Source organism: Prenolepis imparis, unplaced genomic scaffold (assembly GCF_030444845.1).
Source record: "Prenolepis imparis isolate NDT839.2.m4 unplaced genomic scaffold, iyPreImpa1.0 SCAF_4, whole genome shotgun sequence".
Lineage (NCBI taxonomy): Eukaryota > Metazoa > Arthropoda > Insecta > Hymenoptera > Formicidae > Prenolepis > Prenolepis imparis.
Window position 1 is genome coordinate 12,306,848 of NW_028141162.1, and position 144,179 is coordinate 12,451,026.

At 34.9% G+C, this 144,179-nt stretch overlaps 5 protein-coding genes across 8 annotated transcripts in view; 1 reads left to right on the top strand and 4 right to left on the bottom strand.

Annotated features, from left to right (window-relative positions):
• The first annotated feature begins 13,427 nt into the window (after window positions 1-13,427).
• Cad87a (cadherin 87A) lies at window positions 13,428-108,853 on the top strand. Its single transcript, XM_083036310.1, has 27 exons — window positions 13,428-13,456; window positions 15,184-15,239; window positions 67,160-67,377; window positions 90,378-90,635; window positions 94,040-94,174; window positions 97,700-97,892; window positions 98,217-98,527; window positions 99,184-99,339; window positions 99,665-99,852; window positions 99,953-100,115; window positions 100,348-100,786; window positions 100,988-101,179; window positions 101,375-101,628; window positions 102,011-102,143; window positions 102,223-102,438; window positions 102,830-103,129; window positions 103,290-103,534; window positions 103,861-104,154; window positions 104,363-104,560; window positions 104,628-104,850; window positions 105,096-105,640; window positions 105,769-105,944; window positions 106,052-106,187; window positions 106,373-106,497; window positions 106,571-106,672; window positions 106,750-106,963; window positions 107,307-108,853. The coding sequence occupies exons 1-27, from the start codon at window positions 13,428-13,430 to the stop codon at window positions 107,421-107,423; spliced, it is 5,616 nt and encodes a 1,871-aa protein (XP_082892436.1). The 3' UTR covers window positions 107,424-108,853.
• Window positions 108,755-109,764, bottom strand: Rpp21 (ribonuclease P protein subunit Rpp21). Its single transcript, XM_083036074.1, has 4 exons — window positions 109,634-109,764; window positions 109,484-109,545; window positions 109,283-109,374; window positions 108,755-109,195 (listed from the first exon to the last, which is right to left on the bottom strand). Exons 1-4 carry the CDS (start codon window positions 109,635-109,637, stop codon window positions 108,880-108,882), a joined length of 474 nt encoding a protein of 157 aa, XP_082892200.1. The 5' UTR covers window positions 109,638-109,764; the 3' UTR covers window positions 108,755-108,879.
• A 248-nt stretch (window positions 109,765-110,012) lies between these two features.
• Window positions 110,013-111,315, bottom strand: LOC145935044 (uncharacterized). Of its 2 annotated transcripts, none has more exons than XM_083036048.1 (3): window positions 111,028-111,315; window positions 110,675-110,808; window positions 110,013-110,472 (listed from the first exon to the last, which is right to left on the bottom strand). In XM_083036048.1, exons 1-3 carry the CDS (start codon window positions 111,223-111,225, stop codon window positions 110,337-110,339), a joined length of 468 nt encoding a protein of 155 aa, XP_082892174.1. In that variant the 5' UTR covers window positions 111,226-111,315; the 3' UTR covers window positions 110,013-110,336. The 2 variants fall into 2 exon arrangements, with proteins under 2 accessions (XP_082892174.1, XP_082892173.1); XM_083036047.1 differs by having other exon boundaries at window positions 110,016-110,472; window positions 110,624-110,808.
• A 20,218-nt stretch (window positions 111,316-131,533) lies between these two features.
• On the bottom strand, window positions 131,534-140,317 carry LOC145935050 (phospholipase B1, membrane-associated). Of its 2 annotated transcripts, none has more exons than XM_083036063.1 (9): window positions 139,886-140,317; window positions 137,834-138,173; window positions 135,316-135,425; window positions 134,827-135,031; window positions 134,496-134,672; window positions 134,226-134,385; window positions 133,648-133,807; window positions 133,279-133,430; window positions 131,534-132,080 (listed from the first exon to the last, which is right to left on the bottom strand). In XM_083036063.1, the coding sequence occupies exons 2-9, from the start codon at window positions 137,936-137,938 to the stop codon at window positions 131,902-131,904; spliced, it is 1,248 nt and encodes a 415-aa protein (XP_082892189.1). In that variant the 5' UTR covers window positions 137,939-138,173; window positions 139,886-140,317; the 3' UTR covers window positions 131,534-131,901. The 2 variants fall into 2 exon arrangements, with proteins under 2 accessions (XP_082892189.1, XP_082892190.1); XM_083036064.1 differs by having other exon boundaries at window positions 137,834-138,180.
• A 2,047-nt stretch (window positions 140,318-142,364) lies between these two features.
• LOC145935051 (phospholipase B1, membrane-associated) overlaps window positions 142,365-144,179 on the bottom strand; it is an 8,382-nt gene continuing 6,567 nt past the window's right edge. For both annotated transcript variants that reach the window (XM_083036066.1, XM_083036065.1), the window contains 4 exons: window positions 144,000-144,179; window positions 143,355-143,653; window positions 142,944-143,125; window positions 142,365-142,523 (listed from right to left, as the gene is read on the bottom strand). The exon at window positions 144,000-144,179 is cut by the window's right edge and continues 3 nt beyond it. In XM_083036066.1, coding sequence (XP_082892192.1) covers window positions 142,381-142,523; window positions 142,944-143,125; window positions 143,355-143,653; window positions 144,000-144,179 — 804 coding nt within the window. In that variant the 3' untranslated portion in view covers window positions 142,365-142,380. The remainder of the gene's footprint in view (window positions 142,524-142,943; window positions 143,126-143,354; window positions 143,654-143,999) is intronic.

The following is a 144,179-nucleotide window of genomic DNA, read 5'->3' on the forward strand; positions in this document are numbered from 1 at the left end:
CATTTGGTACCAAACAGACACCAGCGTACAAATTTTTTAACTTGATATACTTAAAATAATGTTGCGTCACATAGGGTCAGCGGTAAAAAGTATCGATTTCCAATATTTTAAGACGAGCCAAAAATTCATCGATTATACATTTTAATAGTACATTTATTACAGAATCATTTGGTACCAAACAGACACCAGCGTACAAATTTTTTAACTTGATATACTTAAAATAATGTTGCGTCGCATAGGGTCAGCGGTAAAAAGTATCGATTTCCAACATTTTAAGACGAGCCAAAAATTCATCGATTATACATTTTAATAGTACATTGATTACAGAATCTTTTGGTATCATGCAGACACCAGCGCACAAATTTTTTAATACGATAAACATAAAATAAGTATGCGTCGCACAGGGTCAGCGGTAAAAAGTATCGATTTCCAATATTTTAAGACGAGCCAAAAATTCATCGATTATACATTTTAATAGTACATTGATTACAGAATCTTTTGGTACCAATCAGACAGCAGCGTACAAATTTTTTAACTTGATATACATAAAATAAGATTGCGTCGCATGGGATCAGCGGTAAAAAAGTATCGATTTCTAATATTTATAGACGAGCCAAAAATTCATCGATTATACATTTTAATAGTACATTGATTACAGAATCATTTTGTACCAAACAGACACCAGCGTACAAATTTTTTAATACGATAAACATAAAATAAGTATGCGTCGCACAGGGTCCGCGTCAAAAAAGTATCGATATCTAATATTTTAAGACGAGCCAAAAATTCATCGATTATACATTTTAATAGTACATTGATTACAGAATCATTTGGTACCAAACAGACACCAGCGTACAAATTTTTTAACTTGATATACTTAAAATAATGTTGCGTCACATAGGGTCAGCGGTAAAAAGTATCGATTTCCAATATTTTAAGACGAGCCAAAAATTCATCGATTATACATTTTAATAGTACATTTATTACAGAATCTTTTGGTACCAAGCAGACAACAGCGTACAAATTTTTTAATACGATAAACATAAAATAAGTATGCGTCGCACAGGGTCCGCGTCAAAAAAGTATCGATATCTAATATTTTAAGACGAGCCAAAAATTCATCGATTATACATTTTAATAGTACATTGATTACAGAATCATTTGGTACCAAACAGACACCAGCGTACAAATTTTTTAACTTGATATACTTAAAATAATGTTGCGTCACATAGGGTCAGCGGTAAAAAGTATCGATTTCCAATATTTTAAGACGAGCCAAAAATTCATCGATTATACATTTTAATAGTACATTTATTACAGAATCTTTTGGTACCAAGCAGACAACAGCGTACAAATTTTTTAATACGATAAACATAAAATAAGGATGCGTCGCACAGGGTCCGCGTCAAAAAAGTATCGATTTCTAATATTTTAAGACGAGCCAAAAATTCATCGATTATACATTTTAATAGTACATTGATTACAGAATCTTTTGGTACCAAACAGACACCAGCGTACAAATTTTTTAACTTGATATACATAAAATAATGTTGCGTCGCATAGGGTCAGCGGTAAAAAAGTATCGATTTCTAATATTTTAAGACGAGCCAAAATTTCATCGATTATATATTTTAATAGTACATTGATTACAGAATCATTTGGTACCAAACAGACACCAGCGTACAAATTTTTTAACTTGATATACTTAAAATAATGTTGCGTCACATAGGGTCAGCGGTAAAAAGTATCGATTTCCAATATTTTAAGACGAGCCAAAAATTCATCGATTATACATTTTAATAGTACATTTATTACAGAATCTTTTGGTACCAAGCAGACAACAGCGTACAAATTTTTTAATACGATAAACATAAAATAAGGATGCGTCGCACAGGGTCCGCGTCAAAAAAGTATCGATTTCTAATATTTTAAGACGAGCCAATAATTCATCGATTATACATTTTAATAGTACATTGATTACAGAATCTTTTGGTACCAAACAGACACCAGCGTACAAACTTTTTCATTTGCTATACATAAAATAAGGATGCGTTGCACAGGGTCCGCGTCAAAAAAGTATCAATTTCTAATATTTTAAGACGAGCCAAAAATTCATCGATTATACATTTTAATAGTACATTGATTACAGAATCTTTTGGTACCAAGCAGACAACAGCGTACAAATTTTTTAATACGATAAACATAAAATAAGAATGCGTCGCACAGGGTCAGCGTTAAAAAGTATCGATTTCCAATATTTTAAGACGAGCCAAAAATTCATCGATTATACATTTTAATAGTACATTTATTACAGAATCTTTTGGTACCAAGCAGACAACAGCGTACAAATTTTTTAATACGATAAACATAAAATAAGGATGCGTCGCACAGGGTCCGCGTCAAAAAAGTATCGATTTCCAATATTTTAAGACGAGCCAAAAATTCATCGATTATACATTTTAATAGTACATTTATTACAGAATCTTTTGGTACCAAGCAGACAACAGCGTACAAATTTTTTAATACGATAAACATAAAATAAGGATGCGTCGCACAGGGTCCGCGTCAAAAAAGTATCGATTTCTAATATTTAAAGACGAGCCAAAAATTCATCGATTATACATTTTAATAGTACATTGATTACAGAATCTTTTGGTACCAAACAGACACCAGCGTACAAATTTTTTAACTTGATATACATAAAATAATGTTGCGTCGCATAGGGTCAGCGGTAAAAAAGTATCGATTTCTAATATTTTAAGACGAGCCAAAAATTCATCGATTATACATTTTAATAGTACATTGATTACAGAATCATTTGGTACCAAACAGACACCAGCGTACAAATTTTTTAACTTGATATACTTAAAATAATGTTGCGTCACATAGGGTCAGCGGTAAAAAGTATCGATTTCCAATATTTTAAGACGAGCCAAAAATTCATCGATTATACATTTTAATAGTACATTTATTACAGAATCATTTGGTACCAAACAGACACCAGCGTACAAATTTTTTAACTTGATATACTTAAAATAATGTTGCGTCGCATAGGGTCAGCGGTAAAAAGTATCGATTTCCAACATTTTAAGACGAGCCAAAAATTCATCGATTATACATTTTAATAGTACATTGATTACAGAATCTTTTGGTATCATGCAGACACCAGCGCACAAATTTTTTAATACGATAAACATAAAATAAGTATGCGTCGCACAGGGTCAGCGGTAAAAAGTATCGATTTCCAATATTTTAAGACGAGCCAAAAATTCATCGATTATACATTTTAATAGTACATTGATTACAGAATCTTTTGGTACCAATCAGACAGCAGCGTACAAATTTTTTAACTTGATATACATAAAATAAGATTGCGTCGCATGGGATCAGCGGTAAAAAAGTATCGATTTCTAATATTTATAGACGAGCCAAAAATTCATCGATTATACATTTTAATAGTACATTGATTACAGAATCATTTTGTACCAAACAGACACCAGCGTACAAATTTTTTAATACGATAAACATAAAATAAGTATGCGTCGCACAGGGTCCGCGTCAAAAAAGTATCGATATCTAATATTTTAAGACGAGCCAAAAATTCATCGATTATACATTTTAATAGTACATTGATTACAGAATCATTTGGTACCAAACAGACACCAGCGTACAAATTTTTTAACTTGATATACTTAAAATAATGTTGCGTCACATAGGGTCAGCGGTAAAAAGTATCGATTTCCAATATTTTAAGACGAGCCAAAAATTCATCGATTATACATTTTAATAGTACATTGATTACAGAATCATTTTGTACCAAACAGACACCAGCGTACAAATTTTTTAATACGATAAACATAAAATAAGTATGCGTCGCACAGGGTCCGCGTCAAAAAAGTATCGATATCTAATATTTTAAGACGAGCCAAAAATTCATCGATTATACATTTTAATAGTACATTGATTACAGAATCTTTTGGTACCAAACAGACACCAGCGTACAAATTTTTTAACTTGATATACATAAAATAATGTTGCGTCGCATAGGGTCAGCGGTAAAAAAGTATCGATTTCTAATATTTTAAGACGAGCCAAAATTTCATCGATTATACATTTTAATAGTACATTGATTACAGAATCATTTGGTACCAAACAGACACCAGCGTACAAATTTTTTAACTTGATATACTTAAAATAATGTTGCGTCACATAGGGTCAGCGGTAAAAAGTATCGATTTCCAATATTTTAAGACGAGCCAAAAATTCATCGATTATACATTTTAATAGTACATTTATTACAGAATCTTTTGGTACCAAGCAGACAACAGCGTACAAATTTTTTAATACGATAAACATAAAATAAGGATGCGTCGCACAGGGTCCGCGTCAAAAAAGTATCGATTTCTAATATTTTAAGACGAGCCAAAAATTCATCGATTATACATTTTAATAGTACATTGATTACAGAATCTTTTGGTACCAAACAGACACCAGCGTACAAACTTTTTCATTTGCTATACATAAAATAAGGATGCGTTGCACAGGGTCCGCGTCAAAAAAGTATCAATTTCTAATATTTTAAGACGAGCCAAAAATTCATCGATTATACATTTTAATAGTACATTGATTACAGAATCTTTTGGTACCAAGCAGACAACAGCGTACAAATTTTTTAATACGATAAACATAAAATAAGAATGCGTCGCACAGGGTCAGCGTTAAAAAGTATCGATTTCCAATATTTTAAGACGAGCCAAAAATTCATCGATTATACATTTTAATAGTACATTTATTACAGAATCTTTTGGTACCAAGCAGACAACAGCGTACAAATTTTTTAATACGATAAACATAAAATAAGGATGCGTCGCACAGGGTCCGCGTCAAAAAAGTATCGATTTCCAATATTTTAAGACGAGCCAAAAATTCATCGATTATACATTTTAATAGTACATTTATTACAGAATCTTTTGGTACCAAGCAGACAACAGCGTACAAATTTTTTAATACGATAAACATAAAATAAGGATGCGTCGCACAGGGTCCGCGTCAAAAAAGTATCGATTTCTAATATTTAAAGACGAGCCAAAAATTCATCGATTATACATTTTAATAGTACATTGATTACAGAATCTTTTGGTACCAAACAGACACCAGCGTACAAATTTTTTAACTTGATATACATAAAATAATGTTGCGTCGCATAGGGTCAGCGGTAAAAAAGTATCGATTTCTAATATTTTAAGACGAGCCAAAAATTCATCGATTATACATTTTAATAGTACATTGATTACAGAATCATTTGGTACCAAACAGACACCAGCGTACAAATTTTTTAACTTGATATACTTAAAATAATGTTGCGTCACATAGGGTCAGCGGTAAAAAGTATCGATTTCCAATATTTTAAGACGAGCCAAAAATTCATCGATTATACATTTTAATAGTACATTTATTACAGAATCATTTGGTACCAAACAGACACCAGCGTACAAATTTTTTAACTTGATATACTTAAAATAATGTTGCGTCGCATAGGGTCAGCGGTAAAAAGTATCGATTTCCAACATTTTAAGACGAGCCAAAAATTCATCGATTATACATTTTAATAGTACATTGATTACAGAATCTTTTGGTATCATGCAGACACCAGCGCACAAATTTTTTAATACGATAAACATAAAATAAGTATGCGTCGCACAGGGTCAGCGGTAAAAAGTATCGATTTCCAATATTTTAAGACGAGCCAAAAATTCATCGATTATACATTTTAATAGTACATTGATTACAGAATCTTTTGGTACCAATCAGACAGCAGCGTACAAATTTTTTAACTTGATATACATAAAATAAGATTGCGTCGCATGGGATCAGCGGTAAAAAAGTATCGATTTCTAATATTTATAGACGAGCCAAAAATTCATCGATTATACATTTTAATAGTACATTGATTACAGAATCATTTTGTACCAAACAGACACCAGCGTACAAATTTTTTAATACGATAAACATAAAATAAGTATGCGTCGCACAGGGTCCGCGTCAAAAAAGTATCGATATCTAATATTTTAAGACGAGCCAAAAATTCATCGATTATACATTTTAATAGTACATTGATTACAGAATCATTTGGTACCAAACAGACACCAGCGTACAAATTTTTTAACTTGATATACTTAAAATAATGTTGCGTCACATAGGGTCAGCGGTAAAAAGTATCGATTTCCAATATTTTAAGACGAGCCAAAAATTCATCGATTATACATTTTAATAGTACATTTATTACAGAATCTTTTGGTACCAAGCAGACAACAGCGTACAAATTTTTTAATACGATAAACATAAAATAAGTATGCGTCGCACAGGGTCCGCGTCAAAAAAGTATCGATATCTAATATTTTAAGACGAGCCAAAAATTCATCGATTATACATTTTAATAGTACATTGATTACAGAATCATTTGGTACCAAACAGACACCAGCGTACAAATTTTTTAACTTGATATACTTAAAATAATGTTGCGTCACATAGGGTCAGCGGTAAAAAGTATCGATTTCCAATATTTTAAGACGAGCCAAAAATTCATCGATTATACATTTTAATAGTACATTTATTACAGAATCTTTTGGTACCAAGCAGACAACAGCGTACAAATTTTTTAATACGATAAACATAAAATAAGGATGCGTCGCACAGGGTCCGCGTCAAAAAAGTATCGATTTCTAATATTTTAAGACGAGCCAAAAATTCATCGATTATACATTTTAATAGTACATTGATTACAGAATCATTTTGTACCAAACAGACACCAGCGTACAAATTTTTTAATACGATAAACATAAAATAAGTATGTGTCGCACAGGGTCCGCGTCAAAAAAGTATCGATATCTAATATTTTAAGACGAGCCAAAAATTCATCGATTATACATTTTAATAGTACATTGATTACAGAATTATTTGGTACCAACCAGACACCAGCGTACAAATTTTTTAATTTGTACAATCAGCGACTTGTAAATTGTTGAAGAGACGGTAGTTTATCGAACTAGGTATGTGCTTTGCGCGATTTATTTTTGTACGCGTCAAGGTATTCAATGCGATGGCATCGATTAGGAATTATTAGATTAGAATTATCGTCCATCGCGACATCCAATTCTTCTCGATGGTCCAATTCTTCTCTCGTACGAGAATTATTTTTGCAACTACGCTCGAAATCGAATAAATCTCTCGCGCGACCTTTTAATTTTTTGCCTTTCTAAATGTGATTTGTGCACTATTTTCGAATTGATTGCGATGAGTAATATATTTCGGCGAATTAAAGTTTAAATAACGAACATGATGTATATCGATTATTTAATAATAATAGCTATTAGATTAACATTTCATTTCATGTTAACAAAATAGCGAAAAGAATTTACAATTAATTAAATATGTGTTATAACTTATAACACTTGTACACAAATATAGAGTGAGATTATCGGGTTGAATAAAGCAATTTCAGATTTACTATTAATTTATTATTTTTTCTCGCATGATATCTTAAGGAACATAATAATTTTTGTTCTTGACACATACCATTGATTCCTCATAGAATTTTTGCAACGAATAAATCTCTCGTGTGATTTTTAAATTTTTTTTGTTTTAAATATGATTTGTTTACTCTTTTTCGGATTGAGAGCGCAGAGTGATATATCACGAATCGCCGGATAGGGGTTTTAAATAACGAAAAAGTATAGTGTATCGATCATTTAATAATAATAGGCATCAGGTCGTCATGTTATTTCACATTCACAAAATAGCGAGAAGAATTAATTAGTTAAATATGTGTTATAATTTATAATAATTGTATATACAAATATAGAGAATATCGGATTGATAAAACGATTTCAGATTATTTATTATTATTAAAATTTATTATTTTCTTCTCGCACGATATCTTAAGGAATATAATCATTTCTTGACATTTAATGTTGATTCTTCGTAGAAATTTTGCAATGAATTCGAATAAATCTCTCGCGCGACTTTTTAATTTTTTATCGTTCTAAATGTGATTTGTTCGCTATTTTTTGGATTGATGACACAAAGTGATATATCACCGGATTGGATTTGGATTTAAATAACGGAAAGGCATGACATATCAATCATTTAATAATAATAGATATTAGATTCAAATTTTATTTTACGTTCACAAAATAGAGAAGAATTTATTTAAATTACTTAAATATATGTTATAACTTATTACAATTGTATATAAAATAGAGCGATAATATATCGGATTGAACAAAGTACTTAATTTTCGATTATTTACTATTATTAGAATTTATTGTTTTAACGATGATTTTTAGTAGTTTATTTAAAGTTTATATCATTTGTTATAATTTTATCGTTTTACATGTATATATATGTAACCATTTCTGCGAATTTGCTTCAAGTTTGCGAGAATTTTAAAATTTTACTCCAAACTTTAACATGATATAAAAATAGCCATTTTGATACACACATAAATGTGTTCGCAAAATATGCACTTATCGCGTTTTCTTCGCGCTTTAGCTCGCTTTCGCGATGAAGTTCTATGAAGATGCAATGTAAGCGCGAGACGCAAGTTATCTCATTAACCTCGAACTATCGAATTCCGGTCTGTCAGAGGTAATGCATCATCGGGACGTCGCGGTCGCGACGAAGCGAAGCTTGACGTGTTAACTTTAGTTCGAGCGCTGGCTTGCATAATTTCCGATCGGCTTCAATAACGGCTGAGAGTGCCGTAAAGCGGGATCTGTCTTATCTCTTCCACCTTATACGTGCGGCGGTCGCGATTAATGTAATTTGCTTGTGCTCGGACTGCCGAGACATTAATAATCGATACGATTAATTCGAGCTCGCATTAACTTTAGAATGTAGAAGCACATTTCGCATATATCATCGGGCGGAATACGCCTAGAGATTAATCGAGCTGATTCTAGCAAAGTTCACTTGTCTTTAATTTTGACTTGTGCATGACTTTTAAACTTTATAGACTTGTTGTGATAAAATTGACAGTTTATTCGGATAAAATAGTCAACGGACATTATGATAATTCTTGAACGATAAACGCTATCGCATTTGGAAGATTTTTTCCTTACAACTTGAAGGAGAAGAAAGTTCTTTTAGATTAAATGTATGAAACTTTCTCCTGAAATTGCATGAAACATGTTTCAAATGATGTGATAAGCGGATTACACTAGGCATATTAGAGCTAGACATGTTCGTTGCTTCTGAGATGGAAGGGTCGGAGAGATCGCATCACCATTTGAAGGCACTATTCACTAAATACATGCAACGCAACTCTGTCTCGCGACGGTGTTAACCGTGATGTCCCGTGTCGACCGATTAACGCGCGACCATTTGCAGATTCGACCGCGAAACTGCATGCGCGGTTCGCCAAAACGCAGAGTGCATCATGTTCATCCGCGCGCGCTTGCGCGCGTACTCGCGTAATTGAGGGATCCAATTCGTGTAAATTCAGCAGTAACGGATTCGTTTAACGTGGACGCGTAAGATGACGAATTACTCGCGACATTATTCACTCGCCGGGTTATGAAAGATACATTTTCATTGATCTACACTACTTTCATTGACCTATACTACTTACATTTACTACATTATTTTATGTCACCATTTTGCATTTAACTTTTTAATTCATGATGTCCAAATTAATTAATATTGCTTATTATTTATTATTATATGTATTGATTGATAGTATTTTTATTAATTTATATCACTTTCATTGATCTACACTACTTTCATTGACCTATACTACTTACATTTACTACATTATTTTATGTCACCATTTTGCATTTAATTTTTTAATTCATAATGTCCAAATTAATTAATATTGCTTATTATTTATTATTATATGTATTGATTGATAGTATTTTTATTAATTTATATCACTTTCATTGATCTATACACTACTTTCATTGACTTATACTACTTACATTTACTACATTATTTTATGTCACCATTTTGCATTTAACTTTTTAATTCATAATATCCAAATTAATTAATATCGCTTATTATTTATGTATTGATTGATAATATTTTTATTGACTTATATTATTTTCATCGATCTACAATCTACAGTATTTTCATTGACCTATACTACTTACATTTATTACATTATTTTATGTCATCATTTTGCATTTAATTTTTTAATTCATGATGTTCAAATCAATTAATATTGCTTATTATTTATTGTTATAAGTATATTGATTGATAGTATTTTTATTAACTTATGTACACATTTATATATATATATATATATATATATATATATATATATATATATACATTTATGTACACATTTATATATACAATGCATATATGTACTCATTTTTATATATATATATATATATATATATATATATATATATATATATATACATTTACAATATACTCATTTATATACATATATATATATACATTTATGTATACATTTATTTAATTAATATACACGATTAATATATCACGATTAATATTTTTGACAGTTATCAGCTGATTTCTGTCAAAAAATATTAATCGGATAAAGTATTATAACATATTATACACTGAAAGAATTTTTTCTTAGAATTTACCCTGAAAATCATGGTACCTAATTGTGAGACAATATGGTATGGAGAGAATTTTAAAAATATGTTTGATTAATTTTACCATACTTTTTGTAAATTTTACTATACTTTTAATAAAATTAATCAAACATATTTTATATTTTATTGTGATAAATTATAATCAGAGAAATTCTCATAAAATTCTTTCTATACCATATTGTACCACGATTATCATTATTTTCAAGGTAAATTCTAAGAGAAAACGGACACATCGCGATCTTTTAGTGATTAAAATAATGAAGAACATGTAAAATTAATTAAAAAATCTCGCGACCTCTTTCTCGATTTGCGATAAAATTCGAAATCGAAAATAATCTCGAAATTTTTTCCCATTTGAATGAAAAACAAAGAAAGTTAGAATTTTATCGTTAAAAGCTTTTCTATTTCGATTCGTTTGTACGACGGTCCAAATAACATCGAGTTAATGTAATTAGATCCGCGAGAATTTCTCATTTACTTCAGCATCCACGCGCATTACGTACATAAATCGGATCACGATCAGGCCGTGATTAAATTACTGCGTTATTACTTCGACATTTGCGACACGTAGATGCTTCGACGATAATAACGATCAAATACAACGATCGTTGTAGCGAGATCGACGCGATCGCTGTCAATACCAACTGTCATTAATCGCAGTTTAACTTGTCACTTGTATATACCGTAATTAAAACATTGCACACAAGTAATGCGGGTATGTGTCTGTTTCGCCATTCCACATTTTCGGTATATTTGTATATCCACCATTTATACGAAGAGCAAATTTTATAAATTTTGTTCGAGGCCGCGTGTACGTGATTACGAACGTGAAATTGAAATTCTCGCGAAGCACTAACGAACTAAAATGTGAAAACTGAAAACCGAGGAGAGAGGAATTTTCGCAAATTATTTTTTTTTCGGCCAAAATATTCTCGCGCGCGCAATATTTCATTTACGCGTCGTTACTTTTGACAGGATCGCACGTGTATAATCTCCCTTTCTGTCTCCTTATTTATATCTTATTTTGAAAACGAGGGTGCGTAATATGATGAGGTATGTGTAATATGTATGTCGTCGTCATATCTCGAGTTGGCCTAGAGTGCCGACATCGCTCGACGAGATACATGTAGCGGATAATGGAAACGTCACTCTCTCTCTCTCTCTCGCTCTCGCTCTCGCTCTCTCTCTCGCTCTCTCTCTGAACGCCATAGTGTTATCTCGCGCAAACGTTATCTCCGCTAATTTCACATGCGACGGATAATGGCATTCAGCAGCGTCGGATAAGATGATTCAAATGATTAGTGAGAAAAACACAAAAGAATGAAAATCACGCGCTATTTATCGCTGCGATTACGGTAATTATGGATCACACGTGACATGCCACCGTAAAGTGCAATTCGCGCGTTCGTTCTTTAACAGGATACCTATCTAATTTAATGCGACGCTATCAAAGCTAAGATGCGAACATTCCACGTTTTCGTATCGATTAGTCTGAGCGATATTCATTGGAACCTGCCATCATCCTAATTGAAGAGACAAGTGTTCAAAGGTGATGCAACGCACGTTGTAGCGAGAATATCACGTGCATATTTTAATTGATTCTTTTGATTTTTTTTATGCGTGATTCAATTAGCGTCCCGTGAGAAATAAATTTTTACATTTCAGATAGAAAAGCGCTGAAGCTCGAAACTGATAAAATTTTTTAATATTTAATAAAATAGAAGAAATACACACACACACACACACAGTGATAGAGATCACTTTTGAGGTCACAGTGATTGAGATCATTTGTCGCAAGAAATTATCCATCATTCTTTATTCAAGATGAAGAAAATATGCGTTGGTTGGAGGAGAAAAAAAAACAACATAATTTGCGCGGCGATTATTCCAAATAGAGACTCGTAAAATCAAGCGGTCAGTGTAACTGTGCGGTGGTTTTAGATAACTATGATTTATTACCCTACCTTTTGCTCGAAGCTACTATTATTCATGTGACACGAAATGTGTATATTCGCGCAAAAACATATTGCGTGGGAGAATGAGGTTTGTTGTTACGAATTCTGATTAACAATTTTAACGATTATTTATTTTTATTTTTTGTTCACATTAATTGTTAATTCCTTACATATATATGATTCTTTTTTTAAATGTTATACGGAAGTAGAGAGAAACACATACAGTATTTTGCCATACATTTTTTACGCGACATATATTTTAGTGAAATTTATTGATATACATATGTATGAGAAACTGTGATACAAAATAACGTATCGATGCTAAATCTAGCCTCTTTATTTCAGACTTTTTTTTCCAATACTCGTTCAACTACACGATTTTAATAGCTATGGTTATAATTTTAAGCAATGTTTATTCCCAGTATGCTAAAATTAAAATGGATGACCGAATATACATCATTTTTGTTTCTTCTAACGATAAGTAGTTGCTTCTAGTAGATTTCTGTAAAATTACATCGTAACAACTTCGTTCGTTATAAGAGCAGGTTCCTCGTTCTCCTCTTTTAAAAGCAACTTTAGCTTTTTTGCCGTCCAAAGTGGTACTTCGCAAAATGGACACTCCCTGGCTAAGTTTTTCGCGGAATGTTGAAATTTCTACGAGAGAGCAAGAAGAGTCGCGCGCGAGGAGGACTTGTTGCTCACTTTTCCGTCCTCTCTCGACGATATAGACGCAAAGTCGATATCGCCAATTAACTCGCAAGACTGTTTACCGATTATGTTATGAGACGGTCCGCGTATCGAACTGGCTAGCGGTCCTATGTAACCGACGTGGCACCATATATAACGGACTATGTACATACCTATGGTCAACCTCGCCAGGTAATGGCAAATGTCACTCGGTCCGCCGCGCCGATTCTCCGACGAGAAACGTTATCGCTTGTAATTCTGCGAGGGAAATAGCATAATACGATTTGACCGTCCAGTTTAATGTGCATTTCGAAATGGAGGCTGTTTTGAGATAAAGTTTTACGCTAAAGAAGCTTTATCCCTTCTCGAGGAAGCTTCGAATATACATATATGTATATATAAAAGAAAATATATATGAGAATAATACCTTTTATTTTATTCGAAAACACACCCTTGCACGTAATCTCGCTCGATGAAAGCTTTGGGAACTAAAACAGCAGCTCTTTCGACTTGTGCTTATTTCTCTCTAAATATTCATTACTTTATTGTTCCGTTATACCGTTGAATATTTATTACTTAGATTCACATTTTGCAAGGTGAGAGAGAGTAATTTAACAATCAAATACTCTCTTCGCGAATGGTTTCAACTTAAATCATAATTTTCCAGAAACTAATTTCAAGTAAAACTTTCCCACTCTCTATATGTATATATAGATTATTTGATCTTTATATATATAAAGGTAAAATAATAATTAACAAATATGTGTATATATATATTTGTTAATTATTATTTTACTTTTGAAAACAGATATAATAGTTTAATATACAGTGCAATATCGATGTGCATATCAATATCATGACGATACGCCTCCGAATTTAGCAACAACTGCTATTCTCGGACTATTTCGCATCGCTTTGCCCCAATTTAATTAAACTTTCCGGTCGAATTTACGATCGGAGTCGTTACTTAATAATTTTATTTAAGCATAACAACTCGCCATCGATAGATAATCGAATTTTGTCCGTCAGAAACAAGCGCTACAACGGTATTTATAATCCAACGAGAAAAATTACAAAGCGCTACGTTTTTAGAAAACACGTCAAAACTACGGGGCGAAATTTAACGCCGACATGATGGCGTGTCTCTCATCTGTCGCTGTAATGTCAGCCGGTAGAGAGAGATCGTTGGGATTTTATTTTTAACTTGCAGTCGCAAACGATACTTGTTATTGGATCGCGCGGGCCGAGATATTCCAACGGAATATAATCCGCTTAATGCGGTTATCTATCTATTCATCTATCCGTTGGTTGATTCGCTTATCGTGTCACTCCTGAAACCATTAATACAGATACGCTTATAGTCTGCGTATAGTAAATTGAAACAGCGCCATTGTGTAAAATCTGTCTGTTCTGTACTGCTGTAACGATCATTAATTGGATATTGGTGTAATATTAATTGGAGCTTTCGTACAATTGTTAAAATTAGGTTATCCGTCTATCGAATATGCACGTACAAACAAATTTATAATGAATAACATACACATGGACTTTTAATAAATTATTTATTTGTTAATACGTTAACAAGTCCAACAACACGTCGTTTTATCTTGTAATTTAAATTAAAATAAAAATAACTTTCATAGAGGAAAAAAAAATTAAAATTAAAAAATGTGATGGCTCAATATGTGAACGCTCGATTCTCGTAATATTCTCCACTGTATATTTCGAGCAAGAGTTCCACATTAGAGTCACAAATGAGCAATTAATTAAGCATCCCGGCGTGACGCGAGATTAATCCGTCTAACCGCAAGTCTAATAGTCGCCGAGTCAAACTCGAACATTTATTCTCTCGATTCGTCTCTCGATTGGCCGGGAGAGACTCAATCAATAATGACCGTTTTCCTCTTCTATGCTTGCAGGTTGCCCAGGAAGCGAGCGGCTCTGCTGGCGATTTGTCTTCTGGCCACTTGTACCGGTGAGTCTGTCTTTTACTGTTCTTTCCTCCGTACCGAATTTATTCAGTCTTATGTTGCGGAGGATTTTAGGGATAGGAGCGACATGTTCTGTTTCGCGTTTCCCCACGAAACACGTGCACGACTCTCCATAACCGCACTCCAGACGACGTTTTCCTCGTCGCTGAGGAGAATTTTATTTGATTTCTGTTAGGCCGTTTCATACCGTCCCGTCGTCCGCCGACTTATACCACTCTCTCTCGTTTTATAGTGCTCGCGCGTGTTTGAATTCTGAAGGCTGGATGTGACTACCGAAAGTACAGAGAGGTTTGCGCGGAAACTCGAAAGAATATCGCGATATTCTTAGAAATACAGATCGTTTGTGAAATATTTTCTATGATCATTTTGTGCAATCAATTTTACATAATGCTTTATATTTTTTAATCGCACTAAACTTTATTAACATAACAAAGAAATAAGATTATTAAATAAATATTTACGTTCTATATTTTACTTTCGAAAAGAAAGTCTGGAATTTATACAGAAACATGTTATAAATCATTAAAATGTTCGAGCCAAAAGGCGACTGTTAAAATATGTCATTGTCGTGAATGAGACCTAGGCAGTGGATACCCTAACAATGCAAGGGGAGAGGGAGTACGAGAAGGATGGTTAGGTGCTGGTACCGGGGGTGTGCAGGGACGGAGGAAAGGCGTTTCCTTCTTCCGGTAGGGAACAGGAAGCTTCTAGCGAGCTGCCTCTCCACTTCATGTTCGTTTCTCTCTTTCTCTCTCTTTTTTTCTCGTTTCCATCCGCTCTCGCTTTTTCCTCTTTCTGTCCCGCCCGCAGCCCAGCTTCCTCCCCTCATCTCCGTATCTCGGCGAAGCCGAGAAATGGTTTCTCGTGAAGGAAGCGAGCAAAGCTTTTCCCTCTAACGTCTCTTCATCTTTCTCTAACGTCATTCTTCTCTTTTCACCGGGTTACAAATATATATTGCAACTAACGTTGATTGCGGGTAATGCAGCAAAGTAACGCGTGTTTATTTCGCCAGCTTCGCGAGAGTTTGACATTTCTATATTTTGCCGTCATCTTCAGTTTATTTGCTAAATTTCTAGATATTACATTTTCGCTTTATCCAGCAAAGTTGCGCGCTTTCTTTTTAATTTTTTCTTATTTCACCTCTTTTTTTTCTCTTTATTAGACGTCTGTTCGCACAAGCGTTCAGTGAAGCGAATATGAAATAATTATTTCTATACTTACTACCTCGCTACATTCCACCTTGTATGCATTGGTTCAGCGCTCTTAAGAAACGCGGTTTTATATTCAGTACAACACAAATGATTCTTTTTTTTCCTCATTTTCAAGATATAATTCACTCAGTATTCGTTCATTCGTTCCTTCACTCATTCACTCACTTTCTCCATTTCTCTACACAGTTTTCCCCTTTTGTTACTGTTTTTTTCTTTTTTTCCTTCTCTCAACATTTTACCTCTCTCGCTTTTTCTTTTTCTCTCTCCATATTTTTTCCTTCCCTTTCTCTCTACTTCTTTCCTCTTTTTCTCTTCATCTAACGCGCGCTACTTGCCGTAAATCTGTTGTTGCGTACTCCAGTCTCTCACGTTTTCGTTCATTCTCGGTTACAGTGGTCGGGTATTTATCATTCTCGCGTTCCGCGTTTGCATTTTTTAAAGCGTTGTTTCTTCCCCCTTATTAACAGCTGCCGTTCGCGTTGCCACGTTGGCAATCTGCAAGTTCGTCAACAGCGGGGCTTCCTCGCGCGAGAGCTTGCGCGAGGAGTCGCTCGATAATTTATGCTAAACCAGTTTGTAGAGAGGAGCACGGCCGAGCGTGCCAAAGTGAGATACGTCGTTCGCCAAGAATTACCTTCCCGGCATATATATAGAATCTTGTATGCTGAAACACACTTCTCTCTCTCTCTTCGCGTTAAAACTCTTTCCTCTATATACATGTATTAAAATGTTCGATCGATAATTTCTGCGACGCAGCTTGAAGAAATTTCGAGCACGTGTGTTGATATGCGTTCGAGATCCCGAGAGAGCTATTTTAAAAATAAGATAGGCACATTATCGGAAAACAATAATATTCCAATTATTGGAAATTGTGTCGCGGTTGTCTGTGTGGCAAAAAATTCTGGTAGATTAAGATTAATATATAGCTGTTTTATTTTGCGGTATCTTAATTTTCACAAAGACACAGATTATTTCGAAATTTGCAAGGAGAATATCGATAGAGAAAAATGCATACTTTAAAAGACTTGAATTTTTCAATGCACAAACTATTTATATACATATCTTTAAACATGATTATTTTCTCGAATGAAAACATTGACGAAATTACTACTTTGCTGTTAATAATCACGAATGCTACTTTCGAAATGCCGTTCGCTGGTTTTCGCTGTCAAAAAAAACAGGTGGATTTATTATCCTTTCTCCCTCTCGCGTTCGAGAAAAAGTAGGTGAAACCCTCCCTTGGCCCGACTCTCTTCTCGCATGATCTGCTCTTCTCGGGGTGTTCCGCAGTTTCCGCATCGCCGCTCAAGAAGATCATTGACTGCTGGGGCGAATCGCGAGTAGTAGTAGTAGGTATGTACTTCGGAATTCGACCGGTCGGTGCACTGTCGATGGGATGGCGGTTGCACGATTGATCACTCGACGGGGTAACGTTTGAGCAGTTACAAATACACGTGATCAATCGTGTCCTAATGGCGCACCCGAGTGCATCGCGTGCAACGAAGAGGCGATAGTGGTGGTGGCAGCAACGTAACTGCACGGCAAACCTCATGCGCCGAAAGTATTTGCCCGAGTGCATTAATCATTCATCGTGTTTGTTCGATGCACTCCGGAGACGAGACGCGTTCGATCGAGTTCGATTATTTGCGGACGCGTTATCCTCTTTTTTCGGTTTCAAGAGCTGACGGTAATTCCGAAAGCTCCGCCATCGCCTTCAAATAATTCATACGCGATCTATGATAAATGGGAATTTGGTTGACTTTTTATTTATGACTTTATTTTTCTAAATAAAAAAGAATAGCGATTTACATCATTGTCTATATTTCGTTGTCGATTACATCGACGATGATTTTAAACCGGTTATGGAATTTACATGCAATAATTTGTAATGAAGGCATCTCAGCACTATTTAAAATTAAATGTGGAAAGTGTATAGGGATGAATAAAAAGTATTAACGCCCGTGACATTGTCTTATTGTCTCGGTTATAAAATGGAACATCTTCAAAAGCCAAACTTGAAATAACCATGTAATAAAATCTGAATAAAAGGAGAGCGTAGAATATACATTGAAAAAGCATGTCAGCAATTTCGTCGTCGTTCGCCATCGAGAGAGAATCGATCCGCGACAACGCGACGGAGGTGTATTCAACCAAGCTTTCTTGTGTATTCAAACACGACAACACGCTCTTTCTAGTTACGTGGCTTTATTCGTTAGCGTGTTCGCCAAAGAAGCCCTCTCTAGCCCCTTCGGTCGTCGTCTGCCATTTTCAAGCGCGTCGAGACTCATTCGCGAGGCCCGCATGTTAAATACGACTCCCGAAGCAGAGCGACGAGTTTCCGATAAAGCCGGATACGACGGAGCGTATTACCGGATAATGCGTCCCGCGTTCAATAATACGTACGGCATTCGTCTACGGTCGATTGCGCTCGATCCTTCGCTTCAATCAGTCCCTCGTTCGCTCTCACTTTTCCTTCCCCGACCTCTCTATCCCAACTTTATCCTGTCTATTTCCTTCTCTAACGCGTTGCAATAATTTTACTTACGATTACGATAACGTAATCAGTAGCCGGTTCTATATTTTTGACGCTTGAATTTTTCATCGAATTTTCTGTACAATTTTTTTCGCGCAACGAGGGAAAATTCGTTTAAAATAAAATTATCTGCGTAAAATTAAATTAAAATAAAATTGACCATACTCATAAATTATTATTAAAAATAAAAAATTTTATGAATATATTTCTGAAACTGTGTGTAAAAAAATAGAGATTCCATTATCTATATTTTAAAAAATGAGTTACTAATATTTTTATAGCATTATATTTTTTGCCAGAACAAAATTTTATTATTTTAACGTTCCTAGTTAATGCTTTTACAGTCAATGTGTTCTCTTTAAAACTTGCGATTTACTTTTTTAAAAATTTTATTTAAAATATTCAATATAAAATTTTGTTGAAAATTTTGTATGAATGTGAATGAATGTTATTTAAACATGCAACTCGCGAACGGCAATGTCTGTTAAAATTTCAAGACTAAATCGTTTGCATCGAAAAACCAATCATAAAAATTAAGAATAAACTTCCGAAGCATTTTTTTATTTTCATCTCGATAAAGCATCTCGCATGAAATTCAAACTTGTTCTTGAGCATTAGCGGGGAACTCCTCTTGTCTAGGCAGCCGCAAATTGTCAGTAGTTCTGGTCTATATATGGTCCGCCAGTTAGCGAGCGACCAAAAGACGAATGGTATATTCCTATGCGCGCGCTGGAAATTTCACTAACAAGGGAACGCGAATCCTTTGATTGGCGCGCAACTCTTGAAGGGCTTTCGTGTTTGTTAATGCGCATTGCGCATACACATTGCGTACATATTTACCACTAAAACCGCCTCTAAGCGGAGATTTTCCTACCACGATTGCAAGGTAGATTTCTGGTCATGTAAAGTTCAAATTATTAGTATTCAGATATTTGTTTTAACATTGATTTATATTTTATCGTACGTTTGTATGTAATGTGAATAATGTATGTAATGTATATTTAGCAATGTGTATTTAGCAATATATATTAACGATTCATATCGGTATACAAAATGTTCTAAAATTATCGAATGTTTTATCATGATAATTTTACCATCAGCTTTAAAATCGATATTGTTCGTAAAAAAGTTTAATTTATATATATGACAATTATATCCTAATATAACTATTATAAAAGTTCAACAAGTTGAAATATGATTACTTACATATTTTATGTTTAATTATTCAAGTAAAATTGAATTATTTTCGAAATGAAGTCTTTGTATTCGCAATTTCTGTGTCTTTACAGGAATTTAAATTAAATTTCGCCAGAATCGTTTAGTCTTTAATATATATATATAAACAAAAAAAGAAAAAATAGAAAAAAATTTTTTTTGTCAGGACAAGTCTATCTTCAACAAAGACCTACAAATCCAAGCGATCAATATCCCGTGTTGTCTGAATTAAAACTTAAATATCTTGTCCGCGGTCAATTATCTCTTAAATGAAGAATCGCATTAAGCGACGAAGTATGTGAATGTGCTACACAATTCTGAAAGTCATCTATCATATTTGGATGGTAGGGTATTGTATATATGTATCCGCAACCGTATACCGTTTTCCCTGCGCTAAGCCTCGGTAATCCTCGGCTCGTTATCCCACCGCTATTAGTTTTCCTTGACGTTTCTCTTTGTTAAAAGAAATACCGAGCTAAGCCGGCGGGGAAATCGCCGCATTACTTTTAAACAAAAATGAAGCGGACTCCGCCAACCCGGATATCCACGTCTCGGCGAGAAGATCGCCGCTTAAAAATGGCCGGGACTTGCGCAAGCTGATGCAGAATGAATGCGAGATACATGGCGTTATTTAAGAGATCCATATCTCTTTCTCTCAGTAAACTTACTGCCGCGTCGCGCATCCCTGATTCCTCCGCATCGCAAACGCAATGTAGTTCGTGACGGCACTTTACCTTACAAAAATTGCGCATTTAACGCTAAACTCGACTCGATTTATCTTATCGCACAGATATATCAACGGCTCTTTTCACTTGTAAGTCCTTTCGTAATTGAAACGTATTTTGATTATAACAGAAATTATTTTCGCTATATTTGCTTCGCTAAACTTTCTTTCGCTTCATCTTTTTCATTCACAGTCACTTATCTAACTTTAGAAAATTGACAGTAATCCTATCGTATATTCCAATGAAATATAATAAAGGATAATGCGTGACTGCTTCATCAGAACTTCCGTAACAACTGCGGATATACATTAATTTTGTTGTTAAAATTCCGAGAGGAAGTCGATCTCACAGTTCCATTAGATTTAGATGAATGACGGTACAATATGATTCCACGAGATGTTCTTTTCGCGCGCAGATGTTCTGATCGACGCTCCGGCAGACGTTCGCGTTCGGGGCGAACGTTTTACGGGGAAAAAAAAGAAAAAAAAACAATGAGACGAACGATGCGGATTTACGAAGGTTCGCGTGATACAAAAGCTAGAATAGAAAGAGAGAGGAAAGATGGGGGAGAAGTGCAGGCGTGTCATGTATCATGATTACCGTCGGTGCGGTGAAACTTTTGTCACAGTTGCTCTAATTTCGAGACATTAATAACCCCTTTTTAGCGGGCCACGGCGAACATGGGAGCTGCGGGTTTTATGTTAACCCCATTTTCGAGGGCACGAACGCGATGGTTCCGGTGGTGCGCGACCGTTGGTCATCCTTGAGGGTAGACAAACAGCTATTTATTTAACGCGGTCGGAAGTTAATCCGCGACACGACCTCACTTCATTTCGTTTCCGTACTAGGTGCACATATCCTGTTTTTAAAAAGGACTCGCCCGCGAACATAAACTCGCGCGAGTGAGTGTGAAGTTAGCGCCTCCACTTTTGCCTTTATTAAAAAACTGCTTCGCGTTATTTTTCGTTGGTTCGCGTTTCGCCGAGACAAGTTTATTTCGCTCAAGACATCTTGCAGACATTGGAATGAAATTGGGAAGATATTACGGGAAGCTCTCAGGAAATTCTCGCGCGCGCCCGGTGACAGTTTTTGAAAATTGATACTTGAAAGTATTTTTTGTTTCTTTTTTAACAAATAAATTATCTTATTTAACAATTCGACTTTAATTAGCGTCCATTAACTCTAAAAAACTCTAGAGCCTGAAGAAGGAAGAAAAAACACTTTTACCGTACAAAAATATTAGAAAGCGAGACGTCGTCGTAATTTATGCGTAATGTTAAGTTACAAGAATTTTTTTCGCAGTGCAAAATGGCTGACGCGGCTCTCTCACCGAGGAAGAGAACCGCGACGAGAGAAAAGCGCACACTCGTCCTCTCGCGAAACCGCCGTCGCTTTGCTGTCGCGAATTAACGCGTCTGGCGCAGCCGTAATCAGCGAACGTGGCCTTCGTTGTTCGCGTCGCACCTCTCAGCGACATGGAGAGAGAGAGTGCGGAGAATAAATTATTCGCTTCCCGCGGCGAGTTCCGACTTCAAAGCGCCTTCGCGGTCATTTAATTTGCGTCGGCGACCTGAGACAGTGAAAGGAGAAAAGAAGAGAACCGGAAGAGCTCGTCGTCCCCCTTCTCTTCTCTCTTTTCTCCTCTTTCTCTGCGTTCTTTCTTACTCACTTTCTCAACCCCCTGTCTGTCTGTTTACCCCCCGACACCCCGATAACGACTACACGCGCGATACCAACCAAGGGCGAGGTAATTATCCACCGTCCGGACGCAGCCTTTATCTCGCACGTTGCAGATGCATGTTCGCAACGTCGTCGTCGCGACGCGTCACCCTGTTGCTCGGATAATCGCGCCTCGCGGGTGCATATATTCGTAATCCTTTCTCGCTCTTTGTGGAGGACGATGAATCGCCGTACTTTCGCGTTTAAAACTCATCACGGAATTCAACTTGCGATGTTTTTTGATAAATAGTATCGTTAACGCTATACAAAACACACTGGCAGTATCATCTTATTCAGGTACGATAAAAAATCGTGTTTTGAAAAATATTGTAAAAAAGATTTATTATTTTAAATACAAGTTATGAAAATTTCTTTTTACTTGCTTTCTTTCTCCTCTTCGTGATATATATTAAAAAATTTTATTTGTAAAACGTCTAGTCAATTTCAGTAATTTTGCAAACCTATCGACGTAACATAGCGTTAATGAATTGCGTCTCTTCCTCTCTCCCTCTTTTTCTCCGTGTACGTGTCTCTCTATTTCTCTCTGTTTCGGCCTAGCCAGACCGCATCGGGTACGGTCAGTCGAGTTTGACCGGCCGGTCGAGTGTCCATTGAAAGCGCCGTTGAAAAGAGCCAATATTCCGCTCGGGTGCCCTATGTAGAGTTCGATTCATCGGGGAATTCAATTAGCGCCAGTTGCCGGAAACCTCAAGTAATTTGCGCACCGGCCGGTGCCCTCTCGCCATCCCGACGCGACACGACTGCGATTCGCCTGTCTCTGTTACGCGAACGTAAAAGGGGGCTTCGTCGCTCTTCGTGCCCCGTGTATATATAGGAGCCTTGATCACCGCACTCTCGCGCCTGGGAAACCAAAGCGACCATTGTATAGTATATGTGTCTGCCAGGAACGTATCGAGAATATTCGCCGACGGCTACGGAAGATGACGGAGAAGAGGGAAAGAGGAAAAGGGAGGACTATCGGCGGATGAACCGATTTGCTATCAATCAAGTCCACGGCGCGTTCGCGGCAGATTATACCAGGGGCGGGAAAAGGGCGAGGAAGCGAGGGATAAGATTGAACGGTGTTGCCTTGATCCGCCAAAAAGTATCAGTTTTTCCTCGGAAGCATCGTCGAGACGTCGCTTCCACGCGTTCGGCTTTTGCATCGCGATCGTTGATAGCTGAGATGCTACTATATATATCGAGTATAATTTTTAACTCTCTTTCTTAAATTTTTAAGAAACAGAATCTGTGAATCGAAAGTTTTAAAGACTGCCCCTTCCTGCCATTTTTCAATATACTTGTTCCACGAGAAATAATTTACTTTAGAATTTTCTTGACAAAAGTTCTAGAATAAAGTAAAGTCGAATCGCCTTTCACTCGAATAGTATAGGGGAATGCCAGCCGTAAGTTTTCCGGTAGTACTAGAAAAAGGTCGCGGATCAACTGCAAATGTGTTGAAGGTCTGAAAATAGTGATGCGTCAGCGAGAAGTCGGAAATGAGAGGAGCACCGCTCGATTCTCACGGCAAAACGACTCGAAGGATGAAATCCGATTTTACCGAAAGCGACTTGATAATTGGCACTGGCGCACGATTGGAAATGCATGACTTTGGTGCATGCGCGCTCCGGAGCGTAATTAGTGCATCCAGTCGAACGCAATTGTTTACCGGTTATATAGCACTAGTAGTACAGACTCGGTCTGTATACATACATATATGTATGTACGTGTGTTTGAAGCATATGTGCGTGTGCAAACGAGTAAAGATGTAATCGAATATATTGCAAATAATATTGGAATTATAAATGTGTGTATATCGAGAAATAATGGCATTGATTTTCCAATTAAGTAAAAATCAAACGAAATATTGCATTTTGTAAGTAATCATGAAAATAATAATTATTTATAATCTTGATAAAATATATTCCAAAGGATTTAATAAAATATATATGACTCTCGAATTAATCTCTTTTGCTCCACACTCTTTTCTCTTTTTATTATATACTCAATATAATTTGTAAAAATATAATAACGTTTGAGTGGTTGTTTTCATCGGTCTCTATAAAATTTGAAGTACTTGCGACACATTTTTAAATTCCGGATATAGTCATCTCGAGTTTCAATAGGAGCTTGATTGTGTACCGCGAGCACTTCGCGAAAGTGAAGTACTTTGTAAGTATAATACAGAAATTGGGAATGAAACAGCAATTTTTTCGAGTATTATACGCGATTCCAATGGAACGACACTTGGGCATTGGATTGATTCAGATTCATGAGTATACGTATTGAGCTTGATTGCATCCCCATTACGTGTATGTATATGTGCGCCGATGTATGTATGCGTGTTTCACTCGCACATACATCAGGATCAGTATGCTTCGGCTGCGTCAGAAGCCAATGTACTATCGATTCCGAGATCGAGGATGCAGTTACGATATTATCTCCGTTATCGATATCGACGGCAAATCTATGATAGCATAGATGATGCAGTATGTTCGAATTTTAAACGAATAATGTCCTATAATACATTAACATATATTTGTTTCTAACATTATAATTGCATGGCTGTTAATCGATCAGAGAAACATTACTTTAAAGAATTAAGCAAACAATATTCTATCGTTAAATTTTAAATAAAGAGAAATTCACAAGTGAAGTAATTTTTTAGGCGAAGTTAAAAATTGAAAACATCTTTTATTGATTATAAAATGCCATCGTATTTCGGATTCATTCCTAATGCGATTATTAATTCATAGACTAGTCGCAGATTCGGGAAATAATGTCTTTAAACACAATTCGTTCGGAAATAATTTGCGAATGATTAAGTTTCGGATAATTTGTTGGAGAACTTTCAATATCCGGGAAAAGGATATTCTATTCATCGGCAACGCGTAACGAGATGGATGAGTAACGGGATGAACGCGGGATCCTGCATAGAAAGGCAGATCTATAACATGCTGGGCATTCTTGTACGTGATTCTTATTAGGTCATTGCGCCGAGCCGATGTCAAATGGCAGAAGCAATTTGTTCGGGGGTATTTATTACCTGGTGCGCGGTAGGAAAACCTCTTTCTTCCGGTTCGCGGAGGGAGAAAGCGAGGAGGGAAAGGCGGGGGAGGGACGGACGGCTCGGAAGATTACATTCGCTCTCCGAGAAAACGTAATATAGAAAGGAATTTAATAATGTCGACGGCGCGCGCGCGCATACATAACACACACACACACACACACACACATATACGCATTTTCGAAGCATACGTGCTAGGCACGAGGACTTTTATTCATCATCGCGCCGAAGCGAGCGCGAGCGGAAAAAGATTTTTCCAGCAGATGCGGAAAACAGTCGCGTGAGGGACGCCGGAACTGGGAAACGCGGTCGCGCATCGGACGTTGGGAGATAATTTTCCCCGGGTTTTTAGCTTCGAGACCATTTCGCCGAGATACGCGGAGACGGCGGTCATTTGTTGCGAGCGCGAGTCGAGAAAGTAAGGTTCACTGCGGGATGTTGCTGGAAGAAAGCTATGCGCGAGAGTGCGTCCATCACGAGTGGATAAACTGGAGTTCATTAAATTCGACCGGTTTGTGAAAAAGAAATTGACACGTAATAAATTAAATTAATATATTAAAGGTTTTTAGATCGGTATAGATAAAAAATATTTTTAACGAGAATTAAAGAGCAACTGTGATAATTTAGATTTTCATATTACTGCATTTGTTTATTTAAGAAATTAAGTAGAAATGTAATCAAAATGTTCCCATCGAAATATTAATTAAATATAATGGAACATTGATAAACTATAGCGCGAGAGAGAGAGAGAGATAATTACAAATATTTTGTTGTGTATCATGTGCAAGTATGTTTGCTACATTTGCATGAAAAAAACCAATAGATTTTATATTCGTACAACGTTTCGACACGAATTTATTTTTTGACAACGAAAGAGTAGCCGCAAATTACACGCGCATGCGGTTTTATTGACAAACATATAGTTATCAATTGTCGACGCAAACCAACGCGAGTACTTTGTAATGATAGTTATAAAAATCATTGATCCGAACAAACCAGTAGTGCATATAACAAAAAAAAAACGTGACTTTTGAACCGCGAGCTTGATAAAACGCACTGTACTTTCCTAACGCATTTATCGCTCGTTGTAAAAATAGACCATCCAAAAACGATGAGCTACATTGTTGCTGAAATCGCATATATCAAAAATAAACCATGTTTTATTTTTCAAAATTTTTTGTTTTATTAACAAAGTTAGTTATACGAATGGATTTATTTTAAGCAGATTTTAGTCAAATTTTGATTTGTGATCTAAGCAACAGGATTATTTTTAATGCAAAAAATTGCAAAATTATAAAGAAAACATAACACCCGAAAAAATTTTCGTCCAGAAACGCCAAGTCGCGATTTATCAAATGATATATAGTCGAGAGAAGTTGTGCGAACGAAAGCCTGTGCCTTGAGAAATATTGTGCACATAATCTTAAATATAAACTTGATGAATGATAGACGTTAATCGAACTTGATGGGATAAGATTGATGTCTTCCATGTTCTTGTTATTCCCCGGTGTGCATCATATTTCTTCATAATTAGTTTATTCTTGTCGAATTAACATGAAAATGTTCGAAATTTAACTTCACGTTAAATGTTTAATTTTTCTGTCGTTTACAACTGATAATAACTTTCGTTCGTCTCCCCGATGTCGCAGTTTTCTTACAAGTTACTCCTGTATATATGCCGATCCATCCAGACTTCTATCTCAATTTAAATTTAAACTTCAGGCTTTCCTCCATCCCTTTCCCCCGTCTCTCTTTTCCTATCCAAGTTATATCGGCTCCATCTTGATAAGAAGATGTATCAGTGGCATAAAGACCAATGTTCGTCAAAAAGTTCGCTGTCCCTCTTATAAAAAGAAAATTTAAAAGAACGAAATTGTAATTTGAATGGCATTAAAATCTACTGATGATGTATAAAATGGATCTTTTTTTCTCTCAAATTGTATCGAAGCTTCGTAATTACGCGAAGAAACGAATTAAAAGTGCTGCGAGAAGCAGCGACGAGATATCTTTCCAGATATTTAAACAAGAAAGAGATACTATATATAAGATGATTGATAAAATTGATAAAGTTGCGACATATTTTTTTCAATAATCGATCTTCAAGTTTATCATGGATAAAAATTTTACATAAAAATGATCCTGATTTAGAATAAAATGTGAATAATGAAAATAAGAATTTATCAACGATTTTATCTACATATTTGATAAATTATTGAAATTTTCTAATTTTCTTTTATATACATGCACATATTTACATTACTTTATTTACATTACGATATTAAAATGCATTACGTGCAAAAACAAAAATAATAATAATAATTTGCACATTTTTGTTGAATGTACCATGCACGAGGAATATTCAGAGAAATATTCGCATTTTGAATAAATATTTGTTAATAAAATAAATATAGCTTAATTTTAAATATCACTTCAATATCTCGTTTTGCCTGATTACTCAGAAATGGTAAGCCCTAGAGTTCGCTAAATCCTCCTCCTGGCATTATTTGTTCGCATTTTGTTATTCATTTAGCCGCACAATATCTATAATAAATGTATGCATATTTAATGATGTAACAAATCATTTGAAATTTCAATTATTATAATTTCATTACATTTATTCTGATTACGCATCCAGATATTTGCATGAAAATTTAAAGAAAGAACTCTCTTTCAATATATTTTTATAAAAATCCTTTATATAAAATATCTATATTATTCTTGCTGTGCATATATTTTTTTTATTGTAATTGCAATTTGATTGAACAAAGAAAAAGTACAATATTAAGAGAAACACATATTTATAATCAATCTCTGCGAATATTTTTCTTGTATTTCTTAAATATATTCATCAATAAACATTCATTTTTCAATCTTTCGACACGAAAAATTAAATCTATACTCACAGCAAAGAACATTTACATATTTTATGAAAATTTACATTATTCTATCGCGAAAATTGCAAAATTGCTCGATTGCGGAGTGTCGTGTTACTTGTCGAAGTCGAAGTTCTCGCGATCGTTTGGAGCAAAGTCCCCCGACGATTTGTCATCGTTACTCGGTCGTTTTGTAAGATCGGGCGAAACCACCGACCGTTCATTTCGGATTCTATCGGCGAGGGAATAAATTGTAAAGCATCTCGGGAGAGAGGAGAAGCGATCGCGAGAGAGCGGTGAAGAGATCGGATGCCTCGCGGCGAGGCTATGTATATGTGCGAACGAGGAAAGGGGAGAAACGAAGATTAGAGGGGGATGCTTACCCTTCATGCACGTTCGACATGGAAGATTTGGCGGACGGTGTTAGGAAAATCCTCTTTGCGATAAGAGCATTTTCGTAGCTTTCCCGTGCAAGAGCAACGTCCGTCGCATCGAGAGGAAACAATCGAACTTAAATCGCTCGTCTTTCATCGACCGTCTCTCGCTCGTCGTAAACGTCGTTTTCGTTTCCAAACTTGATAGCGAGAAAATAGCCTTACCATTTTCTTTTTCTATTTAACTTTAGTATAATTTAAAATTGCTTCAATTGTTCGATTGTCTTATCGGATATTTTTTGTAACGTGAATTGTGCAGAGCTGTCGACAATTACGCGAATAATAATAATAATGCACTCTTTTTACATATTTTTTATGATATATCGTGCCACGCTTTAACAGAATTATTCTATATATCTTGGTATTTCGTATAAAGTTAATTGGATAAAATAAGAACGTGTAGCGAGTAAAAGCATGCAGTATCGCGCGGAGATGGAATTCGATCGAGCCATCTTTCGCCTGTCTGCGTGACATCCTTATTAAGGATGCCTGCGGCTTCCGTGGTGTCCGATCGGGTGGCTCTCGGCGTTCGAGGAGCGATCCTTAATTGCCGGTAGCGAACTTTGGGGGTTTCATCCTCTTCCTCCGCGTCCTTCAAGGGGAAGGCTTGGCGAAACCAAAGTGCTGAGCATCGAATTTCCGGTATAACTCGGTTCATGGAAGATCGAACGCCACTTCATCTTCGTTCGCTCGCGGATGAGTCGCGGGATGGGAAGGAATGGTGTTGACAGCGTTGAAAAATATCGAAAAAAAAAAAAAAGGAAACTGTCGGACTCGCGCTCGAAAACTGTGTTGAAAAAGTGCCGCGTGTGTCTACCATCTGACGCCAAAAATCTTGTAACAACGGTCGAGAAACTGCGGCGAAGCACGACGAAAACTTTTGCGGATGCTGCTCGTGATGATCTCGCCGTTGTCAGAAAATTTCAGGATAAATATCACCATTCAGGGTGCGTCAATAAAATTAAAAGTATTCGTTAGAGCCAGATAATCGTAAAAGAGAGTTGCCGCTATTACATATTTTTATGAAATTTTAATAAATTTCAACTAAAGCAACTAAATTGAATCTGAATTCAACTTACGCGTGGTTTTACCATTTGTCAGATTTTTATATTCAAGAGTTAAACTAAAATTAGATCGAATTTTTTATTCTAACACAAGAAAGATAAGAAAAATATTAAAATTACATAGAAGCGTCTTGCTGTAATTAGAGTTAAAATTTCCTCAATTTCCAAAACTGTGCTCTCTTTGCTCTGTATCCGCAATTTCCGACTCCCTGCATCGCCCGCAGGTGATTCACGAACACGACACGATGGTCCCCGTCAATCGAGAGCACGCCGTCGACGCGAAACTCAGCCAATCAGTGGCACTTCTCGGGATGAGGGGCGGCTTCAATGCATAATCTCTCGCTCCACTTCGCGAGAATGGGATCCCGCGGCGCGCGTCCCCGGAAGCAGCAGGGGAAGGGAAAAGCGGGCGATCTGGAAATTCGGTTACGGGCCTCGTTACCCTCGTCTCTCGCACCCCCTCGGGCTGTCGACAGCCGCCGGAGCTTCCAAAGTCCCCGGGAGCGTGCAGGGTGAGTTTCTCAACTCGTTTTCACGAGCCGTTTGTGCCAGACATTCGCGATACCTAGGATCACGTTTACCTCGCCCTTGCCTCTCCTCTCTCTTTTCCTTTGTCCCCCTTCCCTCCCTCTTCCTCGTGTCGTTTCGCGATTGTTCGATGATTCGCGAATTTTCAATCTGATGGATAGAAACAGGGCTGCTTTTAAATTTAACCCGTATTTTTCTTTTTCGCAGTACCAAGTGTATGTAAAGCTGAATTTTTAAATATGCAGAAAGAAATTTTTTCAGTATTTTTAATCTTTATATAAAGAGCGATTTATTTTTTTTAATTCTCTTAAAAAGTATGAAAAATAATGAAAACTTTCTATTCTTGCACGGAATATTTAAATTGTTCATTATTTCAATTTCATCTTTTCTGTTCAATATATATTTGATCTGGAAGCGTCGCCTATATTTCTATATATTTATAGAGAAAGATAATTGGATTTAATAGAATATTTATAAATCATTCTTGCGAAGTTAAAAATATTAATTGGATATACGCTCGTATTTAACTCTCGACCATTACTCGCTAGACGCGAATAATGACTGCTACGGCAGAGTTACTCTGACCTCAACGATGAATGTTAATCTTATGTTAATGAGTTGGGAAGCCACTTCGACTTTATCTTTTATCATTCATCTGCGTAATAGGTATGCAAAACTGACCTTACATACGATTTATGACGAGATTGTAAGATTGCGTTAAGATAAAAATACGAGTCGCTTGTGCGCTTGGAATGTTGAATCCGATAATTAGAAATTAACACTTTTTCATTTACAAACAAATTTTGAATTATCGATGATAAAACTACTTCTATTTGCGCAACTCTCTGCGTTTTAATGCATTAAGAATTAATTGACGGGATAAAAGGGAGATGTATTTATCGAAGCTCTCGCGTGTTGTGTATGGCTGACCACTTAAATTTATTTCATCACTTTTCATTGCGTGTGTTGTGTCGCACGTTCAAACGACTCGACGTTTAAGCGTACTTACGCGTTTAGAGAGCATTTATTATGCCGGATGAATTATTCGTACCGGCGCAATCCGAGAAGAGAGAGAGAGAGAGGAAAGAGGGGGAGGGAGAGGAGCGGCTGTTAATAAAACTTTCATTTACAAGAGTTAATTACCCGGACGGCACGAGCGAGAAACTAATTGCGATAGTTGAAGCACTCTTCGTGAGGCCGACTCGGCGTTTAATAAATGTAACTGCGCTGTTACGCAACCGTTTTTTCCCTCTTTTTCTGTCCAACTATACATATTTATACTTTCTCGATTTACATTTCTCTGGCGTTGTATTATCCGACTCGCAACGCGTGTTTTCTTTCGTACATAAATTATTTCTGTGTATATGTGCGGGGTTTTAAATTTTTCTCAAATCCGTTTCACGCAATAAAGGATAAAGGGTTTCCATTACCTTGCTGAAAATGTGTGCTAACTCGCTGTCTTTCGCTTTTTCGCGAGAGAGGTAGATAACACATGGTTGAGTGGCACGATGATGGACACCGTTAGTCGTCCGCTATGATATTCGACGCTACCAGGATTGTGATATCTTGTAACATGTCGTATATGGCCGTCAGAGAAACTCGGTTCTCGAATTTCAAGATTTTTAAAACCTTCGGGCTATTGATTATGTCTGATAATATTTTTTTATTCTTTACTAATTTAATAGATAGAAAAGAGGGATGATTAAAATAATGAAAATATTTTTCGAAAATGTTTCTCGATCTAAAAAGCGCGCATATATACATATATAAAATGAAATTTATATTATTCATCAAGCGATGATCGAATATGGATATAAGTTTTTTAGCGGTTCTTGATTTCATCAAATTTCATCCCCTGACCATTATTTAACATCTCGACAGGTAATTATTCTCTACGGATGGAGACAAATATCTCTCGCTCGCGAGGAGATAATTGATAGTCACGCGATACAAATCAGATCGTCGGGATTGGGTCCTTATTATCGCCATCGCTTCATCAATCACGAATGCCGCGCGAAACTTTTCTCTCGTCGATGGCTACAGATTTCGGCGCCGTTTGTCGACGTTCGCTCGGAAATTAGGACGGAATCCGAAGAACGTTCTTACCGCGACAATTAATCACGGTTCGCGTCCGAAACTCAAATACGCCCCCGGGTTTGCTACCATCCGACGAAAAGGGATCGTCTGATACAATAGGCGAGGAACGCGTGCCCGTTCGCGAGGCGAGAGCAAACTTTGCGGCTGCAGCCGCCGTGCCAGGTCAATTGTCTCGTTTCCTCGCTCGTCGATATTGCGGAACTTGATTGCGTGAGTTTCGATCGCCGGTAAATATTATCCGGGACACCAAACACGAATCGCGTGTGTGTTTTCGCGAGAAAGCGACAAGTTTAATCAGGAGAATGATGAATCGCTGTTCCTCGTTCGTATATACTTTTTTACATTTTAATATTTAAGATATTTTATATTAAATATCTTAAATATATAAATAATATTCTTCTCGCTCTTCTCTTCTCTCTCTGACATTTCTATATTTCTCGATTTTGTCAATATTTTTTTAATTTGAGTAAATAATGATATATTATTGATTTACGATTAAAACGCGATCAGGCATTTCCCTATTTTCTGATCAAACCTTTCAACGTGTAGACGACAATTGCCGCGGCTATGCCAGTAAATAGGAGATCATTAGGCGCAGCTGCGTGCGTTTACGTAAGTGCACTTCATCAAGCGGCGGAATGCACGCGCTATTTTCCGACAACAGCACAAAACTCCGTCCGACCCTCGAAATCCCAGTCGTGCGTAGGATCTAATGGCCCTTGTTACGATACGAGTGCCATGCGAGGCAACGAAGATGGATCCGAAATTGTTGATCCGAATGCTGATAAATCGCCACACTCGTGAATAAATCAGAAACCGATGAGAGGCTCGATTATCAAAATCAGTTTCATAATATTCTTCATAATACGAGAAACTTTTAAAGAGTTTCAGAACTTAGGATTGCGTATTTTAGTAAGCGATTAACTTGACTTACGAAGGTATAATTTATTTGCGTAGAGTAAAATAATTTTTAAAAATTCATTAATTTATAATTTTATAATTTTTATATATTTTAAAATATCACAGTATTATATTTGTCTCGTTGTCACTATCACTTTGCGATCGATTCTATTTTAATATTATATAATATTCTTACGTCTCTTTTTTTCAATTAAGAACGAGAAATTGCTTTCGCCGCGAAAGAGAACAATAACTCGTGTTTTAAAAAATGATAAAGTTTAAATTCGAATTTATCGAATTTCTCGAGATTTCTATTGTTACATATTTTTTGCAATGTTCTAGTGTAAATAAATGAGAGTAAATAGTTTCTTTCGAGTAGAGAGAAGCGCAAATGTACGAGACTTTACGACGTTGCAAGAATATGATAACATTAAATCTAAAGTAAGCACGAACGGACATTTAATTTTTACTGCAATGTTTACTGCCACTTACAGATCCACCGAAATTTTAGTTATCGCAATAGGTCTTGTACGTTATCGTACAAACTGCAGTAAATGCGCATACAGGAACAATCTACTCCGCAGACTTAGTGATAAGCATGCAAATACAAATCCACCGGATTCGCCTATCGAGAAGGCGCCCTAAAGCACACAGTTAATTGTTCGTTATCTCGCGAGAGCGTCTACAGGATGTTCTATGTCTAATCGCTCGTTGAATAAACTTTTCAGAAACAGATTTTCTGGTTCAGATTTTAGATTCCGCTTTTTCGAGAGCGAAATAATTGCACGAAATAACAAATGTGTTTTCGCGTCGAATATTTTTTTAACAGACTGTGTCTTATGTCTTTTACATAAACCGATTTTTATTACGAAAATATATTGAAAAATATGTTCACTTATTCTCTCGGGACAATTAAACGTCAAAGTATTAAAGGATAAATCTGCACTACTTCAACACCTACTAATGACTTGACAGCAATTTATTATAATTGAGTCCAAATCCCGACGTTCGCGTAATCCTGGGCGTTTTGCAGAAGTATTCAATTTATTATCGCAAATTCTCTCTCTCTCTCTCTCATATTAATATGAAGCAATTCAATCTAAATACGCGATAATAGTACAATTTAATGCTATTATATATACTACTTTATAAATATATATATATATATATATATACTTCCACATTTGTGCAAATTAAAATTTAAAAAGAATTGTTTTATCGGTTAATTTTCTTTTTGATCTTATAACGCCACGATTAATTATAATTAGATATTTTGTTTCCACGAAATAATTTAACGGATATTCACTTGAGATTCCCGTGGTGTGGCAAATTAATATTCGGTAAATTTGATTGAGCACCGGCCATGCAATTATGCTTCCTCTGTTGCGCGATTTATTTAACAGTCGTTTATTAACGCGTGACGCTATATGCAAGAAACATTTTACATCAAGAATATCTGTGTTTATTTTTTAATTTTTATTCTATAGTCATTCCTTATATTTCGTTCCATATACAGTCTGTATTTATTTTGCTCATATTCTTCCTTTTAATTCTCATATTTCGAATAATATTGAGAGATAGTATTGATGCATTTTGTGTGCGTTTTGTTATCGAATATACCTTGCGAAATTTTTTATGAAAACTGATATATCGATACGAAAAACAAGATACAGATATTTCCACATCCTTCCATATGTAAAAAAGTAAAACTAACATATCCCTTAACCGTATCGGTGTTAGATTATTTTTTGTCATATGAATATTATTATTTTGTTAATTATAATTAATGGATCGGGAAAATGTCTCGAGAGAGACAATAATTGTAATCTCATTTCTATTCCTTTCGCGCAATTATCTTCTGGTTTAATTTCCCTAATCGTCGTAACGAATGCGCAGCTGAAAATTTGGCTATTTATCTGGACTGTACAGTGTACTGACCGCTCGCTATATCGATCGAACATGCATCCCCTGTCCTAAAGTCCATTTACACTGTAAACTGCATTTGACGTGGTGCGCACTAATTTTGGAGCTCTCCGGCAGCTCGACGTTACACCCTGTAAGATGACCACGCTCTCGGGGATCATGTATGGTCGGAGCTGTATGGTTATGATCCTTCTCACAGCTACCTTAGAAAGCGACGTTAGTTCAAACGGCATTTTAAGCTCACGAAACAGATGTGCGCATGAACGATTTCAATTTAGTCAAACTTTGCTTAATTGCTACATTATCTGGAAATAATTTTGCGATATTAACACGTGTACGTTGCTTTCTCCTATTTTATTCAATGCCACGAAAAAATTAATTAGAAGCGCAGAGCGACAGTAAATAAAACAAGAATGATAAATCGATAAATATAATTCTCGTTTGCGGGATGTAAAAAAAAGAGACGATTATGAAAGTATTATGCGAGTTAACCGAAAAGAAATCATCTAGAGAAACTCTACGTGAACAACACGTATACTTACGTAAGGACCAGGCGGAGATATAAGAAAGAAGAGCCGAAAAGGGTCGCGGGATCCCTCCGTATTTTCAGAGAAAGTTTGCGAATTTTCCGTTAACGACAATGCAATTTCACGAGAAAGGGGGAAGGGGTGGATGGGGAGGGATCAGAGAGAGAAATGGTATTTTTCAACCGTCTCCGCACATCCTTCTCTTGCGCGATTCTTTCAATACTCAAAACGTACAAGAGTTCACCGCCATCTGCTGTCGGGGAGAAGTCCTCGTCTTTTTCCGCACGTAGCTAGTGATAGTCAAACTTTCGCGCGTCCTGTTATCGGAACTCCACCGATTCTCGAGCACCCCTTTCATCTCCTTGTCGATTTTTAAACAAAAATTTTCGTCACGCCGTCTGTGATAAATTATCGCGATTCCGTCCTCTCTTTCGATCCAACGTCAAACAATAATACCCTCAAAATGCCGGATTTTCTCCATTTTCTTGTAACGGAGTCATCATTGTCTCCCATACAATTATTATTTCTGATCTTGTTCTTTATTACAAAAAATATGAAATGAGAACGTATGTCGAAATAGAATCGGTCAGAGTGGTTAACAACGAAATAAGCATGATACACTACGATTTTTTCAATGATAAAATTAGTATACGATTTTCTATGTTTGTGAACTAATAAATAATAATACGAATTATCAGCGGGACAGATTTAATATTATAAATAATTTTATTTTTTAACTCTATATTTAATTATATATTGAATTCTCTCTTTATATATTTTGTATATATAATTCAATAAGTATTATGAATACGAAAGCCCTCAATTTCATAGGTTAACAATTTATCTTTTTTGACTTTTTCTCTCTTTCTCTTTCTCTCTTTCTTTCTCTTAAATTTCTGCTTAGAACATGAAAAATTCAGCGGTAGCATGTGCACTCGTACCGTGCAACGAGCTAACGTAAATACACGAATACCGAGCTTTTACGAAGGCCATATGTAGCTTTATAGCTTTATACCTTCGTGGAAATGCGTCAAAGGAAAGAAATGACGGGGGTCGAATAACGAAAGCCGATTCCTTGAAAGCAACAACGTTTACGTCGAATCATGGAAGCGGTAATCGATTTCGATCGTGGAACGTCGTACGTGTGTAATCACGCGCATGAGAAGGCACCCAATAGGCAATTCTCGCATGTGATGGAAAACCCGACGATCCTTTCAGTCCCCGTTAACGTCCATAATTGAAGAGCTTTGCGCAAGAATTCGGCAATCATACTGATGAGTGCAATCAGAGACCGAGTTTAAGTATAGAGTGGAAATAACACGGTTGTAAGAGTGCGCTTGGACATGTGTATAGTTGACGTTTATGCGATCTCGATTTGTTCGACACGCCATCCAAGCGATGCGACGGTAACTTATGAGCCCTGCTCATCCCTCGACTCTGTCACCTGCCATTCTGTTGGACAATTTTTACGAGCTTCGAGCGACTATTATCGCGCATAGAGTACTCACTTCCTTCCATCCATTAGATAACGCCGGTTGGACGGTCGAGTGTGCTCGAATAATGGAATTTCCACTCGCTCATTCCATCAAGGTCCTCGGTTCAGCGCGAACGAACAGCGCGCTGAATCTACCCATCTCTCGGGGGTGGCAGTGTTATTTTTCATTCGGGAGGGGCGCGGAAGAGAAGAGGAGATCGAGCGCGGAGGAGGCGAGCGTAAACCGACGCGACGTTACGTCGATCTATCTCGGGACCCGAAGATAGAGCCTAACGACGAGCGGCATGGTCCTTTATCTTTCCCTGTGTAACGACCGATGATTATTTATCCTCCACACACCCCCTCTGTTCTCCCGTGCTCCGCGTTATAGCGAGGATGCGGAAATTCAAAAGACTGCGAACGCGTCAGGATGTTCATCCTGCGCGTTCAATGGACCGCGAGAATAATAGTACGCTTGATCTTCCCCGTAGACGCGCGATATGATGAACTGAAATCGCACCTAAGGAGTATTCGGGACTATTTAAGGAGATCTTAGTAAGTTGCAGAGGACTTATCGAGTTAGTTTTGTTTTCTTTTTGTTAGTTGCCATGAGAATTACTTACGTTAAATCCGCTTTAGATGATTTATGAATTTATAAAATTCAAGATAAAATTTTATTTATAATTTTACGTAACGCCCAATACATGTTATGTATATTTAGAATTTGGATAGATGCATATTTTACGTGTTTACATGTTTTCTGTTTTAAACGACATATAAAATTAGAAATATAATTATCTCTCGAATTATATTGTCGTGAATTATAGATTATTTGTAAGCTTTAGTGAATTATAGATTATTTGTGAGCTCAAAATAGATTTTCATATTAAACTGAACTGATCAGATTATCGAAACACTGTTGTTGTGCAAACTAAACAAAAATCGCATTAAAAAATTGACTAGTTCTTAAAATGTATGTATCGAAAGCTGTGGAAGAAGAGAGGAGAAAAACACTTTAAAGAGCTAAGATTCTACTTGATAATACCTATTCTATTCCACTTCGACTCGATGAGTCAATTTGTTCTCATTAATATATCGATTTTCTTTTGCATTATTTTTTAAAATAAAAATTGAGCGATTATTTAATTATTTTTAATTCGATCATTTTCTTAGTCAAAGAACAAATAGCACAAATTTATTGTGTCTTCTATAAGTACGACTTGGTTACATAACGCAGTAACATCGCAAGAGTCCCAGTAAATCACCGACAAATGTCCTGCCACGGGTCATGCGACTCTCGCCTAAGAAAAATCTTGTCGCCGCGAATGTTCCTGCGCGGATTCGGAATGACGAATGCGCGAGTATTCGCACGGTCGCGCGCGGAACAAAGCGACCGGGGAAAATGTCGGAGAATTATTTGTGCGGCGAGCACTCGCGCAGAAATCAATGGAGACAGGAACAGAGAGAGAGATAGAGAGAGAAAGAGAGGAAGAGAGCGAGAGATTTATGAGGTGGGACGCGATGAGGCAGAACAAGTAAGGAGGAACGACCGCGACCCGCGTTCAACAACAACGCGAGAAAGATAGCGCGTCGCGAACGCTTATCGTCATGTCGACGATATAACTATCCGATGAACTATCGGGGTTTAATAATCTAGAGGATGCGATCGCGCTGAATCGACGGCGGAAGCGATCGCGAGAGAAAAAAAAATGATATACGGTTACATTCGGCACAGAAACGCTGATCGCGAACCTATCGGAGTTTGTAGCGAATAATAATCGATACACGTCAGGATGCAATCGGAATTATTGTTCTCGTCATGATCAAATAAATAAAACATATTTATGAACTGTAAGAAATTAAAAAAAATAAGTTATACTTATTATAGAGGACTCTTTATACAACGTAAAAAAATATAAATTACAGAAAATCACTTATTGTTAGCGAAATCGATTTTCTATAAATAAAAACAGTTTTTCGATTTACACTTTATAGTTAAAATTAAAGTCTTAAAAGAATGGATTCTCCTCTCGATTAATAAAAGAAATTGTTTTTTAACTAAAATTAAAAACTAATTGTGCTACATATGTTCACACTGGCAAATATTGTTAAGATCGTGTGTAATCGTGATTTGCAGAGTTTCTTTAATCTTTCGTGAAATATCTATGTGCTTGAGCTTGCATTTTAAATGTGAAATATATTGTAATTAAGAACGTCATGATTTTGCGCTTCGTCGTCTATCGACCCTTGAAAATGCAGTTTCTCCCGTACTCGCCGAGTGCTAACTTTAATTAAGTGCTGATAAGCGAAAACGCGGAGAATTTATTTCGGATCTAAAGAGAAGTTATTAGAGTTCCGTTACGCTCTTGGAACTTTGCAAATATCTCGGTGATAATATATTTAGGTGCTGTCCAATTTATAATTAACTGCAAACAATAACAGATTTATTGCCCATATGCGTAATACTTACAATTAATAATTTTCACATTAACGGTAATTGATATTATCTGGACTGCCGCTGCAAAGTATATCGCTATGTGATGATATTTGTTTGTACATTAATGTATCCTTTTTCATAACAATTGTAAATGCAATTTATCTCAATTTAGTAGCGATCGTAATATTATTTCGTGTCATATTTTGTTTATGCATGCGGATTTATATATATATTTCTGATAAAATCATCTTAATAATAATATTTTGAGATATAAATTTTGAATACAGACAGAATAATTGTATGGACAATTTGTCAATTAAAAAGTGACAAGAATCGGAGAAATTAGAAATATATTTCAAATATCATTTTTTTTATCAAATTATACATTCGCGATATTTTTTTCAGTGGCAGATTTAATTATCTATTTGTCTGCTTGTTTAATTTCCAAGGGACCATTAAAGTAATTATCGCAGGCCGATAATATTCACCCGACACTCATTCATTCTATACAGTTAATTAATGCGGTAATTAGGTGCGCACGTGTATTAAAGTTGAAACAGTGCTGCCAACTAAACAGTGATCTATATTTATCGTGTAAAATGATCAGATTGAAGAATAATTGATTGGCTATATTAATGATCTTTTTATTCTTTCGATAACTCGCGAACATACGAAATAAAATTACACTTACGTAGAGATACTTAACATTCTATGTGAAATCTGATTGCAGTAATATTGAAATCTATCGTGCAAAATAATTTATCCACATAATTTTATTTAAAGATAAATTGTGCCGAATTATATACGGTTTATTTGATATATTAAAATAATATAAAAACTATAAGAATTAATTTTCCTTATTGTTAATAATATTGCAATTATAAGAAATAATTTTTAAAAATATTTAAAAACTTAATCTGAAGACATGAATTGTTTGTATATTTATTTTATAGTATATAGGTGTTATTTTTTTTAAACCAACATGTTTACTTTATACACATTCCTCCTTTTAAGCTATGTGAACCTAATAGCACCCTTTTTAAAAATTAATTTTTTAAAACGGAAAATGATAACATTTTGTTTGTAGTTGTTTGTAGTAACAATAATTTCGTTTGTAGTTTTATCAATTAATAAATAAAAAAAATGTTTTAAATGACTCGCACCCGACATTGAGATATCGCAAATCCGTTTGCGCAGTCTTCTTTAGAATCGTTTGTAGTGATTTTCCTTTCGTTTGTAGTTGAGCGGTTCAAAAGTTATAAATTATAAACAATTGTTTATTCGTCCAAAAGGTAAACTGGTTAATTTTAAAGATATCGTAAATCCGCTTGCGCAAGCGAATTTAAAAAATCTTAAAAATTGACAAAGTTAGTTCTTGGACGAATAAACAATTGTTTATAACTTTTGAACCGCTCAACTACAAACGAAAGGAAAATCACTACAAACAACTACAAACGATTCTAAAGAAGACTGCGCAAGCGGATTTGAAAAATCTTAAAAATTGACAAAGTTAGCTCTTGGACGAATAAACAATTGTTTATAACTTTTGAACCGCTCAACTACACAAACGAAAGAAAAATCACTACAAACAACTACAAACGATTCTAAAGAAGACTGCGCAAACGGATTTGCGATATCTTTAAAATTAACAAATTTACCTCTTGGACGAATAAACAATTGTTTATAACTTTTGAACCGCTCAACTACAAACGAAAGGAAAATCACTACAAACAACTACAAATGATTCTAAAGAAGACCGCGAAAGCGGATTTGCGATATCTCAATGTCGGGTGCGAGTCATTTAAAAAATTTTTTTTATTTATTAATTGATAAAACTACAAACATAATTATTGTTACTACGAACAACTACAAACGAAATGCTATCAATTTCCGTTTAAAAAAATTAATTTTTAAAAAGTAGGGTGCTAGGTTCACATAGTTTACACGACGTATAAAACTCTTACCGTTTGATGTTTGAAATCGGGGGAAAAAAAGCAGAAAGTTTCATATAACATTATGTATATATGAGCGTTTCGACAAAATTATTTAACAAATCTCGCTCGAATGAGTCATATTATACGCGCATATAATATGCAATATAATGTACATATGCAATAATAATGAGAAAGTGATTTTTTTCCGAGTCTGGCGATTAATCAGGGATAGAAAGTAGCACTGGTCAGCCGATTTCAGTGATTATCCGTCCGATATAAGCGACAATAATAACGCGTCCGAACTCTTTTCGTTCCTGCACGCTTTCATTCCTTGTTCGAATAATTTCGACAAATATCGCGATAATAACATTAATAATGTTATCATTTCTTACAATTTTTTTTAAATTTCATTTACAAATATTTAAATAATAAATTCTATTGATAAAGTAATAAAGTATTATTCGCACACGACGAGCTATGTGAACCTAGCACCCTACTTTTTAAAAATTAATTTTTTTAAACGGAAAGTGATAGCATTTCGTTTGTAGTTGTTCGTAGTAACAATAATTTCGTTTGTAGTTTTATCAATTAATTAATAAAAAAAATTTTTTAAATGACTTGCACCCGACATTGAGATATCGGAAATCCGCTTGCGCAGTCTTCTTCAGAATCGTTTGTAGTTGTTTGTAGTGATTTTCCTTTCGTTTGTAGTTGAGCGGTTCAAAAGTTATAAACAATTGTTTATTCGTCCAAGAGCTAACTTTGTCAATTTTTAAGATTTTTTAAATCCACTTGCGCAGTCTTCTTTAGAATCGTTTATAGTTGTTTGTAGTGATTTTCCTTTCGTTTGTAGTTGAGCGGTTCAAAAGTTATAAACAATTGTTTATTCGTCCAACAGGTAAATTTGTTAATTTTAAAAATATCGCAAATTCGCTTGCGCAGTCTTCTTTAGAATCGTTTGTAGTGATTTTTTTTTCGTTTGTAGTTGAGCGGTTCAAAAGTTATAAACAATTGTTTATTTGTCCAAGAGCTAACTTTGTCAATTTTTAAGATTTTTCAAATCCGCTTGCGCAGTCTTTAGAATCGTTTGTAGTTGTTTGTAGTGATTTTCCTTTTGTTTGTAGTTGAGCGGTTCAAAAATTATAAACAATTGTTTATTTGTCTATAAGGGGTAAATTTGTTAATTTTAAAGATATCGCAAATCCGCTTGCGCAATTAGTTCTTGGACGAATAAACAATTGTTTATAACTTTTGAACCGCTCAACTACACAAACGAAAGAAAAATCACTACAAACAACTACAAACGATTCTAAAGAAGACTGCGCAAACGGATTTGCGATATCTTTAAAATTAACAAATTTACCTCTTGGACGAATAAACAATTGTTTATAACTTTTGAACCGCTCAACTACAAACGAAAGGAAAATCACTACAAACAACTACAAACGATTCTAAAGAAGACCGCGAAAGCGGATTTGCGATATCTCAATATCGGGTGCGAGTCATTTAAAAAATATTTTTTATTTATTAATTGATAAAACTACAAACGAAATTATTGTTACTACAAACAACTACAAACAAAATGCTATCATTTTCCGTTTAAAAAAATTAATTTTTAAAAAGTCGGGTGCTAGACTCACACAGCTCTGCTTTTATCATATTTTACTGCAAAAATTATAGTTCTTGCTTGTCACGCTTGTATTATATCGACATTGATATCTCGCGCGTTATAAAATTTCGTTTCCGCTTCTCTTTCCTCGCGATCGAGGAACGTATCGTTCTCCACATATGCAATTATTCAGGTTTTCAGATCGCTCTGCTTAACTATTTTTATTATAATCAGAAAGTATATAATGTCTAAAAAAATTTGAATTTTTTATGATTCTCATTTCTCTCTCTACGTTAGAGATTATAAATTGAAAAAAGACGCGCGCGTTCGTATAGAATTGCGGATGCTGATAGTTGAAAAGATTAAATTAGTAACGCGCAGCGCGAAGGGAATAATTAACCAATCGTCCGTCGGCCGTCGGACATTTTTTATCTGACCGCGACGAATTGCGTTACTCGATGCCGCATTAATTAGCCGCATCGCGGCGACGGTGCGACGTGATTGCGCATGTCGAATCCATGCGCTTCACCGACAGATGGAAAATCCTATCCCGATCCTATCCCACGAGAGAGAGAACTCGCCCTTGTAAAATGTAAATTCTGTCCCGATTAACTCGATTAATCCACCGCCGGCCTACGGTACAATGTCGGTAGCGTTGTTTTCGCGCATCCGAGATTATGCACCGTTCCGATGCATGGGGGGTTGAGGGGATACGATGTAGGGATGGTTTGCGGATTTCGGGTTCCTTTCTCCGAGCCCGGTTAAAGCAGGGGTTCCCAAAACGTTCCCCAGACATTTTACTTAGACTCGCGCAACACGTCGAGTAAACTGTCGGCGTTCTTTGAAGAAAACAGATGTAAAAGTTTGAAACTCTTCTGTGGCTGAAAAAGAAGACTGATGATCTCCTCCGAGAGAGGATAGAAAAGCCTCTTTGTAAAAATGAGAGATATAAGAGAGCGGGATATATCCGGCAAAGATATGCGGCCACACTGTTAACGATATGTTCTCTCGCTCGTTATAATCTTTTTCCGCGGTTTTTCGATAAAATATTCCTCTCGTACACGCCGTTTTTCCTTCGCTCGAAGTATCCTCAATCCTCACTCGCGAATAGCCCCGTCGTCGTTGAAGCTCAATGCGACTCGGCTCACTCGTTGCCTCGCGAAGCTTCAAATAGGTTGAAGAGATGGGCGGAAAAGAGGGATATAGAGGAAGAAGAAGAGAGAGAGAGAGAGAGGTTTTCTCTAAATCCTCTCTGAACAATTGAACGATTATCGGGAGATTTGCTACCATTCAAACGCGATTTCGAAAGATGGCCGCATGTCTACCCCGTCTTGTGAATTATTCAATAGTTCTAAAACGAAATTTGTATCTCATCCCCTTTTCACATTCTCCTGTATAATTTTCTTTTACTTACAAATGACAATACTTTGTCACTGTTTATTCCGGTTCGGCAAAACAGAGCGACAGAAACGAATTATCGGTTCAAGTTGATACGATAAAGCGAGGATACGTTGCTTCCTCGACAGATTGAACTCAAACAATGCTGTTATCAAAACGCAGTTTTATCGTTTGCATGATATCATTTTGTAATTAAATAGTATTTTTACTTTGAGTACAGATTTATCCGAGTTTATAATTACCTGAAGCTCTGTAATGAAGCCCGCGCAATCCGATGCGATGAAAAAGTACTCGAGATTGTTATCGCGAAACTTGACGCGATGTCGCGTGTCAAATGTTTGTAGCTTCAAATGTCGAATCGGTATGTTTGGGAATTTATATCGAATACGAATAATGATATGAAACTTTTGTTGTCACAACAAAATCCGCTGATAAAAGCACACAGTGCGATTAGATGTTCGAATTCAAGCATCAACAAGTTGCGATAAAAATGCTGATTTCATTTTTGCTGAAGAAATATAATTTTATTCCACGTATTTAGAAATTTGACATTTTTTTGTAAACAAAATCAACGAGTGGAAAGAGCACGTGTAGTGATTCTACCGTGATGCCTCTTCAATGTGCTCCCGTAGAGGAATTTGATAGCATCAATGGCGAAAACCTTTCAAACGGAAATCGGTAAAATGGGATGATGCTACCTGCCTGCTTGCGTTCGCGTTTGGAATTTCTGTGTCGCTTCGGCTTTCGGTAAATTCCGGTTATTGGTCTGTCCGATCGCCGTATTACACGTATTACACGTACCGAAAAATGGTGGGAAGCGTTATAAAATAGCAGAGTTTACGAGATTGTATAAAAATGCGGACGGGGCAAGGGTGCAGAGAGGGAAAGGGCGAACAAAACCGACGCGGCACAACGCGACGTCGGATCCGCGCGGACTCTCCGTCATCTTTTTCACCGGTTATTACCCGATAAACTCCGATAAGTTTCAAGATCGATTCTCGAACGTCAGTTTGCGCTCTCTTTCTCTCTCTCTCTCTCTCTCTCTCTCTCTCTCTCTCTCTCTCTCTCTCTCTTGACGACGGATAATTTTTCTTTCTTTCGCGAGTCTTCAACTTGCGAGTCTTTTTAACTGAGTTTTACGCCAAGAGGATACCTCCGGCCTGTCACGGATATGGCAGGGATGAAATTTTGCCTTGGTTCGAGAATAACTAGATGGTATCTATTGTAGAATAATTATTGAACATTTGATAGTACACTAGAATAATTTAAATTCGAAGTGACAAATAATATACTCTCTATCTTTTAACGGAATATTAATATCTGTATCTAATAAATAATTCGTAGCACATGTCAAAAAAGTACATTGTGATGTATTTTTCCATTAAAGTTTTTTTTTAAATTTTTTAATATGATAATGATATATTATGTGTGCGATTATTATTTGAGATATTACGAGATTATCATTTTTAAATAGCACTGGAAAAGAACAAAGAAGATTTTAATATAAGAATGTATTTTTCATGAGATAGAATAATATTACTTGAATCATTCTTCGAGAGATTCTGAATCCAGCCTACATATATACTTTCTACGTTACTTACGCGGCACTTTGAATAATATCGCGGGTTATTTATATTTGAAAACCGTTCCTGTGTGCTACACAGAAAAGCGACTTGGTTGGAGACTAGGAAATCTCGATCCTCGAATAAAAATAGGAGCACCCCGGAAGCCGCATTGTCTACTGCACACGCGAGCGCCGGGGTCAAACCCGGGTAAACAGACGAGCACTTGGCCCGTACTTCTGTTGTCGCTAGGGACGATCTCGCATAGAATATGCAAGAGCGCGCCCGCCCGCTGCATCGTTTCCGAGTTTTTATCTCCGCGCCGACTTGTAATTCCATTTCGAAGTTTGCGGGTGGCGGGAAAACTTCCGAGTAATATTCGTTGTCTCGGTCGATGATGACGTTAGAGCTGCTGGCTGCGCGAGCAAGCCGCGAACAAGCTTTATATTAAGCCGCGCGAATTCGATATTCGTTTGGTGATATTTGACCTATTTGTCAAATATGAATATTTATTATAGGTATACATTGACATTTAACATTAAATAATTTCTAATTCTGCGCATGAATATTATCCATCGATTTTTTAAAGCGACGATATAATGTATAGTGCATACCTATCATATATGAACGATCGTTACAAAATACGTCGCGTATATATTAATCATAATTTGCGAGCGGTCCAGCTCCTGTCGAGCAAGCGAATTGCTCTCTAGCGTCGTATTATGCAGAAACGAGAGACGATATGATACCGGAGAGATCTTGCATCGCCCCCGTAAGATGCATCAAGAGAGAGAGAATGCATTTATGGCGAAACCGGGCACGTTTCTTTGTTAAAACGCTCTCCTGACGCGGGTCGTAATGATTGTCAGAGAAATTGCAGCGCCCGTGAATTATCGATCGACGGGGTTTATCATATCGCGTCTCCCAGCAGGAATTTCTACGACGTCGTCATCGTCTCGAGCGAGAGAAATGAAGCGCGCCGTCTCGTCTCCCGCGAGAAGAGAGAGATCCACATCGGGCCACTTCGCGCATCGTTAAGTTTTATCGTAACGCAAAGTGCACTCGCAAACGCGCGTTCCGGCCGCAGTTTCCAGCCAGACAGTTACGACGAGATAGTTTGCATAAAAGTAAACCCTGTTGTCTGGATCGCGCTACGAGCGCGTTTCTCATTTGGAAATTAATCCGACGTGCGGGATGCGTTAGCGAATAGTTTCGGCGAAACTTATTTATTCGATGAAACTTTCAAACTAATTTCGGGGGTCAATAATTTTACAGCGAAAATCATCTCATTCACGATAATGCTTTCCACAGCCTTCTATTATCATATCATCAAATATCTGAATATATTTAAAATCTTTCATTTAAATTAATCGCATAAAATTTCTGTCAAAGTAAAATGGAAAGCAAATTGAAAATAAATAGCAATCAAAATTCACGAATTAAAAGACGCGGTGAATTTTTGAAGTATTCTTGTTTTTAATAATCATATTTTTCTGTAATTTTTAAAAAATGTACTATTATGTGTGTGTGTATTTAATGAATGCGTTCTGAAATTTACAATTTATTAAAATTACATACTTTTCTGGTTTAAACTGTATTATTTAATTTTGTGTGAATTTTTATTACGCAATATTAATAATAATGTTTGTTTAGCAATATTTGTAATTGCACATATACAGTAAATTAAATTTCGCGATGATCTACAGTAGATGCACATAAACTGTTGATTGATATATGTCAGAGCTTTGATATTATTGGTTTCATACATAGTCTAGATCATGTTTGCAATAACAACCTAATTGCGTACGGACTTTTAATTAAACAGATAATATTCATTTTGGGAAGTTTGAATTTTGACTGCAGTTATCGTAAATAAACTGTTACCTCGTGCCACACAGATCGTTTATTGCGAACACTCCTAATTTGGTTATTAATTCGACACATATATAATAATCGATTTTAAAATGAGATTTGGAAACAAGAGATGAGTAGTAGCTGCAATTAATCATTATTAACAAATATCTAATAAATTAATCCAATTAACGAATCATCAAAATAAGATTCAATAAAAATGGATTTGCGAAATAAATGCTGAATAAATTGGCGAATATGTTCCTTGCAGAATTTATTTACAATTTTAATTGACGGGAGTAACGTGCTGTGTGTTCCCAATGATAATTACCGACGATTTCCTCCGGCAGAATTAATGCCTAGCTAGAGAAACATATTGCACAACCTGACGGTATCTTCAATCGTTTCCAAACGAGTTCTCGAGACACAATCGGGATTAATTTCGCGACACTGACCGATCGTATCGCGTACCATTGGATCATTGTCGTCTTTAGACTTTTATAGAAATTCAAAGGTCGAAACGATGAGAGGCCATTCTTAATTTTCCGGTTGAAGGATTTCGCCTAGGAATAGCGCGCGAGCGGCTTTAATTTCACCGAGCGAATCTGAATGCCGCTTTGTCCCGCCGCTCGCGATGAAACCGCGACGGTGACGACGAAAAGGGTGGAAATACGACGGAAGAGAAGAGAATGCAGACAGGGAGGGAGGGTAGGGAGGGAAAAGTTTCGCGCTTCAGCGCGAAAGGTTCGGCGAAACAGCGCGTGTTCGGGCGAAAGCATTCTTCGGGAGACTTTTACGAAGAACGTCGAGACGACGACGACGATGGCGATGACGATAGTCGACGATGACGATGCGGAATGGAAAGGGAGGGAAGGGCGAAAAGGAGAGAAAGAGCGATGTTAAATGGGGATGACAATAATGGGACGTGGAAGTTCGCAAACGTAGTTCGCGAAGCCGCATCGGTTTTCGTTGGCGGACAGGCTGTTTAATTGTTTCTCCGTTCGCCGTCCATTTAATCGAGAGACGAGAGAAGGCTGCGCGATTTCAACGGTCGTTGAACATTTAAAGCGGCATTTAAAACGACGGACATTCGGAGATTAATTCCAATTCGTTATTTTTCAAGAGAAACGTCAATGTTTCTTATGTTTTTTTTTTTTTTTTTTTTTTTTTTTTAGTTTGAAATTCGAGAAACGAATATCATGAAACACATTGTAGATCTCATCATTACTGGATGTTTTATATTAGAATTGTAATATGTTTTTTAATTCTGTTTAATTCTGTTTCTGATTTTAATTTTGTTCTCTGCTCTGTGTATTTGTCTACAAATACTATCAAAGAATAATATTATGAAAAATAAATATACTTTTGTCGAGACCCCTCTCTGCAACTAACATTTTCAATGTATGTCTGCATTTATGAACATTTTATCTACCATGACACACATATTTGTCATGAGGAATTTAATCTCTCTCTTTCCCTCTTTCTTCTTACAGCAGACTCTCAAGCTGTTTGATCCGAAAATAGAGCATAGAAAAACATGAAATTCATTTATCCATTTTATCGTTGACGAGAAACACTCCCTAGAAGACAATTAAAGCTGCTCGTTCCTCAGAGACGCGGTCGGATCTCAGGGCGAAAAAAGTCGTAGAAGGTGGCGACGCGTTGTTTTCGTTTTGTCTCTTTTTCTGCTCTGTCTCGACCGATATTCTTAAATTATCGCCGTCACTGATCTTTCGCTTTGCGTTGTTAATTCCGTGATCGCGAGATTTTTTTTAGACTTGTTCTCTACGATGTGCGTTAATTTCTCATTATGTGAGCCTAAATTAAACGCGAGTCGTCATAGTGACGTGTACAGCAATACAAGAACAGAACGAAAGGATTATTTAAGTCGACGAAGATTGCATTTTTATTCAGCGCGACGAATTTCTCGTTATGGCTCCGCAGCTATTAGCGGAGAATTGAATGAAAACGGGATCACGGGACCGCGGAAAATAGTCGCGCGCTAATTGTGAATTTCAGCAAAGTACTGAAAAATTACACGATTGAATTTCAAGATTGTCTGTATGAATTAAAAATGCCAAGAAAAAAGTTTCTATTGAGCGATGAATCTTTATTCTTCATTAAATTCCATTCTCTGGCTTTATTTAAATAATAAAATTTTAATATAATACTCAATTTTGTGTCAAAATATATCTTACATCGAAAATTAAAAAAATGTAAAAAAGATAGCATTCGATCACGCATTTTCTAAAGAAAGATTAATTTTAACTTATAATGAATTGCTAGGAAAATCATCGTAGATGAAGTTCACAATTTTTTTGACACCCTGTGAATAAGTTCTTGCGTTATTGGTTGTAGGATATTATAATTAAGACGTAATAGGGTGCTTATAAATATACGATACATTTAATTTATTGGAAATTGTATCAGTTTTTAAAAAATAAGACTGATCGCGTAATTGTCAGTAGTAAAAGCCTATATATGGTCAGACGCGTTCTTCTCTTCGGCGGCTATACTTAAACAGTATGTTGTTATTATTTCTCTTACAATATTAAATTATAGGTGTAATAGAGTTTATTATTTACGATGTAACTCTCTTATTTTTTATAAAATAGTACGCACAAATTTGTTTAAAAAAATATGAAAATTAGATTGAAAATTGTGCCACTTTCATCTCCGATTACTAGTTCCATTAATGCTTATAAACGGTCAATGAACTTCGAGACTGGAACTGCACTAAAACCGCAATTCTATATTAATTCTGCACATAGATTTAATAATAAATGCTGATCGTCATTTAATTGATAAGCCAAATATATATTTGACGCTTTAGGGAATCCACATATGAATTTTGCTTTACGTCATTTCCAAACTTCTGAATAGGCGTTATTAATGTTATACGTGAACTAACATGCAAAATGTTTACAAATTAATCTCGTTTTCATAAACTTTCTTGTTTGAAACACGGTCAAACAGAATTTTGAAACACAAGATCAAAATTGATCCTTTGTATTCTAAAAGTTTAACACAATTTTAATCATATTAATTGCAGCAACGTTAATTTCTTCTATTTAAGTATTGAAAAAGTTTTGTCATTCGATTTAACTTCAAGAATAATGTCATTATCATTTATATATTTGTCCTATTTTATTTTTTTATTCACAAATCTTGAGATAGAAAAATTTTATTTATAAAAAAAATACGATCTTATAATTTTAATTTTATCTCACGATTAAGAGGGTGCTTATTAAAGTATTTAATATTAATTATGAAAAAATCATTGTTTATACCGAGTATCATTAAATTCGAAGTAATCGACATAAATAGTCATGGATCTGAAAAAATTCCTGGATTATCCCGGGATATGTAATTATCTGTAATTAAAGAATCAGGGACGATTCTTGAGATATAATCTTTCTCGGCTCTCAAAGGGATATTTTTTTAACGCGTTTATCTTTTAGAACGACCTGTAGATAGCCGTCCTCGGCCAGATATCGCCCGTATGGTCGTTAGTCTCTTAAAACGTCGAAGTTGCGGCTTCCTCCGGGTAATGCCGGCATTAGCAACTTTTGGCCGAGCTTCGCGGCGGGAAATTGCGAAAGTAATAAAGCGAGCGAGGTATAAAAGCAACGGCAAAGTCGCGGGGGGAGGGTGGAGGGGAGAGAAGGGCCATATTAATCGGACTGTCGGCGTTTCGGGGCGGGATGAAGAAAGGGCGATAGGAAGCACGCGATCATCGCGCACAGGAGCCTGCCCTGTCGCAGGTATCCTGTCTGTCTCCTGTCACTTTACCGCCGCGCGGCAGACTCGCGTTTTCCCTGAAAAATGCACAAACTTGCCAACGCGCGTTTTCGCGCCTCCGCGATCGCGCGCACGTCCGTCATATGTCGCCGCCACTTTCTCGTTGTCGTGAAGCGCGAACAACCTTGCACGACACCTTGTATCTGTCCCGATCTTTTCATCTTTTTCGCTTCCTCGATTCTTATCGCTGATTCTCAAACTGTGAATACGTGAGATATCAATTTCAAAAGAACAGACGCGCGATATAATTTATAAAAAAAAAAAAGAAAAGAAATTATCGCGACGGAAAATTAACTTTATAAAATGTCTCGTTGTAAATTCTAAAATTATTAAATTGTTCCTTTCATCGTTTCATTATTTAGAAATATTGTTACTATTATTAAAGAAGTGATAATTGCGAGACTCTGTCAGTTTTAATGACGCGCGTTTCATCGGTAAATATTGTAAACATCGTTTTCTGTACTAACTATGTGCTTATAAATTTATTCATCTATACATCTCTTCGCGGGAGCGCAACTACGTTTCCGGCGGATTAAATTCGAGATGCGCGACTAGTGCTTTAGATGCAAATTATCTTAATTCGCTGTCAGCGGCGCCGCCGGCGCCAATTTAACGGCGACATACCGTAAATTCGTAAATATTTGCATCGCACTTTGATTCGAAAACTCCAAAACAATTGTGGCACCTCGACATACTCGAAACAACTGGACCATTCGCGAAATCGCGTCGTCGTGTTCGTGAATTATTTACCGAAGAAAGACTATGACGTTAATTTATGATGCCATTTTATAACGTTATGTGCTAGTTTTCTTCGCGTCACAGAGCACATTCTCGCGATGGCGCAAAATAGCTGGAATAATTGCGAATCGCGAAAAAAAATTATAAAAAATTACCCCCGATATTACAACATGCATTAATTTAGGAGAAGAATATAAGTTGGTACGTGTGTTGGTATGTGTTAATGCGAAAAGCTATCATGTTGCGAAACTTTAATTATGTAAACGATGGCAGAAAATCAATAATTTTAATTATAATTCTCCCATTAATACAGAAAGAGATTGTAGAGTGTATGTTTTCATTAACGAAAAAATCGATTTTGAATTCATTAAAAGCTTTGTGATTAAAAGCACATTCAATGGTTTCGAAACGCTTTGGATATTATGGTTATTCCCGAAAAAAATTAGTTCGTTGTTATCTTTCAATTACTTTGCTCACGTAAGTCGGCGGATTATCGTAGTTTTATTCCAATGAGAATATTACTTCAATTTTCCATTCCCTTCGATCGTAAGTCTTCTGCTTGAACCTCCATCTCGTTAGTACCCGTCTGGACCCATCTTGCGAGATATTCTAAAAAAGTTCACTCTGAACCTTTACCGATGGTTTGCTGCCGTGATAATATCGATATCAATATCGAGTTCAACATATTATATATGATTTCGAATGTGTATGTGAGCGACAAATTGTATGTGTCTATATGTCTTTAAAAATAGAAGATATACTCTTTTGATAAAATAGAAGCAAGTTTATATTTAAAATAGATAAAACAGATATTCAAAATGAAATATTGAATATCTTATGTGACAATTGATTTAAAATTTTAATATATTTATTAAGTTTAAAATATTAAATAAAAGTTTAAATATAAGCATTCGAAAAAAATATGAAACAAAATATGAAAAAATATGACGATTATTAAATTTTCTAATAATATTTTATCAAATCTCCCGTTATATTACATTTTATATCTCCATTATATTGAACATTTTGATATTATTTGAATATTTTGTTGTTTCAACTCAATATTATGCAATGCAATGCTGTAATTTCAGTTGCCTATTAACTATGTAGACAGTTTAAAAAATCAGTTTTTTCATTAATTAATTAAGAAGAGATCGATACTATCATTTATAGATAACTTTTGGAAATCGAATAAATAATTCCACGTTTTATTACTACAAAGAGTTGTGTTTCATCTTATCTTCGAATTTGCATAATTCGTGTGCTTTGTGATTGTTAATTTTTGCAATTGTTTGTCGTAGGTCTGTTCTCCTTCTAATATTAGAAATTGAATTATTACATTTGCATGACGAATAAAAATTACTCAAATCGAAATAAAATGTCTCGCTATACGTGCGAGCAGAATGAAGTGTGGTTATTCATTGCTATCGACAGCTGTGTTATCCTTTAAGACAGCACACCAGAATCCCCCCTCCACCCTCCCAAACATTGTGCCATGAATGGAAAAAAGCCTCGGTCTTTTGAGAATAATCTTGCGGAAACAATTCTCGGAAGAAAAATCTTCTGAAAAATAAACTCTCGGCTGAAAAAAACGATGGAGTATTGTTTTCGTTCGGATATCGGCGGGGGCGGTTGTACGTGTGCTCGCGCGTACGTGTGTTTGCTTGGCGTTCGCGCCACTTTTCCATCCCCTTGTACCACCCTCGGACGTGCGCGGGTGTGTACGACCCCGATTTTCAGTTCTTTGCGGTATCAAAGTTTTTTCGCGAGAATTTATCTGCCGGTACCGGAACGAGCTCCCGGCGAGCGTTTTCTCGGGGGGCTAATTTTGCCGCAGTTTGTATTCGCCATTGCGAAGGTCCGGGCGGCAGCCTCGGCGCAAACTTAAAAGGTATCTCGCGAAATGGAACGATACCATTAATAATGCACCATTGCGCAAAGTAGCGAGCAATAAATGGGAATGTACCGAATTTTTCTAAATGAAAATTTGATGAATATCCCGAATCGAAAAATGAAACCTCGATTTTTTTCTCTCTCTCGCTCATATATATACTCATTTTTTCGTTTTTTTTTCTCCAGATGTAAATATATATTGTAATTGATGCGTGGGTTGTACAGTTTCTAGTTTGACGCATGTATTTCCTTTTTTTATGATTAATGTTTTTCATTTTACACATGCTTTTGTGAGGACAAATTTACTGTAGAATTTTTAACAACGAATACTTTGTTATTCGATTTTATTCGCGAGAAGTTAATCGAATTCTATCATGGCGGAGTATTAAAAGTGGGGAGAATACTAACCACAGCTGAAAAACGGGTGGTTTCATCATATTTTTACGCGATAGGATGGACGAAATTTATGCTGTATCGAGTCGAAACTCCGCGGAACAGAATATCGATCTCATTTCAGTTGTAATTCCCGAACGCGTTCGCGATCTTCACTTACAGTTTTGCATATACGTTACGATTCTTTTTTTTTTTAAGGATTTATTTTCCGGAAGATGTTGCTTCCGAGATTTTTCAGGGATTAATTTCCCCAGGGATTGCGTTGCTCATCCAAGACCGGGGAATGCTCCATTCGTTACTAAAGTTGTTCGAGTGTGACTCGCTCGTGTCGTGACTTGCGCAAAATGCAAGACGTAGCAAGAAGACGTAGAGCGCTCTGAAAGTTGTAAACTTTCTCTGAATTGACTTACAGATTGTATCAGTTAAGTTAAAAAGAACGGCGGTAATTTCAATGTCGCACACACATACATTAATGTAAAAAATATATATATCTTGCGGTATATATTAAAAATTAAATTTATCTTTGAATTCATCAAAGCCGTCTCTCTCGAAGAATAGAACGTAATTTTTAAACGCTGCCTTTGAAATAACATTTTCAACAACTTACACAGTAACAATTTCATATTAAAAGCACTACAATTGTTTCCCCTGTAATTAGGACCTCTAATTAATGAATGTACGTTGATCATTCGCGATCGTGTTTTCATTTCATTATGAAGAATTACATCGTGGATTCGTAACTCTAATTACCTTTCATTTAACGATAAATGTTGAATTTTTAAATTTTCTTTTCAATACGAGTGGAGAATTTTTAAATGCATTTTTATGGCGAGAAAAACGAACACTCATTTGTTATACGAATAAAACGTTATCAAGAGAGTAATCATCCTATCAAGTTTAAAAAAAAACGATCAATCCCGATCGCTAAATTAAACTTGCCGTGGAGACGCGACCTGATGCTAGAGTTTTAATACTATCCTAGAATTACGCGAAAACTTTGGTAATTTTTTAAAAGTAAGAGAACAGGCCGCTTTCTCTCTCTCTCTCTTTCTGGTTTCTAGGAGCATCTTGCCTGCTAAAACGCAGTCAGACGTAAGAAAGTTTCCGGAGCGCGAGATCGCGCGGCAACTTCTTTTACATCCGGCTAGGTCTTTAAAAAAGGCGTCGGTAAATGCGTCCGTTTCACAATTGCGAACCCTTTGCGATATCGTTTCAGGAGTATCTCGAGCACGCGCCTCTCGGAAACGCAACGTATTTCGCCCGAAGGTACATTAAGACGGGAAGAGGGAGAGATGGGGAAGAGGATGAGCGATTCTAATCATCCTTTTATGGCACGTGGAAATTTTTACGCCCTCCGCAATTTGCTGCCGCTGCGCAAACCCTTGAAAAGTTTCGCCATTTCGCGCTCTCGCGGAAACTTTGTCTACGATTCTCACGATCGTCGTATAGACGATGTCGTCGACATCGTTGTAGTCGTCGATGATGGAAGGAGCCAATGAAGTTTCATGCGCGCTTGTAACATTGTTCGTCCAGCTGAGAAAAATTTTTCCGTAGCAGCCAATAGCCGCGTAGATCGATATCGCTGTTGAAAATATGCAAAGTCGCAAGATGGATTCGAAGAAGTTGCGCGAGACTACGGTAATTGTCGAGGGACAAAACTTTGTAAATTGTTCATTGTTTGTCCACATTTTTATAGATCCATTAGTTAACATAGGTGATTTTTTCAAAATTTGTATCTAGATTTACAAAATATTTTCTTTCTCATCAAATTATCGTAAAATTTTTTTAATGAATTTTTGTAATAGTTTAAATATATAATAAATTTCACATATATAGAATTTAATGATAAAAAAATTAATAATAAAATATATATTAAATAAAATTTTCATATATATGATATATAAAGTAAATGTATAAAAAGAGTATAGAGAAAGAAGAAAAATGGGAAAGAAACCGAGTGTACTCTAATTAACTTCCCGCGCTCTTATAAAATCGAGAAAATGGCGCGTCGATTAACGTTGAAAAATGATTCCTCGACACAATATTGCCTCACCTGTTGTCAGCGAATTGCAATCCGCGCACGTAGTCCTCGCCGAGTGACAAGGACCGGTGGGGACTTGGTACGTGACAATAAGGGTGAAGGTTTTTCGTCGGCCGCGCAGGGTGAAGTCGCGAGAAGCGGGGAAAGGGATGGACAGGGAACTAGCTGGCGCTCCCGGACTAATTATTTTTGATCGCGGACAGGTTCGGACCCGAGCACACAATGGCCGACGGGGTTTCTTTTGTAACCGAGCGCGATTAATTTCGCGCGGAACGTTACCCCGGGGGCCGCTCGTCTCTCGATCCGAACACCCCCCTCGTTTTGTGGGTCCCCTCTGTAGAATTCCTCGACGACCGAAAGCCCGTTCGCCATGCAAATCCGCGCGCTGCCACCGGAGAGTACCATTAAGGTTCTCGAATCTTTTCATGTCCGAACGACAAGCTTCTTCGAATCGGATCCTGTTTCTTTTCTGTCCGACGCAAAAGCTAGTCTGGACGCGAATTTATTTATCAGTTCCGTCAACCAGGCGAGTGACCAGAAATTGAATTGACAAAATAGCTTTTTAATGATTCTGATAAAATTCTAAGAAATATGGAAAGAGGAGAATAAAATATATAATATTATATAATATATATGTATAGATAAAAATGTACGTAGAGAGAGAATAAGAGAAAGCGCTACGAAAGACTGATATTTTACGCGAAAATATATCGACAGTAGAAGATGAAACCGAGTTCGAGTTTGTCAATGTTTTGAATCGATAAATATTATTTATGTTAACTGCATATCGTATCAGTATTCGCGTGCACATTGAATATCGTAGTCGATAACTCTTCCGTTGTCTCGCATATCATGATTTTTCAGTTCAATTTATGTGAACTACTGCTTGTCTACTTCTCGCAACAAACAATCGACATGAATTCGCATTGTCAATAAATTCCTGACTGACTATAATATTTTTCTTTCTCGTGCAATTATTTTATCTGTCCTATAAAATAGGAAGATGAAAATTCTTAAAAAATTTATATTTCTTTTTATCAATGCATTTTCTCGAGCATTTTATTAATTCTTTTATTCATAGAATCCACTTGATTTGCATTAAAAGAAAAAATTTTCTATCTCCATTGATTATAAGATAAGAAAGGAATACAAAAAATATTAAAAAGTACAAAAATTGATAAAAGCCAATATTTTGCAGCCGATTTATTTTAAATTTTTTATTTGATTCGCGATATTCATACGATAATTCAGTCATTTATTGTGAATCACACTAAATGCATGCCTGCATGCCTGCATTTAGTGTGATTCGTGTCATTCACAGGGATATTAATTGCGTTATTGAATAGCTTCGTTGATTCTTAAAGACCGATCGCGAAATGTCAGTCTTAAACACGATAAAGTAACACGGTGAAATTTATCAGCGATTATTTCGCTTCGACAACTTGTCGCACAAATTCTTTAACGAACGAGATTAATGATGCTGTCGTCTGAAGCGACTGTAACAACAAGACTGAAACAACAATGCAATGTAAAATTTGAATTTATTTTAACGCTTCTAGAATACGGTCTGTAACGGAACGTGTGAAGGTAATCGTGTCAATTATTCTTGTACGGCATTTATCTCGCGCCTTTCAACTTTTACAATGGCAATCCACGTGTATGATTTTGTAACACGCCCGCCATTGATTCCGACTTCCATTTACACCGGAAACGTAATCGGAATACCCATATATCGCGAGTGCGTATCTCACTCCAGAGTCCTTTTGTCCATAGTCGGATTTCGTCGATTCTCGACGATAAATTGTATATGAAGCCCGTAGAAGAGCGAATAGATTTGATTCCAGGACTGTCAGATAAGCGAAATTCATGGTGGGGCTTCGGAGAAACGAAGAACGAGCGCGATTGTAGAGTATCGACAATTTATTTTCCTATACTCGCAGTAGAATGTGTACGTAAGTAGTACGAGTCGACCGCAGTACCTACGGGAGGATACCGTCCTCTTCTCGACGGAGCGCGTTCTGACTTATACATTAAGCCACTGGCATTTTAGCCGGAAAGACGGGAGATATTTTGCAAAATTGATATACTCGAAAGTAATATTGCCGCGAATAATGAATCTTATTTCCGCGAAAATGCAATATTATTTAATATTTTAATTAGATTAATACAAACGGCGGTGCAATTCAGAAGCGATATAGAGGAGTATTCGTATATTCCCGCGAGCCTAGATGTAATATCGACGCGACCACTCGCTCTCCCGCGAGGAAGAAGCTGCATCTCGAAAGAAGCTTCATTCCACGTATCGCTCATATACGGCTGCAACCTGAATTTCTCTCGGTGCGCGCCGCCATGTAGGGACTAGAGGGATACCGTCTAAAAAACGCCAGCCACCGACGCATTTATCCTCGAGCTTTTCCGAGAATCCACTACGACGACGACGACGATGGGGTTTGCTCGTGCACTTATTCGACGATATACCGCCCACAAGCTTTCAGGAGAATTGCATTAACAAGTCTAAAATAATTCCTCGACTCACGTAGAGTCTTTCCAGGATGCCAAAACGAATCTCGTCTTTAACTTCTCTCTTTCTCTTTTCATCAATTTCAAGCGCGCCTACGATCTTGCAAGGAATTGGCACGCAATTATTATTCGTGTTATTCCAGAAAGAATGTTAATAATGGTACGTGTATTTTATCGCTCTTTTAGATACGTGTAATATATGTGATTTGCAATAATTTTTTATTTGTTTTGTTTATTTTTTATTTTTAATATAAGTATTTCTTTAAAAAAATTAAAAATGTATCTTAAATAATTTATATGTATTTTATTAATTTCTTTTTATATATCAAAGTATAAAAAATATTTGAGTTATTATACTTTTCATTTTGCTTCTTATGTATATTCGTCATCATATTCGCGTAAAAATTTGGTACTATTTTGCCTATGTGTCTCGGTCTTTTTCCCTGTATCCATTTATCTTTCTCTTTCCTCTCCGCCCTTTTTTATTTGCGCTTCTCTCAAGCAGTTTCGGCGGAGCACTTTGCCCGATAGTGAGACGAGACGGTCGCGCGTCTTCCGAAAATCCGATTTCCGTCACGAGCGAGCTTAAGGCGATCGGTCGATATCGCGGGATTACTCGTGTAACTGCGGAGTGCTACACAGGGATGCACACAGCTCCCGGTTTCCGTGTCGGAATGGTCATTTTTCGAGATAGACGCCGGCGCGCGCTGTTTATCCAATTCCCTCTTCTAATGCATCGGACGTCCTTTGGCTAATGGCGCGGCAGGATCACGTGGCGGTAGCTTCGTCGAATTTCAAATAGGTTTTCTCATGTTCTACGAATAAGAGTGGTTACTCGCGATTCCTTCTTTCCGCGTCACGATCCGAACGATAACATTAAACATCGAAGAGATCGAAGATCGAAAGTCGCATCTTATCAGTTTGCGAATCAATATTTTACAAAGAGTTACCGTGAAGAAATAGAATCGATAAATAAATAATTTGGAAATATAAAATATATTCTCCATTTTTCGAAACGAAAAAGAGAACAACTTTGTTTAATTCAAAATTTTTATAAAAATGTAATATTAATTTTGTTACTCATCTTTATCTGAAAACAATGCAGATGAAAGATAAATTAGATTGCATTTTTAATTTAATACCGAAGACATCGAGATGAACAAATTTTATTTTTCATTTTTTAACTATACTAGAACGACACAAGCGCCATTCTTCGATTTTATATAAAAAAGAATGATATTTATATATAAAGTTTGTTTAAACTTGATTAATATTTTTTTACAGGAATCAGCTGATTAAAGCGTTAATTTGTTAATTAAATTTTAAAATAATAGTATGTAATAGAAATTATAAAATAATATGTTTTAAATAAAATGTTATAGTACCTACTTTAAACTCGATTAATATTTTTTGACAGAAATCAGTTGATAACTGTCAAAAGATATTAATCGAGTTTAAAATACTATAACATTTTATTTAAAATATATTATTTTATAATTTTTATTACATACTATTATTTTAAAATTTAATTAACAAATTAACGTTTTAATCAGCTGATTTCTATAAAAAAATATTAATAATGCGTTAATTTGCTAATTAAATTTTTAAATAATAATAGGTTATAAAAATTAAAATAGTAATATGTTGTAAATAATATATTATAATGCCTTATCTGCGATAAATATTTTTTGATAGAAATCAGCTGATAACTGTCAAAAATATTAATCGAGTTTAAGGAAAATTATAACATATTATTTAAAACATAATATATTATTTTATTTTATTTTATTTTGGACAAACTGTTAAACTGCTAATCCTCGCGATGACAGCTGCTCGATGGTATAAGAATATGCTTATATGCTAATATGCTATATGAATATAACGCACAACGCGAATCGAGACAGCTAATTAGCATCGCGGAAAAGCGACAACAGTGTCAATAATATGCCTTTTTTAGAAAGGGATTAGAGTCAATAATATTTTGGGGATTAAGAGAATATTTTCTTTCGCATGTTCCAGATTTTTTTAGATTTATTGATTCGAAATAAGAATTCACCGAAAGATCTACTTGTTTGTTACCAATATGTGAAGCTACGAGATGTTAATAGCGCGATCGTTTAAACGACTAATTTATTCCGGTTTTTAAAGTCCGACTTTTCTCGTTTTCGTGGGAATTTGTGAAAACCAGAAGTAACGAAACGGAAGGGGTATCGCGCGCGTTGAATTAATTGTTGGACATCTTAGCGGTACGATAACACCGGAGGAACCTGTTAATTTCCTGCCGCGTTGAAAATACGGCTATTTTATGGTAATTAATCTTAAAGCGAGATGTTACAGGGTTTTTATATCTTAATTATGCATCGTCTCGACGTAATACATTTCGACTTAAGCTGTCGTACTATTGTCAAACTATAAATAAATTTTGAGAAAGATTATATCAATAGAATTATATGTATATATTAAAAGAATTATTTTTGCAGCATTTTGCATTATAAAGATGAAGGATGAAATGTAAATGTGAACATAAAAAAACTCTGTCAGTGATATTAAATTTTAAAAGTTTTAACGGTTCAAATAAGATTTTTTTTCCATCGTCGAATTTTAGATCTGAAAATAGCTTCCAAGACAACTTTAAATATTGAAGAAAAATTCAATTTGTGACAAATTATCGAAAATGAGAACATAATGAATTATATATTTTTAGATATTATCTCTCTCACACATATATTATTTGAATATATTTGGTCGAAGGAGAAAGATAGAAAGAATATTAAATATTCAATTTCAATCATATTGCAATCTTATAAATTATAGAAGTAAAAATCTATGCGTTTCTCAGAATCCACCAGATTCTAAAAATATCTATCTTGTAATATAGACGTCGACGTATTTGACTCAGATAAAATGAAGCTAATGGTTTCTTCTTTTATATCAAATGGTTTACCATTCTTTTTTCGGATCGTACGAGTCCTTTGAGAGTAACAGACGGAATCAATTTCTAATAGTTTCTTTCATCCTGTCTTTTACGACGCATTCTTTTACAGGCAAAGTATAATGCCGCCGCATGGATATTTGTTTTTCAGATTTATTTTCGTATTTCGATGGAACTAACGCGCGATTTGAATTAGGTATGAAACTCAACGTCCCATAACATTTCATTAATAAATCTGTCATATTATTTATGCATACATTTCCATCTCTAATTTACGAAATGTCATACAGTTTCTTCAGTATTCGTATTTGAATGTATATTGCAACCGTCAAAAAAAGCAATAATTTACTCCAAGCAAATTAGCAATCTCCGAGAAAATCCAAAATTTGCCGCGACAGAAATATAAAAAAAAAAATGTTATATATGCAATTGATATGATGTATTATGACAGATCACTGCAACATTATATGTGTGCGCCAGTGTATTTCAATCTTAGCAAAGATTAATTTTCGTCTTAATTTCTGAACATCGATTCGCGTTAATTCAGTTACTTTTGATTCTGACGACACATTAATCTTTCATATTATGTCTGCATATATGTTTGCTATCGATTTATGTAATGAGTATTAATAATTTATTGCGATAAAAATAAGAACACTCACAAGATTCTGACACAAAATTTAGCGGAAATAAATCGATATTTTTAATCAAGAATTTTAATAAAGCGCTACATTATTAAAATTAAATTTTCGCTTTTAATATAACATTTATGAATTTCGATATTACTGTAATTGTCATAAAAGCTTGAATCACTCATAAAGTAATATTCATAAAGCAGATTTAGGACGATCGTCTCGAGAAATCTTTGATCTCGCGCGGTGTGAAACGGACGCACGTATCTCAAGATACGCAAGATACATTGCCAACTTTACGGCTAATGGCGCGACGAGGAACAGGACGGTCGACAATAACGCGGTTTATGTGAAGAGCGGATCATAAATGCGCCTTAAGGAACGTGCAATAAAAAGGGGCTCGCAACGCGAAAATTGTTCCTTATCGCACGCGCGAAGGGTTGTCCCTGTAAGGATGATTCGGAAATGGAAAAGATTAGTGAGGGGACTTTAAAAGGGAGAAAAGAGAGAGAGAAAGAGAGAAAGACGAGGTGTGAGATCGCAGCTTCGGCCACAATTGCATACGATTCACCTCAGAGAGAAGAAATCGCGCTTCAGCCTTCACTTGACTTCTCGATTTCCGTCAATCTCTATAATAACCAGCTTTTTTCGCAATCCCGAAAAGCGGCGCCGATTATTTCACGAGTTTTCGCGCAATGAAGACGAAAATTGTAGCAAGACTCTGAGTAAATCGGTTTTAACGAGTCGCAGTGATTTGTGAAACGCGTACTTGTGTAAAAGGGCATGGTGGAAAAACGTTGCAGAGGCGGTCCCTCTTCCTCGCGCGTCCGTCTTGAAAATTTATTTACTCTGCGCATAGTTTGGTTCCGCCTCGGTTCCATTCCGTTCTCGACGTTTCAATTAACGTAACGTACTTTTTTCCGCGTATGAAAGAGAGCGAGATGGTCTCTCGGTGATGGTGCCCCTTGATTCTCGCGCGAGATAAGGATGTGAAATGTAGCGGCGATCCGGAAAAATATCGGTCGAAAGTTCGACCGATTAATTCGGGATGGAGATGTGCGGAGCTGCGCAAAGCCGGTAGTTAGCGACTGAAATTTATGATAATTCGGTTATTTGCGTCATTCGCGATGCTCTCGATATCGCGCGACCGCTGCCGCTCGCTCGGTCTCGTGAAAGAAAAGTTCGCGTCTCTCTCATTTTCTCGAATCCCTTATTTGAATTTACAAAATGCGTTTGAAGGAGACTCCGCTCGAGAAAAGTTACGACCGCTTCTCTCGTTTGATGGAACCGCCGGGAAAATTTGTGCGTACAACCGTCGCGGGTTTCCAACACAGTCTTACTTCTTCGATGCAGCGGACTTTTACTAGACTCTGCTTTACCTTTCCTACTGACGAACTTGTCGGAATCGTACCTGAACCTTTCTCCCGGATGCTTTCTGATTTTCGCGAGAATAAATCAAAGTAATAAGAGAGCACCTATCTCTATATATAATCTATTCAGTCTGTATACAGTCATATTTATAACAGAATATATATATATATATATATATATATATATATATAAAATTAATATCTAACATACTAATTACTTAATACATATATAATCTATAGTTAAATTACTTTCAATTATTTCTTAAAATATTTTCTTATTTTCGTAAAGAGTATTGTATAAGATTTTTGACACATACAGAGTGAAACTCGCTACTGGAATTATTTTTGTCAATTTTATCACGCAAGCGCGTCTCTTAATATATTGAACAATTATTTCGTTATTATACTTTTGATGGTGGAAATAATATTATTTGTGTAAATGTGTGCTCGCTTATCGCACGACAGCTCGCTATTAAAAAAATATCATTTGACTCATAATCCTTTAATAATTATCAGATAATTGATTCTTGATTATTATCGATTATTCATTGACCCGTAATACATCATTCGATTTACAAATGCAACGACTTTCTCGCTGAATGACAATATGATATAATGATGGAGCAACGGCGTTGCATCACAGTAAGCACTTTACCGCTCAATTTTCCTATTTATAAGCGATGCGTGCAGCTCGTATAAAAAAAATCTGAGCTCGTTACGGTGGCATCGTAATAACAAAATTCTAAGCGAAATCGTGAATCCGCGACGATCAAGAAAAGAACGGGATCGCGCGATCGCGAATGTCGTTATCCTCTTAACGCTTATCCTCGAAGAGGCTTCTCCTCGTCGCGAAAGAGAAAGAAAAAAAGAGAAAAAGGAGAGACCGCAACTGCAGTTCCGCAGTATCCTCGCGTCGAATAGGGTCTGTAAAAAAGTATAGCGTGCCCCGTTGCGGACGACCTTAAAGTCCGCGATGTATCTATTACGTCCGCCACAATTTCCGGCTAGAAGCTGCGGAAGTTCGGAAAGAAGTTTTCGCGGCTACGGGGGCCACTTCGTATATACGCCCCAACTTGGTAATAGTTTTACGACTTTTCGGGCTTACGAGGTCGAGCCCTGCGCTCGCGTCGAATTAGCGACCGGGGACCTCCGAGCTCTTTTGAGTCCCGAAGTACTGTGACCCGCCGCGAACAAAGCTTATCCGACGTTTCCCCGGGAATGAGGTGATTGTACAGGGTGTCCCGCAAACGATTTTATCCCTTTCCTCTGCAGACACCTTTGACCACCGAGTCAAAATTTCCTCCCACTTGCGACTTTGATACTGCGAGAACTTAATAATGAAAAGAGTGACAGAGAAATGCTTTATTGCAGATTTTTTTCAAATTTAGATTATATGTCGCTTAAAAATATAATGAAATATTGTGAGAAAAAAATCCTTGGTTCTTTTAAAAAAATTTTTACTAATGTATATGAAGGCATTCTATCTAAATTTCGATGAAATATTGCTTAAATATCGTTATTGTACATTTTAACAACTATACTTTCTTTGAATAATAAATAATATTTTCCTTTTTTCAGAAATACAAAAGTTATTAAGTTTCAAGCTCCAAGAATCCATTTTCCGTAACATTTATCTTTCGTGACCAAACGTTCTTCCCCCTTGCAGCTTTCTCTCAGCACGATATAACGATATAATGCGACATAAAAACCGGAAAAGCTTCTGACGATGCGATATATTTTTCTTGTTTAACGCACTGAATTGGGGATATTCCGTATTGATTGCGCGCGTCGCAAAAGGAGCATGAAAACCCTAAGCTCCGGATTTCACAGCGAAATTGATTATCGGCAAGCGATATTGGCACGCAAAAAATCGATTTCCGCGCAACGGATACATCAATCATAATCTGCTTAGCTCGTGTAACGGTAATCACTTTAATCGATCCGACAATGGCACAATAAATGTATAGCCACGATACTATATGCAGCATCTTAAATAATTGTGTATTCACTGATTGACCCGATACAAAAATTGATTATTTTATCGAGCTTCTTCGTAGTCGAATATCAACATAATTGTAAACGAAAATGCAGAAATATGTTTCTCTAAAATAAAATAGAATTATTGATATTTTTGAATATAAAAATTCACATTGCATTAATAATTTCGTATTTCTTGTTACGGAATAATTTACAAATCTACAGATAAATTAATATTAAATTAATAAGATTTTCTTATATATACGCGTTTTTAATCTTTGAGTTTTTCACGTTCTTTGTTTCATAATTCAGAAACTCCATGTTTCTGTATTTTCATGACATTTCATTTACCAGTAAGAAGCAGCAGCTTGCGAGGAACAGAGTTAACGAGAGGAATAAATAAACCTGCTAAAGTAAACAGGGGATTTCACAGACCGTGTGTGAACAAAATATATATATATATATATATATATATATAGCCAACAACAAACTCTCGAAAACAAACGTTTCTTTCTTATTGTTCTAGCGGGTAACAACGTGAACGAGCCACCTATCCTGGAGGCCGGTGGATACCCCACGGGTTTGCCGCTCTCGGAATCGACCAAGGTCGGGACAGAGGTGTTCGTCCTCAAGGGTCACGATCCCGAAGGCTCGCCGGTGAAATATGGCATACAACTCACGGATCATTTCGTTGTCAACCCGCGCACCGGTGTCATCACTCTGGCGAAGCCGCTCAATCGCGAGGTAAGAAAAAAAAATGTCGATTGGTTTAGGACGGCGAGGCGATCTTATCGAAGGGAAAGCTTGCGCGCAAATTGCATGCAACCCTTATTTGAGCGACCAGGGTCGATCTTATCTCGCTTGCGACGCTCGAAGCTCGTATCGCAATATTTTACGTGCAGCTTCACCTATATCGTTTATCTCCACTACTTTGTTTTTTATTTCTCATTTTCCTCTAAATCTTAATATAGACTGATATAATATAGGCAGAAAAAGAAAGAGAGAGAGAGAGAGAGAGAGAGAGAGAGAGAGAGAGAGAGAGAGAGAGAAGAAAAATTTATTACATTTATATTAGATTTTTTTATTATTAATCGATATTGATGAAGACGGTTTACTTTATTAGGATTAAATCTTTGAAGATTATTGAAAAGAAGCAAGTCAAAATCACAAGGATTATTTAAAGTGATCTATAAAATTATTAGTATTTGGAATACATATATAATTGCCTTTCTGAAACAAACCGAATCGAAGGACGACAAGATAAATTTAATCGAGTTTAGGTTTAAATGAATGCAATCTAAGTTAAGGATCGCGTGATTCTTTGAATCTTTTTTTCTAAATTAAGACTGGAATTGCAAGCTGATTAAGGTAAAAGGAAATCGACAATTAAATTTAATTAACCAGGACTGTAGCCGGAAACTGATTAAAAATGTATCTATTGGAACAGTTGATTACTTCGCTCTACTCTTGTTAAATTCATCCTGTTTGGTAAAGTTTCCTGTAGTACATGTTATATTTACATTACTTGCAGTACTTACATTTCTGTAAAGTAAACAGCGTCATGAATACTGCTTATGAGGTTCATGCAACTACTTAAGCCCTAAGAGGGCACGCTTGAGTTTGGAGACAGTGCCTTTATCTTCAGCGTGTCTTCATACCTGAAATGCAGAGAGCAAGTAATTAGTTGTCATCAAACATATAGTGCCGAGGATATTAAATACTTAGCACTTTAATTGCGTTGTACAAAATAGTATGAATTGAGTAAAAATTTTTAAAAAACTTGCGATATTTCAGTATCAACGCGTAATTAATTCGGGATAACATAAAATTATTGAATATTTTTTTCATTTATTTTTCTTTTCATAAACTTATCCTGCATTCATGTTTTATGCATGCAAAAAAAAAGAAATGTTATCACTATCTCCGAACGAATTAATTATTTGTGTATCTTTTGTTTCGTAAAATCGAAGTTGAGATGTAAATCTCATTTCTCCATTTTTGTGCATAATCTCTAAATATTTTATATCGCATTAATTCTTATCATATCATAACTTATTATATCGCAAACCACATTTCGTTTATTGACATTTACGAGCTTGTCTAACGTTACATTTATTTTGCAAGATCGCCAAGTGATCGAATAATGTATATAGTATACGCTATGACATATTCATGTTCGACTACACGTGTTGCAAACGGCGCATCACTAATTTACAGAATTTAGGTTTAATCCCATCTGATCATATCTCTCCGAACCATAAATATTAGCCCGAATCGGTGCGTGGAGGGATCGATTGATTCGAATATGTTATAAGCTTCGATGCGACTAAATATAAATTGGATGTTATTTGTACAATACAATTTCACGGTTATCTCGGTGTATTCGTGCGCATATTTTTACGCATTCTTGCTCTCTTAAAATAAACGTATAATTATTTTTTCACGCATCGCGATTGTTCGACAAAGTGAGAATTCGAATGCGATACCGGTCGATGTTTAATATTAGTCATAAATAATTTTCGCAGAAAATATAATTTTTTTTCACGTTTACGGTTTTATTTTCGTACACGAGTCATCTTTAATAATTGGACAAAAAAATTATAAAAAAAATATTCGAAGAAAGATATTTTCAAGAAAATCGAACTGCAATATTACGCGCCGAAGATTACGAATGCTCGCGGATATTTGGCACGAAGCACCTGCGCCGCTGCGGACTATAGATTCATCTCTTCATTGTAACAGTCGATACAATCGGCAATAATTCGGAAACGGGCTTGTCAGCTCCTGGAGCGTGAAACAAATGTCGGAAATTTTCCGTCGCCGTATGTATATAGTATATACGTTGTCCGCGGTGGATTCCCAATGGCGTTCGTTCGATCGCTGTCGCGCAATCGACGGCATTTATACGCCCGGTGCTCGATGTCGCTCAATGCGATTAATGCGATTACGTTGTCCCGGGGACACATAATGCGACTGCCCGTGGATTTTCGTGCGTTGACCCGCCTAGCGCGCCGATCCCCATTGATTTAATCTAGCTAAATAGGTTTGGGACGGCTCGCACGCGCTCGCGCTAATTCCCGAATGCGTGTATAATACGAGCGTGCATTAGGCGAGATTCGCGCCACGTCTCTCTTTCATGGTCAAAATTAATAAACGGCCACACTCGAATCTCTAATCCGTTTTGCCGTACGAGACTCTGTACGTGCAAACGTTTGGTGAAACCTGTTTCGATGTAATTATCAGTGGGAATAATTAGTGCGCATAATTTCGTTATCTTTGTGATTTCACCTGCGAAAAATAACGCTCACATGTCGTTTCGCGCGAATAAATTTATCAAACAAATATATAATCTATTTATGAAGGAACAGTGAAAGATAAATTTTCATAACTCTACAAAATATTAAATTATCGGTAAATGACTAATGCAATTGACTGCACTTTTTTATAAACTTCTAACTTTTATTAATGAGGAAAATTTAGGAAACTATGCTTTTAATCAGCCGAAAAAATCAATTCTTATGTTCTCTCTTTCACCGGAGATAGAAATGTTATATCTTTCTATATATAAATAATAGTATTTTTTTTAAATAATTAATACGATTCTTTATGATCTATTCTTCAAAATCTATTCTGTCCAACTATTTACCGTGTACTATGTCTATTCTCTATTGCCATCGTTAGAGATTCGGCAAACTGAGAGCCGGCGGCTTGGAACCGCCACGTCTTTTTCGTCTCCCAAGGGCGTGCCACGCCGCTTCTAAAAGTCGTGAAAAATCAACGCCGATAAAGTTAGTCCGACAAAAGTTTCGAAGTCTCCGAACCTCAGGCGAGCGATATACTAACCGACAGCCAATCGTAGATACACATTTGGAAGTTCGGAATCCCGTAGACGTTTCGCGCAACGTTTCATCCGCAATTTCGCGAATTACTCTGCGAATCCGGCTCTTGGAGATCAGATCAGGTGGACTTTGACCCCCCATATTTTTAAATATTATTATTATATTTATAAATATATCTTTGAATTGTTGTGATAAAATTATATGACAGGATTTTGAGGCGGATTCTGTAGATTGAACAATATTAAAATCAGACATTGTTTTAAAAGCGTGCGGTAAATCGGTAAAATTCAAAGCTGCATTATATTATACATACATTAATGGTAATTATTTTATCAATGATGTAACATGTTATTTTTGTATTCATATTTATTACTTTTTATATATGATAATCCTTGAGAAAGAATATATATATTTTCATGCTCGTTCTTTTCCACGAATAATGCAAGTAGTTTAGATTTACATTTTACGTAACAAAGGAAATTTTACGTGCGCTATACGAATTCGCCTCTCAAAGGCGAAGGAGCGAGGAGAAAACTTGCATATTGCAGAAACGTCGTGCAACTCGAGAGATGCTGCGCGATGTGTGTGCTTGGCGATGGAGAAATTAACCAAAGCACGTGCAAGACCCGCTTGACTTTACAACGTGAAAGGATTTCCGGGTTCATTTGACAATGTGTCTAATTAACACCGCGAAAAAGAAAAGAAAATGGAAGGATCGAAAACTTCTTTAATGAAAAAAAAATAGTATCTCGTATTTCCAGAACCGGTAATCGATATGTTCTCAAATCGCGATAAATGTTTTTTAACAATAATAGTTAAAAAAAAATACCTGTTGCCGAGAGATATGCGTGACGAGTATAAATTAATGTGAATTGATTCAAACAAAGAGAGTCACGCTTAGAAAACATCGATAAAATTAGAAAAATATCAACGGAGGAACTGCAACAAATAATAAATGTGTATATTGGAGGCTAGCCATGCTATGTAATAACTATTTACTCGGGAACAATTAAAAATAATTGCTTTCGGTGGGAAAAAAATATCGAGATAGCGAGCATGGACAAATCGATTACCCGGAGTTCGCTCGTTTGGTACCAACATTGGTATCCCCTTTTTTATATTTTATTTCTAGTATCATATTTTTGTGCTTTTTTTTCTTTCTCCCTTTTTTTTTTTTTTTTAGTGTATTGGGGACGCGAGTCTTTTGATTGCGGCATCGAAATAACGGGCGCAAAAATCTCGACGTTCGTCGGGATTAATCGAAACTGTTCATCGGGTACAAAGGCTGCAGAAAAATCGCAGTTATTTTGATTCCCCTTTAGTTTCTGATGGATAGCAACGCATAGGAAAACAAACGGTTCGCTAACGTTGTTTCGCGGGAACAATTGGACTGGAAAATAGTGGCGATGCAGCGTTACTGCTTTAAGGGGAGACAGGGCATTTCGGTCAGACCGCATGATCATGCGAACTACGTGATTCTCGCTTCGCGAGGAGCAGGTAAACGCTCGTGTAAAATATCGCGAACGCGAACTAAAAGCGATTATTACGCGCCGCCTAGCTCCGAGGGTTTTCGCGGCCTGGTTTAATTGCAAAAATATCATCACCGCGAAATGGAAGCGGCGAGATGACGGAACCCAGAACGTGTTTTGTATGGTACACATATACACCAGGTTTTTACACCTATTATAATAATTTATGATGTATAAAATTGCATAAAATGTAATCTATTATTATTTCTCACCGCAAACCACAGAATAATACCGTATTATCTTAGCGACTATCCATATACCTTAATGCAGGGTCACACCATTTACGTGACGGACTTTCCCTTCTCAGGAGCTCGTAAGCTCATTAGCTGCGGGTTACTGTCCTCTTGCTCAAGAAGACTGAAATAACACAGTTGTAAAACCACGTCGTGAATGAGTAAACGGCGCTCACGTTCTTTCGTTAATTTCACCATGGGCCTTTATCAAATTTTGAGCTAAATTATTCTACAAATTATACAAGAGTGTTTCAAAAATGCCGTTAAAATTCCGACGACGCGTTCCGAGACATACTGCACAAATATAAATCTATATTTATTATACATAAGCGTATTCGTATCGAAAAAAGCTATCGCGCATCAGGATGAAAATAAATTGCTAACTACCTGTTATAATTATTGATATAAACGATAATCGATTTGATCGGAAAGCAATGCGCCAGTTAATTATCGTTCTCTCTACTGAACGACCAATTAAACGAACGTTAACGTAAATAACGTTTGATAACCGCGAATAAAACATGATTGTGGGCTACATCACGGTCAACCATATGCAAATACACCACGGTTGTTCGCGACGGTGACAAATTCAAGCCTGTGTGCCTGGATTTGTTGTTTAACAAAGTTTTATTGTCGACGTCACAAGTTATTATAGCCATTCGCAAACGTCGTCATTTCTCTCGTCGCGCTCGCGCTGGAAACGCGTTTGTCAAACTTGCTCGAGATGAACGCGGCTGTGCGAAGCAATAAAGCTAACTGCTAATTCGATGTTCGTTTGGGAATCGAGCTGTTATTGCTGATCGGATCGCGATTCGATTACATTGGGGACGGTAGCGATATTTTTCGGTCAGCGAAATCATGATCGAGATCGCTCATTGAGATTAATCTCGCCGCGAATCGCATCAGAGAAGCATGAATGTACGCGAATATATCCACTGCGGAATATTCCGAAATAAGAAACGGATCTTTTACACGATTGACGCAATTTTTTAATGTGTCGATAAAGTATAATTATTATATAATTATGAGTATGTAATTCTAGTGAAAGGATCTCGTTTCCGAAACTGATAAATTCCTGCAGCGATTAAACTGGGAATACGATACGACTAAGCACACGTATTTAACGTATTACAGCGATTATAATATAACAGTGCTGTTAATTATGAACTAAGTCGTAGTCCGCGACATGTAACCGACTATTTCACGGCTAAAAGTGACAGCGTAAATTTCGAGGTTCGCACTTGGCGGATGTCCGTATTTCTGCATGCGTTAAAATGTAAATTTATTTACATTCGTTTTTGTTGGTTCCTAATATTTCATCAAAGTATCAAATATTATATTCATCAGAGAACAATACAATATTATCGTGGGCAATTATTTTTTTATTATATATCATAAATATAATAAAGCTACATTCTCTTAAATCTTATTTCAAATGTACTGAATTTGAACAAAGCTGTAATTCAATAATTGCAAATTAATTTTTCATTTAACAAGTTTAAAATAACAAGGATATATAGTCTTAAAAATTAAAAAATTGTGATGATTTTTTTTTAGATTTCTACTAATGAAAAATATACCTCAAAATAATCAGAGAATCTGTCAGTCGGATTAAAATTGTTAGTTCTGTACACACGAAAGCAATTATCATAATTATACGTCTGTTAAATCAGAGAGATAGAGGAGAGGCAATCGAGATTTTCGTTCGACGAGGGTGCGAAAATAAATCGCGAACCTTCGCACTCGGCTTCTCGGGGTCTCGAGAAATGGCGAGCATTTCGATTCGTGTATAATTAATTATCGCTTTGGAGAGAATGGGGGCGGAAGAGGGAAACGTTTTCGAAGGAAGAGTTGTTGGCATGGCGCTCACTTTCATCGCGGAACGGGAAGGGGAGAATCGGGCGCGAGGCGCCGCTTTTCGGCCATAAATTTCGGCGCGTTTATGCAGAGGCACTTTTCCCGTATAAATGAAAAAGGCAAGCGCGAAAGGAATATGGATGGACTTTCCCATTTCAAGCACGTAGCGATCGTAGCTCTCGTAACTCTCCAACTAATCCTAAAGCGTGAAAAGGCGCGGATACACGTGACGGGAAGGAAACGAGGAAGGGAGAGGAAGACTATATATAGGGGAAAAAAGAGATCGAAATCGCGAGCCAGAAAATTCGGTGTCAGCCGGTGCATCGGTTTCATATTTGTTGCCGAAGTGAAAAGTGGCATAGGAATGGCACGGCACCGCGTGTCGCGCTTGTCTTTGACTTTCAGAGACCTGGTATCCATACTTGAACCACCGGCACAGCAGGTGGATAGAAGAGACATCGTAAAGCGAGATCGTATTGTATCAGAAGGGTTCTAAAGAGAACGCTCGGAAAATCCAAAAATGGTGTATAAAAGATATCAGAAACTTCTTTTTACAATATATTTTTTTTTAAACTTTATAAAAAAATTATATTGCAGTTAATACGAAGTATATTATATTTATATTACGAAAGCGTATAGAAACTCAAACTAATCAGCTTTTCATGAATAGAGAAATCAAATGTACATAAAAAAGAGTTGTGGACAAATCGATATTGGGGTCTTAACAGCGTGATATATTTATCTTCTTATGACCTAGTTGTAAAAATGTAACGAGCAGATTATGATTTATTATATGGAAATATATGTATAAGAATATCATTCAATTTGTCCTTTGTCGAAAGGAATAATTGAAGCAGCCTGCCAATAACTCGACGCAACTTGCTCGAAGCACTATTGAGTATATATTAAAGCACTCGAAGTGAAAAGGAAAATCGATATCCTTTAATTGGTTCGGTATGCGGTTAGTTATATTCTGGCGCATATAATTTTATTATCGTCCATGCGTATATGCACTATTAAGTGTATGATCTAGGTCAATTAGTTTGTTTTAATCTAGATTTTACGAACAAATTGGTTACCGAAATATATACGGTAGCTGAATCTATCCGTATTCGATATAAAACAGTTATTTAGTTTTGTTTTCATTTTTATATAAAAATGCGTAAAAAGAGAAAAGTATAATATATTTAGTTATTCTATATAGATACGGAAGGTTTACATTCAAAGTTATAGAATATTCTATGAAGCTATACTAATTAGGATAAATAAAACGCACAAAAGTAAGATTAATGAATGTTTGCTAATAAAATAGGAAGAATTTCGGGCGTAATGTTCGAGCGTTGCCTGAATTCGGACCGTGAGAGATTAACGAGTTCCCCGTGCATCGCATAGCAATATTTTTCTACCAATCCAACTGCAATTTAATCGTATTCCCATTACGAACTTTTCTGGCTCCAAAGTGGAAGAATGGCTCCTTATCCCCGAAGTCGTTTGGATCCTCGAGTCTCGCAAACTAAGTTCCAACCGTAGATTACGCCTAGTAATAGCTCGGTTTCTTATTTCCATTCAATATCGATGATTATACTGTCGATTAATGGATACAGCACTCCATTGTGCTGCTAAAACTTTTCTAAAAATCGTGATACATCAAGGATCTCGTTAACAAAATTATTTTCCGATTGATATAAATCACAATCTACCCTCTGTGATATCGTAAAAAGATTATTTCGTTTCAAATGTTATTCCGAATCATAAGTATTGTAATTCGCGCAATTTCACATAATGTCGATTATGGCCCTATTTCATGAAACATTGTCGTTTTTCACGTTACATTTAAGTAATTTCATTCCCCATTTGCAATACAAATAAAAAAGACAAAATTCAAGAAGAGAATAATTGAAACTTTTTAATGACTCTCTAGTTTTTTTATTATAGAATTGTTTCAATTTTATCACGACGTTTAAAACGCAAGCGTGCAGATAATACCACTCTTCTTACAATCAAAAATTAAAAAATAGATGCAAGAAATAGCGTAAGTCTGGAAAAATAATATTTTGGGAGAAAAATGAATTTAAAAACTTAATAAAAAAAATAAAAATAAACGATTCGATCTTGCGTTGTTGGGAATATTACGGAAAAATAATATTTTGGGAGAAAAATGAATTTAAAAGCTTAATAAAAAAAATAAAAATAATAAACGATTCGATCTTGCGTTGTTGGGAATATTACGAGACTCGTTTCAGAAATGCGAAATAAATTCTATCCATCAATCTATCCGCTACTGTCTACAAGCTCGGTAATAAAATCACGATCGACGTACAAGCCCAACAATAAAATCGTGTTCTCGGCGTATATGCAATCTCGACTTTCTCTCTCGGTCTCGTCGTAATAAAATTGGGATTATTCGTAACGAAGCATGTACTCCTCTCCCGGTCGAAAAATAATGCATCGCCGATGGGAGGCACTCTCTATTTCTCTTGTGTCGTGCGCGCGACGTGTCGTATAATCGTTCTTTTAAAAGAGAGCGACCGCTCGCGATCGTCAAACAACAACGGATTTATTGAAAAAGTACCGCACACCTGATATACAATCGCAGCGACACATCGACGAGCACGCTAACGAAAGCGGAGCACCGCCAGGAATGACTAGAAAGAGGCGGTTCGGTCATGGTCGATGGTCAAACTATCTGCTATCCCCGATGCCGAGCAATAAAAGCTCCACCGTCAAGGCCTGATGCAGTCGGACGGCCCTTTGTCCGGCAGATTGCAATGCGAATTTCCAAGCATTGTTTACGCTAACGCGCGCGAGCGCTACTAGCCAGCCGTTAAATAATTTCATTGCGATAGTATCCGGCATTTACGCTATGCAACTGAATGGCTTTGTATAAATGGAAACGGACGCGGATCGGTGGAAAAATGTGAGGAAATATGCTTTTAAAGTTTTGCCTTTAGAGAAACTATACGGATATTTCGCGATATATAGACATATAAACGCGGTGTTAAAATATTCTCAGAGGGAAAGACTTCGTGTGTCACATATTTATGACGTTAAATAGAATACAGTTGTAGATACATAATTGTAAAGAAATCATTCGTAATATAATTTATAGGCTCATTAAATAAATTACATTTAATAATACAGAAGAGATAAATCACAAACTTGATTAAGGTAAAAATATATGTTTATTGTAATTTATTTAATGAGCCCATAAACTACATTACATTTTTTTATAATTTATTCGATGCATTATACATTATATTCATTATATCCTCTTATTTTCTCTTTTGCAAAGTTTTGAAATTATGCATATCTTCATGTTTTAAAAAAAATTGAAATAATGTAAGAACGTGTAAGTAACGCGATATAAGAAACGCTAATTTCCCGTCGCGTGTTACAGAGGAATCAGGTAGAATGAGAAGGAAAAGAATCGTTGACTCTAGAGTTATTTAATCGGATGCTGTCAGTACAGTCGGGTCTTAAAAAATGAAATATTGTGGCGTAAAGCGAGGATATCGATCAGATGTCTCTGTCAGAAAACTTGCGTAATATTGACAAACGAATAATTAATTACAAAATTTTATAGAATATTATATTGCCCACGTCTCATCGATTCACGCGGAAAGCTAAAATTTTTCAAAAATAAAATCAATTTTAAAACAAGATAAAAAAAGGATATTATAGCATCCTTCGCGATGAGTTTAATATATTCATATATTTATATATTTCTCACACATGACACGTTTTACATTTTATTTGCAATGGTTGGAAAGTATTCGTCTTTTATTTGATATTTTGCTCGAGAAAGATAAAAATAAAAATAAATTTTGATATATAAGAGCGATCAAAAAATTTTCAAACGTTCACGCAAAGCGGTTTCTCTTCTCCTTCGCCGCAACGAAACGAATGCAAACGCGTTTACCTCAATTCACCTTACGACCCTGGCTTACCCTTTCCCGACCCGCCATTGATATCCTCGTCATTACTTATGGTGCCGCGAAGGCTGCTTATGGCGCGGAGTCTGCGAGCACGTGTATAACTTTATGAAAACGTTTGCAGCGACAAACGGCGCGGCCGGCTGCATACGTTACATACAGATATGTGCACCGCAAATGCATTCTCGTTAGAGATGCGCATCGCGCGATTCCGCCATGAGCAACCGGCGCGACCGTTCGTCTTTTATTTCACACCTGTTCGGCGACCCAAATCCGCGGTGAACAAGATTCCCTCGCGATTTCTCTTATCCCGGAAATAGAAATGAGAAATCCGAGTCTCAGCTTTCTCGCTTCCTATCGTTTTACTACTTTTCCACATTTCTCTCTTTAATCTCGCGTCTACTAAATATTTATTAAAATATGGACACTGTAAGTTATATAAGAAATATTATCATCTACAAATTATTCGCGCGTATACATATGTATACATATATGCATGCACTTTATGTTTCTATAATATGTTTTCGTTAAAAATTCGCAACGTCACATCTCTGATCGCAACGACATCCTAATGCGAGGAGTCATCACGTGTTAAGCTTCGAGTTATCTCCCGACCCTCTCAACCCACAAAAGTATAGCGATATATATATATCCCACCCAAAAAAAAAATATCTCCGCAGACACTCCTGCTTCCCTTCTCGTGATAGCTTTATCGCAACCCTCGGGGGCTCTTCGCGAAAGTAGCGCAACCTTGGCGCCCTTTCTTCCCTTTCCGGAAGTGGCGCGGTCACGCGACCGTCCTACCCCATCCCTTACGTCCGACAGATAATTCTCCCAACGTTCGTGAGTTTCCTGTCGACTGCAGACAGGAGAGAGAGCTAGTTTTGGAGGACACAATGCTTTTACCACCCTCCTCCCCCAAGCGGGAAGGAGGAGGAAAGGAGAACCACCACCCATCCTCGGGGGCGTCGTGTATCGCGACTACGTGCGCGGCATCGCGATTCACCGGACAAAAGGGCGCGCGGCACTCTCTCCTTTTGCGTTTTTATTTCGATGCCGGTGCAGCCGACATGCTCGCGATACGAATTGCTGCTCGGATAGTCGACAACACCAAGTCGTATCGCGGCATTTTGCTCAAAATTCCTACCTACAACGGATTCCGTGGCCTTTCGATCGGAAAGAGATACATTCTCGCGAGCCCTTCGCGTTTATCAATACGCTTTTAGCACAATCGAAAGGTATACTTTAATACTTGCTGTAATTTTATTTTTTGTTTTTAAAATTTTTTGTTACAAATCCTTTTCATTCTTTTCCTCATGAAGCATGATATAGCCATCAAATAATATTCCGTACTGACTCGTGTAAAACTTTTAAAAAAGTCACATCAGCGAGATACTTTTTAATCGATCGTTGTAATTTTTCATTCTGGCAGAGAAGGATATCAATCTTCTACGTTAATTCTACAATAGAATATCAAGTTTATAATTCAATGAGAACACTTGACAGAGTATAACAATTCTTTATTTAAATTATACGTGCTTCCTCACGAATCGAATGCAATCTTGTCGCATCTGGATTTTTAGCGCCCACCTCCAACTCGCTATATGTCATTAGCGATTCATTCCGGACTTGTATGTCACGAAAGATACATATACGAGAAACGTGATCCGCGCTCGTTAACCGGAATTAACGTCCCCGGAAACGGGATTACGGAATACTTGCGTACGTGCGAAAGAAAAATCGAAACTCGGCGTTTCGAGTTCTTTCACAGCATAACAAACATAATCATATTGCCGGATTATTCCTGATGCAAATCGGAATCGTTGAGACTCGGATCTTTGAGCGACCTAGATGAATCGACGAGATGAAAGCGGACGATGCGACACGAGGCAAAATTACAAGCGCGGCCGCATGTGTGAAGGAAACTTGTAATTCACGCGGAATTAAATTCAGATTAAACGACAATAGCCGCGAGGCCCGGTTCGTGCATGCTTTTCATTAACGCGGCCTCGTATTGTAACGTGTGCGTTGCCACATGTTCGTCAGCCTATTATCGCGCGAATTTACGCCCTTATCGATGCGCGCGGAAAAGCGCACAGAGGACGGACGGGTTCGATTTTGCATAAAGCAGGGCGGAGCTCCTGCATAGTAAAGTTACGATACGGCGAATAATTGACGGTAATTGCGCGAGTAATTGAGCGAAAATTTTTCAAAGGCGCAATTTTGGCGTATTAAGTGCCAATGGATCCATTTGGCTCCCTTTTGAAGAAAACTTACCTATTCTACATCGTCGAAAAAAAATTATTAGTGTGTATGTGTAACACTTGTGCACATGTGTTCGCGTTTTATATAACTTTTACTTTTTCAAATGCTTTTTTTTTTTTAGGGCACTAGAATTTTACGCGATGCCGTAGGAAGGAATCGTACGCGAGTAATTGATCGTAATTGTCCGTATAATTGTACGAAGGGGAGAACTTTATGAAGAGATATAATTTTTATTATATCAACGAGAGTCGCCAAAAATCGTATACGTTGTAACGTAGTGTAAGTGATGGTTATTTTCCGGGTAATAACGCAAAAAGGAATTTTTAAAAGGAACGACTTTATTATATTAGCCTTCAATGGAACTCATTCATCTTTCTTTTGAGAATGTGCTTTATCGTCAAAAATGAATTATTAATATAAATGGTAATATATCTTCTGCCTTATATTTTATGTAAATTAAATTTTGGAATTTTTTCTCTAGACTTTTATTATTATAAGTATACACAATTGGGGCTTTGCGATTTTTAGATTTTTAAGTTGCCCCAGTTTTTTCTTTTTATTTCGAATATTCATAATGTATTTTTTTTTGCAATAATCAATAACCTTAATCTGCAAAACATTGTCCTATTAACATATTTAAATAAACAAATAATCACTAAATAATCGCGAACAAGAGACGGTTAAATATACGTAAATGGAACAAATTCGTTACCTCTGTTGAAAGACGTAATATTGCGAATAATGTTACGTCAAGCTTAGAATCGTATTCCAGTTGCTTTAAATAGCTTATTTGTCACAAATTCGATTAAAACTTTATTTCGAGTCAGCAGTATATATTCGCTTTTCGACTAGCGACCCGGACTCAACCGCCTTAAAATGATTATAACGAATTAAATTTAATTAATTAAATATTAGGACAATGCAGATTTTTATACGAATTATTGATCTCGAATAATGAACCATTGAGGCTGCATTCTTTATACGCATTTCGCGATAATGTAAGCTCTCTGAATACGTTGCATCGTTGCAATCGCGCGCAAAAAATTTGCGAAAGAATGCTATCTCATCGGGATTGTATTCGAGCGTAAATTCCTTCCCATTTAATCTGAATAAATAATCGATAGTGGCGTGACGCGGACTAGGGGGATGCACACGCACTAGGAGGGAAAAAGTTAGGGCGCGATTTTCACATACATATACAGAGAATTGCATACCGAGTGCACCATTCGTCGACGACGTAATGACGGAATTGTCGACATGTCAAACGCTCTGTCACGAGTCCGTCGTACTCGTTCGCGTTTCCGCTTTACATTCGCGACGCCGACACGCCGCGTCGTGCAGATTAAAATTCCAATGGTGAACGAGCTCTCGTCACGATGACAAAGAGAGAGTGAGAAAGAGAGAGAACTGGAAAAATGAAAAAATACTGAGTTGCGTTAAATAATACGCGTGCCAATTAACTAGGCCGGCGCCAAGCCGCGATTTAATTTTTTTTCGCTCGATTTAATTCAACCGCCGAGTTAAATTGTTGACGAATTGTAATACCATTGTAACTAAAAAATGGATCGCAAATTTACACTTTACAATTATCTCGAGTTTACACACTGTAATTGTAGAAAATTATAAAAAAAAAGACGAGGAAAGAGAAAGAGCCAAAACAGCAGAACTCATCATTCTTGAAGCTTTACTTTATAAATTATAATGCCGAGGAGACACAGAGAGATTTTTTTTCCATACTCGTATAACAAACGAGAACTAAATAGAATACGCTGATTTTCAATAATGTGGCGTTATTACACGTTTACGTGTCTCGTGCAATGTAATAACGATGCAACAAAGGGCTAATGAAAATCTATAAGAACGTAAATCCAATTATGCGCATATGTGTACGTGTTGATGTAGATGCAAAAGTACCACTCGCAGAGTATTCCATCGGTACTGATCAATTTACGTATGCGGGAACATTGCGGATAATATCATTAATGTCGAATAATCAACGAGCGCACGTGTTACGTTATAAGCGGGTCATTCTCGGGAGTTTGCATCGCGAATACTGCGGACGTTGGGTAGCAATTTGTGTGTCCCGAATAATTCCACATATATCTATACGTGTACGATGGTTGACATATTCTTATCGGCGGAATTGCACAACAAAAGATGCGTGTCATTTACATCCAAATTATACATGTTAAAATATTTTGAGGTATATAATATAAAAGAAAATCTAAAAAAAAAAAATATATATATATAGAATGCAATAGGGATAATATGAATCAGAGAATGCATATAAATTGTACAAAGAAAAACCATCGCACATATATCTTTCTTTTCCATCGTGCTTTATACCGATGACTGAAAAACACAATAATAGTAAGATATCATTTACATGCAAAATATGCATGTTAAAATATTTTGAGGTATATAATATAAAAGAAGATCTAAAAAAAATATCTATAGAATGCAATAGGGATAATATGAATCAGAGAATGCATATAAATTGTACAAAGAAAAACCATCAAACATACATCTTTCTTTTACCATCGTGCTTTATACCGATGACTGAAAAATACAATAGTATATCTCTGCAAAACGTATATCTACATATAAAGGAAATCACCATATACAACGAAAAGGCATTTTTGACATTTTTTGAAATAAATTTCCCATAAACTGAGTCCAATGTTAGTGCGCGAAACAGAGCAACGCAGCGCGGAGCCATAAAAATCTTCGAGCTTCGAAATTCGCCTGCTGGCTAGCGCGCTCGTTTTTTGCAACAAATAATAAGATCTTTCTCTCTCTTTCTCTCTTTCCTCCCTGCCTTCCCTCTTCCTCTTTCTCTCAGCCATATAGTGTAATTCATTGCGGCGGGTTGCGCGTTTTTTTTTTTCCCCCAGCGACTGGTCCAGATAAGCCGAACGAAGACCACCCGCGTCGGGCGTTTGTCATGTCGCGCATAACCGTACGAAATGCTCGCGCTTTTCGATTTCGTCGGCCATTCGACCATTGCATCTGTGTGATCCGTGTTGCAATCGCGCGACTAACGTCGATCCACGTGCGATTCGCTGTCGAATCGCGCGACAAAAAAAATGTATGCGTAAAACGCAGTTGGAAAATGATCGCGTAAAGAAATGTGCGGAATGAAAAATTTAAAAATTAATAGGAATATATACACAGAGAGAATTTTCTCTTACTACCCTCTGAAAATCATGATAACCGTAGGACAATATAATATGGTATGGAAAGAATTTTATGAGAATTTTTCTGATTAATATTTATCACAATAAAAAAATAATATCTATCACAATAAAGTATAAAATATGTTTGATTAATTTTACTAAAAGTATAGTAAAATTTATTAAAAGTATGGTAAAATTAATCAAACATATTTTTAAAATTCTTTCCATATTAAATTATAAAACAAAAGTAAAAATTAAAATTAAAATTAATAAATAGAAATAAAAAAAAAATAAATAAAAATAAATAAAAATAAATAAAAATAAAAATTCTTTCCATATCATATTGTTCCACGATTACCATGATTTTCAGGATAAATTCTAAGAGAAAATTCTCTCTGTGTATGTATATACGGTTATTATTATCGAAACAATACATCCGTTGAATCTCGTTTCCAACAAGATTATTTATTCCGTAAAATAGCTGCAGTAAAATAATTCGACAAAGAAGTCACGTAATTAATTTTCGTCTTATTGAATGTCCATTATTCGCGCCACCGTTCTGATTATGTGTTTTTGATGAGTATAAAAGCAAACGCGCGCAAAAGTTCATCCTCCCTTTACTCCTATATTCGTTTTTTGTAACGAATTTATATAGTATATATATAAAATACTCGCCCGACTCTATCCTTCGCCAAAGCTTTAGAAGTTCCTCAAAGGCACGCGAAAATACGGAAGACGTCAGCCAAATGAAATAGAAACAGGCAACTTTAGCAGCGACCAACCATTTCATTTACCCGTTTCTCTTTCTAAGCCCGTATCTCGTAGCTGTTATTTTCTTCAGTATGAACCATTATATCAATCATCACATCGCTTTATTGACATATTACATATTAAATATCACGTAATATTTAATATGCAGCATATTGAGAATATATTTTATCACAGTTAAATGCAATTTTATATCAAAAATTTATTTTATTATTATATTATTTTACGTAAATATTATTATATTATTACGTAACATATAGAACAAGTTTTATTCTAGAGAATTGACATAGAAATAATGATAGGATATTGCAATAGAATATTTGTATGCAATTGTATTAATAAATTAATTTAAAGAATTTTGAAAGAAAAAGATTTAAGATGCCTCTCTCTCTTAAAAAAGTGCGACATTGATTCATTTATTTAAAGTAATTTAATAAAATCGAAACTCTGAAAAAACGCGTTAAGATCCTCATTTAGCCTTACATGATTATCAGCAAGAATTAAATGTAGCGACTTCATTAATCATGACTATTCAAATCGATGATTTAAACTTATGAGACACAAATCGAGTTGCGATTCTAGCATACTATTATTGATATCGTCCAGAGCGAATCGGAGGAATAACATTTCTCGCAAATTCCGTTAGACATTCCGATCGAGAAGTAGGTCACTTTTTTAAGTAATTTCATCGATAATAACACCGCCATTCTTTACATTCGGCCATCCGAACTCGGAGTTAAAAATTTTCCGCCCGATTTTGCGGCTCGCGGGCGAGATGGACGCGGAATAAAACTCGCAGTTTCATTCCGGTTCACCATCCTGCGCGACCCCTTATCCTGCGCTATGACCCGCTGTTGATATCTAGAACTGGCCGCGCAATTTTGCGAGCATCGCGTTTCACACAGTCTGCATTTACGACGAACATCCGGCACGGTTGCGAAAAATTTATGAAGGCGTTTTACGTGCGACATTATCCGAACCGGAGGAGATAATATTTTTTGCGCGAAAACTTTGCCTATGCATTCTTCACCGGTGGTATCATTCAGTTGGATTCGCTTTCGACGCGAGATCGAAATTCAATTTATTATCTTTCGCGAAGTTTCATAACACGAGGACACAGCGAATCGAATCCGCGGTAAGATCGTAGACGTGCGCCATCCCGATCTGAATTGGAAATGTATTCGAGATGCTCCTAAAAACAAATTGTCTCTTGCAATTTTGTATTGTATTTTTCCGATATTTCAATATTACATAGTATGTGGTATATATTAAAAGATTTTTAAATTGCTACATAGCTGAAACGAGAGAGAGACATCTAATATAAATAACTTAATATTAAGAAAATGTTTAGTTTATAATTTATAAAATTGTTTCAAAAAATTCATTAAAATATAATAAAATAGAACATTTTGCATATAATATCGCTAATATTGTAATATAAAGCTGATTTTATTTTCTACTATTTTTTGCTTTCTTCATAACTGAACCGCAACGATATAATACCAACAATGCAATCTGCATATCTCGTCTTCTGTTTTTTAGAGCAAGTATGAATATTATATGAATTATATTTGAATTTATCAGTTTTTTGTTATCTTTATTCGTATTTCAAATAAATGTAGAATCATGATTTTATTGAGAGAACAAAATATTTCGATTCAATTCTAGATTCGTGCAGGTGAAGTCTCTCATCGGAAAGTTATAATTACAGTATGAAAATGCATGATGTATGTATCACACGTCATGGATTATGCATTGAGCTTTCGCAAAAGCAATGCGATTAGAAACGAAAATAAATTAATACGAGATATGTCTCGTATTTTCTCTTCCTCTTTCTTTCGGCCGAGTTGTTTGTTCGCAGACAATTTTGCGAATATTATCAACATTATACTATTATCCACGTGAGATTACTGTGTATACGTAATTAGCTGTTTCACTGAAAATTTTCGACGTTCGGCACTATAATTACTGGAATATGACGGATATGATACGTCGATCCTATATTACAGTATATTATCAAATGCGTTACTACTCGCGTATTGTTGCTAATCAGTCCACTATATCACGATCTCTTGTGATGTTTATTCATCATGCAAATTCTCGTGATTCGATATGATGTGATAAAATCGTTATTACCTGATTATTATGCACGTAGCGAGTTATTTAAGAAATTCGTCTTTTTTATAAACGATTTGTTTTACGTGAAATAAAAGATTTCAACCCCCTTCATTTATTTAAATCGGCAGGCAAAAAAGATTACGATCAGTTTCTCACGCGAGAATTCGCATTTACGCTACAATATGTTACGGAATAAATTCAGCTCGGTATATCGCCATTATTATTGTTCCGCATTGCCGTGACGCCTTTGGGAGACTATCTACCGTTCAAATATGTATATATTCTAATGCATGCGCAATTGGGTACACGCACACACTTGGCAAGAACTTTGAATGCCGTCTCTTTTCACCCTCGACCTCGTTAGCTACTACTAAACCCCCGATGCTGTCCTCTTTTTCATTTCTTTCAAACTTTCGGCCTTTCTGTATATCTACTCTCAAAACGCTACTTCGCAGTCTTTTTTTGAACGTCCGAACTTTCTGAGCATCGCGATATTATTTCAACGAGTTACTGCAGTCGTTTATTTTACGTTAATTCCACTTCCCGTAATTTCGAGATCCTATTATTTAAATAAAAAACGAGATTGTGCTAAATTCTTTATTTTTATGTGACATTTTGCTTATCAGAGGTTATTATGATGAAAATACTTCTATTGTTTTATATCACAAGAAAATTCTTCCTTCCTTTCAAAGTTTGCCTTTTCTTTTCGTTATTTTTCGACAAACTTTGCACGAAGATTTGAAATTTTGTAAGCGAAACTTTCGAAAAGTTGGTTAGATGCAGACTACTTTTCAATATTAGACTCGAACTGCTTTTTCAATATCAAAACTTGGCTTTTTTCACCTCTTTTCAAATGAGAATCTCGAGATCCGTCTGTATATTCGGACAAACTTGGAAATCTTCCAACTTAATGTAATACTTATATACTATAATATAATGCTTATTTATCCGGAAAATGAAGACGCGGCACGTTTCTACGATAAAAATACGTGAAAATAAATTTGATGAAAAATTCAATCATCAAACGTCGAATTTTTCAAGGAAGAATTTAACATGGAAAGAAAGAGAGCGCGTCTCGTAATTCGCGAGAAAAACGGATTTGTTCCCTTCTTCCTGTATACAGTGCGAAGCTACCATCGCACAAATCCGCCAATAAAACTGGGCGTTTACCACACTTGCTGCGACAACTTTCGATTTCCTACATTGTAGGGTAGAAAACTCTCCGAGATGTCCAGGAACGGCACTTTGGAAGACTCGTTCGCAAATGATCGATCTCGTAAAATGACCGAGCTCTCACGTACGAATCGAGGCATCACGTTTGACCCGCATCCTATAAGGTTCCTATAAGGCTTCGCATAAGGGATACAATAAAATTCCTAGTGCTAAAAGAGGGAACTCTCGATCTCAGCGCACGTCCGAGATCGCGTACGTGCGCGACACATGTGTATGCATGTATGTGTGTGATATTCAAAATTGTGATACCAAATATATGATATAAAATATCGAAAATAATAAATTGAAAAGACCCTGATGTATAAATACAAAATTAGGTATAAAAAAGGCTAATAAGAGCCAGGCGCAAATGAGGCGCAACAAAATTGTTTTTAAATTCCTCTTAAAAACAATTTTGTTGCGTTTGGCTCTTATTAGCCCTTTTCATATCTGATTTTGTATAAAATATTGAGATAATTAGCAATCGTACGAGATATATTTGAAAGATTTAGTTAGACGAAGAGTAGACCAATTGTAAGTCCATTATTTATAAGATTTACTTCAATTACGATTTGAATTAAATTATGGATAATTTAATTCCTCTTTTTCTTATATGGGTAATTTATTCCAGATTTAGCTCTCTAAACTCTTAAAAGACAATTGAAAAAGATATAAATTAAGATAGTTGAAAAAGAAAAATATATCCTTTCTAAGGCTGCGTTCCAAAACGTTACCCGGGTATACTCCCTTTCTCTCTATATTACTTCTCTCTGACATGAGTGATATAGAAAGAAAGAGAGTGTACCCGGGTAACGTTTTGGAACGCCTAAAAAGGCATGTTAAGTCGATTCTTGCAAGTATTATTGCCTCTTTTCCGCGATGTTGATTAGCTGTCTCGATTCGTGTTGTGCATTATATTTGTAGCATCGCGAGGGTTAACAGTTTGACAGTTTGTTCAAAATAAAATAAAATAAAATAATATAATATGTTTTAAATAATATATGTTATAATACATACTTTAAACTTGATTAATATTTTTGACAGTTATCAGCTGATTTCTGTCAAAAAATATTAATCGCAGATAAAGTATTATAACATATTATATTACTTACAAAATATTATTATTTTAATTATAATAATATGTTGTAAATATGTAATATAATATGTTATAATATATACTTTGTCCGTGATTAATATTTTTTGACAGAAATCAGCTGATAACTGTCAAAAATATTAATCGAATTTAAAGTATTAAAACATATTATTATTTTATTTTATTTTATTTTATTTTGGATAAATTGTCAAACTGCTAACCCTCGCGATGACAGCCTCTCGATGCTATGAATATAACGTACCTACAATGCGAATCGAAACAGTCAATCAGCATCGCGGAAAAGATGCAACGATCCTTGCGAGAATCGACTTAACACGCCTTTTTTAGAAAGGGATATTATAATATTTTAAATTTAATTAATATTTTTTACAATTATCAGCTGATTTTTGTCAAAAAATATTAATCGCAGATATTATAACGTATTATTTAAGACATTATTTACATATTTTCAACATATATGCACCCCCATTACCGTTATAGAAACCTTATAAAATAAACAATTTCTCAAACTCACCGATACGTATACAATAGCGGAGTTGTAGTACACAGCACATTGATCTGAAAATAAAATATTCAAATTATGTATATACAGATGTGTGTGTCGAATATTTCATAAACAATGCAGTTTAGAAAAAATATTTTTATTTTGCATACCTCACAATTGCCCCGCTGTTGCCCGATGCCTCCCTGGGCCTCTTCCTCCTCTCTTGGTCCATGGTAGCACTCACGACACTCGCGAAAACACGAATAATTACGATCGCCCGACACTTTACACGGCACTCCCGACACGCGAAATTTTACACGGCACTCCCGACGCGCGATACTTTACACGGCACTCCCGATACGACGCGTGAATCGCACTGTGTATCGCAATGCTACCTGTAACAAATAAAATACATACATATATTAGAATAATCTTATTTCATATTATAACATACACAATATGTTATAAAAATTAAAATAATAATATGTTTTAAATAATCTATATATAAAATAATAATATGTTTTAAATAATCTATATATATACTTTAAACTCGATTAATATTTTTTGACAGAAATCAGTTGATTAAAGTGTTAATTTGCTAATTAATTTTTAAAATAATAATATGTTATAAAAATTGAAACAATATGTTTTAAATAATATGTTATAATACTTTAAACTCGATTAATATTTTTGACAGTTATCAGCTGATTTCTGTCAAAAAATATTAATCGAGAATAAGATATTATAACATATTATTTACAACATATTACTATTTTAATTTTTTAACATATTATTATTTTAAAATATAATTAGCAAATTAACGCCTTAATCAGCTAATTTCTGTGTAAAAATATTAATCGAGTTTAAACAAAATTTATATTATTTTATTTTAAATATCACTTTTTAACATAAAATCGAAGAATGATGCGCGCTTGTATTCTAGTATATAGAATAATTTAAATTATATATATATTATAGTTTAATTTATATACATATACGTTAAGCTCTTGTGCGCATTGTAAAAAGTTGGAAGTACCCCCACATTTTCAAGCTTAAAACTAAAAGCTCCAAGCGTTAACTCTTATGTACGAAGTTAATGGCGTCGAGTGTTAATCCTCTCTCAAACTCAAAGTTGCGAACTAAAATGACGCAACATATTACGAGCTCTAAAACAGAACTCAATTAATCACGCGCTCCCTTTTCTCTTTTCTCTCCAGGAGAACGATACAATACGTTTCCGGGTGACTCTGGAGGATGAGGTGCCCGCAGGGCAACAGCCGAACATCGTCGGCGTGGATGCGTACGTGATCGTGCTAGACGAGAATGATAATCCGCCGCACTTCCTGGGTGTACCGTACGAGGCGGTCGCCGAAGAGGACACCCCGGTCGGCTCCACCATCCTACCGGGGATCAGGGTTGTGGATCCTGACCTGCTGGGCGATATTATAGATCTAACGTGCGTTCCGCAGCCACAGGTGAGTCATTAATACGTGTTAGAACGCAGTAATGTTTCGCGAAGAAATATCTTTACATGTGCCTGCTCGAATTTCTTGTCGACCTTCCTCTTCCTTTCTCTTTCTCTCTGTCTCTGAGGTTTTCATTCGAGGAAAATTTTAGTCGACGTACGTGTCACCGTGTTTCTTTTCTCGTTCATTGTCCAATTCATCGTTGATGATATTATCCGAGGAAACAACAGTATTCGTTCTTGGTTATATCTTTACGAAGTAGCACGCGCCCGACAAGAAACGGAAGTTTTTCTTGCTATTCCTCTTCTTCGTCGGTGATGAAATAAAGGCATAATAGAGTCTGACATTCCCTCCGCGAATTCATATAACAATTTATCCGCTAATGCGCGTGTTTCTCTTTATTTTCAAAAACCGGTAAACCGGTTATTTTATGACAGAATTTCCTTCGTGAAATTTCTTTGAATTTATTTATCTGATTGGGGAGATCCTGCTTTTTCCATCGATACTGCAATTATGCATTCTGTCACAAAGTAACCCGGTTTTATCAGATGAAAGAGAATTATTGAGATGCCGATTATATACGATATATTCGAGGGAAATTGCTGCAAGTCAGTGTACAAAAGAAAGAGAAGCGAGGAAAAAGAATGTCCGAATTTGCCTCTCAACTACCTCATCCGATGTCGCATCTGCGTGGTAAAAAGCGGATAATAAGCAGATTGTAAAAAGAACGAACTACTACTTTCCGCTCAAGAGGTTCATTAAGAAGTCGTCCCGGCTCCTTTACGACACGATGCAGCATCAGGATCGGCGTCCTTCATTGCGATGCAGTTGGTTGCACGGCGGATAAAAGATGTACAAAAGCGCAAGAGCCGGTATTTCACGTAAATGAAGAGAGCAGCGCACCCCGGATGAAGTGTTTCCCTTGTCCGCGAGACGGGGCGGAATATCGGCATCGTTGCTGGGGCGCTTTGTAATTCGCAGTTTTCCATTAAGTTATCTCGGCGCTTCTGTCCCGTGATAAACCCAGGGAGAGAGGGAAAGAGATAGAACCCGGAGGCTCTGGGCTCGCCTCGCAATGTCGAGCAGCACGCCCGAGGGAGCCGAAGTCTCGTCGACGACGGTAGACAGCCAGTGCTGGGTTCTTGTAGTCGGACTTTCGCAATCATCGCTGCGGAGGCTGACGTTAACCCCCGCGGAAAACACGTGGCCTGTTTCGCACGAACGAGCGGACCTCGTAGCGCAAAGCGGAAATTTTATTATCGCTACGTTGCGTTTTCAAAAGGAAAATTTCAATTCAGTATTTTGATCCCTGTAATCGGCGCGGTATATGTTATATTTTATAACAGACTTTATACTTTCAGTATCTTACGTGGAAAGAAAAAGCTACCACACAGCTAAACTTTAGATGTTCCTGTATTACTTCTGAAATTTAGTTATCATGTCTAAATAAATAGCTATGATATAATTAATATTTTTAATTATAATTTTACCGGGAATCCTTTATTAAACTACAGTTTAAAATAAAATATTTGTTATCATAGCTAAAATGTAGACATGATAACTAAATTTCAGATGTAATATATAGATATCTAAAACTTAGTTGTGATGATATATTATTACACCATATAAATATCGTTAAAATGTGTAGCAATATTAAAATTACTTAAATGCATAAAAGAGATAGCGACTTTATAAATTTCAAAGCACCGATCTGCGAGGAATAAGGTGCAGATACCTTGAAAAATTGTTACATTTTGAAAGATGCAAGTGCATATTCATAAAAAAAAATATAACTTTTATAAGGTAAAAGTACCAATGCTTGGACATGCACTTATATCTGAACATTCGTATTTTATTGGTCTTTAAATGCGGATATCTAAACTTTCAGCCATGAACATATATGTACATACACACATTAAATATATATATATACTTTCCATATTAAAAGTTTAGATACCTGTATTTAAAAACCAAAAAAATACGAATGTCCAGATATAGGTGCATGTCCAAGCATTGGTACTTTTACCTTATATATCTTATAAAACAGTTCGCACGAATGTCTGATAGTCTGATAAGTCTCGTAATAAGTTCTTATTCCGTTGCAGAGCGCAACGGAAGTCCATAAAATTTACGTCACGGCCGAAAATCGTATTTACGGAAACTTGTAACGCGTTACCGTGGAAAAGTGCCGTTGAAAACTGCTTTCTGCTCTGGAGATTCGATCGATATAGCGCGCAATCGGTTGGTTATGCGATGCGCGCCGTTCGTTTCGCATCGGCAAAAGGGCACGAAGGAACGCCCCGAGAATTCGGTCGACGGGAAAAACGACGCAATGTATCGCGAGAGCGAGCGTCTTTTTTTTTTATCCCACCCTCCGCAAAAAAGGATCCAATTCGTATATCATCTCGCGAGCCATTAAAATTATCTACCTGCAGCCTTCTGATCTCTTTTTCTCTCTCTCTTTCATCCCTTTCCGTGAAAGACGGGATATTAGTACGTACAACGCACCATTTCCCCTTCCTCCCCCTCTCTTCTACCTCTCCCTACGTCATATCCGCTCGATAAATTTCGCTCGGGGCCGTTAGGCGCGACCAATAAAACCGTAAAACCTTTTAACTAATGGCCCGACGGCTTTACGGCACACTTTAAATGCCCCGTTTTCGTTCTACGCGCGAACAACGCGATTGCTCCCAATTATTAAATTTAACTAATGTTTACAGAGTTTGGAGTTAACATTCGCGTGCGAATCATTCGCGAATCAACAACGAAATTTTCCATTAACGATCCGCGGCTTTTTAAATCCGCGGCAATTGAGACGTTTGGAGAACAAATAACAGATTTGTGCCACAAATCCATTATAAATTAAAGATATATATGTCAGTATCAAATGTGTTTTTTTTTTATCTGAACTAGGCATGAATTGTGTCGGGCATATTTAAAATCGATACACTACGTATAGAATTGTATGTATTTATTTCATAATTCTGCAGCCATCCTTTTTTTTAAATGTATTTTCAGAGCGGAATTTACTAGCATTTGTCGATTATTTTAATGAATAACGAATATATTATCTGAAATCTTTATATCTCAGCAGAGAGTTATCGAACTCTGAATAATTCAACACGATAAGATTTCGCAATTTTTGATAAGTCTTTTATAAGCATTTGGATGAAACATATATAAAGAAAGGTCACAGAAGTTCGAGGACTCAAGTGACACAAAAGCTGGTAACTTTTAAATTGTTACCGAACGATAAATCGATTAATCAAGGATAGACGTTTGTTAATGAACATTTCACAAACACTTACCAAAGTAGTTCGTGTTCTCCACTAAAATCGTCTGGTTCTCAAATGTGAAGTATACTGCTGTCGTTCGCTGTCGAACTGCCATTTAACGATCGACTTTTATTACAGTTCCTGGACGCGTGCGAGAAGTTTGGCATCGTCAACGTCGAGAGAAGCCAGAATACGTACGTGGGCGCCCTGGTGCTGCGGCAGCCCCTCGACTATCGAGAGAGACCTTTCTACCAGCTGCTGCTGCGGGCAAGCGTGAGTAGATCTGTGAAGAGAGAAAGGATCACTATTAATTATGCGCGAGAGGAGAAGCTTCTGCCGAATAAAGCCGGCTACATATAACGGGTCACCCTCCCGTCAATGTAACGTCAAATGTTCTTACATGGATTTTTTAAATGCGACGACTTGGTTCTGTGACGATTGATGTGTGTTGCTTCATTTTAGATCCATATAAAAATATTTGAGGTAACAATGACGTTATGTGCATCTAGCTTAAATCTATTCATAATGGGATGCTGTGCAAGTTGTAATGCGAAATTGCGCTGGGATTCTGGATACGCAGACGAATTTACTTGCTAACGAGAACAGCGGATTAGAGATTCGTCCTGCATCTCAGAAAGGCTTATTAAGGGTCGATCATCCGTTCAATAGTGAAATGAGCAATTCTCACGGTAGCGTTAAACGCTCGTCGCCGGACATTGTACGATATACAGTTTTATATACACAGAGAGAATTTTCTCTTAGAATTTACCCTGAAAATCATGGTAATCATGGGATGGAAAGAATTTTATGAAAATTTCTCTGATTAATATTTATCACAATAAAAATACAATAAAATATCAAACATGATTGATTAATTTTACTATGCAGTTTGGTAAAATTAAACATGTTTTATATTTTATTGTGATAGATATTATTATTTTTATTGTGATAAATATTAATCAGAGAAATTCTCATAAAATTCTTTCCATACCATATTGTCCCACGATTACCATGATTTTCAGGGTAAATTCTAAGAGAAAATTCTCTCATTGTCAGTGTATATATAAAACGACAATTGAAAAATATCTGCGCGCATTATCACGTTACAATTATCAGATTTTATCCATTGAGAGATACTTGATTTTTTAATCTAAATTTTCTCGAAACACGCGTAAACTTTAATCACATTGAATCGAAGCGCGATTTTGCTTTCGAAGAGAAGGCTTCGTATTATTGAAAATGAACGCGAGCACGAGGAACACTATCGAATTTACATGACTTCAAAGGGTTACAGATGAAAGGCAGATGGTGCGGCATCGGTGGAAATCGGAAACCTTAGTTATCTCGGTTGCCCTTTGATTCTGCTCGTCGACATCGTATATCGCGTTCCGATACGTGTTAAAATACATAGAAACGTGTATATGTGGAAAAGTTTAAGCTCGCGCTGATGAAAAAACGGACTGTGATTCACTATGCATTTTCGCAAAACGAATCTCTCGCGCGGTAAAACGGTAAACATTGAGCTTATTTAGGTCTTACAACGAAACGTGCTCATATGATCGATGCAGTTTTCCCCGCCGTACATCGATTTCGCGCTATTTTCCTCTCTTCGCAATTTTATCTGAGAAATATAACGCGAAATTGAAGAAAAACAAGTAAATATTTGTCCGTACGTGCAACGTAATGGCACTTTCTCATCGCGCGCATTTAATGTTAAATGTGATCTGATCCGCGGCTTCCTTGACACAATTTTCATACCTATTATAGACAAATGAAAATTAGAAGAAAGCAGCAAGTCATTGCGATCTATATGGACAAATTTTCACATTTTTATATATGAATATATTTGAGTTTAATATTCTTCATAATAGTACACAGAGAGAATTTTCTCTTAGAATTTATCCTGAAAATCATGGTAATTGTGGGACAATATGGTACACTCAAAAAAATGGTTTTGCAATTGTAGCAAAAATTTTTTAGGTGCAAAAAATTAACTGAGGTAGACAAATGATTAGCACATATTGCAATATCGTATATATTTTGCACGTAATCAATTTAAATGACAGAGACAGAACTAAAAAATTCTATCTGTGACAAACGATATTCTATCAGATACAAAAAATAGCGATAATTTTTGTTGCGACATTTAGAAATTTTTTTGCGTGTATGGAAAGAATTTTCAGAATTTCTCTGATTAATATTTATCACAATAAAAATAATAATATCTATCACAATAAAATATAAAATATGTTTGATTAATTTTACTAAACTGCATGGTAAAATTAATCAAACATGTTTTATATTTTAATGTGTAGATATTATTATTTTTATTGTGATAAATATTAATCAGAGAAATTCTCATAAAATTCTTTTTATACCATATTGTCCCACGATTACCATGATTTTCAGGGTAAATTCTAAGAGAAAATTCTCTCCATATAAAATACGAAAAAATACGTATTTTATATAAAATATGAAAAGTATGATAACCTTAAAAATAGAGATTCTTTTCAATTATTTCAACTATACGCGATAAGCAACAGTTCGAAAAATTTAAGACGGAAAGATTAATAAAAAATTAACCAAATAATTTGAGAAAGACGTGTAGAGATGGGTCGCAAAAAATAGAGATTTTTCTTTCATATTTAAGCGAGAAGAGAGACTCGGAGCGGCAAGAATTAATTAATCAATGTCGCGCGCGCGCTTGGAACGTCATCCTCGTCGTATACTCACGTGTGTGCGAGAGATCACGTATAAAGAGATAATTACAGTCACTTGCAACACGTCGTGCGACGACGAAAGCTCTTTACGTGTGAGCGCGCGAGCGGAGATTGATTTTAATTACGCGTTCTCTCTCCGGAAGCGACTGAAGTATCGTCCTCTTGCAAGGGAAGGTATGGCGCTTCGCGCGCGATAGCGGACCATTATGGCGGCGATGAAAAAGGCGCGAAACAGACACACACATTAATACGACTGAAAGTTTTCCGACGATTGTGAGATAAGTCGGAAATGAGAGAACGGTTAGATTTTTTATGCCTCTTTTATTTCAGAAATAAGTCTGCCATTTTTTCGCATAAGGTTAATCGTCGCTGAAAATAAACTTACCTCGTCTAAACGTTTTTCACTCAGGAATAAATAAACCCTCGTTCTTTTCTCCGTCTCGTTGGTTTGCGTAATGGATAGATGAAAAAATTGTCAAGTTATCACGAGAGAATATACTTCGGCAAAATATACACGCTAACTAAAACTTGGATTCTCGACTCTCCGAGGACCGTCGTGGCGTTTATGCGGAAACCGTGTATGAACAAACTGAAGTAAGTTGCGAATTTCTCAAGGGTTGCCTTCTCGATATTAGGGAAATGTAATTTAGCAGGGTTACCAACTTTTATAAACTAAATTTCCGAGAAAAGGCGCGAAGTTTTAAAATACAATTTTTTCGATACGTTCTTATATTAATTTCCATTAGTGACGAATTTATATTTTTGAGAGTTTGAAGATAATATTCTCGGAAGATCTCCGGATCTGTAACAAAGTAAAGTTGTTTTACAAATATATTACAAGTATTTTTATTTATTATTTATTATTAATAATTTATTATTAATAAAATTGACAATATTTAATTAATTAAAATATTTATGCTAAAAATTGCATTAATTTTTTAAAATAGATCTGCGACTCAAAGAGATGTCAAGAGTCGAGAATACGAAGCAGATTGAACTTTGTAGAAGCTGAACTAACTTATGCACTCAAGAATCCCACGAGAAGAACGACAACTGAACGTGCGAATTTTGTCCGCAGGACGGCCTGAACAATGGAACCACCGGCGTGGAGATCAAGGTAGCGGATATTCAGAACAGTCCGCCGGAATTTCTGGATTCGCTAACAGGTGTAGTACGCGAGGACGATCCCATCGGGACCCTCGTGATGACCGTGAAGGCACGAGACGGCGACAGGGGTATGCCGCGGAAGATGATCTATGAATTGGTCACCAGTGAGTCTAATCTCATCTTTTTTCCATATTCAAATCGCGTAAGAGATTATAATCTCATTTTTAAATCAAATTTAGAGTCAGATTTCACCTTCACATAATTTAAAATTTAAATACATATTAAATATATATATATATTATAAAATTTATTATATATAATTTAATATAATTTAATAATAAAAAAATTCGCCGCGGATGCAAAATTTTGTAAAATTCAGAATTGAAGACACAAGAGATTCTTTCAACGAAAAATTACAAATAGAAAAAATTGCAGGCTTACTTTCACAATAAGCTTTTACATCACGATTTCAATGTCTATGTTTGCAGATCCGTTCGATTACTTTCTGCTGGACGACGACACGGGCGAGCTAAGGACGGCGAAGCCGCTGGACCGAGAGGCGCTGGAAAACTCCACGGGCGTCCTGACGCTGATCGTGAAGGCTCGCGAGCTGATCGACGGCATGCCTGGCAACGACAAATTGACGGTATCGACGGCCGAGGCGACCGTGACGATTAAGGACGTCAACGACGAACCTCCTACGTTTAATCGGCGCGAGTACAACATCGAGATCCCAGAAAACGTGCCGGATGGCACGCCGCTGCCGCATCTGGACATGACGGTGAAAGATCCGGATGTTGTGAGTGCACGTCGATTTAGCCCATTGCCACTCGTCACCTGATGCACACTCTCCTGGATCATCCGGTCGAGCGAAATGGGACTGCTGGAATAGTGATGCCGCTACTGCTGCATCCGTTCGTCAACCCGGTCAGCGATTCCATGCAAATGCATTAATTATTGCCGTGTCGAAAAATCAAGAGAAAATCTGGTATAACGTTAAAACGCTTGTTAACGCGACATTCATATTAATGTATTCGAGTTTCTGTGTAAAGCTCGACGTGTATATACATATATATTGTATATATATATATATATATATATATATATATATATATATATATATATGCCGTAACAATGGCGACGAACGGAAAGGCATCGCGCTATTTTACAGTGCGCGCATTTAATTCGGTCCGCTTATTAAATTAATGCCGCTTTAATGGCAGCGCAAATGGAAAACGTCAAGTATAAATAATTCATAATATATTATAAAGTTTCGATAAAATTCAAATTATCATTACACTCGTTGCAGTTCGTCGTATCGATCGCTGGTCGCGGTATAAACGTTACCGCGTTTCTCGTTATTTGCGCGCACACGTCTCATTTCGCTCTTCTGGTTCCGGAGAGAGAGATTCTATCTCGCTCGCGGCGGAGAATAAAACCGCTTTCCACTTTAAGGGCTTAAACTCCGTGTTCTCCCTGCGTCTGGAAGATATAACAGGTGCGTTTATCGTGGAGCCGGTGCTGGCGACTGGTAGCACGTCTGTGAACATTCGCGTTACGAACGGCTCCCTCGACTATGAAAATCCTAATCAACGAAAATTCATTATTTTGGTAAGTCAACTGTAAAGTCTTTTTTCCAGATACTTCCTATATAAATAGAATTATTATCATTTCCAAAAGAAGAATAATTTCACGCATAAAAGATTGAATACAATAGATAAAAACTATAATATACACATACACAAATCGATTAGAATAAAATTTCATTAATAATTACGATTTCAATCATTTGATACATTTGTGCGCAATAATTTATTATAATACTATCAGATTCTATTTCTCTCTTTTTTTTAAATTAAACAAATTGATAAGAATTCCAAATTCGTTTCTTTAACTGGATGAAAAATAAACACGTTGCGACAATTATGGTTTCTAGGTCGTCGCCGAGGAAGTTCATACGAACCCGAAGCTCTCGTCTACGGCGACGGTAACGATTTCCATCACGGATGCAAACGATAACGCACCTTCCTTTAGTAATCCGACATACACGGCTGCGGTGTCCGAGACGGCGGCTCCAGGAAGCCCAATTATAACGATCACAGCGAAGGATCGTGACAGCGGGCGGTAAGGACTTGTTAATTGAACAAAGACGCGCTTTGTTCCACGAGACTTCAAAGCGCGATTTCCTTACCTCATTCACACGTCATGATTCCGTGTTCCGTAGCTTTGGCACTGCCGGCATAGTCTATCAATTACTCGGCCAGGGCGCAGAACACTTTGCGATCGACAAGAAGACCGGCAGCATCACCGTCGCATCCTGCCCAACGCCCGGTACGTCGCCGTGTCTAGATTACGAACAACAGACAGAATATTTCCTCACTTACAAGGTATTGTACATAATTGTATAATAATAACGTAGGCATAATTAATATTATATTAAATATTAATCAATATAATATATAATCAGTATAATATATAATTAATATAATATATAATTAATTAATATAATATTATGTTAAAAGATATACATATAAACTAGAGAGATATTGATATAATATTTTATAATGCAAACAATAGCGACAATAGCGGTTGAACAAATCCTCTTCTCTCTTTCATTAGGCGACGGACGACAATGGGGAAGGACAAACGACGAGCGTTTCATTGCGCATCAGCTTGATAGACGCGAACGACAGTCCGCCGCGTTTCCTGCAGGACAAGTATCGCGCGGTGGTAGACGAGGGTGCCGAGAAATTCGAGCCCGAATTGAAGGTACAGGCGCGAGACAAGGACAAGACATCCAAGATCACGTATACCCTGGTGGGCGGTAATGAGCTGGGTCTGTTCGCCGTCGATCCGGACACCGGCGAAGTCACTGTCAGGAGCCCGGTCGATATGACTAATGCCACCCACGACTGGATCGCCCTGACGATACAGGCGAGCGACGGTATATTCGTCGATTCCGCCCTCGTCAACATCACCGTGCGCGACGTTAACAACAACGCGCCCGTGTTCCTGCACGATATATATACGGCCAGTATCGCGGAGATATCGCCGATTGGTGAGTATCCGGATTATGCTTAACAACAATTGTGCGCAATCTCGCGAATGTAACTCGGGATTCCGAATAATGTTCATCAGAAGCACTACTAAATGGATTCAAAGCCCTACAAAAGGGATTTACATTCCTATCGCGAAGCATTTCACCACTGTCATAAAATTGTGATTAATTAATGTGGTTAATTATATTTGATTTCGACAGGAACTGTCGTAGAAGAGGTAACCGCGACAGACGCTGACAGTGGAGTTAATGCAGAATTAGTCTATAGAATACAAAAAGGAGCTTTCGATGATTTCACTGTCAACGAGACCACTGGCGTCGTCATGGTGTCCAGAAAGTTGGACTATGACGAGAAGAATACGTATCACGTAGAAGTCATAGCGTTCGATAAAGGTAAAATTATTGTCTCCGAATGATAAATAAAATTAAGAGACAATTATGACATTTGAAAGTCTTATAGTTATAATTTTCTTTATAAAACAAGATGATTGGGAATAAAATTTTGTATTTTGTGAGGAATAACTTTAACATTAAGTTAAAATAGTTACAATTTATTTCTTTACGTGACACTTGTCTTTTTTATTTCAGGAACACCAAGTCTGACCGGAACGACGACGCTGATGATCGAGGTTGAGAACAGCAACGACAAGGCCCCGTATTTCACGCCCGAAACGCAACGAGCTGAAGTTACAGAGGACACGCCAATTGGCACCGTTTTCACAACATTGAAAGCCACCGATCCGGATAGCACGAATCTCGAAGCTTTGAACTTTGCCATTTCCGAGCCAATCACCGCTATTGACAGAAACGGCCAGCGCGTCAACGACAGCAAGTCTTTCAGGGTACCACGGATATTTTCATTTTAACTTTTCGATTCAAAAATCTTTCAATCCACGTAATAAGTTTATCGTAGAAATTTTTATAAAAAATAGAAATAAAAAATTGTTCTCGGATACGTTAAAAAAAATATATGCTATATATTTTTTATAAAAGTTTTTTTCTGCGTAAATTCCTAATTAAACTCTAATAAACTTTTCAGTTTGTAGAGATGTGCAATTTATTTAATATATTCTTATTATATAATATTATTATATATTATATAATATATTACATATTATATTATATAATATATAATATTATATTTATTATATTCTTTTATAAATAAAATATTTCCTTTATCCTTTTATCCATTTATCTTTTTAACATGCTTATTCGTTCCCTTAGGACTTCTTTGCAGTCGATCGCGCTACGGGACAAGTTTCCGTCGTTCGCAGCCTGGATCGTGACATAGCTGCTACGGTAAGCGTTACGATTGTTGTAAGCGACACCACGGCGCCCACATTACAGCAAGGACGAGGTAAATAAAATAAATGTTCAAGGAAAGGAGAATGCGGAATACTCTTTATCATTCCTACATGATGCACGTCTTTTAACAGGTAAACTAGTAGTCACTATCATTGACGTAAACCATATGGCGCCGGAATTCTTGAAGCCTTGGACCCGAGGAAATCCCCGTTATCTGATAGAGATGCAAGAGGAGCAACCCACCGGCGCTGTCGTGGGAGCTTTCACGGCGACAGACGCTGATAGTAACATAGCGGGATACGCCATCGATCCGCCGAGCCCTTACTTCAATATTGATAATATTACCGGTAAGTTGCTCACATCTAAAATCTCCGTGTCAATCTCGCGTAAACCTGTTCCGCGAAAGGCATCGTCGAAAACCAATTTACAACGGTTTGACATATTATTAAAGTAACATTTTACTCTCGTGACATATCAAAGGAATCTTGCAAAAGCTCTCGATGGAATTTTCGATATATCAATTTACGTGAAATGTTCTTGACTTCCTCTTGATATAGAAAAATAAATCATGAAATTATTCATGAGCCAGCCAGAGCTTTGCTGAGATCATAATCAAGAAAGAATAAATCGAATGCACTCTAAAACAGGAGGACGTCAGATATTTAATCTATAATAATCGTTCATTATTGAAATACTAAAATACATTTATTCCGAGCATTGTGCCGCTTTTATTCACAGGAATCGTAAGAACTAGTCAAGTGATCGATTACGAGGAAACGAAGCAATTGGAATTCATGGTAGTCGCGTACGATTCCGGAGTGCCCCAACTTTCCACGACCGCGAAAGTCACCGTCACTGTGATCAATGTGAACGATCAAGATCCGAAATTCGAGAAGGAACTGTATAACGCGACAGTGAAAGAGAATTCTCCACCTGGCACTCGTGTTACCGTCGTGAAAGCTACGGATGGCGACGAAGGGTCTTTTGGCGATGTCAGCTATAGCTTAATTGGCGAACACGCAGCTGACTTTAACATCGGTAAGTTAAAATTTATTGATTGATTATACTGTAATGATGTAAGAAGTAAAAATATATTAAATTCAAGCTAGAGTTTGCGTTAACTATAATAGTTCAAATTATTTTTTTTTGTTCTCTTTTTTCTTGTTCTAAGTATGAAACATTTATGCAATTATTATAGGGCACGAAACCGGAGAGATTACCGTGGGTGGTGCCACAGTTCTCGACAGAGAGATGACACCGGAAATCACTATAACGGTGATGGCCAGCGACGGTGCTCATGTCAATTCTCGACGAAGCACCTCTGTGCCAGTAGTTGTCAAATTAATTGACGAAAATGATAACAGACCGATATTCTCGCAACATAGTTACAGAGCGTCCGTCGCGGAGAATTTATCTGTTAATCCGCCAGCACCTATTCTGCAGGTATTATTTAAAATCTAATGTTTAAAACAGTATTAAAGATGCCTAATAAGTAACTTTATAAAATAAAAATTTATAATGTTGCAAAATGATATCATCTTTTTTTTTCAATTACAGTAGAATTTTCTATATAATGTAACACAAAAGTTTGATAAAATTGTTACAAAGTTTAAAATTACAATCTTTTCGTAAAGAAAATATCGATGGATCAAATCATCTTTTTCAATTTTTAACTTTTAATATTTTTAAAATTTTCACGAGATTTCTAGCGTTTAAATTGTAAACGTTTATATATATGTCGAAATCACTTAATTGTGTCGCTTCTTAAGGTACGAGCTGTAGATCAAGATGAAGGAACGAATGGCGAAGTCTGGTATACAATCATCAATGGGAACGAAAATGAATCATTTTCGCTAAACCGCGAAACCGGCATCCTGTATCCCGCGGCCGCCCTTCTCGGCAGAGCCGGTTCTTACAGAATCGAGGTCGAAGCACGCGATGGTGCCGGAAATGGTCCACATTCGGACAGGTGTTATGTCGACATAAGAGTTACTCCGGTGAATCAGCATAAACCGCAATTTGTGATGCCGGAATTGACAAACGCGACCGTAGAAGTACCGGAGGTATGTTTAAAAAAACATTTTCTATTTGCACAAAATAAAGTTTACGAATTTTAACTAAATTAAAAACTAAAATATAAAAATATACGCGTATATATAATTATTTATACATATTTTATAATATTTATTTATTTATTATACATATTTTATAATATGTATAATTATATTAACTATAAAATATATACTATAAAAAGATGATATCAATTTCCAGAACGCAGGTGTTCCGAATTACCTAATATTGACCGTAAAAGCGATCGACAGAGATCCCGGCGAAAATGGTCGTGTTAGCTATCATTTAAAAGTCGGCAATAGAAACGTTCAGGAAACCGAGGAATTCTCTATAGACCAAGAGACTGGCGAACTTCGTTCGAAGATCATTCTCGATCGTGAAATTAAGAGCAAATTTGAGGTAAATAATATGTTAAATCATTTTTTCTAAACGAATGATTGGGATTCTATGTGAAATTTTTTTTCAGCTTGTTCTTGTAGCAGCTGATCACGGCAGTCCTACAGCTTACGAGACATTACGGCTATTAACAGTTCAGCTAGTCGATACGAACGATAACGTGCCACAATTTTACGAAGAGTATAATTTTCATGTGTCAGAAAATCGACCGAAAGATTATTTTATCGGCAAAGTAACAGCGGAAGACAAGGATGAAGGCAGACATGCCAAAGTATACTATTATATAGAAGCAGGTAAATATATGTATAAATGTAATATTGTTATACATTATATATAATTAGCCTTTATTTGTTGAGCATGAACACATAAAAAATTATGTTTAAACATCATTTTTTGTGTTCGTACTCAATAAATAAAGGATAATTTTTAATTACGAAGCTTTAGTTGATTTTTCATTTCAATTGTCAACAAATAAATACATATTGCTAATTAAGATTTACTTCGTATCCTTATAAATATATTGTTCATTTTTGTACAGGAAACGAAGGATATGCCTTTTACATGGACAAATCCGATGGTAGCATTTACGCGAATAAATCGTTTGATCGCGAGACGAGAGACAAGTACGTCCTTTCCATTCTCGCGTCTAATGATCCCGATCTCTACATCAATCCCGCGCAATCTGGCAAGCCATTGACTCGCAATCCGGAGCACGGACACGTAAACGTGACGATAATCGTGCTAGACGAAAATGATAATCCGCCGATCTTCGAACGCAATGATTATTACGCCGGGGTAAATTCTATGGCGAATATAAACGACTTCGTGACTAAGGTAACCGCGTCCGACTTGGACGTAGGTGACAATGGCACTCTCCATTACTATGTCGCTAGCGCGAATCTTTATAAATACGGTTCGGAAAAGCCGAGCGGCTCTATAGTTCCGAGTCCGTTCAATGTCACTCAGGATGGCAAACTCGTTACGAGCGGATACATGGCGGAATACAATCAAGATAGATTTATTGTCGAAGTTATCGCTAAAGAAACGGCAATTCCGGAAAGATACGCGATGACCAGAGTTCACGTAAGTTTTCCCGGTGTAAATTTTTTTTTATTCTGTAAATAATTTTTAATGTTTAATAATAGAGTGTTAATAATGAGATATTCGCTTCTACTTTGCAATTTTTCAATTAATTTTTATTTGTTTTGCAGGTATGGGTGTTTGAACCGTCTCAGTTAATACGAGTCATACTGTCTCGGCCTCCGGAGGAGGTCAATAGCGAGCGCGACGAGATTGTTTCGGAATTATCCAACGCCACACAAAGCAGAGTTGTAGTAGACGACATTAGATATCACGTTGACGCTTCTGGACATATTCGCAGAGAATGGTAATGATGTATAAATATAATTTTTACTCTCACCCACTCACTCTCATATCTTGATCTACACTGATTTGTAAGAAATATTGCACGTAATCTGTATCTTTTTTTGATAGGTGTGACATGTATTTGCATGTTGTCGAACCGAAAACTCAAACCATCGCACCAATTCCTCACGTACTCAAGGTTATCGATGCGAAATACGATTTCTTGAAGCACTATTATACCGGATTTGCTATTGAGAATGTTGTGGTGAGTACTGCATTTTAAATCGTAATATAATATTATAGTTTTCTCAAATACGATTACTTGCAAACTATGAAATAAATTATGGAAAGTATGGAGTGAATTATCTTGCGATATAAGAAAATAAAATTACTTTGTACAATTATCCAAACATATTGATAAATACGCACTATAATTTATTTTTATTTCAGCCGGCATACGCTGGAGTTCAAGAAGAACCTTTTGATCCTGCACTCGCTGCTCTAATAGCTCTCTTAGTTGTTTTGCTCGTAGGAGCAGTCACTGTTACAGTAGTTTGTTGCTGTTTACGCCATTGGTAAGAATATCTAAACGTTAAAAAAAATATAGACTTCTTTTCCGATATACTATATCTACATCCGATATTTTAGGGTAATAACTGTGCCAAATGATATACGTAAGAAAGACGGCCTAATTAAGAAACAGATCATCGACGAATTAAACACGACGGAGAATCCCTTGTGGATCGAGCAGTAAGTCTTGTTTCAGCAACTTTGTAAGAGTTTTACTGTTACGCGTGATATACGACGAAATATTTCCCTGATTGTAGAAAACTGAAACTCTACGAAGAGCAAGAGTTAACGATGCAAGTGTTTAGTGAACCCGAAGGCGGTCTCGGTGGCGAGAGACGCGGCAGTGGTGTAAGTGTCGGTATGGGGGACACGTCTCAAGATAACACTTATGCCACTATACAGCATCCGTTGCCTACAAACAGGCATCGTCCGACCACGCCGGATTACACCACGCTTCCAGGAAATCATAATGTACGCCAAGTAAATCTAATGAGTAACATTGTAACTGCGAGGCCTCATTACACTGGCAGACTCGATTAACTCTGATTAGTAGAGTCTTCTCTTTTATCATATAGTTTTGACGATATGATGTAAATGCAAATTATGATAATCTATATCAATTGCATGGCTTAGAAATTAGCAGAAAAATATATATATATATTATAAAAATATTTGACATAGTTCTATTCGTAATTATTATTTCGAAAACCAATATGCACATAAAAAAGACAAGTAGGATTAATGACTGTCAGTGTGACTAGCCTGTAAAACTGTAAATTATAATTTCTACATACATTGTTTTATTTTGTTTTAGTTATACGAATCGGCAATGGGTTTTCAAGGATCAACCTTCCAGCCCTCTCCGAACGTGATGCCGCAGTTGACGCTCGATCGCGATGGCCAGCCCCAATTTGTTTCGGGACTAGTATAAACTGACTCTGACTACGCGGGCATTTTCAGCCCTCCCCTTGCCATCCCTCTTCCTTCCACTTTCCATCTTTAAAATAAGCTCCGTCGCCGTACGTTGTACCTCTTTGTCCGCGGCTCTTGTTCATTGCACGCGCACTCTTCGGAGCGACTCCTCGGGCGACTCGCATGCACACACCTCTTTGACAATAACCGAGTTAAATATTGGTCGGGTTTGTCCTGCGAGTAGACGCGTGTAGAGAAGAGCGACACGACATTCGCGAGATCTGCCCTCGTTCCTTCCCTCTCACTTATACGTGACTTTTGCCATTCTCAGTTTTAAACTCTTCCGCAAGAGCTTGCGAAGAACTCGAGATGAAGAGTGACGACGAACGACACAAGTCAATATTACTGGAGTAATTAATCCCTGTAGCTGGTGTGTGCATGTATATATGTGTGCGTTGCCAACCTGGGGTCCCGTCTGATTTTACTGTTAGACCTACTTTTTAGGAGAATCAAAAAGAAAACCATAAAAAAAAAAAGAAAAAGTGAGAAGAAGGAATATAAGCTAGAGATAAAATAGGCACTGTGAGATAACTCGACCGAAGCTTGGCACGACAGATATATGTATATAAGTGAATGTGTAGATTCCGTCCAGCCCAGTTTTTGTATTATTTTCCTCATTAGTTTAGTATTTATGCGTTTCCGAAGTTACGTACATGCGTTCCAACCGTGAATAAACGCAAATTGTACGTTTTACAACGATCACTGCCACATTTTTGGCATCTACACGATGCAGTTGTTGTATCCGGTCAATCAAGTAATCGAGCCATTGTTGCTATAAGTGCACAATAATTAAGATAGCGCATACAATTTCTAAGTTATATTGTATTTAGTGTATTTATTTAAGGTATGTGTAGTATGTGTTTTAAACGACTGATATTTTTTCTTCCCGATTAAACTGTGATTTGATTGCGCCCGAGTATGAGTGCAATGATTTATTAACTCGTAATGGTTTTGCACGAGTCGCTGGCGATGGGCGGACATAGTCATATCATAGTTAGATGAAGTAATGACATTCGCAGCGAATTCCATTGTGTCATTAGGGCGAAATAATATCTTGCCTTTGAGAAATTGTGTCAAATTTACACTTTAATAGTATCTCCATAAACCGTCCTCGACTGAGAAGACAGATAGTGACTCTCGGGAATTCCCTGCGGATATCGCTTGCCGTAAAAAACGTATCGCAACTACGTACTCGATAACAACAGTAACTTAACTTACGAGTTATTTCTAAGAATACATTTAATGTAAAACTATTATCGGTATCATGATATTACTAGATGGTTATGAATATTCCAGTTAGCAAAAGTATCTGTTTATTAATTACAAATTTATTGTAATATTGTAACATATTTTATGTAAGTCATTAATAAAAAATATTCGTACATCAGAGATTTTAAGTTAATAATGGATTTGCTTCAGACATGTGTACTGACACTTTCTAAATTTTTAACAATTACTTCTTTCTCCTTTATTTTCTCAGGGGCATCAGATTTTTTAATATTTTCGTTCTTTGGTTTTGGTGTATAATCTAACGTCTCGATTATTACTTCCGGTTGATCAAGCCACAATTTGTATCCATTTTTCACAGGAAATCGTTTAGTATTCATACAAGTTAGACATGTCCATTTGACCCTCTTTATAGGCTTTGATATTAATCTGACTCTAGCTGTCTCCCCAGGTATAAGTGGAGTTTGACAACATTTACATATACTTCTCTTTAAATTTGGTTCCCTAGAGAAATCGATAATCTCCACTAATACAAGAATCTTTTATATATATAATTCTCTTTTCAGAGAGACCTAATATGTAAAGACTTACATGCGTAATACTGCTTTTTTGGCACAACCCACCATATTATTACCAAGATATGATGCTGTACATTTATCTATTAATGCCATTAGACGACTAGCCTGTGATGAAATTTTTTATGATAATAGCAACATTAATATATTTCCAGATTGTCTTTTTTGCTAAGTCAAAATTATTAAAGGATAATAAATTTTATAATCATATATATACCTGATATAAATAATTCATTCGTTCAAAAATATCTTTATGCTGACAAAGTTTGTTCTTATTTCCTGCAAAGTCAATCATAAACTCATGTATACCAGAAACTCACATAATGTATGCATATATTTAAATAAGCTTCAGTAATATTTAACTTACCCATCACGAAATCAATTTATCTATTATTCTAATTAAATCAGTAATTTATAATTTCGATAATTTATATGTCGATAAACAGAGCGTCACTTTTAACAGTTCTACTCGTTTTACTAGTAGTTTTAAGGTTAGAATTTAAATTGAACTAGGTTAAGTGTTCATATATACATATATATGATTAACTTCTATCCTAAAGTTATGACAAGAGAGAGATGCCATTTTAAAAATTTCTTTTTTATTTGATACTTTTTGTTATAAAACTCCAGCTATAAAATTCTTCCTTATAAAAGTATATACATATTTTAAAGATAATTAAACATTTCACAATTTTTTCACATATTTATTGTATTATAATTATATAATACAATATTTATATTAAGTATAATACCCTAATTATATATTTTATTTATACATTTATTAACAAAAATATATATAAAAATCTAGTCTATACTTCCGTCTTTTATGATTTTTAAAAGTATACTAATATTGTTTTTTATCTAGATATCTTACGAATGAAAACTCAGAGAAGAAATACTGAAATGAAAACTATCTTTTTAAAATATTTTTGTAAGATGTTCCAAATAATTTGATTTTTACACAATTGTATATAGCTCATAAATAAGCTTTTTACATGGAGGTGCATCTCGTTAGTGAATTGGATATTTATTTCAGCATAAACTAGAGGAATCCTACTATCCTTCATAGATTATGCTGGAAATATCTGATTTTCCTTGGACTTAGCCTTGCATCTCCATGTAAGGTGTGGTGTAAATTCGATTTCCAAATCAGACACATTTTGAGGTCTTAAAATGCTTTCATTTGTGCTATCTTTACTATCATCTCTAAAAAGAGAAAAAAAAATTCATTTCTGTAATATATGTGTGTGTGTGTGTGTATGTGTGTGTATATATCATGCACACAAAATGACAAGTATTCAATTTCTTTTAGGACAATTTTTCTTCTAATAATAAAATAGAAGTTGTCTTATATTACCGACAATGTTTTTTTTGCATACTGTCATTCTCTTTATAACAATAGCCATACTCTGCTAGAACAATATCCAAATTGTCACATTGCTCCTTCAAATCTTGATATATCTTTTTTGAATCATTTAATAATTGATCCATATTTTCCAGTGATGATGAGTTGAATTCTGATTGAAATTTCTCCATTTTACCCTAACATAATTAATTACACAATTCATATAAAATTTTGCTCGGGATTTATTTATAATATAACACATTAACGATATAATATATTATATTATCATTTTTTAACATAGTAGTATAACTTGCTGAATTGAAGGTGATGATTTAATTACTTGAATTTTTTATTTTGCATAGAAAAAAATTGCCGGCATTTCGCAACATTGAATAATAATTTGCAGTAGCACTCACGCGAGTATCCTGAAGAGATTTCGATAATTCGTTCAAGCACGCATCCGTCTCGACGGTTCGCTCTGCGTAGCCTCCGATGAGGAGTTGCGGCATCTTCCAGGTCTCGGTCAGCTTATCGATGCCCTCGTCGATTTCACGCGTCTTGTGCCGCAATTTGTTGAAATAATCCGAGGAAGATACGAACGAATTCTTCTCCATGTTTCCGTTTTTCCTACAAATTCTCTCGCACACACAGCTGATTGTGAGCAAAACACAACAACACTTGATCGCCGATTTTCAAACCGGTATCGGTTTAATTTCGCGCACTGCTGCCAACCTCGAAATTCTTTCCGCGCCTCCAAGTCGCGTTCGAAAATATGTCAGCCGCTAGAGTAACGTTCGATCGACCAATCGGAACGAGCGGAGCAAACGTCTCCGATTGGCTGACGACCGATTGTGCAAACGACAGGCAGATTTTCTAACACACTCCATGTGTTTTGGCGCGCGAAACTCGAGTTGGAAAAGTTTCCTATAGGCGGCGTCCTTTTCCGGCGAGTATGGAGACGCGTGATGAACGTACGTTCGTTCAGAGGTGAGATAATTTCGATTGTTTCTTTAATTAATTTCGATAATGACTTATATTTGTCTTGAGAATATCGCAATAACGTCGGCGTATTTCATAACTATCAAGGTTCTTGAATGTTTTCTATTATTTCTCGTAAGATGGAATAGTTTGAATTTGGGCCAGTTTCGCCATGGGCCGCGGTCTCGCAATCTCCGATTAACTTCAATCGGCCGATTAAACTATATCTTTGTCTCTTTTTAAGAACGTAGCTGGAAAGAGACAAAGATGTAGTTTAATCGGCCGATTGATGAAATCGGAGATGGTGAGACCGGCCCTTTGGCACCGAATGAACAATCGCGGCACACAAAGGCTGCAGTTCACTTGACGCTACAAATGCTTCCAAGTATGAAGAAGAACGCTTCGGAGCATTTGCAGCATCAAGCGAATTGCAGCCAAAGATGGACGCAAAATTTAATTCTTTTTAACTTGAATATATTAGTCTTTAGAGAGAAAGATGCTTTTTAACTAGAATTTATTTTTGAAAAAGAATCAACTTTAACTTCTCACATGAAGAAAGTTGCATCGCAAAACTCCTTTAAAAATATATATATCTTAAAATTGCAGCAAAACCGCGGAGAAATCGTGCCGGAATAAGTGCGGCTTATATTAGTTACTCGATACGTGTGTGAAAAATCGGACCAAGTACATCAATCATCGAAAGATGAATCTTCCTGATATTCATTCGAATCCAGAACTGCAACTGGCAATGAGCTATATACAAATATGGTGAGTTAATTTTACAAAAACATTTAATTTTTTTTACACGGATAGAATTTTCTCAGAATTTATCCTGAAAATTATATGATAATCGTGGGACAATATGGTGTGAAAAGAATTTTATGAGAATTTCTCTGATTAATATTTATCACAATGAAAATAATATCTATCACAATAAAATATAAAATATGTTTGATTAATTTTACTATGCAGTTTAGTAAAATTAATCAAACATGTTTTATATTTTATTGTGATAGATATTATTATTTTTATTGTGATAAATATTAATCAGAGAAATTCTCATAAAATTCTTTTCATATCATATATTGTCCCACGATTACCATGATTTTCAGCGTAAATTCTAAGAGAAAATTTTCTCAGTGCGTATATAGTCATTGCGTAATACAAGAAGTGCTGAAAATAATGAATTAAAGTAAGTTTTTCATAGAAGATCAAAGAAAATATATATTTGAAAATGTATGTTCTGTAATACGGAAATAAATGCTACAGAAATAGTCAGAAATTACTATCTGGTAGAAATAACTGCCTTATTTTCATTCAGTTTTTGTTATAATTATAAAAATAACTCAACTCTATCATCATTTCCAGTGCTTCGCATTACAGACTCGTTCATTTGCGAGAAAGAGAGAGGCAGGAAAAAAGAGATAGCGCTTTCTCACGATCGAAAAAATGAACTCGCTTGTCTCTTTGCATATCGCGATAAGTATCGTACTATCTTAAGCGATATCACCATTTTAATGCAAAAATCATTGCACGCGCGATTGCAACGGAATTTTTTATTTATTAGCGGCTAGAAAAGAAACATTTGATGTACGACGTAATACGACCACGCAAATGGTTTTCCTACTCGCAAGGACGATTTTTACGATTGTGATGATTTTTATCGCGAACATTTTCGATTGAAAAAAGTCATTGGCATATAGTATATCACAGATGCGACAAAAACTTCTGCCATCTGTTACGATCGATTTTCCGTGGTAAGTTTGCTCATAAAAACGCAGATCGCTCTTTTTGTCGATTTAAATTTTTTGCTAATTTTTTCAGTTTAATATAAATCGCGATGTAATTTATTTGTCTTAAAAAAATCATATCTCGAATAATCTTAAACTTTTGCAGAAATTTATTGCACACAAAGGTATTGATCTAATTATTAAATCATGTTTACATTTAAAAGTGATATTTCTCCGATTTATATATATACATAAATATATACTGCTTTAAGAAAAGTAAAAGCGATTAAAATATAAAAAAAAATTTAATCGTTTAATTTAGAATTAATAACTCGATTTTAATGGAGAAAGTTTCATGTTAGAATTATTAAAATATAATAAAGTCACGTGGAAAAGAATACTTTTGCTGAAGATAAAAAAATTGGATTGAATTTTAAAAGAAATATCACTAATTTTCATTAATATCATATAAGTACAATATTTGCCGCAAAAATAAAATTATGTATCAAGTAAAATTCTTTAGCATGCGGAATCGTAGCGGATGATATTTCACGCATGACCAAGATAATACATGAAAAAATTTTGCTCGATATTCTTGATTGAATGTCATGTTATGACTATGTCTTTGATAAAAATTTGAGCAATTTTTAAGCGCTCAATTTATGATAGACGATTGTTGCAACATTACATTAGACTGAAGGTTGCAAAGACGTGGTGCACTTGTACTTACAACCATGTTTGGTTCAATAATATCGTTAGCCTGTCGCAGAGATTGCGGGGGCAATTTCTAAAATTACTTTAATCTCACTCTGTAAATATTCGCTATCGCGCATGAGTTATGAGAAGACCAATAGAACAACTATTGATAATGCATAAGAAAGGATTTTCAGATATGCTATAATTATGTACCATTAATCAAATCAATAATGTGTGCTTCTATAATTAAATAGATGTATTAATCATAAAATATTAATTGTTTTGCTGTTTTTTTTGTCGCTTTTATAATTTTTTTCCATGAGTATTTCATCTTTTTGAAATATTAATTGATAATTGACAATTGGACGATAAAATACATAACATATACAAATACATAAAAGCAAGCGAAAAATGAAAAATTTATATTATATTATTATATATTATATTAAAGTATCATATCATTGAATTTATTGGAATAATATGGAACTGTCATCCTTATATAAGAATATATCCTTATATCAAGAAATTATTTCGCTTTTTGTGATGCGTTTAAAAAATTTCTTACTTTAAAATTCTCGCAAAATATTCACCATGTATCTTATTATTGCTAAATTTATGTCATGGACATTTTTCACATTGATGAAATCAATTGATGAAATCAATTGATGAAATCTGCAAAACTTCGGAACATAATGTTATTCCTTTTTGATAATAATACAAAAATGTTTATATTTGTTTATTTATATAATAATCGAATTTTGTTACGTTCAATCAGCATATTTTTCAAAGAAACATATTTTGAGCAGAATCATAATATATTTTGTCGCAGAGACACAAAACCTTCCTGGTTTGCTATTTCTTCAAAAGAGCATTATTGTATACTATGTTACACATTGTCTAGTTATTTTTTTAACATTTAATATTCATACATACTTTGCATTTAGTGACGTAAATACACGAGCTAATTTTAAACTTATAGCAAACTTTGAAATTAGTATTAAACGGCGATTATAAATCACGTTATCATTAATCAACGCAATGTTTTTGTCACATATTTTATGCAATACAAATCATACCTTTTTCAATCTATATTGATATAAATGACAGTTCCTACGTCAGTGATTACAATGAATTTTTCGATGCATAATCATCATTCACAGAAAAATGATTTACCTCGTCATTTTATTTAAATCCTATTTTATTCGTTTTTATTCTATTTGTTTTTTCTTTTCTTGTTTACACGTATGAACCGCGTAGTATTGCAGCTATTTATAGGATACCTTGTAAAACGAGATTATTTAGATCGTATCTTGAACGTATATCGAAGGAATATCAGTTGTGATTTTCGCTTACGCTATCGAGGCGTGTGTTTATGTGAGAGACCAAGCTAGGATAGTATGAAATTTCGCAAAGCAGAAATTGTGTCTGCGCACCAAATACCACAAGAGTCGCGGGTTAAGCATAGTGTGCATTTTTGCGATCGCTGAAGCACACATTCCCTCCGCACGTGTTCGACCTGCAACATCTCTCGTCTCTCATCCTGACTCTCTCGGCCCACACACCCTGATAGAGGTCAAAAATCTATAAAACGTATATCAGCTGACCTTGAAAATTTCGATTCAACAACTTTCATTCTAACAGGGGATACACGTGTCGGTCATATTCGAGAGCAAACGTCGCGTAAAACGTTATTTATATTCTTGAATTTCCAGGATCGCCAGATAGATAAAATTGACAAGAAAGTGATTAAAAAACAATCCAGAGTAGCTAAACGTATATTCACAATTCTCAGAAATTATATAAACTTGATTAGAACAAAGATTATGTCGAGGCTTTCTTTGAATTACAAGTGATTGAAAATGTGCACAACATGTTTTTCGTTATTTTAATTTAGCTTTATATGCAGACTAGATATATCAAACTTTCGTTTACAATTTAATTTCAAATTGATTTAATTTTAACAAAATATTAACGCGTATTTATAACAATATTTTATATTGAATGAGAAAATATATAAGAGAGAAAAGATAGTAATCTCCATCAAAAATTTTTCCTATGGAAATGTTTATTTTAAACTAATTAAAGATTACATTCTTGAAGAATTTACAACGCAAAATGTAAAATGTAAAATTAACATTCTGAAAAAAAAATCGATCAGACAGTCGACAAAAAATTAATCGACACTTCATAGAATTAATCTTATTTATTTCTCCCACTTTAGTTTCAACTTTGTATTATCTTGATTGATTAAAAACATTTAACAAGGTGACTTATCGCTATACCTGCATCCTCTCTGCGCGTCATGAATGCGCCAGCGACGTTTCAGCGATGCAACAAGTTAATTAATCATAATTACAGTGACATTAACTCGCATATGGCGCAGAAGTAATTTAAACGAGTACGTCGATACAAATGACGCGGAATTTATTCAATTATATATAAGTATTAGTATTATATCTCGAAACAAAAAAAATACGTCGCAGACTCCGCTTATTGATTTCCGACAATGACTATGTATTATAATATATGTATGTGACGTGAACTATAGATTTCCAGTACTGGTAGTTAATTTCGGAATGTAGCCAAAATATCATGTTAAAGCGGTATTAATTTATCTCGCATTTTTTAGAGTAATCTAGAGTATTCTAGACCTTTTGTTTTTGCGATTACAATGATACATTATATAAATATACATTATATAATACATTAATATCTCGATCATTCTAGACTTGTCTTCTTTTTCTCAGATGCACGACATAATATTTGTTATATCAATTAAACAGAAATTGCATTTTTTTTTTCGCGGAAATTAAGACAGAGTAAGTGAAGATTCGCTGACCAATCGCATCACTTTATTCTTACATTTTTTATTATCATTATTCTATACATTTTTTTTTTTATTAATTCGGCAAACAAAAATAGACAGACCGGTTCGCGCAGATTTTTTTTTTAGGTTTGCGTATCTTGTTGCCTATAGAGCCGAGAAACCGGATATTCTCGTTTCTTTCTAATGACATGAGTCAAACGTATTCGCAGACTGCACATTTTCTTATTGTTAGTCTTAAACAAGTGTAATCTCTTCGGGGAAAAGATATATCTCCCGGGGAAATATTTATGGGGGGAATTCACAGGGGATTTACAAGAAATTATAGAGCTCTCTGACTATTTTTACTCCGATTTTAGTCTTATTTGTAATTACGATGCTGCATGTAATTAAAGTCAATTATATTTTAAATTGTATTTTTGGAGAATATTTTTTACGTTCTCTTCGCAATAATTACTTTATATGAATAGCTCTCAAGGTTATTGCGACGGTATTTAATCGAGCAAAGTGCAAGTTTCTTTTATAATGCTAGACTTTTATAATGTCTCAAGTATGTCTCAAAGCAATTTTGATATTAATCGTTTTAAAGAATGGTTTCGCACAATTATAAATCACACAATTACGAAGATGTCGAGACATTTATATATATATAAATCTTTCCACTTTTTCTGCGCGATTTATCCTATCCAACCTGCAAAAAAACAAACTTTTCACATTACCATTTTTCTGAAAAAAAATTGCTGAAAAACCGCTTGATTAATACTCGTTATTTATAATCATGTTTATTAGTTAGTGGAAATGCGTTTGACTGAAATTAAATGATCGTTAAACGTGAGGCATTGACTTGTAGCGTGATAGCCTGACGTAAAAACAAAGTAAATGTGAAAGTTTTTAAAATAAACGCGATTATGCGAGACGGCAATGTACGATGAAAAGCCCATTATAGATTTTATTGCAGACTTATTCAAGATGATTGGAACACAATTGCCGCAATTTTGCTTAAGAAAGATTTAATATTATTTAGTATCAAAACTATAATTACAGTTATCATACACATTATTTCTGTCAATGAGACTTTCTTAATGAAAACTACTTGATTTGTAAATTATTTCCTTGGCTGTTTCAAAGTCCTCGAGCGAGGACACGTTCAAACACTGTTTGTTTCTGTCTATGCAACCTATTAAACCAATAAAACAGCTTACGAGGGTCAATAGGTATTTAATGCGCCGATTGACCTTTCAGCGATTCGCGAAGCTACACTTTTCGTCTGTTGTAATCCATATTTTTCAAAATAGAAAAATACCAAAAAAGCGGTTTTATAAATTATCTTATTTTTATAAATAGAAAGCATATAAATCTATTTTTTGGCTCTAAATTAAAACAAAAAGACAGGATACACAAAAAATAAAAAAAAGTTATCGATACGATAGACTCTTGAATAATTAATGAAAATCGAGTTTCGAAACAGCTTTTTTTAACTTTCACTAAAATTATACGAGGAAGTCTCGTGTGAAAAAAAATCTGATAAATTGTACTTGACCATTAACGACGTGTACTTGTCTTGCTGCTCATTAACAGAAATTACATCATATATTATATGTATAAAGTCATGTATAGGAGGTCAGCAAAATAAGGCTGCATAGTTGCTCGTGCCGACTTTAGTTGTACTTTTATTAGACATATGTAAAGATTCGCGTATCATTGAGAATAATGTGTAAAAATAATATTAGTATTCAATAGCGTAAGACTTCTTTCCGGCCGTTTTCTCTTTACATTATCGCGTGTTGTACGCTATTAGTATTTTTAAACTAAATCGCAATATTTCATATTGATTTCATATGTATCTCTCTATCTATCTTATTATAATTCTTATTTTAAAATAATTTTTTTTTAGAATAGAAACTTTATTGCATCACACATACAATGCTGTAAAGAGAAATTTATCGTGATTTTTTTTTTATTAAAACAAATGTTTGTTTTCTTTTGTTATCGTTTCTATATATATTTCTATAGATTTTTTCAGAAAGAAAATTTCGTATTTTTAAATATAGAGGATTCTTTTTTTCTTGATTAAGTGTCATTCGCAGAAAATTAAACATGCAATAAATAAGTGTCATTACACCAGTATTAGACAATTTAAAATATATTGCAATATATTTTAGCTGTACATATACATATACACACAACTTTGAACTTTATATATGCAATAAAACTCGTTAATTTTATCCATAATATGACTTAGGTTTATGGCGCTTTCAGTATTTTGACTTTTCGAAGATAAACTTATGGATCGTTCGTATTTTGCAGCACGTTAGCAACATTTTCAATTATAGTCTCGCTCTTTTCTGAAGTATTGGCTTTCGGCGCCAGTCGGGCTAAAGTTCAAGCGATAAAGTCTATCTTGGCGCGACATTTGTTTGTATCGTAAGCGCGTTATAACGAGCGATTTTTCGCCAAAAAACCAGCGCGAGAATCAAGAAATAATAATAATAATTTGCAGCTAGTGATATGGCTTAAGGAATTAAGTGTAGCTTTATTGCTGTCAGCAAAATTATGCATTCTTTTTAAATAATTGTGATTTACGTTGCACATTGTTATCATTGTCACTAGATAAACATTTTTATGAAAGCAATTGAAAAATAAGTCGTTTGGCGTTAAGTCGTTTGGTGCTTTCTCAAGATGTTTGCATTTTAGATCGCGAAGAATCTCTGTGACGAAGCCGAAAATTTCAATCATGCGACTCATCTCAAATATTTGACAAGTTAAACAACCTGAGTATGTACCATATTGTTTCTGGCTTTAGAGTAATAGCTAAGAATAACAGTTTAAAAATCAACTAATGCTTGACAGTCGAAGAATCCGAAAAATATAAAATTTCATAGAAACTACATATAATCCATTTAATCGCGTATGTTTAATTTCAACAAGACTGACTGATAGTATCAACACAGCTATTATTGCCATGCGCGTAATTCCGTGAAGAAAGGTTTCTGCGAGAATACATCTCACTATGCAACGGTACGCAATCATAGCTAGTAAACACTCAAGTGTTAACTTGAGACCTCGCTGATACTTTTATGTCTGAAGGCAAACGGACTATCTATGACGAATGAACATTTGATTCGCGTCCGGATAGGATTCATTATTAACGACACGAGTCGTCATACCTCACGCGATGCACTTGACGTAGTTATATTGATCAACAAGAACTGATAAAAATTATTAAACACAATATTTAAAGCAAATTGTATATCATTCATATTACATGCAACAATTTGTGAAAAATTCACGAGACCTTTTTGAATCGATTAGGATTATTTACAGATCTACAGATTTGCAAAGTAGGAAGAGAAGTTACAATTTAGTATATAACTTTTCTTGCCGGTACTTTGAAAATATGTAAATTTTAAAGTTTCGAACTTTATGATTTTAGAAATGAGTAACGCGTGTATATAATCTTTGTATCTCCTGAAATTGTTTTCAACTATAATATTTTTTTGCATAACAAGATTCATGCAAAAGGTACATTATGCGACATTAAATGGAGCGATTATGTGTAATTGACCGTTTTTAATATTTACTAGAATCATTTCGTGCGTCACGGAAATTATCTATCAGAAATCACTCAAGAAACTCGTAAACTTCAATTATATTACGAATAAATATGTATGTAATCTAGAGATGGTCGTATTTGAAGGACAAGGTAAACAAATTGTATCATATACGTTCGCAATAAGTGCGAAATGACGTTATTACGCTAACGAGATTCACAAAAACAATTATAAGAGATTGGCTTACTCAATCTTCTAATTATCATACGATAGCAAATATCTCACAATCTCACGTGAATCTCACGACGGAGTCTAATGGAATTTTTTTTTATATGTTTTGTGTGCTGAAGATTTTTCTTAAATGCACAAGCAATTACCTTTCACTCTCCTCGATTTTTCAAGGGAAGGAAACTACATTTTTTATCTTAACGTGATAATGCTTCCGATACTTATTTCTCATGGAAAGTCTAGTCATGGAAAGTTATGAATTGTGTCATGTCGCATATTTATCATTAAATCACTATTTTATGTTAGAGATTTACACCTATACATATTTTGAATTTAAATTTTATTTATATATATATTTTTATCATTACTTCTTCGTTATTTACTTTCGTTTATGTGTCATCGCTCATCGCACATCGATCCGATCAATCATATCAAGAGAATATCAAGAGTTAACATAATTTTTCATATAATTTGCCGTTCATTTTTATCATAAGTCACGATGCTGCAATTCGAATTTAAAAGGTTAAAAGTTAATGTATGGTTTTAATAATAGAAGCAGTATTTAGCAATATCTCGTTAAGATTTGTCAAAATTTTTTACGTTTAATCAATCGAATTGTTGTTGACTTTCGAAATCGTTGCGTTAATACGTAAATGGAGAGTTCTCGGAGATGCGCAGTACTACATTTGTATTATAATTTGCTTTGGTGAGTCGAGGTTGAAAGAGGCTACGATTGGTGCTGTTCTACGAACTGTTCAATGCATGAGTGTTAAAGGCATGAATTTGCAACTTGTGTCTTCTCTTCGCTTCTCTTCGCTTCTCTTCGCTTCTCGAGTCTATTAGTTAAAAGAATAGAAAGAATGGGGGAATATAGAAGAATAGGAAATGAGCCTAAATGACGTGAGACAATCCCTTTTTCGCGCGATAAGAGTCAAAATATATTTACACATGCAGACACGTCCTACTTTATTCAATTTCAATAAAATAAGAATATGAATGAAATGAAACACGCTTTTATTTTTTCATGTTCAATCTAATTTAATTTGTTTACTTGTTTTATAAGTTTCGAAATTGTTATATAATTAAAGCTGCGATTAAAAAATAATCGTATAATAAGTAAAATGCTATTTAAAAAAAAATTAATTAAAAATTTTTATTAAATACTTAAAGGCAATTGCACATTCATTATCAGTTAATAGATTCCAATGTCTATTAATTAATAGGGTAAAAAATCTTCATATTTTGAAATAGCGTTTTTACTTATCTAGATATTAATCACTGCTTCTATTGTATCATTTATTGCTTTCGCACGAATGCACACGTGCATAAGCAAATAAAAGTCTAGACGTTGCTAATGTAATCAAATAACTTGATTGGATAAATATGTGATTGAATAAATTTTTTGCGATATTTAATCAGACATCTGTAAGATCACTGCACCATAGATATTCTGCATTTTAATATTTAAATCTTGAAATGAACTTTAATTATAATTATTATTTATTTATTATTTAATTATAATATTTAATTATAATATTTAATTATAATATTTAATTATAATATTTAATTATAATATTTAATTATAATTATCATTTATTTTACTACTATGCATCTTGACGTAAGATTTCAGATTTATCGTTTATAATAAAAAGTAAAAATATTTGAATAATATTCTCATATTCTAATTCTGTAAGAAAGAGCATTCTTTGAATTATTGTAGTATCCACTGCTATTATCATATTATCATTTGACTTTTCAATTCTTCCTCGAGATCGTAAGTCACGCTATCGACACGATATGATAGCATGAGAACGATTATATATAATCGTTATTATCATAAGATCGTTATCAAATAATCGTTTCTATCATAAGATAGAATAAGAGATAAAGTGTTGGATAAAATCTCTCATTGATTTAATATATCTCTTTAAGCCCGACAATAATACAATTTTTTTCTAATATTTTTTATAACATAAGTAAAGAAAATTCGGATTAAATTAGAACAAATTTCAAAAATCCAGTTCTTTATAATCATCTCTCATTTAAAAAAAAAAATAAGAAACAAAAAGATCGCTAACGCAATGTACGGTATTATGCGGTACCGTAACATTTTACATCTTCGTCGAGACACGATTGCCTTTGTACGAGGAAATCCCGAACTCGCATTTGTTCGAGTTGTCTTTTTTTTTTTTTTTTTTTGCTATGAAACATGTTACTGGCGCAAACGAGTTAACACGTGGACCATCTCCTCGTGCGACCGTGCGTTCGTTCCAACGTACATCTGGTAAACGCAATTGCGCCGAGATCGCCGGCACGCATACCTGCGCATGGACTGACGTCGGTCAGTCGAGTCTGTCGAGCTCGTCCGAAGGCCGCCGAGGGACTCGGCCTTATATAAAGCCGACCGGCCGATGGATCATGTATTCATTCGCAGACCTTGCGACGTCTCGATTCATTAAGCTCTTGAGATTACGTTTTAGTCAGCCAATTGACTATCCAATTGATTTTTGGTCCCGCGAGACAGTCGGTGTGACATCTGTCACGTAAAAAGTGCAGAGTATCAAGTGCCATTGAACTAAGAGTTGATTTTTAAACGGTTTGAGCGGGCTCGGTGTGAAGCACGAACAACTCCTCTTCGAACTCTTCAGATTTTGTAGGAGAGACCAGCCATGTATACGAATCCGTTCAACCGCAAACACAGTACGATCCGCCAGATGCTGGATCGTCTGTTGGACCCGACGAAGAAGACGATTAGAAGATCGGAGAGTGTCTCAAGCTCCAGTAGCAACGACAGCTCGAAGGGCCACGGATCTTTCGGCCGTTGTTACTCTTTGGCGCATAGTCATCGAGGTAATCTTCCATGGGGCAGGAAATAATCTCTTCGTAAAGAGAATCCTTGCACACAGAAGCTGAAGAGCAGTATCCGTGCCATGTCGATGTTTAAATTATACGAACGATCTTCTTGTTGTGAGCTTTTGCTCTTACCTTATCGGCAGTAACATCTGCATCGTTCTGTATCTTCTTGGATGAATCGAAGCAATCGAGAGGAAAGGCAGTACATCTGATCTCTCTTATAAACTGCACTTCGCTCGTCGAGATGACTCGTTTCTCTTACGCCAGTGACACTTAAGAAGAATTAGTCGAAAATAACGGACAATAGAGAAGAAGCTCGAGGAAAAGCCATCGTCAGGATCCTGAAAGAAGTACAGGCACTCAAGGAATCCGAAGACGACAGTTAATCGATTATCATTATGCGATTGGATCCACAGCGAAGATATTTCTGGGAAAGAGAATTATTCCTTTTTTACTGTCAAGAAACAGCAGAATATTTTTTTTCTGGATTTTTTCATATTATTTATAAGTTGCCTCTACAACCCAGCGAACGATTTAATTGTATCGTAGTATTTAAACATAACGAATATTCATAAAAGAACTCATTATCGTGATTCCCCGCAGTGCCATTATTAGGTAGGGCCTAAGATCGGAATGCCTAGGTCTACGAGAAATGTCAGAAAGGACAACCGGACCTTTGTCTCGTTGGAGGGTAGCCGTCAATCTTAGATCACTAGTCAAAACCAGTATTAGTTATCAATTGTGTCATGGAATCGACGCGACGTCGCAATTCGCAATATAATATGTTACATAAATTTCGCATTTTCATATAATTTATTTCAATCGTTTTTTGTATGATATAACTGAAATAAATGTTAATTATTTTTTAAAATATTTCCGTTTGATAACATTCCTACATCTCCTCTCCTCCCTTTATTGCGCCATTCAGACTCGTTGTTCTCTCAATTGTTCCATCGTTAATTGCAACAGTTGTACTTGCGTATATAAGAGATACATATTTCGATTTAATGAAAAGGAAAAATATTATGACACACTTTGCAGTTATCTTTGCCGTCATGAAAGTCGGCCGATCTCTAAATCTATAATCATGCAATTCATTGGAGGAAATATTGAAAACTACTTTTATAAATATTCATTTACTGATAAATTAGTAGAAATTTTTTATAAATTATAAACATATCTTATTTTAATATTATTATGTATTTTAATAGTATAATTAATTTTATAAATTTTTATAAATTTGTATTATTTTTTTAAATTATTGAGTTATTTCCATATTAAAAATATTTCCATAAAAATAAATTTTTACATTCAGATGTCTTTAGATCAGATATTACAAATTTAAATCACGCCTTATTATACGTATAATTAACAAAAGGAAATCGGAAATAACATAAATGAGAATTTAGAAAGTACTAAAATCATTGATTGTATCATATATATATAAATTTAGCAGAAATTATAAACTTACAATATATTTTATTTATTCTTAAATTTATTTGATATTTTATTGTATATTATATCACGTATTAAAAACAATTATCTTTTTCTTAAATTTATTTTACTTTTGTTATACTGTTCATTTGTATATATACGTCACTTTATCACATATATATAGTTAATAATGCAATATATGTGTTTGACTTAATTGTCAAGTCAGAATGTAAGACGATTTTTTTTCACCTAATATATGTTAGAAATTATATGTCGAATATATATATTTGATTATTTTTTCGTTAAAATAATTATTGTACTAAAATTTTAATTGTAACATGATATATAGCTTTGTTGGAGTTTTAGTTGCAATCTTTGGATACATATGAATTTATATCGCAGGATTTATATATATACATATAAGTATATCGGTTGTATATTATTTATCACGAGTCATACCATGATACCGTTGTTTTATTCCACAAAAACATTCTTCGAAGATATGTTTTCATAAAATTGCCTCTGTACATTTTTTCTTTATTTTTATTTCAAATTAAAATGTGCTACATTTTTATTTTAATTTTATTCTAACAAAGTATTTCTTTTTTCTTTGCAGGCATCAAGACGCAACTATTTTTCCGAGTCTATTATTCTTACTTTGTAATCATTTTTTCGATTATAAAGATCAACTTGATTACTTCGATCGGAAGTTATCATTGTGGTGTACTTTTTCATAAATTCAAAGTCCGATGTCTCCATAGGCGTTATAAATCTGATTCACAATGCTGCGTAGAAATGTTCCAGTTGGCCTTACGATAAATATCAGGTAAGAATAGCAATAGAAGAAAATAAAAGTAGGACAAAGACGGTTTTATTATGATTGGAATTTGATCGAAACTCGAAGGACAATAGAAAAAATTACAATTTGCGTTATTCATTTAGGTTTAGAAAAATAATTAAATTGATTACGATACAATGGTAATATGTTTGATTCAAAACGGTACCATTAATTGGCTGATGAAAATGTTCACGAACGGGTCTTATCTTAAAACAGATAAATGAAGATGTAAACGAGAGAGTTTACACAGTCGAATCATTAACGATGCCTAGTCAGTTGCACGATAATCTCATTAAATTTATTCTTATATAGCGTTATTTATTAATAAGTTATTAATATTCTCATTTGATTTTATAAAATAATTGTTACATAATTTTATACGTAACAATAGAACTATTTTACAAAGACAATACTAACTTAAAACTTTTAAAAAATCTATTATTATAATGCATTTATCTTCTCTCTTTCATTCTGTTACTATGGTGCAATCATGCTATTTACAATGATGTCGTATATTTGCATCATTACCCTGATGTTAATTATATGAAGAATATTCTAAATTTTTATAGATTATAAAATAAGCTTAATATATTATTATACTTTAAATAATTGTCTTTTTAATTATCTAAATGCTATCCTATTTTACATAACTGAAGTAAAATAACATATATCTTTTATTACTTATTTATTATTCGTTCTATTATATCTTATTGTTAGTCGGACAAATAAATGTGTCATTCTCGTAATTAAAAATATGTGCCAATGCGTTTTTCCTACAGGGTATTTATGACTGAAAACATAATTTGCTTATACACGTTGCAACATCGGAACTTGTTTCATAAAGTTTCAAAACAAACAATGAGTAGAATTTGCAAAAATATTGTTAATTAATTTGATCATGGTATAAATTCCGTAATTTCTGACTTATTGCGTACATGATCTGCATGCATGATTTTATCGCGTCTAAAGTTTAATTCACAGAATTATTTAATTTTTTTTCGATAAGAGGTCAATGTCTGGAAATATGAATACAGGTTATTCCCAAGCACTAGCGGATCCTGACGTCGATAATGGGGGGGGTTTTGCAAAATTATTTTATTTAATATTTTTGGTTTCATGATTAGATTTATTTATTCCAAGATCAACGACGTCGATAGCTCTTTAATGTTTGTTTTTCTTTACTTATATTTTTTAAACAAATTCAGCAAAACTTTCTTTTAATTTCCAAGGGGGAGGGTTTTAACCCCAAAATCCCCCCCCAGGATCCGCTAATGTTCCCAAGATAATTTAGAAAGAGGGATGTCCAGTTATTATTTAAATATGAATTAAAAATGAAGGATAAGTTAGTCGAGGGGTATATTTATAGACTTAAAAAGTTCTCTTGCCTAATGGGGGGTATTATTATATATACATTGTATATACATATAATATATTGTATATATATATTATATATTGAGCATTTTAATGTCATTTATTAATAATTTAGAAACGTGAAAGATAGTGTAAATTTTATACGATATATAAAATACACATTGAACAAAAATAAATATTCAAGAATCTTTTAACGTATTTTAATAACTTCTGACAAATTTCACTTTAATGTAGTATAATATAATATAATATTTAATGTAACATATTTATTGTATATTTAGCGGAGGAAGAAGGGTGGGGGTATATATGAAGAAGACGATTTTCTATAACCGATATATGTATAAATAAGTTATTGTTAGCCGAAATTAGATTCCATATATAGTCATCTATAGATATTTATAGATGGTGCCGTCGATAATCGGAATAAATTATTCATGATTTTCGGCGCATCATTTTTGCACTTTCAAGCCGCGCATGCAATGTCGCTAAAATTAGATTAAAATCAATTAATATTCACGGTATAGTATCTTCTTTTATGTTGCCCTCTTAAAGTTCGCATACGCTAACTGTACATTTTCGCTGACGTGTTTTATTTGTGATTCATAATCTAACAGAATCAAAATTGATCAAGAAAAAAGAAAAATTCAGAAAAAAATTCGAAAAACTTCCCTTTTTCTTTATTTGATGATAGAAAAAATATTTGGTAATATATATAGCTCTGTGTATAATGTATATTCCACAGATTGTGGAGTAAAAACCTATTATGTGTATATACATATGTAACATGCGTGGATGAAATACTTATAATTTTTAAGACTTATTGAAAAATTCTAAAGAATTCTCGATAATTTAATTCAATGTAACTTATGACTGTAAAAACTCTCATACTGACATACGTTTATAAATGTCACTGCAAATTTATATGTGATAAAAATTTCAAGTTGCATTCTTTTTGAATTATATATGATATGTTGTTTTTGGCACTATAACTTATAAAGTCATTTGTTCTACAATTTTTTAGACTTACATTTTTATATATATGTATATAACATATGTATATATAACATGCATATATAACATATGTATATATAACAGGTTATTATAGGAATTATTTAAAAACCACGAATACTATATTATATTCTGGAAAAAATTGCTAGTCAACTTAGCATAAATGAAGAATACAAGAATTAAGTTCCGTTTTTTATAAATAAATCTTGTTTATTTTTAATATTACGTAGAAATTATTTTTGAGCGTTGAGGTCTTTTAAGACATTTTCATTTAATATCTACTTTTATCGTCTTTGATATAATCGAAAGAAAGAGAGGGGGGGAGAGGTAAGAGAAGGCAAAATAAATATACCTCTGTCATATACATATATTGCTATTTTCTGTTTGTTTTTCAATTTCTTCAACTTGACATACAAACTTAATCAAACAAACAATACAAATTATATTATCTTCACCTCTATTGGGCTTTGAGCAATATTAAATAGATTATATTAATGTCCAAAAAATTATTATATCTCTTGCAGAAAACGTTAGAATCTGCTTAGAATCTAAGATGTCGAAAGCTTTATATAATGAGTAGCTTAAATCGAAGAATCAGACATTGATCATCTTAAATGAGGAGATATTTATTACAGATAGAATAACGGTAAATTTCTTAACGACATGTGTGTTTGTAAAGTGAGAAGAGATCAGTGACGTTTGCACAAATGTAAATGAAAATCTCGGAGAAAGAACTCGGCGATGTGTGCTTTCTTTAAGCGCCAGTCCGACTTCTCTCTTGATCCTCTCACAAAGATTTCTCCCACTAATCGCCGCAGGAGCAATTCTTCCGGACGATCACGAAGAGATCGGGCCGAGATTATATCCACTTATATTAACGCTTTGCCGCAATGCACGTTACTTACGGTAAAATCTGGCACAAACATTCCTGGCGAAATTTTTAACACTGCTGTCTAATGATTTATCTAACGGATACGAGATCTTTGTGAGAAATTTCGAGATAAACACGCGATTTACATATTATTTTACACAACGCGATTTATTTTATTATTTTGTTTGTTCCTACAAGTTAATTTTATACAAATCGTAAATCTTGAGATTTCTTATTCGCCAATTCAACTTCAATACATTTTTTATTAGCAAAAAAAAGTTAGTGAAAGCCTTTTATTTTAATTATATTTTTTATTAGAGGAATATTAAAATTTCATTTTGGGAAAAAATATATGTATAATAAAATTGGATAATTAAAAATCATCCCTTACATTTTGTTAACGTACTAAATAATAATAATTATTATTACTCTATACATTCCTTATGCGTAATAATGATAAATTTATGAACTCTGAGAAGTCTCAAGAATTTACAAAAGAATTTACATAACGTAATATGGAAGGCCTTGCTCTATTCGCATTACTCTACTCTTGTTTACGGCTTATCGTTATCTACACTTCCACTTCATAAGAAAATTAACTAATACACATTTCTGTAATTAATCTATAAGATAATATATTATCAGTTAGATTTAAGTCAAACATGAGAATAATATGAGCTGCGTAATAAGAGAATTTCCACACATGTTCATATAAATTCGAATTTATAAACAATAGTAAAAAATTAATCAAATTGGGGGCGTGAAGGAAATTCTATCTAAATTGAAATGCGCAGGTGAATGACCGAATATTTCGTAACGAAATTGCACACCAAGCGATAAGTTGATTTTTGCTTAATTGACGGCATTTCGGAGTCACGGTCAAGTTCTTGAAAGATCATGCTAAGACCTTGACATACTCGTTCTCCTTCCTCGATTGACGCATAATAGCAACCAGGTAAAACCGCTCGTTAACTCGTATTTTTAAACAGCTTTCAGGGTCTAGTACATTTTTCTTACAAGAATATGTGTGAGAAAGTTCAAAGTATGATCGAGTAAAATTTGCGCGCAATTTATAACTGCGATTCGACGATGCGGATACTTCGAATCGATTAGGGTCAATTTGAATAGATTGAAAGACGCATTTAATTGGCTGGTGGCGTCAAATTTTTTTTTTTTTTTTCCAATCTCAATATTAGCGAAATTAAGACTTGGCACAAGATAAAAGAAACGTAAACTCTTATTGTAACTTCCCAAAAGTTTTGGAAATGCTTGGAAATTTCCGGTTCACGCGAGATCGAATGATTTATGTCACATTAAGTTCTTTGAAAGAGCAGATACGAGGAAGTTTAGAAATAAACGATTCTCATGATTTTTGCGAAATTGCAGAAACAGAAATAAGATACAAAAAATGGAAAATTATAGGCTATCGTTTTCTCTTGACAGTCACTAATCTTGTTAGTAGTATTAAAATAAATAGATCACTTGAGTTGAATGTTTGTCAGACCTTGATATTGACGTAGCTCATCAATCACAAGGCTGAATGTGTTTGTTAAATAGAAACATTAAATAATAATTGTATTTTTAGAAATAAAAACAATAAATTTAAAACGAAATTTTTTTGATACTTTTTTGTAAAAAATTTATTTATTTATTAGTTTAATTTTAATTGCAGGATTTTTTAAATACATTAGAATTAATTACGGTCGTTAAGTTTGCATCTGCCATTTGCCTATTTTAGCGACATATTTGTTACAGAAATGTGGGAAGAACATACAATTAGTAATTCAGGGAAATCCTTCGGACGCGTATGTAAATTTAAGATTTTCTGATATATATGATGACATATACATACACATTATGACGCATACATATACATATGTGTGTGTGTGTACACATATCTAAAAAAAATCCATATATTCTTTGTTAACTATTAACCAGATATTCCGCAAATATATTCTGGCTTTCGCCATAACAGGCATTCCGGTTCGTCTGGGTTATTTATAAACTTCGTTAATATAATATAATTTCGTAATATAAATGTTCTGTTCAAGCAATTTTCTCCATCTCCTTCCCCCCTTTCTCCGCCAAAATATGCAAATTTCCTACGCGCACAAATAAATTCTATTACTATTATTTCTCTTAAAACTTTGGAAATATCGCAGTTGCAAATAAATTTGATATTATTCTACTCAATGCACACACACACACACACACATATATATATAATTCACTTTTTTATTTAAGATTTTTTCTAATGAAAAAATTGTATAGACTATAAATTGTTTTTAAAAAATTTCAGTAAGTTGCATATTGTATAAATAATGAATATAATATAAATAATATATAAATAATGAATAAATTAACGATATATATATTTATTATTGCTTAAAAAAACGAATAAAATAGTTTTTTATTTATAAATGAATTTATTACATATTAAAATATTCGTCTGAATTTATTTGGAAAATTTGAAAACATTATTTTATTTATGTTATTTGATTACTTAGTACATTTTTGTCAAATAATACATTTATCTATAAGTACTATCTCTCAAATTAAAAAATGTTATCACATTATAGACGATTACATTCTTCTCAAGTATGAGAAATAATGAAATTATCGCAAACACATCATATAATAATAATTAGCGAGTGAGTAAAATCAACTTGAACACTAATTATGCGAATACATATGTATAAACAGGGGTGCTTAATTTACACTAAAATTATATCTTTATTGTATTTAAATTATATAGTATTTCATTTACGTTTTTTTTAGCCCAAAAAATTTTATGCGAATAATATATCGATAATAGATGCATTACTATTCCATCCAATTTGTTCGACGTCTTATTATGCATTGCATAAATATTCTCATAAATCATGCTCGATCACTGCCGAAACTTACGCTATCTGGATGCAATTTCATCTTGTCTGCCAGTCATTCGAAAAAAGCGCGAATTAACATTCGTAAAGAAGTAGGGTGCATTCTCTGTAGGGCAGAGTACTCTCTCCAGTATCTTAGGCAATCCGTTTTCCGTCTTGTTTCCGACTGGTTCCAGCATATTGTTCCACAAAAGATTAGCACCTGAAAACAAGAAGGAAGCAAATGCTTAAAAGAAACGAAAATGTTACGTTTTCGCGTCATTTATTTCGCTATTTTCGCGTAAAAGTGACAATGCGAATAGTTTCAATGACGTGACGTTTTCTTTCACCATGACTCTCATTGACATCATCTAAAAGATACTTAATGATTTCTCTTAAACCATTCACACGCCACTGACAAACACGCGCTCGCGTTTATAACAAGCCAGCTGCAAGGAACAGATGATCATTTTATTGCCCATGAAAGCGTTGCTTAAATGATCTATTTATTTTTAACCACGTAAATATAATATCAGCAAATATAATCATTAACTGACCGATCTTCGTACAAGAGGCCTTCATTAACCCGCGAATTAATTCCTGAGTGTCGTCCTTATTATTTTGCATTACAATAGCAAAATATAAATGCAAATTTTACATTTATGAATATGCACGCTTGTTACGTGTCTCTGACATAACTAATCATAGTATATATGTATGTTGCACTTGCGTAATACGGAATATTAAATTAATTTTCAAGTTGAACGTGCATTATGTGCAATATCTTCGCAAATGTTCATCGATATCGAAATTCTTCAAGACAATTAACATAATTATACAAGCGTAACTGATTTTTAATATGATTAAAATTAACTTATTTTAGAAACTTTATTGCAATCGATCATTAATATTTATCTGCAATCTGCATTTGATTTGCGTAAAATAAAAAAAAATTAATTTTTATATATACAATAAAAGATTACGCTACTATTAGCAATCTAACAATATAATAATTCTTAAGTAAAATATAGTGAACTGTATAAATTAATAAAATAATAATAACTTTTTGATAAAATCTAAATTAATATTATTGCGTAAAAAAATTTTTATACTGAATTTTTGTATCGCTATTCTCTAACTTTATTCATTATTTATTGTAACACTCTGATTCTTCGTGTCGCCTAGTGAAATGCAGCCGTTTTAACGCTTCAGTGTTCTTTTCGATGTTGTTAGGCGCAACTCAATCGATGACAATAAATAGCAATAGTAAATAGCATTATTACATTTTTGCAACAATTAATTTAACATAAAGTTTATATTTTGAATCTTGAATGAAAATATTTGCTTGAAACAACAAAAATAGAACAGTAAAAATATTAACACATATTTTTTACTATTAATATTATATCTATATCTTTTACCGAGCGCATGTCCTTTCTGACTGAAGTGGAAACAATCGTATGTGACCAGAGTAGAATCGATTGGCGGTGCATGATTAGGATCTGCATTAGGTGCATTGAATAATTTAGTAAATGGCTGTAATACCACCGTGAAATCCGGGAATTTATCGTATCTATAAAGAAAAACAACAAATACATTCACTAACATTTTGTGTAAATAAATTTATGAATTTAATGCACCAAACAACTTTCTCAGCACATATACATCAAATATAATGAAAAAGTTTCTTTCAAATAATAATGGAGACAGAAAAAAAAGAATAAAAAATTAATAGGTTGTTGATTAAGCAAAATATATTTAATTCTACGTTGAGTGTATTGAGGATTTACCTTCCTGAATATATTAAAGTTTCGGCGGCTTGCTGATAAAGCCGTGTCATGTTCGACGCGTTAATTTCCGGCCGATTACCCTCGTGCATACAAGCGCAATAAAGGGGATGCAATATCTTGCACATGACACTTCGCTTTACTCTAATCGAGACCGTGACATCTATCAAAAAAATAATGCAGATAGATATAAGTACATACGATAAAATCTTTGTGAAAAGTAATATGCGCTATAATTTTTGTTATATAGTATTTCAAGATCTGTGAAAGAAAGGCATTCGAGCCAGAGATACATACATATTGCAACAATATCTTTTTGTTCATGTTAGTATATAAAGTTACTAATTAAATTTATTAACTTTTTTCTAAAATTACTAATTAACAAAAATTGGAAAATGGCTCTGTTATATATGTATATAATCAACGCAAATGAGAATGGACTAATAAGAGCCAAAGCGCGGAAATGCAACGATCGACTTCCGGAACCATTTGCCTCTCATTAGTCCGCTCTCATTTACATTGATTACTAATTAGATTTTATCCAACTAATCTGCTCATTAAATTTGTTATTAAATTATCACCTATGGGTGGAATCAGATTGACCAGCGTTCGAGGAAGCGCGATCCTTAAGAAATCAAGCGCTCTTCGTAAATTCAGGGCATAACGCATTGGCGAAAACTGTTGTGGATCATAACATTGCGCTGAACAAATATCGTTAGCTCCAAAGAGGATTGTTATAAGCTGAAAGATAAAAGAAACATTTTTGTTTAAAATTAAGTGAAAATTTTAATAGTGATTATATTTTTCCTCATATCGCAATAAAAAATTGCAAGACGCACGAGAATTATTACCTTCCAGTGTTTCTTTACATTTATTTTCGGATCGGTTTTGATCCTCTGCACCAAGATTCTCGCTTGCTGCAACACATCCTCCGTAGCAGCAACTGGGAAGGCGATGTTCAGTTTCGCCGAAGTTGAATGAAACTCACCCGTACCCGTAGAATATCCGGTTAATCTCGGATTGAATATCTGTATATAATATGATTGTAATAATGAATATCATTGTAATAATGAAAAAACATCGTTTTTTTAAATTACAGATGGAATTGAACGCTGCGCTGGATTGAAGAGACTGAACATTCATTCATACATAATTTTTCACTCGCTCTACATGCGCGTGTACCTTCAAAATATTAGGAAGCGTGAGAAACTGCCTCCAATCACCCTGGCCTCCGGCGCACCAGCTGACTCCACGTGCCTCGATGAAGGTTCCTGCAGCGAATTCTTCCATGGCGCCGTTTCCGGCGACTAAGGAATCACCAAGACCACCGATCACGTCGATGTCGCCCGGTCTCAATCGATGAACGTTGTCTGGTATCGACAAGGATCTGCGAGGAAGAGAAAAGGGTGAGTTTTTGAAATTTACTTATTGATTTAGAACTTATATATATATCGTATATTCGTATACATTTAGCACTAAATGCGATCGTCTGCTGATACATAAATCATATTTATTGTCATTAAGAAATGATACAAATGACTATAATCAGCTCCAAAATAATCAAAATTATGAGCAAGTATCTGTGTAATGAAAATGCTCCACTCATAATCGCCGAGAGAATTATATCTCTCGTGTGGTATTGCATAAAATATTAATTAAATGAAATTATACCTGCCAGAATGCACATTGCATGGAAACGAAACGTTGTTGGAGATTATCGGTTGCCTTCGTACGCCACTCTGTAGCACGTAGCTCGGAATTCCATCTGCATCGAATTTTTTCTGAAAATTGAATAATTTGAATGAATCATACACACCTAGCTCTGTTTATTTTATGCACATGTGAAGAATGTTTTATCGTATTCGGTATATCTAATACTTGTTCATGCATTAATTACAATAACTCTGAGGATGCAAAATTATTTTAAAACAAAATGGTTATAATACGATTTCACGTAATTTATCGTGTTCTTTTACATAAGATTTGCATAATTGTGCAAGTAAAGTAATTTCTCCTTTGATGAGATATGACGCGCTTTGATGCCACTCTCTGATGTCTAACTACAATATCTAATTACGCGAGATTCGTATCTTCATTGAAGTGACTCTCATCTTCAAACACTCGTTCGAGTATTTGAGTTTGCGCAACTCACAAGATATGTGATTACCCAATTTGATTACTGCAACGATAATTATAATTTTGATTCGAACGACAGTATAGGATTTTATCAATATATTCCAACTTTTTTTGCATTAATTATTTTGTTATTAAAATAATATTAATTATTAAACTACTCATTAAATTTTAATTTAAAAAGAAACACATGTAAAGTCAATGAAATAATTACGTCTACAGATATACAAAAAAATAAATGCCTCGATAAAGATTTTAATTTCATGCAACTGCCATTATCATTCATATAAAAATATAAATAAATATAATTGAAGTTCTTTCATAAAATTTTCGCAAAAACTAAATCGTCTCGAAAATTAAAAATATTGCACGATCGCGGAAAAGTTCTTGTTAGAAGTTAGAAACATTGTTGATGATATAATATTACATTAAGTAAACCTTTCCTGCTAATATACACAAGAATTATTTCTCTGCAATCAATTGTGCAAATGTATCTCCAAAGTAGAACGAGACTTTTCACTTGCGGTTTTTTTCTGACAGCGCATTTAAGCCGGTGTCGATTAGCGTGCTTAACATTCGACACATGTCTACACTCTTGCTTTCTTCGATTTGCATTCCAACGTGCATTGCGTCGCGTCGCGACTTAAATATTGGCAATACATATAAATAATTTGTCAGTCATACTCTCGAACTGGATATGTCACATCTAGGTGTGTCTTGACTACATTTGTTGGACTTTCGAGAGAGACGTTAGGCTGTTAAATATTTTTTATTATTTGCATACATTTTATTACAATACCATAACGTATATTTTATCCACCTTTTAAAATAATAATTAATTAATTAAGAATATTTATTACTATTAAAAAGTAAACTTTCCATTTAAAATTTTACAATTTTACGAACTTTAAATGACTAATCTATGTGGAATTTTTATAAGAAGAGCATATAATGTGACGATTATTCTATTTATAAAATTCTATTTATAAAGACGATAATTATATTTATAAAAACCGAAATATATTGAAACGATCCTGAATATATTCGATATGCACAAGGCTTGCAGATCAAAGCAGACAAAAAGAAATGTTCCGGGCTTTCTCCGATCGCGTGGAATGCAAAGCATTCTTCTTTTCGAATTGCGACAACTTCCGGTTTTTAATATTAAGAAATTAAGATTTGATTTTTAACGTCATAGATAATTTTTTGTCGATTTAATAATATTAATAATAATAGAAAAAAATGCAAATTATAAATTGGATTATAAATCGGACTATAAATCGCATTATAGAAAGGGCGCGTTAGTGATTTTTTTTTATGTATTTTATATATTGCTTTTATATTATTTTATATTAAAATCAACGATAGAGAGAAAAAGAAAAAGCTGTTTAACAGATAATGTCATATTTAAATTTTGTTTGCAAATATTTTCGCAAATCTAAGAAGAAATTACAAATATCGTCTGGATAAAAGATCTGATTTTAACTCGCAAATCACGCACGATTTCTCGTTTGGAACGAACGTAGAATGATCTGCATACTAAAACATTTTTGGCAATTCTGGCAATAATGTTTCTTGTCAGTCCACTTGTCAGTTAGACTATTGAATTTGTGAACAATTACAAGCTTGGTAACTCTCACTTTCTTTATCTTCAATAGTTATATTGCGGTTACAACTTAAATTGCAAAAATTAACATTAGTGGGACAAGTTTCTTTTTTTGCATAGCTTTGCTTTATGAATTTTTGCTTTACGCACCTTTATATTCTATATAATTAATTTTAATACTTTTTCCTTAGTTATTTAATTTACTACGTTATTTGTTTAATCCAATTTATCAAATTTATTTATTTTTTTTTTTTTAAATTAATTAATTAATTTAATTTAAATTTCAAGTTAGTATAGATTTGGTAGACCTAAAATTAGTTTAATACAAAAATTTCTCGAATCTCGAATTGTTAGATTCGTGAAATAAGCAAAAAGAGATAAATATTTTAATACAATCAATATGAAATTTAGCTAATTCTTAACTTCGCGATCTTAATACCAAAAACTTACCTTGCCTGCTTGAAGTATTCTGTACAAGAAATCCGTGAAGGACATGCAATTGCACAGATGAAAGCCAACGATGGCCAGATATAAGTAAATTACTTGAACTCTCATGACTCTTCTCTCGAGAGTTATCAACGAGTGTTTCGAGAATTGATTACCAAAGAAATCTCTTTCCGATTTTCTTCAGATTTTTTTTATTCTTCAACTGCTAATCATTTCATGTTGAAAGATCTTGTTCGGCCTCCGACTTGGTCGAACGAGACTTCCGGTCGCCATCGATTCGCTGCCTTCAATCTTAAGAAGCGAGCGTCTTTAACAAGTCTTTCGAGTCTTCGACTGGAGAGAACTGCAAACTTTGATGTATGTATGTACGAGCCGTTATTTGCGTATGCATAAAGCGAGAGAATCGTTTCGATAAAACCGCGACCAGATTCCCGTTTATTTAACGACGGATACCTATCGCGATATAGAGAATTGTTTAGTCAATCTCTCTCTGATCCTTCGAGTAATGGATAAGTTTCGAACCAATCTCTTCATCGAAGTAAAGATGCAAAACTAACATTCTCCAATTTTTCTTAATATTACATTAATATGCAATTTTAAATTCTGTATCCCAATATATAATATCTGTATTCCAAATAAAAATGTACAGCAAAATTGGCGTTAAATATTTCTAATTAAATTCTGAAGTGCAGGCAAAAAATCTTTAATCGTTGTTCTTCGAAATTTGTTCAATCTCTTAATTTTAATATAAATTTTATAGAATGGGGGGAAAGAGAATGAGTTTTTTTGTCATGTCACTTGTATTGATGTTAGGGACGGCTTGGAACAATTATAGGAATCGTGTCACAGAATTTATATACAATTTGTAAATTTAAAAAAATACAGTTAGATTTGTAAGGAATTTTTTTTCTTCACTTGAAACCTAACATTAAACACATCATATTCTTTTGAATTCCGTTAGCTTCGATATCTATGATCAAGAGAAAGTGAATGTCTTTCAGGGATTCCGATTATATCAAGTTTGGCCCTAGAGAGTTTTTCCTTTCGATTAAAAATACATTTGACGTGCATTATATTTAAATTGCCTCATTTCTCAAATACGTCTCTAATTATATAACGATATAATAATTCTTCTTATAATAAGAAGCCACTGTGGTTCCGTTTAATTTCTCAGGAATGCAAATGACCGGAACAACGAACAATGTTTTCGCATAATTTCCTAAGAAAATAAAAAACGAAAGAGTGGACAAAGGCTTCGAAAGTATCACTTTACAGAATCTTCTTTTAAGAGACGAAAGACGCGCTTTCGCTAGTGTGCAAGTTCGCGTACCAGCCCCGTTGGGCATTTTCATAAATCACTTTTCATATCTTTAGAAAATGCAATTTGTCATTTGTGATGTAAAAAGTAGAAACGACGTTGTCAGAATATCGAATCATACAAGAATACATTAGCGTGAATATATGAAGAGCTTTTTAACACGCTCGTCAACATAAAGAAGAAATATTATATTGTATATATACAGGGTGTCCCGAAACTACCGCGAGATATTTTAAAGGCAGATTCTCTGGCCAATTTAAAAACGATTTTTCCTCAACGAAAATGTCGAGGGAGACCGTCATTTTTTGCATGTTCCCAATTTTTGTCATCATGTATCTTTGTAACTAAGCCTTAAATTTAAATTCTATTAAAAGAAACTTTACTTAAAATTAATTAAAGAATGTGGTTTTGTTAATATTATATTTCTAGAGGGCTTAGTTTACGAGAAACCCTTTATTTTTAATCGCTTATAACTCGAAAATTATTGGTGCCTCAACATTTTCGCTGAGGAAAAATCGTTTTTAAATTGGCCAGAGAATCTGCCTTTAAAATATCTCGCGGTAGTTTCGGGACACCCTGTATATACACATTTAATAAACTCTTTACGAATATTTTTTTCATAGATCAAATTAAAAAATATAAAAGTTAATGAAATATTCTTTTTGCTTGTATTTTGTATATAAATTTAGTTTATGAAAATTATATGATTTTCAGCGGTTACAAATATATATATGTACCTTGCTATCCGGTGATCTGTTATCCCGCATTGTTACAATTGAGGGATTGTTAAAGCATCAGAAAGCTTATTAAAAATTTGAAATTTTTTCATTATAATTAGGTATATTTTCTCACTATATGTAAATCAACTTTTACATATTTAAGATTAGCTCTTCTAAATTCTGAATATTTTTCATGACAACACCTTCAAGTCTGCAAAAACTGTTCTTGCGAAAAAAAATTTCCTTTCTTTTGCCGTAAAAATCTTTATCGTTTTTGGCGTAAAAGCGCTCGGGATAAATTCTCAAACAATTATCTAAACACCAAACTCTGTCGCGTAAAATTATAATGCTAATAAATTATAGTTATCTCACGAAAACGTCGAGAAACTTCGCGATTTGCGTGTCGATTAGCGCGAAGAAAGCCGATTCTCTTCAACAGTATTACCGGATGACACCACTAAACATGAATGAAGCGGGTCGAAGAAAGACGTTCTCGTGCCCATCGATGTGACCCCCACCTTTGAACATATTGACGATTCCCCTGCATTCTTTCGTAATCCTAATAGGCGGTAGTAGTCAGAAGCATACGTGAGTAACGAGACATTAGACAGCCGGTGTTACGATAAATTACCTTCCTTCTTGTTAATATACGCTTACACTTTATATGTATGTACACGAAGACACATTATACTTGTTTGAATATTTATTGACAAATTCTCTTTTATACAGAACAGCTTATCTGAAATTACATTAAATATCTTTAACATCAAGGATTGAATACCGAAATAATTTCTTTATCAATTGTATACCGGTATCGTATTTATCTTTATTAAGATGGCAAAGAAAAAATTTTTAATCACATTGGTAATCATATTAGACGTCAAAAATCGAAATTTTCATAATATGCATAACTTTTTGATATGTACATAACACTTTTCGGTAATATCAGTATATATAGCGATATTACTATTTATTATTATATTATTCTTGAATGTTTTTATTATCAAATTGATCAAGTAATATCCATGATATATATTTTACAAAAAAAGAAATAAAAGGTATATAATTCGTCCATAACTGGTTATAATCGTATTATTTTTTTATATTTACAGAGAAAATTAATAAGCCCATTTGTTTGTGATTACAAGAAATCTTTGCATTATGAAAAAAAGTAAGAGCTTTAATTTCATGTATTAATGCATTTACTAATATAATAATATAATTTTGATGCCTACTATATATACCGATATTTATACCAATTGAGTCTTTTTTATTGCTGTTATTATGAAAATCACCGGTTTCAATCTCTGATTCACACATCTTACAGTTTGCAACGTAATCGTAAATACATGAAATGCAACTAAATAGAACATACATTTAAATCCATAGAAAATAATAGACATAATACAATTATATGTGCAACTTAACGTTGTGTAATCCTTTATAGCATCACGAAATAATAATAATTAGAATAATTTTGCATGGAACAATTTTCCGTCCATATATATTTGCTCTATAAAGGATAAATAAGCACATTATAGCGCTCTGACTATACTTAAATAATTATGGCATTGCAACTACGTTTAAAAAAATCATATTACAATTGCTTGATTCATGATCCAATAATGCGATCGATACTTTCTCCTTTGTCAAGTATTAATATTTCTCATACACGAGCAATAATCAGTTTTGCTAGAGGATTTGTATTTTTCTTCAAAATGGAATTATATATATAAAATAAATAGACCGAGCAATAAATTATATATAATGACGTAATCTTAAGGCTACTGCATACTCACTGCAGCCATCTTGAATTGATGACGTCAGAAGCGAGAAAATATACCATGAAAATTCTTGCGACTTACGCTAAAATAAAAATGTTTTTCAATAAAATAGGGTTTGTAATCGATAGAACCAACTTGTAAAATATACCGAAAACTCTCCTTTTGTTTGAATAAGCAATAAATAACATTGTATATGTCGAATTGAATTGAGCCTAATCAAGGACGAAAACCAGCTGTTTGACAGGTATCGAAATGAAATAAATATTTGCTTTTACATAATAAATTATAACAAAATGAGAGTCTTCGGTATATTTTAACACTATAACAATTATTTTAAAAATAGAAACACTGCACTAAAATAATAAATGACGCTGTAAGTCGCAAGAATAATTTATGTCATTTTCACGCTTTTTAGTTTATAGTTTTGCCAAATGTGGCGCTGTCGTACAAATTTTACGGACTTGGCAATCGAGTATGCAGGAGCCTTAAGAATAAGTAGAAATAAAAGGAAAACACATAACTAGAAGCTCCGTCTTCTTCTAATGAAAGAAAGTAGCAGACACCTGAATGCGAATGTGCGTTCACAAGAAATGCGTACACATTCACACGCATAAGCGTGAATGATAGAAAAAAAGCATTACTAGATATGTTTCTCTTCTTTTTCACTTGATTCTTATACCAAAACATTGCGAAGATAGAAAATATGCTGGGTCTATTTTTCTACTTTTTTTAATCATATATCCCTGAATTTACATTTGTAGCCAGATAAGGTCTTTCTTCTGTTGGGCATAAGAATGTCTTGAAAGGCGGTTCCCATGTCTCTGATTTCTTACCTACTGGTTGCAACAAATTGTTCCATAGAATATTTGCATCTGCAAAAAAAATAGAAACAAAATATTTTTTAATGCATTTAATTTTTCAATATTAAATTAAAATTTTGTTTGAGTTGGTAATTATTATGAGTTTGAGTTGATATTTATTTAATGATAATTTTCGATAATCCTGTACTAATACGACTGTTACGATTTTAAGAAGTAAGTTAAACGACTTGTCAAACTGATTGTAATATACTCGTAACCATAATGATTATTATTGCATTTTTTAAAATTATTGCAATATTACATGCTGATTATTATTAACATTGAATAAAAAAATTACTATTAACACTGAATAAAAAAAATTAAACAATTTTAAATACAGAAGAGATTAGTTGAAATAAAGATTTTTAAAAAACTTGAAGATTAAAGAAAGTTATTTATGTGATATTTCTTGTTAGAGAAAAGTAAACTTACACCAAGCATTAGTTCTTTGTCTAAAGTGAAGACAATCAATGCTTAAATATTCATGTATAGGGACAATTCCATTCTTATTTTTTGGTAACAATGAATGCCTTAGACCGGGTTGAGCTGTGACTGCAAAATCATCACTCTGCCACTCTGGCATTAAAGAGATTTCCATCTCTGCTTTTGACCACCTAAAACATTTTTTCCAGTTTTTATTTAATCTCTACATTTCGCTTTTAAAAATATTGCCAATAATACTTTTATATCTCGAGGATATGGATTTTAGAATCGTTAGAATTAATTTATTATACTATTATAAAATATTTCCATGTAATATAATGTATATCTAAAACCACGATAAGTCGCATATCAAAAATAATTATTGCCATTTGATAAGAATAATGTGGTGTGTGAGCTCACCTTTCTATTATATCATAATAATATTTTCTATGGGGTCTAAATGAAAAGCCAAACATACAAGGGCACTCGAAACTCATTGTGAGAGAACAATTAAACGATGGGTTTCCTTGTTGAGCCTCAACCAAAGCTGCTGAACTTATAGGCGCAATTATAGCTACGAAGGTTCGCGGCAGATTTTTTTTCAGTACCCATAAAGTTTCAATTACATTTTTTTTATGATCTTCTATAACCTTTTCGGCTGTTGGTTCATAGCATATGTTAGCACAAAAGTCGTTGATTCCGATATTCATCGAGACAAACTGTAAATAAAATTTATTATTATTAATGTCTAATCGTCAGAATAGAATATTTTATATTTTAATAATTAAGAGCGTAGAATCGTCGATGGTAAAGTGATGCTTTATAAATGTATCATACTGACGAGTAAAAATTACAAAATTATGAAAGACGAGATAGAACAGCCTTTCACTAAATTTTTTATGCGAAAAAAATTGATGTAAAATTCTTGCAAAAAATCCTGTAATTATTTACAATTAACTCTATTACAAATGGTAAAATACAATTTTAAATAACAGCACTTATCGTGCTATTTATCATTCCATGATGTTCGCGTTTGTAACAAATTTAATCAGTCGAGTAACATACCTTCCAAGCCTTGTCCCAAGTCGTACCCACCATTGGGTAACTTTTAATTCTCTGGACTAGTACCTGCGCATTATAAGGCAAGTCTACGGACATAGCACCAATTTCAGCGACATTTAATTCCGATGACTCCATAACTGTCAAAGAATCCGCCACTGCATATCCTACTACTTCAGAGTTGAA

Coding starts and splice junctions, on each gene's coding strand:
- Rpp21 (XM_083036074.1), bottom strand. Junction 109,375..109,483: donor GAATGAATTATTTATATCAG/GTATATATATGA, acceptor ATTTCATCACAG/GCTAGTCGTCTAATGGCATT. Junction 109,196..109,282: donor AAAAAAGCAGTATTACGCAT/GTAAGTCTTTAC, acceptor CGATTTCTCTAG/GGAACCAAATTTAAAGAGAA.
- Cad87a (XM_083036310.1), top strand. CDS start 13,428: ATGTACATACCTATGGTCAACCTCGCCAG. Junction 97,893..98,216: donor GATCTATGAATTGGTCACCA/GTGAGTCTAATC, acceptor CTATGTTTGCAG/ATCCGTTCGATTACTTTCTG. Junction 106,673..106,749: donor AATCCCTTGTGGATCGAGCA/GTAAGTCTTGTT, acceptor CCCTGATTGTAG/AAAACTGAAACTCTACGAAG.
- LOC145935044 (XM_083036047.1), bottom strand. CDS start 111,225: ATGGAGAAGAATTCGTTCGTATCTTCCTCGGATTATTTCAACAAATTG. Junction 110,809..111,027: donor AATCTCTTCAGGATACTCGC/GTGAGTGCTACT, acceptor TAATTATGTTAG/GGTAAAATGGAGAAATTTCA. Junction 110,473..110,623: donor ATGCAAAAAAAACATTGTCG/GTAATATAAGAC, acceptor TTCTCTTTTTAG/AGATGATAGTAAAGATAGCA.
- LOC145935050 (XM_083036063.1), bottom strand. CDS start 137,938: ATGAGAGTTCAAGTAATTTACTTATATCTGGCCATCGTTGGCTTTCAT. Junction 133,808..134,225: donor CAATCTGATTCCACCCATAG/GTGATAATTTAA, acceptor TTTTTTTGATAG/ATGTCACGGTCTCGATTAGA. Junction 133,431..133,647: donor ACTTTAATATATTCAGGAAG/GTAAATCCTCAA, acceptor TTTTCTTTATAG/ATACGATAAATTCCCGGATT.